Source organism: Athene noctua, chromosome 5, assembly GCF_965140245.1.
Source record: "Athene noctua chromosome 5, bAthNoc1.hap1.1, whole genome shotgun sequence".
Classification (NCBI taxonomy): domain Eukaryota; kingdom Metazoa; phylum Chordata; class Aves; order Strigiformes; family Strigidae; genus Athene; species Athene noctua.
This window is the reverse complement of record NC_134041.1, coordinates 56,039,453-56,157,714: the sequence shown is the minus strand read 5'-3', so window position 1 is coordinate 56,157,714 and position 118,262 is coordinate 56,039,453. Positions and strand designations below refer to the sequence as shown.

Below are 118,262 nucleotides of genomic sequence, written 5' to 3'. Positions count from 1 at the left end.
GGGAAAAAAAGTTTGTCAGTATGGAACCAAGCATGCAGCCCTCTTCAGTACAAATGGGTGACAGGAGTTTTTTCAGCATGGCTTGTACTACACACGCTATCTGCCTCAGCACCAACACCAAGCAGACATGTCAACCATGGAACCTTCCTAGAAGCTCCAAAGTGCAAAAGGCATATGGGATTCATAGGCAGCAGGAACTAAGGCTGCTCATCTCACACTGGCTGCAGCACACAAAGCTGCAGGCACCTGGTATCCTAGGGAGCTGAGAATGAGGTAAGTAAATACAATTACTCTCAATCTTTCTCCTGGCCCAGCTACCTGGGGTTCAGTGGAGTCATCACTAGAGGCATGTCAGAGTGAGGCAATGAGCTCCCTAGATATTCTGCTTAACTGGCACAGATCAAGATCATAGAATGGTTTGTGTCAGAAGGGACCTTAAAGATCATCCGGTTCCAACCCCCCTGCCATGGGCAGGACACCTTCCACTAGCCCAGGCTGCCCAAAGCCCTGTCCAACTTGGCCTTGGACACTGCCAGGGAGGGGGCAGCCACAACCTCTCTGGGCAACCTGTTCCTGTGTCTCATCACCCTCATAATGAAGAATTTCTTCCTTAGATCTAATATAAATCTACCGTCTTTCAGTTTAAAGGCATTATCCTATCCCTACATGCCCTTGTAAAAAGTCCCTCCCCATCTTTCCTGTAGCCCCCTTTAGGTACTGGAAGGGTACTATAAGATCTCTCTGGAGCCTTCTCTTCTCCAGGCTGAACAACCCCAACTCTCTCAACCTGTCCTCACAGGGGAGGTGCTCCAGCTCCCTGATCATCTTCATGGCCTCCTCTGGCCCCACTTGAGCAGATCTATGTCCTTCTTTTGCTGGTCACTGGTGGCTTTCGATGCAGCCCAGGATACGGTTGGCTTTCTGGGCTGCGAGCGCACATTGCTGGGTCACGTTGAGCTTCTTGTCAACCAAACTCCCAAAGTCCTTCTCCACAGGGCTGCTCTCAATCCATTTTCCACTCAGCCTGTATTTGTGCTTGGGATTGCCCCATGTGCAGGACCTTGCACTTGGCCTTGTTGAACTTCATGAGTTTTGCATGGTCCCACCTCTCGAGCCTACCCAGGTCCCTCTGGATGGCACATCCCTTCCCTCCATCATGTTGACCGCACCACACAGCTTGGTGTCATCGGTAAACTTGCTGAGGGTGCACTCAATCCCACTGTCCATGTTGCCAACAAAAGTGTTAAACAGCACCGGTCCCAACGCTGATCCCTGAGGAACACCACTCATCACTGCTCTCCACTCAGACACAGACCCAGTGACTGCAACTCTATGAGTGCGACCATCTAGGCAATTGCTTCTCCACTGAGTGGTCCATCCATCAAACCCATGTCTCTCCAATTTAGAGACAAGGATGTCGTGCGGGACAGTCAGTGTCAAATGCTTTGCACAAGTCCAGGTAGATGATATCAGTTTCTCTTACCTTACCTACCAATGGTGTAACCCCACCAGTGTTGATGCTCATACTGTCTATTAAACATTTCAGTCTGATAGCATACATCTATCCTTTCCTCCTCAACTGTATTTTCCAAGAAGTCTCTTCTGCTCCGTTCTTGATGTAGGCAGGAAAAGCCAAAAGCCCTAATTAACTTCTGATTGATCTTTTATTCACTTAAACATGTAGGGCTTGCAGACATTATCACAGCCTGGAACACAACATTTGTCAGATTTGTTAAAGTAAGCTGCACCAGCCTCACTAGATGGCCTCAAGCAACCCAGGAAAACATCAGTAAACTTTTACCTAGCAACAAAATCCTCTCTAAAGAGGAGATCCAAAAATTTTCAGAAATTGGTGGCTCCTTCTCCCTGTCCTCTGTGACTGAAAGCTTTGAAAAAATTACAATCTCTGTGTTGCATTTCCTTAAATTCCATCTTTTTTTCCTGATAATTCTTCTGCCTTATTAGTGCTATGTAAAAAAGCTTTTCTAAGCTGTCTGAAAGATCTCCTCCTCTTTTCACGTAGGACCTGGCTCAGTTATCAGTGACTTACCTGCCCAGCTCCTGTAGCTTGTAGCGCCCTTTTGACAGTACCAAAACCACTGCTAGAACTTATAAGAGGTCAGAGCAGCCAGAAGAACCCAGCCCATTGGGTCTGAGGGTGCAGCACTCACCAGGAGCCTTCATCATCTCAAGGAAATGGCCCCAGTTACCTGAATTACAGACAGTTCTGCCATTACCCAGGCAGTGAGAACACACCCCCTTTCCAAGGGAGCATCCACATAAAGGTACAGCTGGATGACAGTGCACAGTAAATGATACCATAAATTGCTTCACAGTCATATTGTTCCACTGAGGTATCTGCTCCATTATTCCAGCTAGTGGTGAGTTTATGCTCTGAAACACAAGGATTGGTGGTCCCTGATGTTTTATCCAAACTAATCTGACTACAGATGCTGGTTTTATAATCCGAAATACCTAATCCTCATTTTCAAAATGTTTTTAAATTGTCTTGAGAGCATCCTACAACTGTAAGCACAGGTTAAGTAGAAATTATTATTTGTTTTACATTAGCAGCTCGTAACTCACTTCTGAAGAGAGCTGTAAAGTGTGAGGCTGGATGGAGAACCTTTCATGCTCTCCCCACCTTGAGCAATCCCATCTGGCCCCATTCTGGGTATGGCCCTGAGTGACTTACCCTCAGCCATTCAAGAAATTCATGGTAAACCTGGGTATTGAAACTAGCTCTCCCAAGGGCTCATCCAGAGCTTATTTAAGTCAACACAGGTCTTTCCAACTGACTTCAATTAACTTTTGAGCGGGTTCTGAGTCTCAGGGCACTGTCCTTGCTGTGACAGCATGCTTTTTATACTGCTCATTTTATATACCTATCAGATTTCTTCCAACAATTCTTTCCAAATTAAATTGCCTTAGGGTGTAAGGGGACATTTCAGAGAGATGAGGGACTGTAAGCTATCATATTCTCATTGAAAATCAATGTGACTTGGACACCTATCTGCAATTTGTGCCATTTCAGATTTTCCCTTTAATCAAGCCAGAGCTTTCTGCAGTGCCTTTCCCCATTTTTATCTTTCCTGAGGATCACTTTTGCTGTCTTTTCTGATGCATAATGGGAAGATGACAGGAGATCCTAGCACAGCTGTACACTAGACATCACTGATGAATAAGAAACCTATCTCAGAGTACAGTCCCAGAAACAGGATTTATTAAAAATGGATTAAATCAGTTATTAGTTTAGTTGAGATGTTCTCCTCCAGTTTTATCCCTGATTCCAGTAGTACACAAAAAAAGCTGGAGTGCTGCCATGACAAAATAGGCCTATCATTTTCCAGTGGCTTTAATATGGGTCAAAACACTTAATCAGCCAATAATAATTTATTTTAGTATTCCCTGGGGAAACCCAGGGTGACTTTAACACAGAGCTCCTTCTAGCTATTTAAACAAAGAAGAAATGGAAGGACATCCGCTGTGATTTATTTTCTCTGGATGATCAGTGGAGAAATTGGATATGCATGACACACATTCATTTAGTCCTCACTTCCCTTTGATGATTAGGGCTGAATTTTCATTCTGGTGTATGGGGATTTGTGTGTGTCACTCCAAGCAACAAGTGTCATACATCTAAGTCCAAATGTAACTTTCCAAGAGTGAAGTTTAGAGACACAAAACTCCAGCGTAAGTGGCCAAAATAGAGTATTATAATTGCATGCAAGCAATTGTTATGCTCTAAAGTTGAAGCTTGAGCCTCACAGGGACTTCACTGAATTTCTAATTAAGATCCTTTCCCTAACTTTGGTAAAAGAGAACACTGGAAAGATGTGCAGGCATCAACTTAATTAAATCTATAACTATTGATTAGCCATTTCAGAACATCTGTTACTTGGTCCTTTGTACACTATTGCATATAACCTCAATAATGAGGTGTGACCAATGGTTTTATTGTGTGAACACCGCCGCCTCAGCAGAGGAAGGCTGAAGAGGCATAGCTGTAGCTCAAACTGATTGCAGTGAAATGCTAGGTCTGTGTAGTCAAGTGATGGAATTTCATTTGTTTATAACAATCATTTGTTTATTAATATAACCTTTTACAGACCATGAGAATGAGACAGATAGGTGAGGAACTGTTTTTCAGAAACAGTCCCTTTAACCTTCAGGACTACCTGACATTAACTAGAAGAAAGGAGTTGTCCAAACAAAAGCTAATGGAAGGATGAAAAAAAGCTTATAATGGATTATAAAGCTTTGTAATCGCTGCTGGCAAACCCAGAGGTGATTTGAAAGGCTACTACTATGGCGTAATATTTTCCAGTTTTCATGTGGTCTCAATGTCAAGTGATACAAGCAATAAAGCGCTCTTCCCTTCCCCTGTAAGACTATTCCATACATCACATTGTGAGCAAGTTTTATTTTTGGACTGTGATGAACACGTCATAGGATCAGGCCAGTAGCAAGGCACCAAGCACGTGGTAGTGATACATCACATGGATTCAGAAACAACTGCCTTCCACCAATGCAGCGCTGGGTGCGCTCATTGAAATGACCACAGAATTAAAAATACAGCACAATCACATTGCTGTTTAAGACCCGAAGAAACATAATCTTGACTAAATAATCACACTGCACTCAGATACTAAACATCTGGTGGATCTATTTTAAGAATAGATGTGTGCCACCCCCCGGACAGGTCCAGGGATCCAGTCCCAAGGAATCAGATGTGAGTCCACTGCGAGAATGGGAAGACTGACCTTGAATGTGCCGAGCTTTATCCAGCAAAAGACAGGTGGCAACAGCAAGCAAGTGAAGCTCTGCTTTGAGGAGACAGCAGCCTTGAAGCTGTCTCTGCTTCAGCTGCAGATAACCATCCCTGACCCCGCTCAGGAGAGGGTGTTAATACACTTGGTATCTGAAGAACCTCAGCCTTCTGTGTACATACATTCTACGCATAAATCTGGAGGGGGGGGGTGGGGAAAGCAAGAGAAACATAACTTTTTGGTATTCAAGGTTTATGTCTGGCCATTTAAGAAAACAGCAGTTCTAAAATGGAACAATGTTATGGCTCTGTTTCAGCTGGGAAGTTTAAAACAAATTGCTTGTGGGAAATAAGAGAAAAGCAAAAGTTTTTAATAGGCGTTGTCATGCAGAAAGAGTGAAATAGAGAAAACATTCTCTTCTGTTATTCCTCAACAAAGTTCAGATTTCCTAATTTCAGGCATTAGCATTTCAAAACATTTGCAGTAGAAGCTCCAGAGGACTCCTGTGTCAGCAGAAGGCCCGGGCTGCAGTACACTAAGAAAACTTAAGTCAGATAATCGTCACACAACATTTCCGTGCTGGAGCATTTAATATTGTAATTTCCAGCACACATGGATAAACCCCTGCTGGAAGGATAACACAAAACAAACCCATTCCCACTGGACGGGCTGTTTCAGCTCTGATTCCACATAATAGATTGCATACTACACTGGGGGAAGCTGGCGTTTTTCAGCATCTTCACTGAATATTCCAGAAGAATTTCAGTGGAAACTGTAATACTAACAACATCCTATGCACAAAGGTAAGGGATGGGCAGGCCTACAAATTCATGACACACTGTCCAGCTGGAAGTCTTCACCCAGGCTGTTCTCAACCTGGGGGTTTTGATTAAGGAGCTAGTCTTTTAGGTCATAGAGTATATGTGAAAATTTGGAAACAATTTAGCCTTTCAGACCAGGTATTGGTACACCCTACACAGTTTTGGGTTTGATTTCTTACTCTCTTTCTCTGCAGATTTTACAATTAGGTGGGTAGGATGGCACATTTTGCATGGATTATTACACTGATAGGGGTTGAAAGCACTTGGCCTACAGCCTTGTATCTCACTGCATGCCCTAGGCCTCTGATAATCCTTCAGAAATACACTGTGCATCAAATCTTGTTGCTTCATTAGAAGCATACTTTCTCAGTCTGCTTTCCAAAAATCTTTCAAGGCATCCAGTAGCTGTGTGGTAAGCCACTCAAATCACAGGTGGTGAACGACCAATAAGCCAGACTGAAGTAGACTTCATTGACAACTCATACATGTTTGCCAGCAGATGATATTTTACCACAACTACTTCCCTTCTTTGGGGTTCCTTCCATAAAAACCTATGACCCAGATCAATGTGTAGAATCTACAGAAGGGTTGAACTTACTGTGGAGCATTTAGACACTTCCACAGCATTTACTGTGTGCTCCTTCACCTTGCGTCCATTTTTAATTCTGTGGAAAGTATTTCTTTTACCTTCTTAAATATTTTCTAAGTAACTGCTAAAATACTGCATATCATTTTTCCAGAGATCAATAACTGTAGATCAAGTCTACATAGGATATGTAATTGATATGATGAATATACTAAAAATTTTTATTCAGGTCCTCACACTAGTGTGGACTTCAACTGAAAAATTACAGCTAAATATCCTGGAAAATTTAACTCAAAACTGACTGCTATAAAACATTTCAAATTCTTACAAAAGCCACCTGTCACCACTCTTTACATAATCTGACTGAAAGATCAGACAAGCTGAAGGATCAGCTTATGCAGCAGTGTGAACCCACCATTACAATGGTCTTTGGAAATGGGTATGTTTTAGTGCTCTCTCACCTAACTTGCAGTTAGGACCCTCATTTCTGATGAGCACCTCAAGAACCGTCTTTCCCACTTCTTTTCTCAAAAAAGGGTTGTATTTTTCCTAAATCCCAAGTTTGCACAGAGAAAATTCAAACTCAGTAGATGTATTTTAAAGGTCTTATATCTAAAAAGAAGCATGAAAACCAGGTATGTTTCAAACACTTTGTTATTTGCATCTCTCATCTGAATGTTTAAGTAAAATTATTTATTTTAATATAATAATTAATTTAATTCATTATAACAGTATTACTATTAAAAAAAAAAAAATCAAACTCCTGCACTTTTGAGCCTTTAACATGTGTAGCACAGACAGCAGAATTAACTGATTGTGTATCCCCAAAAGTTCGACTTTTGTCTCTATTACAGTTCACAGATTCAGCCTTTATACCCTTATTCAGACATAATGCCACTCTTTTGCAGTAAAGGGCCACGAAAGCAGCTGTCAGTATTACAACCACATGTGACAATTTCCAATAAATTTCAAAATTAAATAAGCCACTTTCCAGTGATTCTTTGATGTCGTTGAATTTTCTGCCAATTGATAAAGTCAGAGAGACAGAATTCTCAGAGTAATGTGAATTTTATTGTTCCAAACCTTTCTTCCCTACAAGAAGCAAACTATTTTCTGCTTCAGTCCTTGAGGGATTATTAAGACAGAAGAACTATTATAACAACCATGAAGGGAATGTTTGATTTTCATATCAACTCATAAACCCATCTCTGTTCTGGAAACTGAGATCCTTTATGCTGTGGTATACACTGAGAATGGATCAAAAGTTGCCCAAGCTCAGAGACTCATTAACACTTCAAGACTAATAAAGCATCAGGAAAACAGATGCATTAAACTTTTTATTCATCATCCTTCTACCAAGCCCTCTTTTCCTCACACTGAGTTTACACGCCATCTATTTATTTTCTCTTCCTCTAGATCACTCCATAGTAAGAAGTCCCAGTAAAGTCACGAAGAGAGAGGCTTAAGCGTTTTTTAAGCTAAATCCCAGCAGGAAAAACCGAGGCTATGTCTGTGCTGTCTCTGATGGGAGGGCCAAGGGTCCTTCATGGCAGATCTACTCCTCTATATTGTGGTCCTGCAAGAGCCTGTGAATTTACGCTCTGGACTATGTGTGAGGCAGTAGCACAGCTCACAGCTCCACGCAGCCACTCGGGTGGGCAAGCACAGGGACTCACATACCTGTGACAGCTCTAAGACCAACCTTTTGGTGCAGCATAGGCAGGACCTCATCTCACAGCAGCAGTCTCATCTGTTAATAGACAACCACAGTTGAGTCTAGGCAGGCTCTAATCTTTAAGAGACTCTTCTGAAGGGGGGAGAGCAGATATTTGTATTTGCAGGTATCCTTTAGCATCAACCTCTTCATCTGCTTCATGTCCAGACAGCACTGCTTGGATCCACAAGACAAAACTCTGAGCACTGCAGTCAAAACAGCTACAAATGTACTTGAAATTAGCCAAGTAAAAAAAAAAAAAAAAAAAAAGCTGAAAACTAACAACCCTTTTGAGTCTATTCTGCATAGAATTTACATCACATTACTCATAATTTTTCCTTGTCAAAGGTAATCCTGATCTAGAATCACAAGAGAGTTACTCTTTTTCATGCATCCTGCATCTGCTCTGTCATCAGGTGTTATGTTTTGATTACTTTCCGTGTGTAGGAATTTCCCCTTCTTTCACATTTCTGGTCAACTGCATTAAACCTCATTCCATTGTTCCCTCTTCCAGCTCAGTACCACCTCTTCCAAAGATGTTAACGCAGATCTCATGACACTCTGTACCATCTTTTAGCCCTAAGTGATAGTCATATCACTGCAGGGAAATTTCAAGTTTCAATTAAAAAGAAGTTCCTGACCTTCCTGGATACATACCACTGCTTTGAAGTATGGTTTGCATGCACCTTTAAAGGCCAACATGGAAGCATCAAAGAGAAAGAACCTACCGCCTTCTATTTAAAAACAAACCAAGCCCCATGATTTCCATACACTCTTTTTGTTGTTGTTGTTTTTGTTTGTTTTTATACTTGACTCATCGTTTTGTAACACTACTGGCAATACTGCAAAAGTCCCTTCCCTGTGGAGCTGCACAGGCACTCATATATCCCTATCATGCCTGCCAACAGCAGTAAATAAGCCTTCCACTCTTACACTCATGCTAAAGATCTAGCTGTTTACAGAAAAGCTTCCCAAAGATTCCCCAAGTGCTTGCAGAGATCTTTACCACTGCAAGCTGTTACATAAAGTCTTTTGTATCTATGCACTTAAGCCAAAGCCCAATAAACTGGGTAGAAAAATTCCCATTAATCTCAGAAATCTTTGGACCAAGTTCTACAGTTACTAATACTGCCTTGGTTTATAGGGGTGAGCCTTCCTATCTGTTTGATTGCTGATACTTATGTCGCTATCATATATTTTTATTTCAGGCAAGGAGCAAAATGGAATGAGCCAAGACAAATTTACTTGGCTTTCTATTTCTGTTTCATCAAAGCCTCCATCTGTCTCAGTGATGTCTAAGCATGTCTGCATTTAACGTTTTCAGACCTATGTTCAGTTCATTTGATTTCAAGTGTCCTCTGCAACTTTTGGTGCAAATCAGGAAGTGTCCCATTTACGTTTTGAAAATCTAGCCCACTTATTAACTTTAGGCCTAAATAAAGTACTCTTCAAGTGTTAGCTACATGCATGAAGGAAGTTCCTATTATCGCATTCTTAATGTTACTGTAAATGGATCCCTCCTCCTTGCATGGCATCTCAGACCTGTGGGTGCATAACATACTGGAGAATTACCCTAGGAAATTGAGGACTGATCCATCGTGGTCTCAACAGTGAAGGTCACAGACCGGGGCTCCAGACCTTGACCTTGGCTGACTGTGTGACGGTGCCAACATACCAGGAAAGAGGAGAGTGGGGGGAAGGTTCAGCAGACATTGGCGACAGATGGCCTAATTCATCATCCACCAGAAATAAAAAAAAAAAGCTGTTCTAAGCATTACACACAGAGCGATGACTGTAAATTCCACAACTGTGGAGACCTGCCAAGCTATTATACACAGACCCATACTGCAGTCACTGTGCATAGCTCCTGAAAGGTGAAGTCAGGAGAAACTACAAAGCATAAAGGGTGCTCAGCTCTCAGGAAATTGGTTCATAAAATGGTTATCCAAGCCCTGAGGGAACTGAAAGCATGCAGAAGTAGGGATTGATGGGATATTACAGTTGAAATATTACATATTATAAATGCACAAACAATGCATTTAAGCAATGCATAACTAAGTTCTCCATGGATGTGATTCTAGATATTATGTACCTAATTAGCTTCTTTCAACAGCATTTTTTTATTTTGCTCTTAAGTTTCCCAACTGGAGCTGCTTGATTGCGTGTCCTGCTAAATAAAGTTCTCTAGTCACCAAGCAGAGTACCTCATAGGAACTGGCAATACTGCTGATGCTGCTCAAGGGAGATGGCATGCAGACCAAACAGAGGTTTCCCCAGACAACATACTCTGGTTTCTCTGCAAAGAGAATGAAGGAGTGTTCTGGATCCTGCTTTGGATTTTTTGGCACCTAGAAATTCACCAAGAGCAAGGAAAGAGAGTGGCATCAGTAACACTGTTTGTAGCCCAGGCTGAGTGCTCTAAGTGGGTTTGTGAGTACAGCTTCACTATAGGCAAAGACAACAGCAGCCATTGAGTTGCTGAATGTCACAAAGCGAGTGCCAAAGAGCTCCATCACAGCCTTTGTCCAGCCCTTTAGCTCTTTCCACACAGGCCAGCATCTATACACTACACAACAAAGAGTTATTAATGCAACTACCACAATCAGCCAGTGTAAAAGCCCACATGTAGATCCTAAGTCTCCTTTCAGGGGTTCCTTAGGAGCGCATGGTATGAATAACTGCAAATTCTTGTCACTGCTCTGAAACTGAGCAGCCCTTCCTTATTGCCAGGCAACATCATTAGGAACAGACAGAAGGGACTTATTCTGTGCAAGTAAGTTCATTAAGCAAACATGCTTGACAGTCCAGGTGTCCTCATCTGACTGTCAGCCTCCAAGTTCATGATTCTGGGTTGCTCCCCTAGAAGTTGGTGGTATGTCAGAGAACACCACCCTTCTGCTACCTCAGAGCCCCCATGGGCTCCCACAGTGAAGCCACTTCTCTTGAACAAGATAAAAACAACACCCTGAAAGCCTAGCTGTCCTGGGAACCTCCTCTCCAGTTTTATCACGCCAGCTGTATCCATCCATGCTTTCCCCTTGTCTTGCTGCACATTCCAGAAATCAGCCCAGGCTGCCTCACTCAACAACTCAAAACCAAGGAGGAATTAAACAATAAAGCAGAAAGAAGTGTACTGTGCTGAATATTGCTAGCTGATGCCTCTTCTGACAGGAAACATTCTACTTGCTGTTTGAAGATCTACTCTGCATTCAGAGAGTGCCCCAGCCTCCTAAGGGAGACAAGAAGGAACTGAAAAACAGAAAGCAAGCAAACGTTCTCCAGTTTTCCCTGCTTACTCCAGCTAACCACCAGACTATTACTTCATTAAAACAAAGTCCTCCTCCTCCATCCAGTTTGTGGTTTCCCTAGTATACCTTTATACTGGGCACTGAGGGAACGTTTATGTGACCTACCTTGAGCATCTAGTCTTGGGCCCTTGATGTCTCTTGTAGCAGATGGAGAGGTGTCCCCCAGGAGACAAACTCCAAATGGTCCTCAGGGGTTCAGGTGACTCGCACTAGTACAATCCCAGTTATTTCCCCACATCTTTTGGAAGAGCACAACTGTGTGGGTTTTCCTTCTCTTATTGACCCTGAAATTCGCAAGAGACCTTTTACAGACTTAATCTAAATACACAGAGCACTGTGCATGAAAGCTTTTACATATATTCTGTAAGGACAGCTGTGAACACACCTTTTAGAGTGTCCCTTATTAAACAAGAGATTTCAATGTTGCCATGCTTCTGAGTTGTGCATACCTACCTAGGTACCCATCTGATTCTCCTTCTTTAGCATCAGAGCCATCTCACAAGCTTCAGCGTTATTATCTTTGTGGGGTAAGAAAAGATTCATTCAGTCTCTCTTTGCCTTCATGATTTAAAACTTGGGCTCAGGAGCACTGCCTGGTCCACCAGAGCGTTTTTCTCTTGGAAGTTTTCTCTGAATGAACCAGAGGACAAAACCAATAATGCCCAGGATCCAGCACCAACCAAGAAAGATCAGCTTGAACCTCATCCTCAGTCTGCGTCACCTCCAGTAAGGCTCATGGAAAACCCTGGGAGCTAAAAGTACTGGGGCACCGACTGAAAAGGGGTCAAAGAATTGTCATGCATGGCAAAAGACTGCTTTTTGGCAAGAGACTGTAATCACAACGATGATGGGTTACTTGGTATCAGGATAAATAATCAACAGTGTAACCCACCAAATACCCCCAAACTGTTATCTAGTGGCAAATCTACATGAGAAGTGTTGCAGGCAAGTGGTACTGGGTAAAAAATGTTAGGACTCCAGAACTGTCCCGACCCATGCTTTTCTGAGTCTCTTCAAAAAATAAAAAAAAATTTAGAAAATTTAGTTTTTAAAAATATTTAAAATTGATACCACTGTGCACTGTAAAAACTGCGTGCAAACGCCTCCTCTATATTACGGTGCTTTTATCATCTAAGCAAGAAAAAAACAATTCGGACAAAATATTGAATATAGCACTAAGCTAAAGTGGAAAATAGTATTTCCTTAATATATGTCTTTATATATTCTAAATATATGTCCTCTATATTAATAATATATTGTCTTCTATATTAATAATATATTGTAATATATTATTTATAATATACATATATATTATAAAATTTGGAAACCCCTCCTAGCTGTTACAGCAGCTACATAGAAGAACCCTAGTACAGTTTTGGTTTCTGCAGTACCTGTCAGTTTGTAGGGAACTACAAAGCAGTGGGAATGCAATTTATTGCCAGGTAGCCACTGTTGTGAACTACAGCTCTATCTGAGACATTCCAGCTACTCAGTATTTACAAGTTTGAATTCTAAAACTGACCATAAATTCATTTACAAGCTCAGACTTCCCCCCAGTTTAAGCAAGGGGCGAAGTGTTTTCCCCTGCACAGAGAGCCTGAATCCAGCTGGCTAGATGCTGTTTGGGTGAACACTGAAGGTCATGGATGCATTTTTATCCTTAAAGTAGGAAAACTTGAGCTTTTCCAGAGAGACAGAGGCAGATTTTCATTATGCTCAAAGCTCCAGCAGCATCTGCCCCCAGCCTTTAGCGATACCAACTGCAGTTAGATGTTGTCCTTCTGACTCAAATACATGCTGTCTGGAACACCTCCTATTTAAAGCAGAGTATATACAGATGCTGAATCACTGAGGTCCTGTAATGCAACAAGCATCTTACTGATACATCCTCTCGGGCATAGTTGCAGAAGTGGATTCTAAATGCTGATCCTACCTGCTGTAAATCTCATTTCTAGAATGGTGGGAACTGTCAGGCATCAGAACCTGAGAATGTGCATGTCATTTCTCATCTTTACATTTTCACTCAGAGAAATGAAGCTATCCCCAATGCAAGCCATTGACTATCACAAGAAATAAATTCTTTGCCTTAGCAAATGGAAACCTGGAGGTATTTCAGAAGAATAATGTAATTCTCCTAGAAGTGAAGTGCAACATGAAGCGACTGCTGATTCAGTAGCACTGAAAAATGATGCTGGGCTCAGTGTTGTTAAAAAAATTCTTAGGCTAAATGTATCCTCTTTGAACACAGCACTTAAACTGCAGAAATAGAGGAACCCAAAGACCACTGAACAATGATTTCTGTCCACCATTGTTGCTGCATTATGTAAGAAACTTTTGTCTGAGACAAAATACATAGGCAGAAAACTAAAATTTAAAAGCTGAACTTGAGGCAATCAAGGCTAACAAAAACACGAGATGCCCCCTCGTGGTGACAGTCAAAGGTAGCAAATGAAAGACAGAGAAGGAAAGAGTATAAAAACTACATTAAAGGAAGAGCAAGAATAACTAGAAATAAGGATCTTAGCCTAACTGGCTTCTCTCTGCACTTCTGCTGACTGCAAGAGGGATAAGACAGACATCATGCCAGGATCAAGGAGAAAAGTGCCTCCAATTAAAATAATCCCCAAATATGCTCATAATTGCACTGAAAGAAAATGTATTTGCTTTTCTATAAAACAAATCACACTTTTATAACTCTCTTTGAAAAATAAGACAGTATCAATAGTGTAATGATCTTAATTGCACATGTGAAAAGACTTAAGATTTTGTAACTGGGAATGCTTTTATTGACTATTAGGGAGATAGTAAAAGCATCCATTGTGTCTAATGAGGAATGAAAGCAGATGCTGGAAATAAAGACCTTCCAGGGTCTAAGGTTACCTTTCCCTAAGAAAATATTTTGAAAGAATTATCCAAAGACTATCATCCTGTAAAATCAGCAGGGGTCCAACTAACATTCAATAAAAAATTGACCTCCCCCCCCAAGTGAGGAGCTGTTATCTATTAGAACCTGGTGCTCCAAAAGCAGAGCAGCTGTTCTTCAGAAGTGCTCTCGTGTGCCTATGGATGAATACACTCAGATGGGAGCAGCTGAGAGATCCCAGTAGCTGCCAACTTCAGCAGTCACAGTAACCCACTTCATACCTCCCATCTGAGAGAAGAATTTTAAACACAAGCAGCACATCCCCTCAGTTCATCCCTCCCTTGGAAATCATCACCTCCCACACCCACAGGTTCAGCTGCAAACTACAAAGAATTATTACTCATGTCTCACAGACAAACCACATTCTTATACTTTTGGGACAACTTCAGATTTTTTTTTAACTTTACCAGTACAGTGTTTGTTTTTACATCAATTTGTGCATAGATCTTTCTGGAATGGTACAGTTTTATCGAATAAGAACATTTTAGTAAATCATTAGAATCTTAAAGACTTTTAAAAATTTTTAAGCAAAAAGTGTGATTTATTTGCATTTACTTACATCCTTGTCCATGTAAAACTATTTATAAATTTGTATTTCTTTATTTGTTCAGGATCTTCATAACCACTGTAAGAGTATCTAGAATTCCAAAAACCTCATAAAAACCAGCTTTGATTTTACCTTCAGCTTTAATAATAAAGCAAATTACATTTTTGCATTTAGTCCAGTTTGGCTCCATCTGCTGCCCAAAGTTACAAACTACATCTTGTAACATTTACGTAAGATTAAAAATAGAAAACTCAAAGGTGTTAATCTTAAAGTATTTGAAGAATGTTTGCTAGAGATTAAAACTATCCTAAAATATCAGAAATGATCAGCGATTCAGCTGATAAGTTTCACATATTGATAATTAAGAAAATTAACAGCTGAACATCGATATTGGAGACATTCAGCAGTTACATTACATTGCTATTTCCCAGGTGACTTTCAAGCTTGCAGTGGGAAATGCAGCCCCAGCTGGACATCCAGAAAACAAAGAGTTGTGCTTTACTGGAATGACAAGTATAACCAGAAAAGTGAAAATTAAATGGTAACATTCTTCAAGTTTCATGTTTCTGGATCATACCACCAGTGATCTTCTCCCAGTATACTCAAGGAACAGCAGCAGTGTGCCTGATACTGACCCAAAATACAGCCCCCTGCTCTATATTGCCACGTTTCTGAGAAGTATCTACCAGCGCCACCAGGCAGATCCTGCGGGCTCCCTGGGCTAAAGAGTAGATGCACCATGGGGAACCCGGGATTTCTACAATTTCTGGGATGTCTTATAGTTCAGAGCAAGTGCACAGTTTCACTGAATTCTGCCTTAAACTTCCAGGTGGAAAAAGCAGGACACCTGTGAAGAGACTCAAGGACACAGTAACTCTCAAAGCTTATTTTTAAGACTAGACAGAATTTAAAGCACTGGCAGACAGAAGAGGCAATTCGCAAACTACAGTGTTGAACGGACCAGATATGAATCATCACAAACAGAACACAACACACACGTACACCTTGGAAAGCTATCGCTCCAGTCACTCCATTCTGCAATAGCTGTGTCACATCTTCAGATTTCTGCAGCAATCCGAAGCAAATTATTAGGGGCAGAGAGCAAAGAAAACTTTTCTGCCACTCCTGGGCAAAACCAGGCTGAGAAAAATCCAAATCCTCCTTTAGCTTGTACATACAGGCATTTTTTTCAAGACAATTCTTCTGCCTCTATACAAAGACTTTCCTTAAAACATATAACAGTGGATGAGATTCTGATTTTTCTACTTCCATGCAGTTCCTTCTCATGCAATTTATTTTCCAATAGAGCAAGCTAGTGTGGATTTTGCTAAATAACCTACCTTGCTCCATCCCTGTTTGAGGCCCTCTTCAGTTCTAACTATCGCTTCTAATTTAGCAACCCAAGCTTGCCATAGGGCATCTGCAGCACCAAAGGCAGTGCTTTAACATCTAGAGAAGATGCTGCGTAAATTATTTCAGCCTTTCCCATTCCAGTCCCATGCATGCCATCATTACTGGTAACACACTCGGTGAAGCAGATGAAGGAACTGGTGTCATGAAGTTTTTTCACTCTTGCAGTATGTGGCTGCACAGCAGACATCACAGCATTGAGAATGAGCATGTGGGAAGAAGCAAAACACGCCATCAACTTAGAGAGTAGCACCTCTAGAAATGTCACTTTTAAAGGACAGAATAAAGTTTAGTAGTCATGTAGGCTTAAACAAAAAAAATCACCACCTCCAAACTTAACTTGAAAAGGGATTCTGAAAGTCTTGATAAATCTCCAATTTTGTGCAAGTAGTTCTAAACCTTGGACTTTAGACAGGAAATTGAAGTGAGAGCTAAAGGCTTGTCTATTCTTACTCTGCATATTATCAACTCACTATTGAGCTGTTTCCACCAGCTTTCTAGCTACCCTTTTTCCTACTGTGCTCAATAACAACCTTAATGCTAGATTCAACCCAGAGGAAAATTCCTAACACAGCTGAAATTACTTGTTATTCAGCTGCATTTAGGCTCTATTATGCCAAGCACTGTACCAAAAAAACCACCAACCCACCACTCTGCTCTACTATCTATTCCCACTTTAATGAGATTATTTGATAAAATCCACAATCAGTAGATGGATTTAGTAAGACATTTCCTAAGTACAGTAATTAGCTTCATGGCCTATAAACTGCTTATCTCTTCCAAAATTCAAAATAACTGTGAAGCTGATGCCCTAGCACTGGCAATCCTCATGAGCTAGCTGAGAGTGCTGCCTGCTATTACCGCAGGCAAGTTAGGTATCTGATGGTCAGAGAATACAGACCTCCAAGGTGTGTCCTTACATGCACTGGATCAAACAGCATGAAATCAGTAACCTTAGGTATGAATCTGTGGCTAGGTTCTTTAAGTCCTTCTCTTGACTGGATACTTCACTTGTATCCGGGAATATTTTGCTCTGTAGCCACCCCCAATGCATATTCAGAGCTCTGTATGCAGAGAACAAGTTTTAAATTCTTCAGGGTTCTCAAATACAAAGTCTATTGACATGCTAAAAATTTTGGGGGCACTGCAGTTACTTTGGCTTCAGTTTGTTTCAATGTTTTGTACCTTACCCTCTGTTCCCTAAGAGGAGTAGCTAGTGTGTGTAGCTACTGACTCCCTAGAACTACAGAAAGCTTTATTGTATCAGGTACAACATCCTCCCCCTTCTGTCTTAGACTTACTGCAGGTAGTAATTTCCTACATGATCATCATTCCCTGGGGAAGTTACTCCATACCAACTTTAGTCATCTTCTCTTACCCAGCCTTACACAGCAAGTATATGCACTCTCAGCTCCATCTCCTTTCCTGCACTTCCTGAAGTTCCCAGTGAGGAGCAAGGGTGCTTGCAGATGAAGACCCAGACAGCTTTATTCTTCTGCTCCATTTAAAGTGCCCTACAAAGTCAAGGCAGTATACTGTTCCTCACTGTACTATTTAAAGTTACGTAAGGTACTCTTTAAGGTTGCTTTATTTTTTATATATATATACACACTATTGCAACACGAACGGATTTTGGGTTTACAACTACTTTGCTAAGAAATATACGGTTCATAGTAAAACCTTAAGTTTTCCAGAATAACACTTCAATTATTCAATACCCCTTTGCCAAAAGCCTAGATGAGATTCACATTTTCACTGGAGGAAGACATTCACATTTTGACTGGTGACTGTCACTTGGCTCAAGTTATGCTGGTCTCTCAGGCTCCAGGGAGATAGTGGAAGAATTGTTACACCAGCCAGGGTCCCAAGAAAATAGTGGGGGCTGTGATTTGTTTTGACACCGTTCTAGGGTATTTTCAGACTTCTCAGTATCTTCTGATATTTAATTTTTCAGTTCAAGAACCAGAACACTATGAATTTGGACAAGCACAGGTTCGGGGTGGTTTTCTGTCGGCATTGGCAATGTGCAAAAACGGGGAAAAAGACAGAAGAAAATGTCTTTAAAGAATCGCTTTGTCTCATACTTGTGAAATAAGCAGCTCCAATATGACCAAATAGTATTTACTACATCTCAGTGGAATCCTCTAAAGACAGACAATATAAACCAGAAACTTAATATATACAAGTTAGAGCAATAAAACCAATCATTTTAATTGAAGCCATTAAAAAAACCATGTGAGGCAATATAAATGGTAAAATTATACTTAAGAAGGAATAGCTAGCACTTTCTGAAAAGCTTTAAAACAGCAACAGACACTTTACAAAAGATTTAAGGGAAGAGAATAAGATTTCCAAACTAGAGGTATAAAGGTAGCATTAACAATTATCTTATAAAATACAGCAACAGAGACAAAATGGATACTCAAGCTTCTCGGAAACTAAGCCTTCTGGGGTCTTGGTTAAAATGTGTTCAAAAACTATTTTAAACAAGAACTAAATGCTTCATATTTTAAATTTACAGATCCCTGGCATAAACATAGCACTATACACAGCTTCCAAACAAGCAGTAAGTACAATTTCATTTAACCATGTGTGGTGTCATCTTCTACAAAGTCTTTGGCCATTTCTGCTGTGATCACATCAATATGACTAACCTGGTGGAACAAAAAGAAATACATAGTTATTGCAGTATCTCCTGCAGAGTAAGCCAGACTTATTTCTGAAGGCTCCAGCACTCAGCAACAGGCTTATAATCAATTTCTAATCTCCTTTGAAGAACACAACAAGGAATGTCTGTAGATATTTAAATTCTTTTTCAGGAAGGAGAGAGCTTTTACACAAGGCTGCAATATAACTAAAAATCCATCACTGAAATAAGACTGATTCACTCTGAACTCTTAAGACAAGTCTCAAATGCACAACTTGATAGGGTTCTCAGTAAGTGCCATAACTCAATATTTTATTTACCTTGTTTCTGAATTTTACACCATAAAATTTGTCAGCTGACTCAAGCAGTTCAGGCCTGAAAGTTGTTGTAATAAACTGAGCATGTTCAGCTAATTCCATAATCATATCTAAAAAAGAACATAAAAGAGTAGGACGGGTCTTAGTATGAGATAAGCAAAGAGTTTGTTATTCATTATTCAAAATGAGGTTTTAGTTAATAAAACAAAACCCAAAACCACTCACAAATCAAGAAAGGATCCATACAGGGTTTTAAAGCACTATCATTAATTCCAGTATCAACTCTGACAAATCCAGCCACTTGGCAAAATCAGTGGGGTATTAAACTTCTATGATGAAAACAGAGCAAGCACTTCCCCAACAATGCAATGAGCTAAAAGTTCATATTTATAACTAAACTACAATTCAAAACAGGACTATTTCCGCCACACTGAAATGTTGTGAGGACACCTTTTAGACACAGCAGACAACACAGAGCTTCTGCCTAAAACCAAGTTCATGAAACCTTTATAAGGAACAAGGTTAAATTCTAACACACAAGTTGGAATATTAAAAAATGTGCCTTTATGATTAAAAGTTTTTATCTTAAATGTCAGGGAGGAGAAGACCGACTATCACCTTCAACCCCAATGAAGATGAGTAAAGGTAGACCATTACCTGAAACAGCTTTTCTGTGCTGAGCATCCAAGGCTTGGTCGATTTCATCAAACAAGTAAAATGGAGCTGGATCACATTTCTGGATAGCAAATATCAGGGCTAGAGCCACTAAGGATTTCTGTCCACCTGAAAGTTGCTGCATTTCTCTCATTTCACCCTGCTTCCCTGTGAACGATACCTAAGAAAACAATGCAACAGAAAGATGATTTCAAAATATTAAACTGCAATGTCACTTGCTCTTACAGTAAATAAAAATAAACAATTTAATGTTGCCTTTTAAAGATATAATTAAAAGGCAATCTAAGCAAATACCTGGAGTACTGAAACACAAATATTTTTCTTTACCCTTATGCCAACTCCAGTGAACTGGTCTACAGATGGAACACTGCTCTGAGATCCAGATCCCCTTTCACTCTCAGTGCTGCCTTCACCTTCATCCTGGGACTGACTGCCCTCCACATCTCCTTTCTTCATCACTAATGTGGCCTTGCCACCAGGAACTAACTTCTGGAATACTTCACTGAAATTTTTTGACACCTGAAAAACAAACAGTCAATACACCAGTTCATTTTTACACAGTGAAATCAAATGCAGACAACAGCTGGTTTTACTCACACTAAGTATCTGCTACAAAGCAGAGACCAACATTCATTCTTAAGTGGAAGTAGAAGTGAGAAACATACGCTACACAGAGCTTGGTTTAAAAACATCTAAGCCAACTGTTCTTGTAGCATGAGAATTTTCACAAGTTTTTTCAAGGAAGTTGTAGAATTAACATATAAAACAGCAGCAAAAGCAAGTATGGTTTATATCTGAAGTTTACTGAAGACATCTCTCAAGCAAATGACCTTTTAAGAGAAGACTTTACAGACTTTGTAGCTCAGATTCTTTGTTAACATTAGGAATTACTTTCACTAAATCTGAAGAATGGATTTGGAGCAGAGATTTTTACCAGACATTCACCAGAAATGAAGTTTTTAAGAGGTTTAAACCAAAGCTAGAGTTGCAATACAACCAAGATGAGCACCTCTTTAAAATACTAGCCTATTTCAGTATTTAAAAACCCACAAACTTTAAGTTACATGATACTGCCTTCTATTATTATAGATGTACTTAATATCTGCTTTTTCCCATATAGCTGCTACATAATGGGACAAATTGATTTCCGCACCAGTTTCTTTACAGTTGTTGCCATTTTGTTACCTGTTTGAAAGTCAGCTGAATAGCCTCGTACTTCCTGAGCTCGAGGACATTCATCAGCTCCATGATGGATTTGTAGCCCCTGTCCAGTTCCTCTTGTCTTTTTATCAATTTTTCTTTCTGCTCTGAGAAATTCACAAACTGATCTAAAGCTTTTTTATTAACGTGACTGTATTTCTTCAGTTCCGTATTGCACTGCTCCAGTTTGCGGAATAACTGTAAATGGAAAACATTAATGTATCTAAGTGACTTGCAATTCTAGCCACATCTGACACTCAAGATGTTTGGTGACCCGAAATATTAAGTGTCGTGTACATGAAGCCAAGCACACTTATTACCTGCTTTAAACTTAAAGTCTGATACTTTTCAAAAGCCTCCTGTGGAAGTGAACCCAACTCTCGGATTTTCTTCATGCATTCCTCTTTCTTCTTGAGAAGCATGCCTTGCCTGTTAGTCATTTTTTCAAGTTCTTTTGTATCATGGTTAATCGCATCCATATGCTCCTTTTCCATGTTCTTCCAGCGTTCCATGCTCTTTTGAAGCTCTTTAATTCCTGCTTCCGTTTTGTCAATAGAATTATCCAGATCTGAGATATCGGGTGAAAGCACAAAACCCAAAGTCTTACATGCCTGCATAAAATCAGCAATTATGCAGTCAAGTATTTATGAAACAAAAAGATAATCTAAAGAAAAAGATCTATTAAGGAGTAGAAAGTTAATTTTAAGACAAAAAGCTGGAAATTCCTATCTTCTTCGCAATGAGTATATGGCTTAAAAGACACCCTAACAAACATACTAAGGTCATACACAGTATAGAAAGAGAAGCTTGAAGTTTGAGCCATACAGATGCTATTTCCTATTTGACAGCAACTTAATTTTAGACAGGTTAGACAAAATTCAAAAACAACTATACAAGATCATGCTTGTATGAAGGTTGTTTCAAAAGTACTATGCCCCGAAGCCAAAAGTCCACTATCACCAACACACTTAGTGGTATTAGTGTGCAACCGCGGATACTTCCTTTGTGCACAACATGCGCAAAAACCTTATTTCACTTATCTTTTGGAGCAAGTTCCAAAAATCTGTTACACACTGTAACTACTACAGCATATTTGAAATTAATAATTCTCATATTTTAGTTTAAGAAACAGACCACAATATAGCACATGTGAACTTTCAGAATCCTGGAGAATTTTCTTTCAAAAAATGATGCTACCAACCATCTGACCGTGCCAGCGTATCTTTCACTCGTTTGTTGATAGCCTCAAGTTCCGATGTTGTGGCAGTAAGAACTGTGCCACCTTCTGTTTCTCGAAGCTCATTCAGTTCCTATGGGACAAAGTAAATGCCAGCAAGCTTCAGCATGGAGGGGAACAAAAGTATAAGCCAGACAAACAAGTTATCTTCTGCCACTCTACATATAACTGTATTGAGTATTTTATTAACGTTAGATTTCCAAACAAATCTGTCACGATGGTGCTCTTTAAGGCTGTATATTTAGAGGAGGATTTCTGTCAAAAATTCATGTCTAAAATACTGTGCTGAAGAAGTGTACATAAAGCACTTAGCTTGTATATAGGGAAGCAAACCCCATCACAGATAATGCAGAGTAATGAACACTTATCAAATGATTTAATATGTTAAAGCCCTGGAAAGAAACCAAAAACAGACTGCAAATCAACATTTAAGAGAAAATCCTTACTTGTTCCACTTGGTCTAAGCGTTTTCTTAGATTCTCATTGAGGTATGTTTCAACTCTTGTGATAATGCCTTCCAGTTTAATCCTCTCATTCAAAAGCTGTCTGTTTTCCTGGGGGGGGGGGGGGAAAAAAAAATGTGTATTAATTGCCTTAGCTGACTCCTAAACAACTATTTTTTACTTTTTAAAAAAAATTAAGACAAAACCCCACTCTTCATATCACACAATGCTTTGGACTGCTCTAATTTCAACAGGTAGAAGGAAACAAATGGGAAGTATTTTTGCAGCTGTCTAGTGTAAAATTCAGCCATAAAACCCAGTGAGTTTCCAGAAACTGTATTAGCATCTGAATTCAATTCTTAAACCCAGAAGAGCAATTACTTTAGTATTTTTTCAAGAAGATGGGTATCAGACAAAACTTTAGTTTTTGTCTTATCTACCATGTGCTTAAAGGCACTATTTTCCCATACTGCGCATCATCCCTTCCAGACTGTATTTTTGTATTTCTTGTTGTAAAGTCCACGAGCAGTAGCAAGGAAACTGTGGTGATTCCAATGCAAACAGCCACAACTCTCACACAAGACAGCTAGTAAAACTTACCCAGCATTTGAGAAAAACGTGCAAATACACTTTGCAGATGAGAAAACTCCAAACATGCCTAGGTACTACTGATGAAACTAATTACAGTATATTCTTAAGTGACATCTCACACAAAAGGACAAAATAAGTTTATTGCGAATAAAGATACCACACATTTAATGGCAAGACATTTTAATTTCCTTACTTGCTGTAGTTGTCGAATTTCATCATTAAGGGCATCCACACGTTTCTGATCTTCAAGACTGAGCTGAGACAATAAATCAGTCCCCAGCTCTGCTTTTAATGATTCTCTAGTTGACTCCATAGCATGTAAACTTGCCTCCAAGCTCTGCAAACTGCGTTGCTATGGAACAGATAAGACAGAATTATTCCTCAAAGCAATCTGTAGATTTGTAAGTTTCACTTTTCTGTTTACATATTTTTGTGACATCTCCAGTCATCTCTTCATATTTCACATTATGTTAACCAGAAAGGAATGCAAGTTTATCAGTAATATTACAGAAACAACTAATATAAAAACAGTAAGAGCTTTCAATTGCCCCATAGTATACCTTAGGCATAAATGTCTTCTCAGACTGTTGCCTTTTCTCCTTCAGCATTTTCATTTCTGACAAAATACTGTCTCGAGAGGCTTTGAACTTTCTCTGCTGTGTCTCAATTTGCTGCATTTGGTTCATTAGCTGGTCAATCTCATTATTAATCCATTCCGTGGGCTAAGGAAAACACTGTCCTTGTTTTAAAAAGCATTTTATTCCATAGTAGTACCTTCAATTTTTATTCTGCTTGGCAAATTCAGCTGCCATGAAAATAAAACAAACAAACAAACAAACAAACAACCTCCCACAAAAACAAAACATTCAAAAACATTCAGTTGTACGGGAAACTTCAAGTAACTTGAGTAGCCTTATCAATGCCAAGAACAAACAAGGAAAGTGTCATTTAACTGTTAATTTTACAATATGGCACTCTGAAGAACACAGAGATACATTTGAACTTGTAAAGAAAACTCAGATCTTACAAAATATAGAAGAGCAGATACTCATGTTTAAAAAGAAATATTAGAACAATACAATTATCCCTTACTCAATTCTAAGGCAAAAAGTGTAATTTGTTCAAGCTAATTTTAATATAATTGCTTAAGTCATGGTGCAGGGCTTGCAGAAGATTGTTTTAATTTATGTTGAATCACTAACATCGTGTTACTCCTACTACAATGTGTATTTTAACACAGTATCAATACTCTAAAACTTAAGCAATTCCCCTAAGCAGAGGTTACAGTAATATACTTCCTGACATCATTAAACGTTTTGGGAAACTGAACGAGCTACATAACAGCAAGTTAGTGGGAATAGATATTTTACTTTCAAAATAACTGAGGTCTGTTTGTATTATGTTCTAAAATGTCAAACTGCAGTAACAGCTCTTACTACAGTCGCTGATCTACCACAGCTGAAGGGTATGCCTCATAGGAATTTCTATCAGTTAGATGAGTGCCCTACCTACAGCCTCTACAGATCCCTTCTCAAAATGAAAACCCAGGCCTAAAGGTTTTGACTCAAATGATAGCAAGAAACATCTCAGTTCCAAAATAGTAGTCCTGGTTAAAAGTTAAGTTATACTGAAACCAAAGGGTCCAAAAGGTAATTGGAAAATTTAACTACAAGCAACAGGAATTCAAGCTCCTGTTCCTAGTTACAAAAAAGCAGCTACCTGTACAATGCACACTGGGATTAGTGTTAAAATTAGTTTCTGCACAAATCCTTTTAAAACCATATACCTACATATCTGTAGTTTAAAAAAAGAACTAAAGGAGGAAATACCACACTTAAATATTTAATTGTAGATACTCCTACTGGGTCCTGCACATTGCTCACAGGAACAATAAGAAGGGCAAAAAGACATTCATTATTGCTGCTGCATGTAAAGCCAGTTGGCAAATTCAGTCTATTTAAGTCACATTTATCAGACCATTTTGACATTCTTCCACTGACTTAACATAGTCATAGGTACATACTTTTATAGTTTTGCTAATCAGCTGTGGATCTAAGTGTTCTGTGGCTTCAGTGTTCTGCCCATCTGCTGCCCCAAAAATGTCTCTAATGCACTGCTGCAGGTCAAAACACAAAAGAAGTTCAGTTCAAAGGACAGAATGACCTGGATAATGGAGAATGAAACTGTGTAAGTCTCCCTTGTCCCCTTGTCCCTGAATTTTAGATATTGGATCTCAAAAGGACACTGTAACATTAAAGGAGTTAGAGAAAAATGTCAGTTATGTGAATTTTTGTACAAAGAGACTGAAAAGACCAAGACTGTCAAACAAATCAGTTTAATTATAATATAATGCTCTTCATCTCCTCCCCACAGCATAAGTGGACTATGGAACACACCAATTCAGGACACAAGTACTAAAAATACAGCATGAGTCAGAAGAAGATAAGAATATCTGGTTATAGCAGTTACCACAACAAACTCTAGAAGCCACAGAAAGACTCATAAAGACTCGTAATTTAGGTTTAACCTCATCTCTAAGCTTTAAAGATCAAGACCAAATTTTAACAGGGACAGATTGCTAACACTCCTTTTCCCCAAAGCCTACAGTGCCAGCCACTCTCTGAAGCAAACTATTTGGACAAGGTGTACTTCAACTACTATTTTTCAGTCCAGTTTCCCCAGTACAGAAGTGGTATAGAAACTATTCCTTAACGAGCTACACTGATCTAAATATTTTTTGAAAATAATGCAATTCAGGCACATAAACAATGGATATGTATTAAAATCCATTATTTCCACTCTTTGTAAACCCATTTTCACATGCAGGTGTTTTGTTTGTTTTACCATTGATTTCTTTGCTACTAAAATCCCTACAGTAACATAACAGAACCAGGTTGTAAAAACAGTCAAAACAAATGCCACAGCTAAATACCTAACATTAACAGAAGTTAGTCTCCTGTTCTTCATCTATTACTGCAACCACAAAACAAAAGCTTTTCATCACTCAACCTTTCCCCCAAACCAACAAAAGGATATTTTCAATGTTTCTCCGTAAGTTTTCATTGAGTTTTGCTTCAAGTTCACCAAGTTCTTCTTCCGCCTTTCTAACATCTTTTTGCAACTCAAGCCGAGACTTCCTTGTGTCATAATAACCTCCAGTCAAAGCACCACGATGGCTGACTTGATCACCTAAAGGCATAACAGAATGAGACTATAAACTGCCCATTGTATGCTCTCCATAATGTTCAGAGCAGTTTCTACAATACAGCTTAGAGACTAACTAGAACATTTCAGCTTACCTACAGAGAAGAGCTGCATCAGTATCAGGAATCACATATATATGTTTATAGTAATTAGGGAAATGTTTATTTCTGTATTCAATTTAAAGTGCATTTCCTTTCTCAAGGAGAGACTTGACCACAGACTGATATGATCTCCTTTAAGCATTAGCTGATTTCTTTTTTGTTTTTAATTAACTTCCAAAACCATGCAGCGTGAAGGAAAAAAAAAATTTATATTAAGGGGAAAATGCAAATGCCTAGCACTACCAGTTTAAAAAAAAAAATCTCAGATACTCTGAGAATATTAAGGGGAGTATAAGTAAGGGAGAAAACAAAAGAGAGGCTGAGTAATTAGCAGCCTTTGTGGCTTGTAGAGTATGATGTTACTGAAAATTTAATAATTTCCTCCTCAGACATCCTTAGGAATTTTTTTCAAATTGACTTTAAGAGACAAAAAGATAACAGTAAACCTGCAGGGAATATGCCCTCGAAGAACAGACAATTAACAAAAGATACAGATTATTACAGAGAACGTTTACATGTAAATGTGTCTGGTATGCAGAAGAATTTACCTTGCATTTATTGGTAATTAAGGCTGTACATTTACACCCTAACACTGGTTTAAGTTTGTGGAAAACGCCATGACTACTCCAGGAAAACAAACTATGTTGAACAAATTGAATGAATACAAATCTAATCTGCTTTACAATGCTTAAGGATGAGATATGTAGTTACTAACATTTAGATCATAAGGAAATTCCACACCTTGTGAAGATATTATGCATTTTTAAGTACAGTACTTGACCAAGTGCAACACTGTACATTTCAGTCAAGTATACTGTTACTTAAAATAATCTTACTTTGACAACGCTAACAGACCATATATAATGAGCCTTACATTCCAGGGATCACATTTTTAAAATAAATAATTTCTAAAATTGCAACATTTACCTTCCAGAGTAATACAATCCATAGTGAAAGCTCTGGCCAGCTGGGTAGACACTTCCATGCTACGACAAATTAGAGTCTTGCCAAAAACATGTTTGAAAGCTTTGTCGAATCTTGGATTGTATCTCAGTTTACTGATCATAGGAATAGCATCCTGAAGTGACAGTGATTTTAATGAGAAGAACATATTGATACAAATACGGCAAGTATATTGCAACTAATTCATATACAGAATTAAAAAGAGCCTTGGAAAAAAGAAAATACCACCAAAAGTAAAAATAGAATACATTCTAGTTTTATAACAAGAATTTCTAAAAGCTTAGTGTATATCAAATTCACTGAATATTACCATTGCTTTCATAATCAATAAGCTACTAGAATGAAGACTTCCAGAGCTGTGTGTTTCATTATTTACATAGAGGATTTCAAATCCTGAACTCAGAAGCACAATATTGTGAATGATACTTTGGAAATCAACAGCTGTCAGTTGGCAGAAGGATGACACACTGAACATTACATAACATAAATACAAACACTATGAAAATCAAGTGCAAGATTTTGCAATTTTAGCTTTTAACAGCTAGGCTTAAGTCTGAAGTTGACTAAGTCTGCCAGGACTCTCATCCGAGTATTAAATCGATACTGAAACAAGTTGATTAAGTATCATAAATTCGCAGTAAAATTTTTTTCCTCCAAAAAAATTATTCCTTTCTGTAGAAAGTAGGACACAAACATTAACACAGCTTTACTAGTAAAGCCCTCCCAAATAAGCACCCTAGAAGTCTGATTGTTTCTTGTTTCTTTTTTCCTGTTTACCTGAGGAAAACACATTCAAAAAACCTTATTCTACCATGATTATTGTAGGAAGCAGTTAACATTTACACAATTTGTTCACTATTTAAATTTCAAACAACAGATACTTTCTTGAAATATGTTTCAGAACTACTTTTTATATGGTAGTCACTAAAGATTTATTTATGCATTTTTAAAATATAAAACCACAACTTATTTCCAACATCTTTGAGAAACTGCCCATGGTTGTAACATGGCTCTTCAGCTTTTGTCCATGGCAGCATTTCAGCTTAATGAATTACAGTTCAGTAATTCAGGCAATTATTATCAGTTTACAATAAAATGCTACTTCTTTTTAGCATCACCTATTTACTTGTAAAGTGAAGTTAAACTTTAAAGAGCAAATACCTAGTAGGAAAGTATTTTCCTATAACAGAGTTTATGTTGTGAAGTATACATTCAAAATAGTATCTGACTGCAGACATTCAACAGCAAAGCAAGTGGTGGGCAAAAAGCAATACACACAAACAATTCAAAATATGAGACTTTGTAGACGAAGATTCAAAAGGAACTTTCACTCACATTAGTCTCAGGATAAGCAGTATCTCTAACATCCAACTTGTTCAGAGGGAGGAAAGTAACTTCTCCAGGAAGGTTCATTTTGTTAAATTCCATTAGGATCTTTGTACTGACCTCATCAGAATCCACAATATGATAAAACAACCTAATGAACAAGCCCAACAAATAAGCAAAACTTTACTGTGCTAAAAGTGCTAACATATTCTATGGGAACAGTAAGCATGCAGGTACTATTAAAGAACATACCAACATAAAGCTGCACTGCATTTTCTCTTCAAGCCTGTGCCTTAGAATAAGTTGATACTCACTTTCATTAAAAGGGGATCAGCCAAGAATTTTACATTCCACCCTCCAGTCACAAGAGCAGCTCAATACATGTACAGCATTGCTGTGTAAACAGCCTTTTTTGGTTCAACTGCAACCCTCTGTCCTCCACACCATTTCAGTAAACAATAGTGAGTCCTCTGCATGGATTTACAGAGTTTGCATCTTATGCTTCTGTATGCATTCAACAGAAACAGAGAACACATATCTCCCTTTGCATGACTGGGACTATAGCACCAGAGCGACTGAAATAAGTGATCTTTCTTTTCCAAGTTCAACTACAGTTTGTTACTGATTTTTCCAAACTATGGGGCACAACAGGATTCAGAGAGGACTGAAGTACTTTGCCTGAACAAGGCTGTCTACTCAGACACAGATGTTTCAGATGAGGGACTGTATATTAAATTGTGGTAGCATCAAGATTTCTTTCTATGTGGCAAGATCATGTCACCTCTGTCCTCCTCCTTCCTGCCCTTAGGCACCATCTATGTTTCAATGGAACAAGAATTTGTATAGCTACTCATGAATTGAAACAGGGGACTGATCACACAGAAAGACAATTTAAATTAATTTGAAGTTTCAGATGCTGCAGGAAGTGGTGGATTACCCAGCAGGCACTTCTTCTAGAACACACATTACAGACTCATTTTAACACCCAACATCTTTTCAGATAGCTGGTTTTTGACAGTCTAGAGACCATCCTCACCCATGATATTTTCTAGTTCAAGTGAAATAATTCTTATCAATTGTTACCACAAACAGCATTGCTTACTGTAGAATTCTCCACACCAGAAGATGCCATCCACTTTATTCAATATAGCTCAAGCTCATCACCAACTCTTCTGGCAAATGTCAGGAGTGTGGATATGGGGCCTTTTTTTGGGGTCTTTGTGTAGTTTTGGTTTAGGTTGGTTGTTTTTTGGTGTTTTTTTTTTTTAGACAAAATCAAGAGCAGCTAGGATTAATTTTTAAATAGAATTCTTCTTAGTTCCTTCTCAAAGAAGTAGCAGTTTGATCATGCTATATAGAAGGCACTTTGACAAAATAAGGATGAGACCTCACGTTTAAGAGCAAAACTTTCAGTAGCATCTGGCGCATACAACTAAATGGTAACACTAGCTACTTTAACTTATTTAACACTAAATAGTATGTAATTACCTGTTCCCTGCAGTAACTTCAACACAGGTGTAGAAAGCTGGTTCACATTCAAAGTTATTCATCACAATGCCATGATAGCCATTTAGAACATGCTGGTTTATGCCTTTTCGACGGAAGTGCTCCAAGACTTTGTTTATGCTATCTATACCATTCAAAATGGCCTGTTAAAATATAACTCATCATTGTACTGCAATTAAAAGATGCACAAGCAATATCCATTTTACTTTTAACTTTGTGAAAGTTGTAACCTTCTTTTTCACTAAATTCCTGCTAACTAACCTACAGCTCTTACAGAAGACCACTACTCAAGGACTTTTTTTTTTTTCTCTTTAATAGCAAAAAGATATCAGAAGAAATTTTAAAAGTATTCCAGTTTTACCTGGTCTCCTTACCCCTCCTCAATTACCTTGCACTTACAAAGCTAATTTCTAGTTAGGTCTAGAGCTATAAATATTTTGAAAAATTCAGCTTATAAATACAATTTGTCCATTTTAGTTATGGCAGTAAGACCATAACCAAAAGAAATAACTGTCATATCTTTCAGATATAGCTATGACTTGTCCTTTAAGAATGAGAAGAAAAGCTTCCACAAGAACTTCTCAAATACGAGGTATTTTACCTTTCCTGTTGCTGCTCTGAGAAGCTGCTGTTTCTTTTCTAAATCCTCCCGCTTTGCAGCAAGAGCTTGCTGTTCTGCATTCTCTTCTCTCCACAGATAACTACAGAACAAAAAAAATTTAAATATTTTAAGTGTGAACGAAGTCCGAAGATTTTTTGAGAATGATAATGACAATTAAAAGACTGCTAATCTAACAGGAAGGTGAAGTGCAGGAGTTCATACATGGCTGTATTTAAAAAAACCCATACCTACATGCTATGTTAACAACTACACAGTTGGGTCCTTCACATTAAGTGAGATTCAGACATATTTCAATTAATTACTAACTTTCTTTCACTCTGTAGTTCATCCTTTTTATTTTTCACTTCATAGTATTTTCTGTCCAGTTCTTCAACACGAGCCTTCACTTCATTAAGATCCTGGTCCAGTTTCTAACAGAAAAGAATAGCATGAAACTACAGCTCTCTGGTCAAAAAAGAAAGTATTTATTTTTCAATATTAAATTACTAAAAATTCAGAAATTATACCTACAAACATTTTAACCAATTTACAACAATCTGCAAAAACACTAAGAATAAATACATCTTTGTAAGGAAGCAGTAACAAGGTGAAGTTATCAAGTGGACTACAAGGCAGGCACCAAGTTGAGCTGTGCATCTGGGCATTTTTGGATTGGACTGATGTATTTGCAGTGTAAGAGCCGTTTCTGAATAGAAATTAAAATCTAAAAGTTATGCAAATAATACTTGGGTCTTCTAACATCAATAGGAACACAACTTCTAAACAGCTACAATTGTAATGCAAAGGTGCAGTGCTTGCAGCACAGTTTAAAAGACACCCTGTTTAGGGAAAATAAGAGCTAAAACAACCAATGCAGACCTCTATAAAAATATAACAAGTTGTTATCTATATGAAATGGCTATGTTCAACACAGACAAGGGAAGTATCTTCCTGAAAACTCAGGCCAAACACTTTGGGGAAAGTACCAGAAAGTCAACATAAAGAGTGAAGTTAAATGCAGTGCTATAGGGAGCTCAGAGTTGATCTGCAGATGTTTTCAATAACACATTTTTAAGAGACCACATCGAACCAGAAAGTCTCATCTTACTTATAAATAGGCATTAAAGTTTAACTGTCCAAAAATCAAGTGTTTAACCCCTCTCAAAAATACTGACAGTAAGCTGAAAACATACACTGTACTGTTCCAAATTTTTCTCCTTGTTTGCCTCTGTATCCTCCAAATCCTTGTGTATAGCTGCAATCTGCCGCTTCTTGTCATTGATGGCTTGATCTAAAGACTTCAGTTCTTTCTTTATCCACTTATCCCTTTCTTCTTTGGAAGTAAACTGGCTTCCTCGACCTTGTTTTGCATAAAGATCTGTTCTTTCCTGTGTAGCCTGTGCAAGTCTATTTTGAGAAGGGAAAGACATGTGGTATTATAAAGAACTCTTTTGAATTTATTAAGAGCAAGCACTAAGAACTACCATAAGAGCAAGCACTAAAAACTACCATGAGAATTTTCATAAAGCATCAAATCAGGCTCTAAAATTTTAGCACTTCATAAAACAACAAATTTGACACTATCCTGAAGTGATTAAACTTAAAAATCAATGTCACCAAATACTGTTTCCCCCCCAACAATAAAGAAGGCTTTTTACAGACCATCTGTAAGTATATATAGCTACCACCCCATTCTCAAGCAACAAGTACAACTCAGAATTGCACATACGGATAGTACTGATAGTATCTTGGGGTTTTTTTAAATGCTTTGACTCCCCATTATAGAACGGCACAGACCTAGCAATTCCCCTCTCTTCTTTTTCTTTTACACTGTTGAATTTCGGCTCCGTTTCCGCTAATTCTTTCTGCTTCTCCTCAATTTTCTCAAGAAGCTTTTGCCTCTCTTTTAACAGTCTTTTCTGAAAGTCAAACAAAGCAGTATTTAAAGTTAGGTAGCATCAGGAACTGTATTATGATAAATAAAGGATCATAACACAGGAGTCTATGTTTACTTCCCCTGGAAGCATACTGAAAACATCCCAAAACCTTAAGATATCTGTCCAACAAACCTTAGAAAATAATGAAATGCTGCAGTCTAAAACCAAAACTTCAATGCACAATACACCGTGACAAAGACGTTTTAAGACTTCACCGCTGTTACATACCCTTTGTTCACTGTTCCCAGCTAATTCATCCTGCAGATCTTTAGCCTTCAGCTCCAATTTAGTCCTCTGTTTAATCTGCTCTTGTCTTTCAGCACTAAGTTGTTCTTTCTCTTCTTTCATTGCCGAAATCTTTGTCTTCAGTTCTCGAACCTGTCGTTCTATTTCCTATGCAAATTTAAGTAAGCAGTAACTTAAACACTGCATGCACATTTCAGTATCAAAACTCACAAGAGTATTATTATGTAAATCAAGATAAGCTTAAAGGGTGAAAAACTTCTGTTTCCGAACAGGATGAAAACAAAAAATAGAATTTAACAGTTTTAGAAACCACCCACCAAAAAAAAAAACCAAACCAGGAAGCAAACCATACCTCTGGAGAGACCTTGTTAAAAGTATTTTTACCTCCATTTTATCTCTAGCATCTTGCTGTGCATCTCTCAGCTGCCTGGATTTTTCTCCACTTGTCTCCCGCTTGGCAGAAAGCTGTAGGGAAAGATCACCAATAGCTTAGGTACCAAGATCCTGGTTTAGTAGTAGTTCCAGAAGAAAATAATTTGTTAAATTAGTGAAGAACATTGACAGATTCTATCAAGCAATGCAAGGAGATGTTGGCAAAAAGCAAATCAACAGCTCATGTTATGATTTGCATTAGCCAAGATATTTTACCTCATCAAGCTTAGCTCGGGTTTCATTAAGCTCCTGATTATAAATGGTGTATTCTAACGCCCGCCTCATTTTATCCCATTTCTGGTACTGAGCCAGCTCTTCTTTCTCCTCTTCTAGGGTATGCAGTCGCTCTTCGATGTATTTCAACAACTCATTGATCTTCTCTCGCTTGCCCTCTTGAGAAAAGATGACAAGATCGAAGTGCAGTTCAACACTGGAATACATTCCCACAACTTAAAAGCTACTGAATCTCCAGGGATTAACTATGTCAACAGTTAAAAAATATGAAAAGGAGAACCTATGTTCAGAAGTTCCTCAAAGAAACATCCTAACAGCAGAACTGTTGATATTAGCTATGTAAGGCAACACAAGCATGTACACTTAAAATTTTATACTATACTACATAAATTTTAGCATTTGCATAGCAGAATGTATCCTGATTTTTGGATCATTGACAGCTGACATCACTCATGTTTTTAACAGTACAAATACCCCTACTAGCCTAGCTAAAAAGTTTTATTAGTAAAAGCACACATTAAGTCACTTATTAAACCTTTTGAGATATTTAAAATTCAAGGAGTAAATATGACATGCTCTGTTTCATTTAACATACCACAAATAAGATCTATCTAGCAATTAGCCTTACTGAAAAAGCCATAAACCTTTAGAGTTAGTGGAATTAATGTGGTATCTGATAAATAATTTAGTTCCAAACAGGATTTCAAACAAAGTTTCTAACTTATTAAGTGAACAGGGACAAGCAAACAGCGCTGGGTGTACCGGGAGTCTCTGCTCTATCAGAACGCACACTGTACAGTTCTGGTTTTGGTATTTATCTCTTATGCTATTACATATTCATGAAAAGGCGTATCTTCCTTAATGCATGCCCTCTTCATCTCCTGGAATCTTCCCAACTCTCTCCTGATGGTCGCTGGAGTATGCACGTGCTCGATCCAATTCATCTAACAGGAATCAGGTTGTTGCTAACATACTATAACATTCCCTAAATAACGCTTGTAAGAAAAAGGCAAGAACTATGCACATATTGTCTCGTTCCCTTCAAGCTGGTGCCTATGTAAAGGCAAACATGACACACCCTGCTCCCGCCCTCAGCCTGTGACCAGATAAGGACAAACAGGATAGGACGGTTAAGAATTCCACGTGCAGAGGGGGTCACAGTTCATCACTCATCATACAATGCCCCACATCGACACGAATCAGATGAACACACTTCACATGGTACAAAACATTCATTTCTTAAACTATTTTTACCTGTTTCTTTCATTAGTGAAATACTCTCTTCTTTACGCTCATCATACACTCTGGTACCAGCTACTTCTCTTAGTAACTTCAGTCTTTGAGAGTCAGGAGCTGTGGCCATCTGGTTGATCTAAAAATTCAAGATCTATGATTTCAATAGCCTGCTCTGGATGTATAGCTAAACACAACAGACTAAAGATCACACTTTTTTTGCTGTGCCTGCTTGGCTGAGGTTTTGGCAAAAAGATTCACTTTAGGATGGCAAGTATTCTGCTTGTAATTTTGTTGTTTTTCAAATGCTATCAGTTATTGCTAAAGCTTCAGATACTAGTATTACGTAAACTGAAGAATTCATTACGCACTCAAAATTATGTTTAGAGAAACTCAAGCTTGGGCTTTCATATTCCTGGAGCTAAACCAAATTGTTTAAGTGCCTCCATAAAACCACACCAAAACGTAGGGGTTATAATCTTAGAATAATTCAGGTCGTGAGACACTCACTCACCCAACATTAAATTAATCATACAATTAAACCCCATGTAAAGCTCACTTTCCTTCAGGAGAATTTGAGTGGTTGCATCCTTTTATAAGAAGGTAAATAAGGTAACCGTTTCTGATTTGTACTATATTAAACCCAGTATGTGTATTTTGACTGAGTCATGTGCACCAATACCTGTGACAAAACACAAGAGACTTTCCAGCTGAAGTTGTTTCTTCCAAATACACATGTTCAGCCTTACAGGAAAATTTATCCTGATAAACATCCCAGACTGCACCACTGGGTCAGCATTTCTGCCATTAAGTGCTCCTGTATCCTGCATTCCCCTTTCAGTAATCTTTTGGCGCTTTCAGCATCTCCACAGTGTCCTACCCAGTGAGCCATTACAAGTAATCCATCCTTTGTCTCCAGATCTGGGTGTCCTTTGAAAGCTCTGGTAAGTGTGCTTGGGTCTTGAAAGACCCGTTAATACAGGCCATGCTGTGAGCCCTTTCCCTGCCAGGAGTTCGCTTTGGCGCTTCCACACAAGATTCCATTCATCCTCCATTGACAGTATTTTTAGCCTCTTAAAATTCTCTACAATTACTTTACTGCCTCATCTTAAGGCCCAGAAATCTATGAATTTACACTGAAATAGCCACAGGAATTAAGTCTGCTTTGTATTTAAGTATACAGAAGAGCACAATTGCAAAGACTACCATGAAATAAACTTTTCTAAGTATCAACATTACAGACATTATTTTTCTTAAAATCGACATAAACTACTAAACCGGTAATATTTGCAAAAGCAGCAACTACAGAACTGTTTCCAGCTACAACAGGTATAGGTTTTGGTGTACTTCTGCAATAATTGAACTAAGTTTGACATCCAGGAAACATAATACTGTTGATAATGATTTCTTCCACTTTGTGAAAAATAATCTTACCTTTCCTTGTTTGACAATGTAGTAGGGATTACTGCGAGAAAATCCAGCACTTTCAAGAAGATTCATTACATCATTTTTCCTGAAACATTATTGTGAATTTATTAAAAACACTTACAGTAAAAGTGACACCTGTAAAAATTCAGTCAAGTATCACAACTATACATCACATACTATAATCACTGTGTGCAATGCATGCTCTGTTTGAAGAAGTTTCTTTATTTGATAATAGCTAATTCTAGAAGGAAATGAGAAAATGAAAATGGAAAATATCCAAAATACTAGTATTGGAAAGAGACTAAAAAAAGCACCTTGAAACAAAGAAACAAATACAGATCAAGATATCACAAGGAAGGACATGAAACAACCTAAAGTCTGGCAACTCTTCTATTTAAAAAAAGCCCCGAAAGAAATACCCTATAAGCAGTTAAACATCATGCTAATGAACAGACTAAACTGTAAATTCAGTCTGCTGTCTACTGCACAAGGACTAACTCCCTTGCTCTCAAACTACCGGAACTTGGTATTACACAACTGATTTATTTCAGACTAGAGATGCAAGTGTTCAGTTTGACTAGAGAATTTTACAGAAATCCTACTGGTCTCATTCAGCTAAGGAAAAGAAGTACCTACGTCACCATTTTCTTGTCTAAGAAATATTGGTCCTTCTTGGCTCCAATGACTCTGCGAAGTGAGACTTCCTCTTTATCAATCTTAAGAAAACAAAACCCAATAAATTTAACTGCTTGTAGTAGGTATGTATTACTAATCCAGAATGTTTATGGTACTTTTTACTAGAACTGACTCAAAAGCAGTTACCATACTGAAAACTTCAATCATACTGAGATTACTAGAGTCAGAAATAATCATCTATTTCTGAAGTAGTGCATTCAACTTACCGGTAACCTGTTGTCCGAATTGTCAAAAATAATTTCCACAAACGCTGAAATAACACGAGGACCTGTACCTTCCTAAGAAAGGAAATATTTTAGTTACATAATTCTCACATTAGGAGGATTTTGAGCTCACTCATCTCTCCTTTTCCCTAACAATCCCACTTCCCCTTTCATTCCAAGAATTTGAAAATCAAGAGCATCTATGAAAGATCCAGTACATATATTTTTATTTCTGAAAATCTTGGATATACATTCACCAGTGTGCATTATCAAGATAATGTTTTACTTTGTTATAAATTCCCTTTTGCCAAAGGGAAACAAAAGCCATTTAAGGATGCTTTCAAAATAATTGGCTTAAAATATCCACAGCCCAGCAGTTTACTATTTTTGCAGTAACATGCATTAGCTTATTCTTTAGTCTTGTTGTTGTACACCTTCACTTACATGCAACAAAGCCAGTCTCTGCTCTGGGCGAAGATGACTAAACTCATCACTGAGGACAAACTGAATTGCTGTAATAAAATAGTAATGAAACAGAAGATTTATTCTTTCCTTTAGGGAGATATGGAGCCATTTCTTTAACTCAAAACATACTGTTTTACTGTTACATAGTACAGTCATACCATTGCTAATACCTTACAATGTTTCTTCACTAAAAACATTCATCTGCTGGATCTTCATCACTCAGCCTGCTGTACACTAGAATTTCTCTGAAGAAGTCATTGTCGCCACCTTCCTAACTCACCGTGTAAGCATTGACAATGCTGCCCAACTAAAGATTGATGAACTTTCTTCTACAAATACATAGCACACAGACTAAGTTAAACGTATTGCTAAAATACTTAACACTTGACAATTTATAAAGACTACCATCACAAAGGCCACTATCACCTGTGAGTAGCATCTTTGCTCCTTCACTGATGCTCCCACCCCACAAAACGCTCCTCACAGATAGCCCTGTGTTAAAAGGTTGTATAAACTGTGCCATACGGCTATGGAACTAGCTTAAAATTTAGCCACTGAGAATGTCTAAAGCAACTGCAAACATCCCAATCAGCTTTCAAGGTGGACTTTTAGAATCAGTTTCATCCTGTAAATACTTTTTTTTTCCATTTAAATCTTAATAAGAGAAGCCAAATACTAGGGAAAAACCTGAAGGTATCTATTAAACAAGTGCAGAGATCTGCCTTTGATCATTGTTAAGTAATTATCAATCTGCCACTCCTTACTGAGGAAGAACATTTGGTAAATCAACTTCTGGCAAAACTTTGCCAGCCTGTTACCATCAGCATCCCCATGCTATTGTATGAAGAAATCTATGCTTACCATAAAAAAAGTTGCTTTTTCCAGATCCATTTCTTCCCACTGAAAATTGAATCACAAAGAATAATCTTAAACTGACATAGGTTAACACTGCTATGTACCTTAAAAGTTGCGTATAAATATTCAAGAATGGAACTTAAATTTAACAGCTGAACAAAATCTCAATGGGATGAGGCAAATTTAGGTTGATGACTTCAGTCATTGTGTGAGAATAAGAGAGCAGTCCTTTCCCCACTCAAACACATTACAGTAACTCCCTATGCTATTCCACAGTGAGAGTAATGGTTAAAACAATCCCATTTATTCCCATCCTTTTTTTTTTTTTAAATGCTGATCTCCTGATAGGATAAGAACAGTAGACCTAAATCCAATTCTTCTGGTCCCAGCATCAGTTTTTTTATATTTAACCACAGGAATTCACTGTCTGCACATTCAGGTCAACTGTATGAACTTCTTAATACGACACTTGCTAATTCAGGAATGTTTTGTTTTAAAAAGACTGGAAGAAGTACTATTTCTATTTAAAAAAATAAAGATTTAAGAACACAGCACTATGCCAACAGAGTCATCCCAGTGTTTTTTCCTATGTGTTTCAGCAAGGCTCAGTGTCTTATCTTTAAGATCAGCACCTACTGTATTAATTTTGAAATTGCTTGCCTTCCAATAGCAATGAACATCCCAGGCTTTTCACCCCTTCCTGCCTACATGCCCTCCAGGTTCACCTCATTCCCCAAACTACTTGTGATTGCTACTGAGGTATTTAAAAAGGAAAAAAAAGGCAAAGCTAGCCTTTTTAAAAAATTATTTTAAAAACACCAATACCTGGAAAAATCTGAGGTCCCGCTGAATTAACATTACATAACAGAACATTATATTCAAGTTGTGCCCACATTTTTCCAAATCCTAGCTACTAAGTTTTTATGTCCAAAATTGACTGTTTTCTGTTGCATCAGCAGTCTCAAAGCTGCTGCACAGTCGCTAAAAATCAGTGCAAATGAAAACGCAGGATCAGGCATCCATGGGCAAAAATAGGAAAAGGCATTCAAATGGTGGACAGAAACATGCTGTTAAAGTAGGTGTTATTTATAAAACTACACTTGAAACTCATGTTATACTTTTTGACAGTCCACATTCCAGATATTCATTCCTCCAAAGCTGGAAGAAAGAGGATCATCTCTGCAGCAGTTTATAGTAGGTAGTGCACTTATCAAGAATGATCACACTTGGGCACACACACAAAAAGAATCCCATACGAATTATCTGCTGCTGTTCCTGCAAGGACAGCCTTTAATGGGGATCTGGTTGACAAGAGATCTACACATATGAACGCATTTACAGACCTCACCCTATTTCTGAAGACTCAGACTACTGTCACAGTAAAACTGAATGTTAGCATTACTTTGCTGTAAGTGGAATACACCTTGTGATATGTTACAGACAACTGTAAAGAAGTTTTTTAAACAGAAAATACATTCAGCAAACATAGGCAGAACATTAAAAACTATAAAGGACTCTAATGTGAACATCATCTGAAATAACACTGCAACTCTAGTGTTAAAAGACAAGTACCAGAACTTACCAATGACATTGTGTTTTGAGCTGAATGGGTCCACAATGGTTTGGTCCCTGTAGCTTCGAAAGCCCTGGATGATTACCTAATGAGAAGAGGGAGTTATTTTAACAAGGTTCTCTCTGTTCTGAAGCAGTTTTTGAACTGTAAGATTTTATAGAATATTTACATCAATTATAATATACTTGATTTCCCACACACAATTCAACCTTCCAGTTCCAGATCAGCAACTTACATTATAAAACTTGCCCCTCACCTGAGCATCACTTTATGGACAGATTTTTCTCCCCACATCACAAGAGATGCTGATACTTATGTAGGCCAAAGCACAGTGAACAAGAGAGTCCTAAGAATGTTTCTGTATCAGACTACAAAAAAAGATGTATTTGCATCAATTATTACATACAGGAAAGAAAAACATAATATAACATGGACTTATCCTAGCAGGGCCAGTTTATATTTTTCTAATGCAATCCACATACAGCATAAGAATTCTATTTGCAAATTCTCCAAGTTGAGCAATTGCAGACTGCAAAACCTGTACCAGACTCTACCTATTTTACACGCAATTCAACCTTTTTTTGTTTTACTGTACAACCTAAAGGGAAAAGTTAAAAAAGCAAGCTATCTTCATTCTAGTGGATTTACTTCTTAGACAAATACAAACCTACACAACTTCAGGAGCTACACAGCAAACAGTCACCTTGAAGCAGCACGTCAAATTCCTACTATTCCATTTCAGTAGCGATATGAGGTTTGCCCAGCCAGGTAACATACAAGGTACAGAGTGACAATATCCTGATGCTTCAGTTCTGCATAGCAGCAAAATTGATCCAACTTCCAGCATGCACATTCCAGCATTAAGCAACCTTTTCCAACCATTAAAGCTGTGCTAAAAGGCTATACAGCAGCTTTGCTCTGCTCAGCAAGACAGGAGAAAGACAGCCTTCACCTGTTAAGTCTTGATGTTTGCAGATCTTTCAGCAAGAATGCCTACACAAAAGGACTACAGTTGACATTTAATTATGTGCTTTGCCCAGCTGTTCTCCAACAGAAGCAAGATACTGTGAAAATAATGCCAATGTTTCACCATTATAGCTATCATAAACTGAGAATGACTTGCTAGGAAGACAGCAAAACATCTTACAAGCTATTTCTCAGTATTATTACCGCTGAAGTTTAGAATATGAAGTTATTTAGACTTTAATTTGTAAGGTCTATAGTCCCATCACCATTTTCTCTTTTTCTGAACATGTCACCCCTTCTCTCCTATCTTCCAAGTATTAAAACAGGCCACGCTCCATAAGACGTGCATAATACTTTGTATCCAGGAAGCACACACAAAGTTTCAGCAAAAAACCTAGAAGTAGTAACTGTAAACACTGAAGCAAGCCTTCACCTCCCCTACAAAATCCTACCTTAAATGTACACCTGAGCAACTCAAGAAACAATTACCTTTAAAACATTCATATTCTGTAATATTCTGGTAGTGTGCTATACAAACAGTGGGAAAAAATCCTGTTCGTAAAATTTACTAGACAAAAGACCGGGAGAAGAAAGCGCCCTGATTTATTCATGTCAAGGTAAGTCTGTCTCCCATTATGTGACAGCCCATTATCAAGGATTAACACAGAAAACTCCTCTTACCACCTGTTTCTACTAACGGATTAAAAACATCTCACTAATACTGAATGAAAATGCCGTGTCAGACAGAAAAATCAAGCACTGGAGTTTACAAAAACTGAAATAAAACTTAAATGCATTAACTAACTTTTAGTCAAAAATCATCGAGCCATTCTCTTCCCAGGCACTACAGTCTCCTTGTCAAAGCCTCTTTGCAAAATTATTTCCTTACTGGAATCTAAAGCCAAGAATATGAATAGGCAGAAAATTACTAATTCTTGACCATCAAACACAAGATCTAAGCAACAGCAGCTATTTTGGAAAAGGAATTGTGTTCCAATACCTCCCTCCAATGCCTTGCCTATCTAAACAGTGTTTTGGAATTGCAACTGTCTATGCTCCCTCTCCACGGGCAAGACAGTTTTCAATAGGTACCTGCGCTGTATTCAGATCTAAATCCAAAGCAACTATATTGGAAGTAACTAAGGATTTCAGAACGTAATGGACTGAACTACAAAAAGCAAGTTTAAGACAACGTGTTAGCCGAAGACTACCCAGTCGCTGTGGCTGTAAACACAGACCCCCACCTCTTTTAAAAAAACAGTCTGCCTCATCAGCCAGCCAGAGACTTTCTGTCTCCACACTTGCTTTCAAAGGCAAAATAGGAATGAGCAAGTCTTACTCGAGCCTTGTCCCCAGCTCTAGGCCACAGCAACTACGTTCACTCACTCTGGTTTTGAAAAATAAATTAAAATTACCCTCCCCCACATTTTGTAAACAATACTGCTTTCCCAATTCACCAGATCAAGGAAAAAAAATAAAAAGAATGGACAAAATATTTGATCTCCAGTATTTTTACAGTTTGCCTATAATATTCTAAAAACATTCAGACTGGAATAATTCATCTACTTTATTCTCATAAGAGCCTGAAAGCTTCTACAAAAAGGTAAAAACAACCAGTAATTATTTATTGGATATTACTACAAACCCACAAACTTTTACCACTCACATACTCAGGCACCAGAGTATCATCCAGACAGACTCTGAAAACCATTTCCCCTCCCCTCCCCTCAAAGTTTTTTTCCTAGATGGCTTCTCACTTAATCTATCCTACATATTCTGCAACCTCATAACTTCTTAATCCAAGGCTATACAAGGCAATAAAGACTTAAACAATTTTAATCTTCAAACTCCAGGAATGATTTCTGGGAAGCCACAAAATAAGCGATATTGGTGGAACCAAATTTGCCCTCATCCATTTTATTCTCATGTTCACACCTTGTTATGCTCTCTTCTATAACTCCTAGAATGGTATTGGTTACTGACCACCTAAAATTTCTTTTTTTCCAGTTGAAACTTATTTCCCCTGTTCTTAATGTGGACTTCTTACTCTGATTCTATACATCTTCACTACTGTTTATTTTTGTGCAGTTCAAATCTGGAGAACAAGAATTCTTATTCAGAGACTTTAAAGCAATGTGTGCACCTGCAACAATAAACTGATTTACTAAAACACAATCAAAAGGTATTTGCAGCACTCCCTAGTCAGCCAGCTGATGAAAACCTTATTTCTATGTAAAATATGCACTTTCAAACATGATATTCTTTTGGATTAAGATACCCTTAGGGTATCAGAAAGCCAAGTCAATTTTGAGTCCACTGAGAAACGAAAATCTTAGTAGGCTTTTTATGAACATGCATAGGTAGTGGTACGAAAGCAGCCATAAAAATTCAACCACACCATGCAACACGACTGCACGGATATACTACAGAACTGACAATAATTGCCTCTATCTCAAAAAATGTTTTGAAAAGGTCCATACAAGGATCTTCTTTTTAACTGAGGGTTAGCTGCAGATTGCCTATCAAGGATAAAGTATAATAGATTAAATAGTCCATGCCCGGGGGCCTAAAGCATCACCCCAATACAAACAGTAACTGTTGTTTCTCCCGGGGGAAGGGACAGACAAAAGCAGTTTGAATTGAAACTCCAAATACAGTTACATTTCCCCATTGAAACCACATACAGATAAAAAAAAAAAAAGTAAAGAAGAGAACCAGCAACTTTAACAGCTGAAAGATGCCGCCTAACAGCTGAGGAAAGCCCTTTGTCTATGTACGAGCCCCGCGTGGGTATGAGCCTCCGGGCCTTGGGTCATCCTCATCCGCTGCCTGGAGAGCCAAGACAGCAACGCTGGCCCGTCCAAAAGGTCCTCACAGAGCCCGCGAACAAATCCCGAGTAGAAGAGGGCCTCGCCCCAACGCCACTTCGCACCTGCAATGAATGAAACTAGCCACGGGAACCTGGGGAGGAAAGGCACCCGGCAACCTACACGGAGGACTTGTTCCGTGGCTGGCCCGAGGATGCTCCCCCTCAGCCAGGGCCGCGGCTTCCCGCCTCGGGACAGCAGCGAGCCAAGCAAAGGCCTTCGGACCCGCCACCACCCGGCGGGCCTCTTGCTACGGGCCGGGACATGGTTCTGCCGCTCGCCCGGAGGTCGAAGACCCTCCAGCGCCGGGGAGGGGCAGGGCAGAGCAGGCAGGGTCAAACCGACCCAGCCAGGCCCAGGCCGCACCGCACAAGGCGAGCGGCTTGGACCGCGCCAGCTTACCTGCTTGATGTACATGTCTGCGAAAGATGGGGAAGGTGCCCGCCCTGGCGCCTCCTGCTGTCACTCTTCCCGTCCTCACCGTCTCTTCCTGGCACGAGTGCTCGGCGCGACCCCGGGTCTCCCCCACCGCCCTCTCCCGCCCCTTCAGCCTCCCCACACTTCCCAGCAGAGCGCCCCTCTCACCCCTCACGCAAACAAAATGGCGGCGGAACCTCCCCCATCCCGCCCCGGCGCGAACCATCCAGCACCAGATGGAGGGGGAGGAGGGGAGCCCAGAACGCGCCCCTGCTCCTCCGGAGAAGCGTCACCGCAAGATCCAGTAGAGGCTGTCCTTCGTGTCAGCTGCTAAAGTGCCCCACTGACCTTCCCGAAGGTGCTCCGAAGCGGAGAAGGCTGCAGACACTGCCCCTCCCCGCAGTGGGGGTCCCCCCAGAGAGTCAGGGCAAGTGGTTTCTCCGCTGAGGGGCGGGTTGGGCGCCAAAGGCAAGTGTGAGCCGAGCGGGGGAGAGCGGCGGGGCGGGAGCGCCGTGGCGCCTGCGGGGGGCGCTGCCGGGGCCGGGACATGGCGGAGCTTTGGCGCGGGGGGAAAGGGCGGGACGCAGCGCTCTGCCCTCGCCCCAGGCCGGGGGCGGTACGAGTGCTCACAGGTTGCGTCAGATAAAACCTTGATCTTAAATCCCGTCTTTTATTCGAATATCTGAAAAATAAACAATCCATTAAAAAGGAGGAAAAAAAAAAAAAAAAGAGGAACTAGCAGCGTTAGGGCCTGTGGCTGGGCTCCAGCATGGCCCCGAGGGTCCTGGCCTGCCCCCGTGACTGCCCAGGGCTGGGAGTACAGGGCCTTGAGGTGTGGATTCCAGTCCCTTCTCCCATTTTTTTCGTATTTACCTCCGGTTTTGCTCATTGTTCCCACTATGCCAACCCCAGTCCCTACAGTGAGGCAACATGAAGTCACGTGGAACAGGGCCAAGCAGCCTCCAGGTGCAAGGTGCTGCAGCGTGGGGCCCGGGTGCCCTGGCAGGCCTCGGTGCCTGTGTGAGTTCAGCTCCTCATCTGTTGTGAAACACCTGGGCGAAGCCAAATACCTGCCCAGGGTGAGCTGAGTAACGGGAATGATGCGAAATATTCTCAGGAAAACAGAAAGATTAGCTTGAATCTGTACCCACTCCTTTATCTCCTGGAGAGCCACTATTCATCTCCCTGAAGGAGCTGTCAAACACAAAATCAGCACAATGAAAGAAGAGAAACATTAATTTTCTTCTAATCTCTTTCAGTTACAGTAATTTCAGGTGTTACTGTGACAACAGTAGGGGCACAATGTCTCAGAGAAAATGCAATTTTCAATTTGACAGTACTCCTTCAAAAATGCAGCTGTAGCCAACATTTTTATACAAGCAATAGAATTCCTGCACTGATCCTCTTAACACTAATAAAAATTATTTAAACAGAATGGTCTAGTTCCTACCTCCCCTAGAATAATAGGTGGATGAATTACTTTCCTTGCTGCCAGGTAATGAAATGGTTTTACTAAAGGTAAACAGATTTCGCCCGCACCTTTAACGAAAGGGTTCATTGTTTCTTCAGAAAGCACAAGTGCCTAAAAAACTAAAGCATTCAATCATTGCTCCACAAACAAATTCAGAATGAAAATTTCCTGACTGTTCTGCATTTACTTGTACATAGCTCAATTCAACAGGACTTGGGAGAAAAAAAAGAAATATTTTTTCCACTTGCTTTTCAAAATCCCTTTCATTTTAGGATTTCGGGGAATCTCACAATATCTTTCTGGGATTGGTTTGTGTAATGGAATTTATTCTTCACTTTCTCCAGGGCGAGGTGAATTATAGGTGCTAGTACTTTGGATTCCAGCTGCCTGGACTGATACAGAGAAATAATTACTTGTTTTGAGATTTATTTACTTATTTACTTATAGAAAACTGCTTAGCAACTTATTTACTTACTTATAGCAAGTTATAGTATTTTTTTTTAATATTGCTAAGAATCCTGCTTGCCCAGACTGTTCTGTGGAATTTTACCAAGGACTACTGTGTTCATCAAAACAAAGCAGTTCGCTGTGAAAATCTACCAAGGACTACAAATGTTCAGCAAAATATTATACTTTTGTCCTTGAGGAACAGGTGGCTCTAACTAGGTGGAATTTTGCTAATGAGTAAAGACAGCCATACACGAATGGTAAAAGTTCTATTGGTTCTCTTAGATAAGATAGAAAGTAAACTGTCTGAAAAACTCTTGCTAGTCAAGAAATTGGCCAAGAGAACCTGCGCATGCTCCGGGGGAAAAAACAAGGTGAGAAAAACTACGAGCCTTCCTCCCAAAGGCCCCCGAAGACGACCACCAGGAGGCAATGCGCAGGTGCAGAGGGAACATAAACTGTTGACATCAGCCTTTCGAACTAACCCAGCCTTACTCATGCATATGTATGTTTGTGTTATGTAACCCAATGAACAGGGATATCCACACTCTATAAGTTTTTGGTAAAATATGCGGTGGGTGTGCAAGCTTTGCGGAGAGATCCCCTTGCACCCCGGTGCCGCAGTAAACATCCCTGCTTTATAACTCTATTCGAGTTGTAGAGTCTTTTTTCCGCGAATCAGGACCTTCCAAGGCGATTCACTGAGAGGGCAGAGAAGAGAGTTTAGAAAAGAAAGGGAAATCTAATTCCCCGCTTTTCCTCACAGTACACTTAACCAATCCTATGCCTGCTTGAAAGAATTATTTGCATCCACTTTTATGTGAATATTTGCAATATTTGTAAATAAATTGCACAGATGTACATATTCTAGACAAACTTGTAATTTTCAAAACCGCCCTGAAGCACTCAGGCAGGAGAAAACAGCGACCTTTTATGCATTTGAGATTCCATTGGCACCGTACAGCAGGCAATGTAGTTTAACCTCTGTTGAAACACATCAGCGAAGAAGGTTTTGTCCCAACAAACATCTGGGATATCACCTCGCCAACAGCCTTTTCTTCCTGCTAAAGACTACCGGTGGAAGGGCCACCCTTTGTTAATCATCCCTGTTTCTCAGGGCAGTAATAGGCATTAGAAATGCTTTTAAATTGACAGGTTCTGCTGTTCATTCCTCTTTGTCGTCTGCTTTTAGAGGTACAGGATGCCTTGAGTCATGTTTTTGAGGTTTTCTTTGTGGTTCAGAAGCTTATTTTCACTTAATCATAGACTCCCAGAGCAAGGATTTAATCTTCCTTCCCTAAAGAGGAGGTTCAGCGTCACCAGGGTGGCCACCAGCTGAGGAAAATTTTGCTTTTTCTCTTGACTGCTGCACTGACATTATTCTGCCTGGATGCACCAAGTCCTCCTGAAAGCTGAGATCCCATAACCTTCTGGTCCATGTCTGGTGCCCCAGCAGCTTGCTGTTGGTGAGGTGTACCAGGAAGTGCATCACCCTCTGTATTATGAACAGTCACAAATAAGGACCTGGGATCTTTTTTTATCCCCAGGTTGTTCATTCCCTCTTGAGGATTTCGGATATACAGCATACTCCTGAAGTTTGGCGATGTCTTACGTGTGCCTACAGATGTGCACAGACATCAGGTTATATTTACTCATAGGAATAAAATCGTATCTCACTGATATGTCATCAACTAATGCTCCCACCAGTGTGACCAGTGCTTGCAAAAATAGCAACTGTATTCATCAAGGATTAAGTGGCAAATGATTGTTTAGTTCAAAGAATGTTTCAAATGCGGGCCCCTGCATACAGGTTTTACCACATAGCTTTTAGAGATTTGTATTTGAGGGAGCGGAGGGGTGGGGTAGGTATTATATTTTTTGTTATTCTTTTGATTTTGTAGTCCAAGCTAAAAGTATGCACGCAACCCAAGGGTGATGCGTCATCTATTCTGTCAAGCTGCTGTGGCTGTAGGAGTGCAGAAAGCTGGCAGTTAGTAAAACAGCACACTTTATTCAGAACCTGCAAACATATAATCAGTACTAGCTACACGTGGAGTTCACCTCGCTTCGGTAGGCGCTGCAGAGCTTTTTTCTATGGCCCTGTTTTATAAGCAGTGTTTTTCTATAAATACGCTAGAATGAAACATTAGCATTAGAAAGGAGAAAGTGGGAACACTGCTTTAATTCATCTAGGCTTCACTGGCGTGAAAACATATCAGGCATTTCTTTCATGAAGCTTAATGGGAACATATAGATGGGATTTCAAGTCTGTAGTATTTTTTTCTCTCTTCTCAAATAGTAAAATTTCTTTTAGAAAAAACATGTTTAACATACTGGGGGAGGGGAGCGTTTTAAGTGTATTATTAAACTCTTCCATTACCACTTCCAGTTGTGAACCAACATGTGTATAGACTGCTTTCATTCATGAATGGCTGCAATCACTGAGGTATTTACTGCTATTTTAAATGACTGTAGAAATCAGTAGGCTCATCACAACATCAATCACTTGCGCTTCATCACTTGAAGACTGTAGAGTAGGCAGAGCACTGCGGGGGGCCCTTCTTCGTGTTGGTGTTGTGGCAGAATCTCAGGAGCAAACCGGGAACTCGGCTTTGGTTGACACTTTGGTTGGACCCTGCCAGAAACGGGTGTTGAGTGGCACTCTGCACACGCAACCAGATACTCTGATATCCTAGTTTCAGCTTGTGAAACAAAGACAGTGAGAAAGGATCTTGTCCAAGCTCAAGCAGGGTAACTGTGGAATCACCAAGAATACCTCTCCTCCTAAACCACCTGTGCCAAGCCTGAATCCTAATGCATCAAGGACATAGTGCAACTTTCTCCCACCTTTGTATTCAGTGGAGATAGCAGATGAAGTGAGAGAAACCAGCCCTTTCTCAACACTGGTCTTGGAGATGAGCACCTGTCTCCGTGTGCCCAACCAATGAGGCTTTCGAGGAACAAAGAACATCTATTCTGAAAAGCATGCAGGCCAGCCACGTGTATATTTCCTTATCAAGAAAATATTTTTCTTGAGTGGAGTTGCCAGCTCTTGTGCCCTCAAGCCCTATAGTCACCCCTGTGCCTTGCAATGCAAGAGTCTGGCCCCTCACCAAGCCTGCAGAAATGCCTGTATCTTTGCCAGTGAGCTGTCAAAAAAGACGAGGAAACCTCAAGCATGCAAGATCCTTAGAAAGCTCTGTTTGATAAGAGGTAGATGTAATTACAGGCTCAAATGCTTACTGCACAGCATTAGTCAGTAATATCTGTGTTGCAATGGTGGGCATCCGTTCCCACCACCCACAGACCCTTTCTTGTTCTTTTTTGTCTCTGGTGCCAATGTTGCAGGCAGACAGCAGACATGCCTTCTCCCTGTCTGCAACCACAGTGGGCCCGGGAGGGATGCAGGGGGTGGTACGCTGTAAGGGCTAATAGGCTGTAAGGCACCTATGTACCTATATCCAAAGTGCACACGTGCAATCAGCGGTGATAACAGCACTTGTTTCTCTGATTTGGGAGCAAGCCGGTGGTGCTGGCCACAGCTCCTTTCAGAGGAGGAGAGCAGAGTGGTAGCTGCTTCATTGCTTCTGCCAGCCCAGCTCCAGGAGGCAGTCAGGCAGTAGGTAGCCATACGCCTCCACTGCCCGGCACTGTGTGCAGGTCATTAGCTGGTCTCTGTGAGGCAGCTGCCATGGGTTTTATAAGCTGCTGGGGGTGGAAGGGCAGCTGTCCTGCCAGGCCCTAGGAGACCTACCAAACTCTTCTGTTATTTCCTCACAGTGGGTGCTCTGCTGACCATGAAAAGCACTGGAGTCTTTTTTTTTTTTTTTTTTTTTTTTCTTTTCTGACTCTCTTTCTATTCACTTTAAATAATCCACAACTGTCAGCCAGTTTCCTTTTTTTAAAAAAATATAATTTCTCTCTGTCTTTATGATCCTTTGAATGTGGAAAGGTAAATAATCATTGTTGAGTGTGAAGTATTCATCCATAAATCCATTCACCCAACAACATTTTAAGAAAGCTAACATGCTTGTCAAGAAGAGAGTGGCAGGGTAAAACAACAGCGTAAAATGAACAATAGGAAAAGGTTCCTTTTAAAAACGCTGTATTTTGTTATGAATGAATCTACTGCAGGTTTATTAAGGGAAAGCAGTTGTTATGCTCATCGTCTTTCAGCCGAGCCTCTCTATGATTAAAATGTGGTTGTGGTTGAATTAATTTCCCTTGGTTCGCTAATTTTATAAAGCAAGCCATTGCATACACACAAAACAAATTACACACCCGGGTGCTGTGGCGGGGCTGAGCCAGGAGCTCTGCCGGCAGGCGGCGTGGGCCGGGACGGCTCCTGCCATGGGGCGAGAGGGGCCACATCCTGCCAATGTTTTTCTTTGCTCTGATGCAACAAAGAGCTTTGCTGCACTTGGAAATTCTGTGAAAGAAACTATTGCTCTGCCTTGTTTCTTTTTTTAACCCTCAGACAAGGGAAGGGCCCTGTAGTGGGCTGTTAATGGAGTCAGCCATGCTGGAGGGGACCCCCAGATGCACCCCCAGACCTGTTTTTGGCTGCATCAGGTGGGAAGGAGAGGCAAATCAGGGACTCTGGACCCCCACAGAGCTGTTGCACCCCTTGGCTTTGGTGGGGGCTGTCCTGGAGCAGGGCTGGGTCTACACCAGCTCACCCGCATCAGGGCTGGGGGGTGGCTGCTTTCAGGGGACTGAATGACATTTCAGTGGGGCCACCTGCTCATCCACCAGGAGGGCTTGGGGACAGCCCTGGGAGGACAGGATCAACTGGTTCCCATCAAAATAAATCATAAACAAGGGTGATCTTTGGAGACCTGCCTAATCTCAGACTCCAGGTGAAAGATCGCCAGCTCAGACAGCAGTGCAAGCCTGGGAGATCAGAAGGTGAATTAACAACAGCCAACTTCCAAAGAATCTCCTTGTGCTCAAGCGAGCAGTAAATGCGATCTTGGCAGTAAGAGAGCCACGCAGACATAAATATATGCATCCCATCTGCGGGACTGGCTGCTTGCTCTGAAGCTGCATCCACAGAAAGACTGATATTTTGCTATTACAAAAGAGTGGATGAGGGATTGAGGGGAAGTGGCAGTGCCTGTCCTGGCCCCAGAGGTGTTGCTGGTTGGATGATATCATTGACCAAAGGGATATTTTGCAACCCGTTCCCAGCAGTGCCAGGACACAGACTAACCAAGGGCCACAAAGACTCTCTGGGGGAATTGGTGGGTGGATGCAGAGAAATCTCTGAATGTCTGTGCTCAGCACACGTGGTGAACCAGGCTGCAGGGCAAGGGGCAGAGAGAGCCCGCATGGGCCTGTGACCTAAACAGCCTAATTTCAGGGCAGCTTTTTCACTCTTTGTGGCTGGTACAGACAAAATTACATTTGACAGAGACGCCAGACTGGACATCTGACTTCCACAGAACATCCTGAAATACTGAAAAATCCCTTTCATCCTGCCTGTTTTCATCGTTAGCACCCTGAAAGGAGGTGCCTGAGGTATATTTGTAATAAGATTAGAACAAAAATCATGATTCTGAGTGACCACATCCATCCAACAAAGTAATACACATCCAAACTGATGAATCACATCAGAATTGCGTTGCTTGGATTTTACTCTTTCTTTGAGCAATGTGTCTGCAGCCTCTGATTCCACAAACAAATCTGATTTTCTAACAGGGGCACCAAAACCAGCCCCAGGAAAAGGCAGACTCCTTTCTGTGAGGCATTTATACACTAAGGCAGGTGAACTACTGACTTTATAGCATTTTACCAACAAGCTGCAGCAGCTTCACCTGACACAGGGTGGTCTCTCTTAAGTGTGAATTTTCCTCCTGTCCTTTGAAGATCAAAGGAAAGCAATGATAACTTCCAGCTTTATCATGGAAACTAAAACCACTATGCCAGGGATTATCTCGGACTTCTCTTCCCCCTCGGGCTCAGCAGTTCTCAGGCTCTTCCTAGGCTAAACTCAGGGGCAGCAGGACATCCTTCTCCTATCACACCCAAGCTGGCAAGTTTCACCGGTGCAGCTTTTCACAGTTCAGTCCAGATAATGGGTATCTTTTTTATCTTTTCCAGCCCTCCAAAGAAGTATCTTGCTGTTTGTTCTACATGATCTCCCCTTGCCCTGGCCTGCTGTGCCTGCTGCCTCCCCTGGTATCTCCAGCTACCTCCCAGAGGGGCGTTGAAGAGAAGGAAATGGGAAGAGAAACCGAGGTGGGAACACTGCCTGAAAGCTCTTGGCAGCCTCCCCTGCTGTCTGCAGACATTCTCCAATTGTCCTGATGACCTTTCCCCAGGTTCCCGCAAGCCAGAGCATCAAGCACGGCAGTAGCTGATTATGCAGAAACCTTCTGCCTCCCCCTTCTTCCCCACGCACATGGCCAAGGCATATCCCCATCAGATGTCACATTCAAGTCCAGAAAAGCTTCTCGCAGCTGGGTTTGGTAATCAGGACTGCCAGGAGCCACTTTAGCACTTAGTAGCACAGGGAACAACATACCCTTCCCTTCTCCCCAGCGGTGGCCCCTGATCAATTCTCTCGAGCATATCCGCCTGCGTATGTCATGCTGACTGCCAGAAAACCAGCTGCTCTTCACAGCTGGATTTAGTAAACTGAACCATGTCAATGCTTTAGCACTCGGTAGCACACAGATTTCTTGCCACCCACCCAGGGCTCCCGTCACCTGCTTCCTGGCAGAGCGGCTGCTTTACCCCGCGGTGGTTGTCTGAAAGTGCTGCGCTCTTGGTTTTGTTTTTAACTAAGTAAAACATTATATCCTGGGAGCAAAAGGAAAAAAAAAAGCAACAAACTCTTGTAATATGGAAGATACTGCCTCACAAGCACGACACAACAAATACATCTTAGTAATGAGATTTTGTGCTTAGGAAAGCCTTTGTGCATGGGTCTAATGTGCATTGCAAACATATGAAAAAAGCTTTATGCCTTTCTCAAAATGCGATCGATATCATTATCCCTGATGCAAGGCTGTATGCAGAGACATATGGATGAACCTGCAGAGACATACAGATATATGTTTAGAGAGAAATTCAGGTCCACTCTAGCAGCAAAATGCTTCTTGTGTGAGCAAAGCCATATCAGCAAAGCTCTGCTTTTTACCAACAGAGCAGAAACATCCTCTGCAGGAGAAATGAGCTGTGCTGCAGAAAACAAAGTTTTGCTACTACAATCCTTTTCTGTATACTCAAGAGATCCATCTGGTCAGCTCGGCTCGGTCAGTTCAGGTCTCACTCACTTCCTTTATGCTTTTGATATATGTGACTGTGCCAGCAAGATTGTACAGAGCAACTGCATTGCTTGCCCTGAGAAGCCAAGGGCAGAGCCCACAATCGATCCCAGACTCCCTGACCCCCCGGGCTCTCTGTTAGCCACAGTAATTACTTGGGGCAACACTGGCATTGCTAGGGAGACCTCAGGTTGAAAGCATATTTAGGAGATGGACACGCACAGTTCTGCTCCATCCCTGTTAGAAATTTGCTTCATCTTGGCCAGCCCCTTGGGGCCCCGGACGGTTGGCAGTTAATGGTCATGCTGGAATTTGTGTCAATTGATTTTCCAGTTAACTTGACTTAACATGGCTGGAGGCATTAGAGCAGAGAGGATATATCCGTTGTTCCAATTTGAATCCTGTAGACCTCATATTCCATTTCAATACAGCGGCAAATTTAGTTCCAATTAGAACAAACAGTTCCTTAAAATAAAGATTTAATGTAAAGATTCATCCAAGGCCTGATGTGAAGCCCATTGTGTTCAGGAGCTGTCCTCCCCACTGAAGGCTATAGGCTTTGGATCAGGGCCTGGAGGCAGCTCGCAATGTATGGGCAATTTAATAACAAGAGATGACTCACTATCAAGTGCTGTCTGCTTTACAAAGGAATCTCAGAAATGGAGTATCTGTGTGACAGAAATAAACCATTATTCACACACACACACACACACAAAAGAGAGCGCCCATGAAAAACTACATCATCATTTCACTTGGGAGACTTAAGTGAGGTCCAATGAACGCTTAATCATGTGAGTAACTTTACTAATATGATTAGCTCACTAAAACCAAATCTGGAAAAATGGTTATGCCAAAGGGATTTGAGACCTTTATCAGTTTGCCTGTCATTTCTGAGTGTCTAACAGTCCCAGCAGATCAGACACATTTATGTGTTGCCTGTCTTGAAATCCTAGTCGTGACCACAGCGAGCGGGGGCTGAGGCTGTGTCATGCAGCTGTAGGATTTATACTACAGATGTTTCCCACTTCTGATCATGTACAGCATGTCTAATGGGTCCCATGGATCCCATGCTTGTCTCCTAGAGGTGCTTTCCACCCATGGTCTCCCTAGCATGGCTCATATTCTGGCGTATGCAAAAAAAACCCTGACAGAAATATGAGAGTCCTAGGGCAATGCTGTCCCTAAGGAGCTTTGAGCTTCTGTGTCCCTTTCTATGTACCACAGTCACTCCTGGTCTTGAGTTACTGGCTTTCTGGGTTGGTTTGTTGTTTGTACAGCTCCTAGCACAACAGGTCCTGCTAGGATTCCCAGGAGCGACAAATAACAGCCAGTGACTTCCATGGGGTAGGCTAGTACTTGAAAGGGATACCTAGGGGCTATAAATCCTCTTTAATAGCCAGAAAAAGCTGGAAGAAGTGCTGAGCATTTCAGCTATATACACAGAAGCTATTTCTCTTGGTAACCTTTATATTCCCTGCAAGCATTCATGGGTTGGATGCATAGGGACACAGCACCGCCGTTAACAGAAAAATGAACTCATTTGGTAAGCCTTACTTAGATGTCAGGGTACTTTGAATTTTGAAGCTGAAATAAACAGATTGAAATGACCCAACTGTTTATAATGCAAAGGTAAAACAAAGTAGGACTTTACAACTGAGGCCCCGGTGTCAGAACTTCATTTGATTTTCTCCGATGACTCAACCTATTTCACAAGCTGTTTTCATATTCCTTATTTAGTGAACTTACTCATGTCTCGGTAAAAGCCTACGATGTGATAAAGCCAAGGAACCGTAATGTGTGGTGCTGGTAACACCTCCCACGCCAAAAAAAATCCTGCTTCCATATTTATGTGGCTCTGCAAATTGGTTCCTGCCTTTTTCTCCCCAGAGAGTGAGCTGGCAGCGTGTCTTTTCTCCAATTAGCATGAAGCTGTGAAAAGTGGAGATGGAGGGTCAAATTCACCATGCCTGGACCCTCACTTATTTTTGCCATGTTACAGGCACATTTGCACCTTTGAATTCCCGGCAAGGCAAGTATTGTTTTTAGCATACAGATAGCAATGCCTGCAGAATACCTCGTTCATTCACTCTTTGCTGAAAAAAGAAGCTTGCCACCAGAAAGCAAGAAGCTAAGAAGAGCTACCTACCTAGTACTGCTCAGGGACTGGAGATGGGCACCTCAGGATAAACTCCCCATGGAGCAGGTATATTTTACCTGGGTTTTTCTGGTCGGGATATAATTTCTGCCTTTTGAAAAGTCCTTTAATCAGAGAAGCAGAAGCCTTTGTAACCAGCATAGGCTGCAAATCACACCAGCAAATATATGGACTAAATGAACACATAGGGACACTTAAGGACAACACCCACCCATCCACTCCCACCCCAAGATCTCTTCACAATCTGATTTGCCACCATGTAAAGACATGTATTTTTTGTGGCAGTTTTCTGAAGAGTTCGTCTTGGAGGCAAAAAGAAAAATCAGCATGTGCAAAGCAGAGACAGGGGCTGAGCAACAGCACTCATGCTTGCAAGATAACTGCTCTTTGCAAGCCTAAAGGCAAGGGACCAAAAGCTACATGGCACAAGCCCTCTTCAGTCCCACACCAGGATCTGAAATGGCTCCCGAGTAACACCAAGGAGTCCAGGACGTAAGGGTACACCATCAGGAGCATCAATGGAGACAGATGCTTACAGCACAGGGCAGCCTTGAACCAGCACTTCCATGGGCAGCAGAACCTGCAAAATCCCCTTTTCTGTGACATTTCATCTTCTTTGGATTCAGGTATCATAAGGGATAAGCTCTAATCAAAGTTTTGCCTAAGGGTACAGCATTCCTGGCATCTTTCCCTCACATTTTCTGATGTCTGAAAGCATCCTGCTATAGCCTTCCCCTTGCTGTTACAGCTACATAACATTTCTACTTTCCATCAGAACTTTGTTTTTGAGGTCCCTAGTCCTCCACCAAGCTTAGCTGGCAGATGGACACAGGCACATTGAACCAGCCAGTCCAGCCCCCATCCTTCAGCTCTGACATTACCCATGCACCTGCCTGATCTGAACTTCCATCCCTAGGAGTAAGCTACCCAAACCCAAGCCCATCTAGGCTATGAAAGCCCCCTAAATCTTCCATCCTACCCAATCTGGTGAATTTGCTCAGCGCACAAGCCGCAAAACACTGTCAGAGCTGTTCCTTTCCCTAAGGATGGAGGTAGCTGTTGTGTGCTGGTGTCTAGATGCAGAGAAGCAGGGTTCCTGCCCGTGCAGGTTCAAAGTCACACATCTCATCTCCCAGGTAGGTGCCATTCTGATTTGTCACACTCACCTTCACACACTGGTGCTTGGGTCCCCAGCTCCTCCCTGCCCACAAGAGCAGCATGGCCAAGGAGGGAGGGAGCAAGGAGAGCACTTACTCTCACCTCAGAACCCTGCAGTCAAATGGCTGTGATGTCCCCTCAGAAAGGTGGGATCTGCCAAGCTGGTCAACACAGGAGCAGAGGTCTAGCTAATGAAACAGAAAAGCAGGCACCAGCACAAGCATGGGACTGCATCCCTCTTGGAGTCAGCATTTACATCCCACTCTGCCCTGGATGCTGGGGCTTCCTTCTGCGTGATGTGAGTTGGGACCAGCCAAGCAGAGGAGAATGGTGCCTTGGGCAGGAGCACAAACCTCCTGGTTCCTGTGCCCAGGCATGACAATCCCTTTTCAGGCTTCCACAGGGCTCTGGCCCTTCCTTGCTTGCTGAATCCCAGCCCAACATCTCCCCCTGCCAACACTATCTAACAATGTGCTGTGCTAAAGCCCAGGATCAGAGCCCCTCTCCAAAAGCTGAGCAGCTGCCTCCCCTGCCTCTCTGCTAAATACCTGGCTCCTCAGCTGGGCCTATGATCTTTTCCAGCTGCTGTGGTCAAATCTGCCAAGGCCAGCAGGCCTTCTGTTAACCCCTTCAGCCCACAGCCTCATGCTCTGCAGGTTCCCATGGCAAATATCATCACCTCTGCAGATTTCAGCTTCCTCATCCTTGAGAAACAAAGCTGGTCATTCCCCCAGAAAGGGTTTTCATGCTGCTTTAATGAGAGCTGTTGGCTGCTCTGTTTCCATCTCTGTGGTCAGAATGCAGCCCCTCTTGGTAAGCCTACCAGCCTTTCTGCTTGAGGGAGCTTGTGGAGACAGAGATCTTTTCACTACAGCTGGCCATGGGTTTCCAGAGCAATCAGATCTCTCAGAATTAATTGACCAGCTCTTATGAGATCACCTGCCTCACCTCCCCAGCTGCTGGTTCCCATGTTCAGGTTTCCCAGAGCCCAAGCAGGGCTGCTGCTGTGTCCTCCTGACACAGGGAAGAAATCCAAGGCTCATTTCCACCGACAGCTTCTCACCTGTCAGACTTGCTTCCCTGGGGGTAAGAAGTTACAAATGGTTGAACTCCACAGAGCATAGATGCTTTGTAACTCAGACGTCTACCATAAATTTTTCATAAACTTGGAAAAGCAGATTATAAATTGCTGCAGTGGTGAGCCAGGAAGAGCCTAAAAACTTCCATCTGTAAAGGTGTATGAAATGGCTCAGAGATGCTGGTGCTTCAAATTATTTTTTTTCATTAAAAAACTGAAAATATGAGCATTACCCACATGCCCTGGTCCCTGGTGTGATGCTTGTGGGTGGCCTGCATCACACCAGGAACCAGGGCCTGCAGCATCCCATGGCACATGCTTAGGAAGGAAGTGGGGGCCATGCCTAGTACAGATTTTCAAATTCAGCAGGATGGCAAATCTTATATAAAACATGCATGAATCAAAACAGAAGTGCCTGCCTGGCTGCTGGGAAGTGACGCCACAATGACTCATGTCATTCTGTTTAAAACAATCCTCCCCCTCACCTTCTCCTCAATGTAGAGATGCACCTTGGAAGCTTTCAGCGGAGTCCAGCGATGCTTACCCTCCTCTGCTACCTCCTTACACCACTTCTGGGCCATGGCATTTTTCTCAGGTGACCTCTTCTGCCACCGAGATCTGTCAAAGCATTTTTGCAGCTCACTCCAAACACAAACAGCTTTCTTTTCCTGCTATTTTTTGCTTTATTTTATTTTTTTTTTTACACTCATAAAAACCATTGCAGATTTTCTTTCACATTCACGAGATCTCCTGGAAATTATTGCCATTTCCCATACACATTACATATTAAAAAAATTAAAAAGGTCAACAGACAAAGAGAGACACTCATTCCAAACTCCCTGCAGACACAGAAGCCAATGCGAGCAAGAGAGAAAAACTGATTTTTCATGGACAAAGGCTGGCTAGGGGCGACCACACACACACACTAAGCAAGCCACATAACACTGAACAAGACCACTTGACACACACGATACACATCGGGAACACTTGGGAAGGGATGGAGGAAGAGTTGGCTTGGAGCTAAACTTGTCAGGTTTTTTTTTGGTGTAAGATCCAGCAGTTACAGTGTTATCTGATGGGAAATAACTCAGATGAGGATTGTGGAGACATTCAAGTATTCTAGGGCTGTTCTTAAATAACAGATGGGAGGATAATAGCTCAGCAGGGTAGCCTGGTAGCTTCTGTTAAATCCCCTGCTTTAGTTAAAAGCACACCCAGTACAAAGGCAAATGCAGAAGTACAGGAAATGCCACACCTGAATGGATCCACGGTCTGGTTTGGTATCCAGTTACACTGTGGTCAATACCTGACACTTCAGAGGCTGGAACAGAAGAAGGGATTTTCACCTGGTTGTGGAAGTGTCCTGGGAAAAAGAGCTTCCTCCCACCACCCCAGCGCTTTGCTCCCTGAAACGTGACATAGAAGGGGAAGAGGAAAGCCAGAGAAAAAGCAGAATGAATATTCACTCCCACCACTTCTGTGGTTGCAAAGGTGGTGCTTTTCATTTTGCTTTCTCCCCTGCTGCTGCTGTTTATTGCTTGAAACTTTAAATAAGGGTCTTTTCAAAAATAAGAAGGGAAGGAGGTGGGAACTGAGAACATACTAAACAGATTTCTCATTGCTCCCAGAGAATCTGGAAATACAGTAGCGGGTGCACACTCTGAGGATAAAAACCTAAAAAAAGCACTTTTTCTTTCTTTAAAAAAGGACAATAAAAGTTCAGAAAACCTGCCACACTTAGAGCACTTGCGTCTTACAGTCACAGCATACAGCAAGTATGACCCACGACAACCGCTCCCTCTCAGACTAAGTCGATGAGGTTTCTCTATTGCACGTTCATGAAATGTTCTTGTTGGGGTCACAGTTCAGATCAGAGGACCACACCAGCTCCAATCTCTCCAGAATGTTCAGCAGGACGAAGATGCCGTCATTGGGCTGAGTTTCAGCTGGTGGACGGGAGAGTGGATGGGCACAGAACTCAACACTGAGGTAGGAAAGGCGAAACATGAGCCTTCAAAGTTTTTGCCTAATGTCAGTTCTTCGGCAAAGAAAGATGCAGCTTCTCTTTTGCACGAGGCGACGGGGGGACTGGGAGTGGAAGACAAGATCTCAGACTCGTATTGTAGCAACTGGCCCATGAAACCAAAGTTTGGTGAGATCAGGCTCCGGCGCTGCTTGATGTAATCAAAGGCTTCCTCCAGGCAGAGCTTCTTTGTCTTCATGAGATATGCCATGCAGATGGTGGGAGAGCGTGAAATCCCTGCTTCACAGTGCACCAGGATCTTGCCCCCAGTTCGCTTGACATAATCTAGGGGAAAAAAAGGCATTGCAGATGTCAGTTGTCGTTGGGAATGGAGGACACTGATGTGCACCTGGAGGTGGAGCATGGCACACAGCCAGTCCACCAGCAAGGAGAGGCTTGCTCTTCTGCTGGGCACTAAGGGTAACATGAAGATTAAAATAGAAGGGGGACAAAATCCAGCCTGAGGTGGAGATAACACTTGGTTTCAGAATCTGTGGATCCTGATTTGGTTCTTTCTGTATTTTTTAGAAAGTCCTTCCCCGTCTCCTTCCTACATGCCTATTCCTCTTTTGGAAAAACTGCCTTTGCAGAGCACTGAGACAGAGAACAGGTATCTGAGCAATTCTTGAGTTTGCTGTACCTGCATTTCTCTGCCTGTGGCTCAGAGTGCTGACCCAAAGCCAGCCCTCCCACTGTCAGGTCTTTCAGAAGCTGCAGGGCTGCCTTCTTATCTACTTTGCTAGAAAAACAGGACTTTTCTTTAAAGTCTGAACCTAACTCCCTGCTTGGCCAGTTAGCAGCAAACGGTGGCACCAGGAGCTGAACCCTTGGTGGGTACCCTTGGGTGGAGAGCCTGAGCTCACTCCCTGGGGCCTCACCACAAAGCACACAGGGACTGGTAGGCAGCTGCTAATTACAGCCTGGTTAAAGGATGCTTGGACTTAAGACAGGATATAAAAGGCTTATGCAAAGCACCCATTTTACACAACAGGAGCCACTGTGGTTACTCACACAACACAATGATTGTTATTAGATTAAAGAGAATGTGCTTAAAATAAGCCCTTTCCACACAAAAATACAGTTCAAAAATAGATGTTCTCTGCTCTATTGCCTCGAGCAATATGTGCAAGCTCCAATTTATGGATAACTGCGCTGAGTGTAGTGCTCAGTGAAACAAGACAGAGCTGAGCAAGTTATCATTTGACTGTCTTCGATTGTCTGCTGGGGGACTGGTGCCACCACAACCAGTTATATTTAACTACTGCACAAAATAAGACATGGATTTGAGTCATCCCCAGCATCTACACCACACACTCAATTTTAAGAAAAAGTGAAAACTAAAGTCATACTCAAAATCTGGGAAACTTCCAAGTGACTCAACAACTATCAGAAGGGGTTGGGGATGGGACAGAAGAGTGCTGTGCATTAGCATTTCCCTGAAAGGTGAGAAGTCCCTTACCAGGAAGGGGAAGGACTCACAGGGCACTCTCAGATCAGGTTTTTGCAATTCTGCCCGCACTATCGAAGGACTCGATCTCAGCTGAGCAATGAGTCCAGTGAGTCCGTAACTGGGTTTTGACTCTTTCTCTCTCAAATGTTCCTGGAGAGCAACAGCACTGATTTCAACACCATCTCCACCCAGGCTCAGGCTGCCCCACCCCACTAAACCACCCTCCGCCTCTCAGGAAGGAGCCGCTCCCTTGCACTACCTGGCACGGCTGGTGTGCTGCTCATCTACCCAGCCTAGTGCAGGAAGATTTGGGAGGGGATGGCCCAAAGTTTTCTAAAGGACTCCTCATATTTTTTGATTAAAGGGTGAGATACCATCGTAATCAAAAGGAACTAGAAAGAGCTCTGTGATAAGTGGAGATGGTGGATTTCCAAGACCCTGGCTTTGGGAAATCTCAGCACAATAAGGCAATAAACTGACTGCTTCACCTGGCTGTTACAGGGTCTGGCATGCAAGTCCAAGGAACCAATATGTTTTTTTCCTTTACAAAAAAATCAATAGACTTTGGTGTTATTCCGCCACACTTCTTTGTTTCCTGCTGTGTCAATGTTACACCTACACTTGCTTTGAAAAGAAGATAAGGCTAACCAGCTCACTTGCCTTGTCTGCCTGACGGCAGTCAAAAAAACCCATTTTTCTTCCTTGGCCTCCCAGCCTGGAAAGAACAAAAACCTTGCTCTTGTTACTGTAAATTTAGTCTCAAAAAAACCCCCTCTAAGACTTAGTTTGAAGTTTCAGAAGGCAAGCGTTCTGTATGGCAGCACTGGATGCACAGGGGATCATTCCACCTAATGTGCATACCAGAAGCGAAGGGCACACTTATATACCACAAAAGAAATAAAAATTCATGTAATTACTGAGTATACGCCTATTTCCAGAGAATCTAATGCGTATGTTGATAAGCATACAAAATTTTGGGGAAGGGTCCCTGAGGAGCTTCCACAGGTGTCTGCTGGTTTGTCTACCCTGTCCCAGATGTACCCATCACAGTTACAAAAGTTATGTCCTTGGCACGTTCTGGTTTGAGGCCCCTTACAGCAATTAGCACCAACTGCTTGCAGGCATCAGCTAGCAAGCATCACTCCAGCTGTCTCCCTTCCTTCCTTGAGGAAATCCCTCTGCCAGGAGAGATGCTGGGGAAGGGAGGGAGCTTAAAATTTTGCTGTGACATCTGAGAACATATTTCTTCCCGCCAATATGTATGTTAAAGTAAATTAAGATCTTTAAAATATATGAAGATCCAAGTTAAAAATACATGAAGATCTGGAATTTTGTTAATTTGGACCTACCAATGAAGTCGATGGCTTCCTGGAAGTGTGAGCTGATGTCTGCTGTATGACTGTCCTCCACTGGGATCCACTTGTAGCAATACTGGTCTTTGAATGACTCTGAGCTTTTCCTGGAGACATTGAGCAGGGCTGTGATGTGCAGGTTGGCAAGAAATTCGCACTTGGAAGCATGATAGGCACTACCAAGGTAGAGAAAAGGCAGGATTTCAACTGGACCACCCTGGAAGAGAAGGAACAGAAGCATGTAATTCCTTTTCAAGGGTATTTGAGTCCTGATACCCAAGGGAGCTCTCGTGGGTGCCTGGGTCCCTCCCTCGCTGGCATTTTTGGACCCCGGTGCTGCTGGCCAGTGAATCACTGTGATGGCAAAGCCCACACAGGGAAAAGGTTTTCATTTTCTTGCTAACATCTGCGAGGTACAAAGTCAGATCCAGCCCACTCGCATACAGAATGTCTCTGGCTTTCTTTAAAGCCCCTCAGAATGCACCTGAAGTGCTTTCATATGTGAGGCTGTTCCCTCTGAGGCTTTACTGAAATACAGGCGAGGCAGGGAGGCATGTCCAAGCAGGGAGGAAGAGGATGACAGGAGGCTGCTTTAGCTCAGTCCCTTCACTTACCGACCTCCAAAGGTGAAGGAAAGCAAAAAAATTGGAGCAAGGCTCCCCTGTCCCCCTGCACCTCCTTGGGGCGCAGCACCCGCCACGTCACCTGCACCAAGATGTCATCTCGGTTCCTCCTCCCCCAGCGCAAGCAAAGGCTGGGTGACGAGACCACAAAAGAAAAAAGCCACCATCTGACACAAAGGTTTTTGAGGGTAAGTTTCCATGATGCACAGGAGCTGCTGCCAGCCCCCAGCTGTGAAAAATTGGCTTTCCAACACCCCAAGCCGCCCACCTGGCAGATCCCACGTACCAGGGACAGCCAGGAGCTGCCTGGAGTGGCAGGATGGAGCCTTAGGCAGGAGGCGCTCCCAGGGGAGCAGAGGGGCATCATCCGGGGGCTCCCCCAGCGCCAGGAAACGCACACCCCGGCGGAAGCAGCCTGACCACAGGCTGACATCTCAGAGCACACATATTCCCTGGGCCAGACAGGCATGGGGGTGTGATGACTTTGCCTGTGGAAAACCCCAGTCCTCCTGCCCAAGGGTAGCTCTGAAGAGCCACTGCCTCTTCTCAGAAGTAGCCCCACAGCCACGGCCCTCTCTGCCAGCTTCAGATCCCTCCTGGGGTTTCAGAGGGGGCACGGGCAAAGCATGCTCCGTCTGCTGGAAAACTTACACTCCTGACAGCCTCTCCCCTGCCTGCTTTAAGTCTCCTCGGGAGGTACAAGTTGCTCATGGCTCATGCTGCCTGGCTGTGTGATACAGGTCACAAATACAGTTTTGAGGCTAGACAGGGTGCTTTTCCTCCTTCTGTTGCCTAATTTTGAAACCAGGTGGAGGCGATGCTGACCAACAGCACGCACATGACATCCTATTTGACACACAGGCTGCTAACCCAGACTGTGACAATTTATTGACAGCACGAGGGCCACCAGCACCCTGCCAGCCTGCAACAGAGCCCGGGGGCAGGAGGGAAAAGACCCGAGGGAAAGGTCACCCACCAGAGCCGTGACACACACCTGGTCATAAGCGGGTTTGTGGTTGGCACTCTGCTTCTCACAGTGGCTGGTGAGGTTTCTCTCTGCCTCAGTCCTCTCTGGGGAAAGGAGTTTTCCATCCACACAGCACTCAGGATATTGCGAGTTAAAGGTTTCATATCCCCCTAGGGAAGGGAAAAAAAACCCAAACCGTCAATGTTTGTGCTTCCTAAAACTGGTTTAATTAAAGTGGAGGAGAAATGAAGCCCCAGCGATTGCAATGCAGTGGGATAGTGCCACACAGCAATGGGTCCCAGGGGGTTAATGAGGGACAGTGCTCCCCTGGGGAAATGGGTTTGATACCACTGACAATTATTAACTTGCCAAAAGTCGGTGGATCAAGATTAAAACTCTTAGCAAACGTAATTCTGGTGAGTCTAGCAACCATTAACTCCCGTACAGCGGGGACTAAACTCCCTCCTCCAGGTTTTATATACGAGCACTATTTCCAGCATTCGACAGATTTCCGACTCAGGCGTCATCCTCTCTAAATCTGTCATTACTCTATATGCTGTGACAACATAAGAAATATTTTTATTTTCATTTTTGAATGGACATAAGCACAAGAAGGGGATGCTTGCAACTGTCATTAATCACCACAATGCATGAGACAGCAAAGTAACGAAGACAGTCCCACTGAAACCAATCTATTAAGTTACAGCTATAAAACTTAATGAAATCCTGTGACAGCATTCGACAACTGAATAGCCCCACATGAGCTATTCTGCATGGTTAAGTACTGCGTTTGTTTCATTCATTGCACTGCTAATGAAAAGGAATGAATCCTATTATTACATTGTTACTCAAAGTTTGTTGTCAGCTAATTGTTGCCCGTTTCCAGGTTGGGAATATGCTGCACGGAAGTCTACGATCTCCAGAATGAACGTGAATAAGTCGGGTAGCAGAAGCAGCCTGAAAACGTCAGTGGTGTGCCACATGTCTGCCACCTGTGCTTTTTCAGAACAGAAATGAATGGCGAAAGCTCTTGAACAGCTAGATTCAATAACCCTGCAGAGTGTGGCCCTCAAGTAAACAAGGCTCGGAAAGCAAACCCTCCGATGCGATTCATTCACCTGCAACTGTTTCACCCTGATAAGCTGTGATAAGCGGTATCGGTGCCCTGGTGCAAGGAAGGATTTTGAAACAAAGGAAGCGCTGAAGATCTGAGCAGCCGCAGGGCTCCTGCCGCCCTCGCTGCCAGGGCTGCCCACTACAGCTACCTCTGACATTTCAGCCCTGTAGCACCGGTGTCTCATTTGTTTGCAATGTTTGAGCAGATGTGTGCTCAAATTCATGACGTGCTACTGTCGCCCACTCAGTCCTGCCGTGGGGTCCTCGAGTTGCAAGCGGCCGGCATGATCCAAAGCCCACCAAACATGATGAAAGTCTGTTTTCCATGACGGAGGGCAGGAGGGTGATTTTGCAGTCAGCCGGCACTCAGCACCTGCACCTTTCCTCCTACTCCCTGGGCCCCAGCCACATTCAGCCAGCTCACCCTGGAGCTCGGAGTGTGAGGCAGTGGGTCAAGCAGCCAAGTGACCATGGAGACCATGAGGGGGGGTTGATAAAGTGATATCCACAACAACTGGGTTGATAAAATGATATCCCTAACAACTGGCAGTGTGAAAAGCCAACACACATAAGCAGCTCTCCAGACTCCTCTGATCTTCTGATCTCCAACTGCCCTTCATGGGATGGACTTTTAAATCCTCTTGTTTTGCATAGCTGACCTTATCTCCCCTCTGCCCCCAACCACTGCCATCGCATAGGAAAAATATGTTCCGTTTACATAAATAGGCATTATCTCCATTTACACCCCATGTTGTTCTTTTTTACTCTTGAATGAACACAGAAATCTGTCTGAGCCAAGTCAGCATGTGTGTTTGAACAGACATGCATGTCTCCTGTCTCTGGGGCAGCTAAGGCATGCAGCTGGTGAATGGTTAATTACAAGCCTTGGGGATCAGGATATTTGCAGGCCATTCTTACAATGAGTCATCTTCTCATCCCTTCCTCCAGCAATCTCCTCTCTTCCCCCTCCCCACTCAACCTAGCTTCCCTGAGGTCATTTCTGCAAATACTAGATTGCTCATCAGAGAGGTGGGCTGCGCTTCGGTTTTAATCAATAAATAATAGAATCCTTGTCAGCACCAAGGGAGGTTCCGTTATTTTATCTTTCTGCAAGCTCTTCCCCACCGTGCTGGGGCTGAGCTCAGAATGAAACTGCACCTACACAGACAAAAGATGTGACACATGCCACCCCTGGAAGCCAGAAAGTGAGGGAAGGAATGGGGTCTGGCATGCAATTTGACTTGCAATTGCTCTGTGCTAGCTGCCCTGCCTGGGGCCAGATCCCCAGGACACTGGGTGACCTGGGGGGGTGGGGGTAACCTGCTCATATCTTATCAGGGCAGCTTCCAAGGCAAGACCACTTTAGCCCTTAAGTAGTCAACACCTCCTCCCAGCTCCCCCACACCTAGGGAGAACAGGGCTATAAGAGGGAACCTCAGGGAGGGTTTTTTTTGATGTTTTTACAGCCCATTATTTGCAAGGTCAGTGCTACAGACCCCCAAAGGACACTTTCTTGTGATCAGTACCCAGTGCTTCAGGGTGATTTATATCCCCACTGTCCGAGAGCTTCCTCCAGACCACAACAGCTTCCTGGGGGTCAGTGGCCCTGGTGAATCAGCAGCGCTGCCCACTGAGTCACTGGCTCCTCGGGCCACACCAGATCTGAAACAGAGCTGCGGACTTCGGCAGCCCTTCCAGCAAAGGGGAACAGCAGCAGAAAAAGGAGGAAACTTTCTCATCCACTAAGGGGGAATCTTTTTAGCCTCAGATCGACAGGCTTTCAAGATAAGACACTTTGCAATACACAAAAGGTACAAAGTAGAGCCTACATCAAAACAGCACCCCAGATAAACTGCCCACAGTCACCACTTCAAAGTGTGGAGCTGCTACATGAGGGAAGGACAATCCTGTAGCTGAACGGGCAGGCTGAGAGTCAGCAGAGCTTAATTCAGCCCCTGCTTTGCCACAGACTTCCCAGCATGACCCTGGACATGTTTCTTCAACCCTACTTTAAAGGGGGGTCCCCAAGAATTTGCCCAGCCCAGCACAAGCAGCCCTGCACCAGCAGAACTGGTGTTTTTGGGGCGACTCTCAGACCCCAGGGCAGGCTGGCAGTGCCCAAAGTGAGCCAAGGTGGTGGCAAACCGCCCTGGGAGCCTCCCTCCCCCTTGGTACCGGGCAATACCCAGGCTGGAGGTGCATCTACCCCGGCGGGGATGCCCTTGGGGCACTGTTCGTTATAGGAGGCACAAATCTGGCACATCAGGACAAAAACTAGTGCGATAAAAGGCTTAATAATAGCGAACTAACCCTGTCTGTTGAGGACACAGGAGCAGAGTTTATTCAAGGAACATCGCCTGGTTTTCTCCTCCATTTATACCGCCCCCCCCCCCCCCCCGCACGACCTCGGGGTATGGCAAGGGGGATGTTTGGGAACTCCTACTTCGGGGGAGCCCCGCGGCCCCGGCAGCCGGTGTGCGGGGCTACGGGCGGGAGCGTCCCCCCGGAGGAGGGAGGGGGGCTGCCAAAACAGCGAGGGCAAAAGGACAAAGGCGCTGTGAGGAGAAATGGAGGGGAGGCAGGGATGGGAGGGCAGAGAAAGGGCGGGCTGCTATTTTTTTTATCGTTTTATTATCCCCGGGTTACGCGGAAGGAAAACAAAGAACCGCAATTCAAGGGCTATAATACACGTGGGGGGAGGAGGTGTTTCTGTCCCCTGACAAGCCCCGGAGTTTCGGCTCTGGGTTTCCCCTCTCAGCCTCGATGTGCCCGACGGAGCGATGAACCTCCCCGCCCCGGGTGGTGGAGCTGGCACCGATCCCCGGGTTTCGGGCGCCCAACGCGGGCCACCCCGTGTCACCGGGCGCAGAGCGAGAAGCGGCGGCCTCGGCTCTCCTCCTGCCCGCGGGGCTGATTTTATTTTCCACGCAGCCTCGATCTCTCTCGTCCCCCTCTCCCTTTGATAATCTGCAACTTTAGCCCTTCTTCCCTAACATTCTTTGGTTTTTATCAGCCTCTTAAACGCTCGGCGGGGGTGAGCGGAAAGGCATTTGGGCTCAGCCCGCAGAGCCTATCCGGGATTTACTTCCAGTGGGTGGAAAAGAAACGAAATCCCAGCGTTACCTCCCTGCCCTCCGCTAATAATCAGGTTAACTGTGGGGCGGGGGGGGCGCGGACGAAAGGGGACGGGAGCACCGCGGGGCCGCCGCCACCCGGGGGGGGTTGAGGGTCGATGCGCGTCGCTCTCCCTTTTCCCTCCCTCCCCCCCGGCTCACCTTTCAGGAAGCAGACCCTGGCCCCGGCCTCGGGCAGGCTGGAGAGCAGGGCGTTGAGGACGATCTGGGCCGTGCTGTCCTTCTTCAGCTTCTGCCAGTGCCCCGTGCCCTGGTCCAGCACCACCACGGCTGCCAGGCGGGCGGCCCCCGCCGCCCCCTCGGCCCCCACCAGCAGCCGGGCCCGGGCCGCCGCGTCGGGCACCACGAAGTGGAGCGGCACGGCCCCGCCGCGGGCCCGTCGCATCACCACCGAGTTGAGGTTGACGTTGAGCGAGCCGCGGAGGCAGGAGGCGGAGTAGGACAGGTAGGGCCGGCAGTCCAGCACCAGGCAGCGGGAGGGCTCCTTCCGCAGGAGCTTCCGCAGCTGCCGGCAGTCGAGGGACGTGACTTTCATGCCGGCCCTGGCGCACGCCCCGCCGCGGGGACGGGGGCAGGAGGGTACCGGCCGGGGAGCCGCGGTGCTAGCGCGGGGACGGGAGGGGAGGAGCGGCGGCAGCGCGCCGAGCCCGGCAGGGAATCCCGGCCCGCGGCGCCGCCGGGCATTTATATGAATGGGAGGCCGGGCCCTGACGACACTGCCCATATAAGGGGAGTGACGCGCCCGCCTTCCAAATATGGGCATGCCCCGCCCCGCGCCGCCCGGCGCCCCGCCCCCTGGCGGGGATCCCCTCCCTCCCCGGGCGCGGCGGGCGGGGGCCGCGGCCGCGCAGGCAGCGTTAGTCAGGCTCGGAGGCAGAGGAAGCTGAAAAACGCCGCAAAAATTCTCCAGTCATCGGCCTGAAGGCTCATCCCGGCATCACCGCCCCCTGCCCGGCCGGCGGGCCTGGCGGGGGGCGCGGGCGGCAGGCGGGCGGCGCTGGGGCACGTTTCTCACGCCAGGGTGCAAAGGCAGTTTCAGTTCCCCTCATGGCCCCTCGCTGCGTGTGTTCTCACCCCCCGGCAGAGCCTGGGCGCGGGCAGGCCCGCCTGCACCTGCCTGCGAGCGCACTGCTGCTCAGGGGCTGGGAGCTGCCGGTTCCCAGGCACCCCCCCACCCCCCCCGGAAAGAGTTGGGGCTCCTGCCCGGGCCGCGGTTTGCATCCAGGCAGCTCCGGTAGCCGAGTGATGAGCGTGGGCTGCCTGGGGAACGCCCCCGGGGATGTGGTTACCTGGCCCAAGGTCTACAGCCTGGCAGCAAAGGAGGAAACAAGGGGCAGCAGCTTGAGACAAAGCAAGATGTGCCATTTTTTCAGAATTAATGAATGCTCTGAGCAGGGGGTTCAGAGACGGGAGGGCCCCCTGCAACAGAAAAGTTGCTGGTGTGGCTCTTCGGGGGGTTCTTATGTCCCTTCCCTTGTGGCAAACTTCTAGGCTGCAAGACTTCCACCACGAACCTCAGGCTGTGCCTGTGTCCAGAAGTCATGACGCTAAGACGCACAGGAATTAGGAAATTTGGCACTTGCCCTTTCCTTGTAGATAAGTTTTGCAAAGTGACCCAAAAGAGAACTGGAAATTCCTGGAAAAAGTTAAGCAAAAGGATGAGCTCCAGCCAAGCTCATTAGAGCCCAGGCAGATTACAGTGGAGCTCTCTTAAGAGCAGGGTGTCATTTATTCTGATGGTGCCCCAAAAGTATGTTCACCTCAAGAGTAGGCAGGAAGTGTGTATCTGCCTCAAATTGCCTGCAGCTGAAACAGAGAAGCAGGAAAGAAACCGTGAGGAAAATGTTCAAGCTGATTGAAAGAATAGCAACTCCTAGTTTCGAAGCACCTCCTCCTCTTCCTCTTTCAAACCCCCTGCAGTCCCCGGCTGGCTCCTTCTAACCTGGCCCCCCTCGCTCCCCTCCTCTGAGTCGGTCAGGGCATGAGACAGAACAAGAATAGAAACAGTTTGTGGGTAGGGGCAGATGTTCACGGAGTGTCTTAGCGGGGGAGTTGTCTTCACCTGGCCAGCGCTGTCACGGCAGCTCCCTCCCTCCTTCCGCGCCCACCCTGGGAGGCAGCTGGGCATTGCGGGAGCCGCGTGGCCGCGTTAGATGTCCCGTGGGCCACCACGGTCCCTGCCACAACCGTATCCCCACCATGAGAAGCATTGCCGCAGCCGGGCCGAACAGCTTCGCATCATCCCATGGGCAGGCTGATTCCTCCCCTTTATTTTTCACTAGGTGGAGAATCTGGCGCGGGCAGGGGTACAGTGACTTTATTCCCGCTCACGCAGGAAACCTCCTCACTGCCTGAGCACAACCTGTCTTTCCTGCCTCCCAGCCCCCGGCTTCAGGAGCCACTTCTTCCTCTTGGAGAAGCAGCCTGGCTCCCTCGGGGCTCGGCTCCCAGTAACAGCCCAGCTGGCAAACTGGTCCCAGTGCGGCACAGGGTAGGGAAGAGGGGCTGCGGGCAGATGCTAGTGTGCTCCTCCCTCCTGGGAGGAAGGAGGGGGCCAGCGCAGTCACACGAGAGCATCATTTCCTCTCAGGAAACCCAAGTGAAATGTGGAGGGGCGGAAAAGAGAACTTTTTCCCCCCGCACTCCTCCTGGCTGAAGCACTAGTCTGAAAGAGAGGGCAAATCGTACCAGCCAAGAAAATAAACTTTCTGGGGAATACCTGAAGTCTGGCCTGTACTGGCAGCAGGGTGTATATCACCAGACCTGACCTGCAGCTGACCTTCCTCCTTTTACACACCTAATGCTGAGCATCCAAACAACTGCCTTTCAGTAGATTACAGCTCTGCTTTTGTTTCTTAATGGAGTGAGTCATGACCACCTTTTTATTAGAAGAAAATAACAAGGCTAACAACAGCAGTACTAATGCTTCCTCAGCTGCAGGGTACTGGCCGCAGAGTGTCCCTGACTTCTCTACCCACCAGCAAAATGACTCGGTTGTACTTGGATATAGATGAGCAATCGGGGCTGATGCTGTCAGGGCTGTGGGATGGACATGGATACTTTTCCTCGCTGGATCAGCTCCTTCATTTGTCAGGTGCTCCCAGCCAGAAGGGAGAAGTAAATGGAGGTTGCCGAGTAACTTAAACCACCCTCTGCTTTAGGTAGGAAACTCCCCTCCTCCCTGCAGTACTTGACATCATTCCCACTTAGGTTCTGCTGCATCTTTCTGCTCCTCCTCCCGCTTCCCCTTGATAATCTCCCAAGCTCTTTCGTCCTTTGTCTCGGGCTTTTATCGGGGCTTTCAGATCAGCTGGTCCTTTCCTTTTCTTCCAGGCTGTATTTCCCCTAACCCAGCTCATTCTTCCCTTCTCCCCTCCCTACCTCCTCCGGGCTCTTTGTTTCTGCCTGTTCTCAGTGCTGCAAAGGGAAACTTGCTTGCTGCAGCTGGTGAGGGGCAGCCCCAGCTCCTGGTGGACCCCCACCCCAGGTAAAAGCTTCCAGGGCACAGCATCCATGGGGTAGCATCCAGTGGGCATTGCTCAGAAACAAAATGCTGCCTCTTAGAGAGAATAAAACTCAAAAGGAGCTTTAAAAAGGGGCTTAGGTGAATAAATGAACTCAATTTCTTGGGCAGCAAAAGAGAAAGGATCAGCCAAGTTTCTAAGGCTTGAGTTGCCTGAGCTGAGACAAGGTATGTCCTGTGCTGGGTGCTAGGAGTGTGCCTGTCACCCCAAAGAGTTAATTAACCCCAAACCTCAGCAAGATCAAAGTTGAGAGAAAGCTATCGAGCCCTGGTTGCTGGAAAGGAGACCCAGGGGAAGGCGGATCAAGGGTTGCACAGGAGATTGGTCGGGAAGGTGGTATAGAGAGAAACCTAAATGCCGTCTGGGGCTTGAGCTGCATCATATCCTTGCTGGGGCACAATCCTGAACCCGCATCCTCTGGTTCGTTGTGAAATGCGAGAAAATCCTCGGACAAACAAAGTGTAGCACAAGGCAGCAGAGAAGATGGGTTGGCATTTCTTTAATGTTATTAAGTTTTCCATAACATCAGTTTCTAATTCTGGAGTGGCTGATGTCAAAACACTTACAGCACAAGCAGTGAGATAAGTTTGTGCCAGTAAATGGAGAGCTGGAAGACAGGTAATTTTATCCTCAGGGCTGAGGACAGCCGAGTAGTAGCAATGGGAGATTGTCAACTGAGACCTCATCAGTGTCATGACTTGGTCACTCCTGAGACAAAGTCTAACAAAACAGATGGAATCATGAACGTTAGCTTTGTTACGAATTTCTCTCAGTCTCCACAGAATAACCCGTTGCCATAAGATGATTCTAGAGGGTGAAAAGCACTATCAGACACAGATTCTGTGGCAGGACAACCACCCTCTTCACTTTATGGCCCCATAGATGTGATCTGATATTAAGCTGGAATCTTTTTTCTTCCCCCAGAGACTTAATAAAAAGACTAGTAACTGCTTGGGCATTTTCAACAAAAAAAAGAGTTCATACATTTTTCACTTCAAATCTACATTCTATAACAAATCCATAATCCTATGTGACTATTCCCAAATAATTAGAAAAAGATGCATGCAACAACCTATACGGTTATGAAGAACCAACCGAATTTCAATTTATTGTGGCCCCAGTGTTTCTCAGACCTGGCTTATATTCCTAGCTCTGCTGCTGTAAAACAGAATTAAGCTAAATGGTACGTTGGCTTGAATGGGAGTTGTCCGTGCTCAGTACTTCTGAAAATCAGGCTGAAAGGGAATCTCAGACTTATGTCTGATTTTCACCTGACTCATGCCTACGTGACTCCACTGACTGCTGCAAGCTGCTGTCAACAGCTGCTGTCAGGAGTAAAAGAGGAATAAACCAAACCTCCTGTCTCCTTTTAGAAGCCACTGTTCTTTCTGTTCCACTAGCTGATTACTTACTCCTGCATACAGATGGACAGGCACTTTTTAAAACAGGGATTCCAGCTATCTGCACAATCAAGTTTCAATTTCTCCGCTTGCCTGACATGGCCCAGAGCATCACAAGCCATATTGACGGAGCACTTGCCAGACACAGTTATAAATGTAAAGAACCCATCTTCCCATTTGCAACCACACACTATCCCTGGGGTAGCTGCAGTAATGGCTTACATGGGAAAATGATTTGTGTAGTTAGCTGCCTTTAATGTGAGACAAAGCCCTTTTGTTCTTTTATCAACTTGCCAGTTCTCATTTGTTCTTTCCTCTTCCTGCTGCTGTTTCCCTGCACGCATTTCTTGCCTTTTTGTCCTGTCTCTTCCCTTTTACCGGATGTGTTTCCCAGGAACCTGCTCCTATTCCAAACCGGCAGATCTCCCCCCACTAACACAGCCATTGTCAGCCCAGCTGGGTTTTCACTCACATCTCCTGGCTACCCAACCAGCCTCCCATGCTGCAAATCTTAGTCCTTGTGTGTGGTTACTGCTTCTTTAGACGGTTCAGAGCCATTAAATGACATAAAATAGTCCTACATGTGCCATTTAATTGACTGTTAGGACAAACATATCTTGGAGAAACACTGGTTACTTTGGTCCAGATCTTTTGGAAGCAAATCTTAACATGGTTGAATCAGACTCCTTCTGCCTTGGTCTTTCTGACTGACTCATTCCTTAAGCACCAGGTTGTTGCCTGGAGGGTATAATCACATAAATATAATCCACTGCACAGTGTGTGTTACTATGCTCACTCTATTGAGAATGAGTTCAGCTCCTGCGTACAGAAATGACTTCTTAAGCTCAAGATGGAGTAGCTCATGCTTTTAGCTGAGAACATTTTGGAGCCATTTCAGTGGGCTACACAAATATAAGCAAACTAAATAAACACATTCAGTAAAAAACATTACACCTCTGTTTTCTACAGCGTTTCCAGCAGTAGATAAAAAAAACATCCCACAGCTCCTAGTTGTTTTCTGGGGTCCCCAGGCATGGCACAGGTCATGTTGCAGACTACAAACCCCTCTCTTACTCCAGCACAAGTGTGGCATTGCATATCCCATGCCTGAAAAGCATTTTATCCCACCTTTGCAAAGAGAAAACAAACACAAAGTAGATCTAGGCTTTGGTCTACCCTCTGGATATCACCCTAGACAGTATTTTGGGATGGTATTTGGGTCTGTTGCAGAGTATCTAGAAGGCAGCTGGGGGAAAGAGGAAGCAGCTGGAGCTGGTGGGCTGGGGGAGGCTGTGGTGACATCAGCCTGCAAACATGCCACCCAGAGCTGGGAAGAGGAAGGAGATAAACCAGACCTCTTTCACCAGCAGTAACACAAGGGGTAATGGTCTTAAAGTGAAGGAAGGCACATTTGCTGTAGGTGGAGGGAAGCTTCTCGGCAACAGAGAGCACCGGTGCTGGGGTTGCTCGCCGCGGCAGGCTGTGGTTCTCCACTGCTGAGGGCCCCAAGAATAGGCTGAACAAAAGTCTGTCCGGAAGGACTTACACAGAGTTGATCCTGCCCTGGGGTAGGGGTGGACTGGGTGACCTTTCAAGGAATCTTTATACAAGTCCTTGTTTTATATGCTTGTGTGGATCACGTTCAGGCACACAAGTCTGTGACTTGGTAACTATCCTAAAATCTTTTAAATGACAAAGTAACCTGAATTAATAACTTCATTAATTTCTTTCATTTTACTGAGTGTCCTTTCTGCTGAAGGTGCTTTATGGTTCCTTCAAGTGTTGTCTCCCTCCCCAGACATCTGAATCATTCAGAAACGAAAAAAAAGAATTTTAATTAAATATTTTTTTCCAAAATAAACCTAGTGAAACAAACTTGTAGAAGGGAGGAAATAATTTACATCTTTTATGTTAATTTCTCCTAGGCTCCTACTTACTTAACCCCATTTAAACTTTGTATCAGCTTATGACATCCGGTGAAAGTACACTACAGCTTATTAAAATTTAAAGCTGTTACTCCAAGGGAAAACACTGAAAGCTCTTTTATGGATTAGCCAAGTCGGCAGGATGTGGCTTCAACTTTGTATCCCTTTGATGGCATAGCCCACTTGAGCATCTTGATAAAACAGAACTTCTCCATCACTTTCAGCCCATTATAGCTTTCATTCTGTGCACCAAACTGTTTCGTACCAGTAGGACTATGTTCCATTCCTGTATTTCACCAGCAAAGTAAGAGGGTAACATATGCTAACCCCATAAAATACATAGCCATAGTTAAGTAAATACTAACAAAAATGCTGTTCATTTAAAAACAGGACAGTTGAAAAATTGGATGATACCTGCCATGCATTTGCTCACCTTTGTCCTGTAGGGAAGGCATGATCTGAGACCAGCAGGACCTGACTTACACTGTATACGTATTATCAGACACACACAGCTGACCAGTGCAGCGTCTTGACTTGTCAACTTTGTATTGGAAACTCTTCCCAATACAATGCTGCTGCTTATAGTATGAGTCTTCGCCACAGTTTCCTACTGACAGAAAAGAGCCCGTGGGGTGACATAGCTGATTTCCTCTGCTGATACGGCAAACGGCCTGTTGTACAGGAACTCTTGCAACAGAAACTGCCTTGCCTCTCAGGTTGCAAACAGCATCCCCAGAAAGCCCTTGTAGTATGGACAAAGTTGTCTTTTATGTAGCTCACATTCCTGGGAAGGGGTGTTCTACTCTGAGAAAGAGTATATGGGTTTACTTTCAAATGAGCTCCTTCAGTTGATGGATTGGCTTTCACAAGTGCAGACAGGCCTTGGGTCCCCATCTCTCTAGTCCCTCAACTTCAAGTGCATTTAATCTCACTTCCTATAATATCCTCCCCAAGGGCTTGGGGCCCTGGAAGAGGCTGGTGTATCAAATTTAAAAGGGGGATTTCCAGGTTTATTAAAGACTCATTTAATTAAAAAGTAAAAATTTCAAAGCCAGGCCCTTCCCCTATCCCTTCCCAAGTTCCTCCTGGGAAATGCCCCTTCTGACAGGGACTGCTCATGGTGAAGGATCTCTAGGGCTACCTTACAGCCTATGGCTGCCAGGTATACAGTCCTGAAAAAGCGAGTACCAGCCAGTCCTCCAGAACAGGAGGAAAATGCTAACCCTATAAGCTGTTGCTCGCTCCATCCCTCCTGCACTCAGATGGTTCTGCTTCGCTTTCCTTTGATAAGTTATCTGCAGAAAGGTCCCAGCTGAGCCAGATGTCATCATGCTGGAGGGACTGGACCATCCTGCACCATCCCTGCCTCCAGCTCTGGGGTGGAGAGTGTAACCCCTGGCTGAAGATCGGCATAGGGCTGTCACATTTCACACCACTGCAGATGTTTGCTGTGTAACTGCCTGCTGGAGGCCTTACCAAACACGCCTTTCAGGCTGTGTGCTTTGCATATCTTTACTATCCATCAGCTGTGAGCAGAGACTTCAGCCACACAGCATCACTCTGCTCTCTGCCTACATGCAGGAAAAAGTAGAAATCCAGGGGAAGAAAATGTTCATCAGTACAAACTCACCATCCCATCAGCGTGCAACGAAGAGGGCATTCAGGCTGGTCTGGAAGGATCTGTGTAGGCAGAAGTTGACTCACAGAGAAAAAGGGGTGGGAATGCAAAGGGGCTGAGCTGGGAAACAATTTGTCACTCGACAGAACATTTGTCCAGCATTGCTCGTGGTGATACTGGAAGCCTAGTTTGGGAGGGGGTGGTGAAGTGACCCTCCATGAGTGATGTTCAGCTCTCGTTCCCACCACTCTCCTCCTCCAGGAGTGTGGTACAGACATGCACATTCCCTTTCCTGCACCCCAGGGACCTCTTGGGAGCTCCCCTGAGAGGCAGCTCTCTGGGAAGTGTGGGTTGAGGGGCAGCTTCCCAGTCGGGAAGGCTGATTGCTGGGACACGCCACCACTCAGACCTTAGCGGTGCTACTTTGGGCATCGGGCCATCTGACACATATTCCACTGGCTGAATCACTGACAGATTTTGGTTGTTTACAGCACATCTCTTATCTACCAGGAAGGGGAAAAAATATTTATGTTGACTGATTTGGAAAGATCTTGGGCACCTGAACCCATGGGGCTTAGAGGTACACAAATCAGCTTTGCCTTTATAAACAGTTCCACCAGGGAAGGTCAGTCCTAGAGAAACTGGTCACTGTGCAGACATGGTGTTCCTGTCGTACCACTTGAGCCTACAGACAGCAGGATGCTGAAGCTGCTGTTCTTTTTTTTTTTTTTTTTTTTTTAATCCTAACAACCCCACGAACTGACTAGCCATGAAGAACAACTAAAGCTCTTCTGGGAATAAAACACATCTGTGATACTGCTAGCCTGCTCCTGGGGCTGTGCCTGGCACTGCGATGAGCTACAGATGTGTGGTGACAAGGACTCTCTTCTCTATACCTATACCACATGGATTGCGGCAGCACCTCTGTGTATCATGTGCTGCTAGCTAGCCAGAAATACCATCAGACCATATAGGTGTCCCACCGAAAAGCACACACATGGTGTGTTGCCTCTGAACACAAGCCTCCAGAGGCAGGGAGGGAAGGCAGCCAGGGATGTGGAAGGGACAGAGCTTGCCAGGGGTTCCCTCCATCTGCTCCCTTCTTGTGGTGGGAAGGCAAAGGGAGAGGAAAGTTGTAGCCACAGAAATGCAGCAGCAGGATGAGACAGGCCTGGAGAGTCACAGCTCAGCATGTATTTCCCATATGGTGGCACCATATGGTGACTCTACCTTGCCACAAGGTCAGCGTGACAAGACGGCCCATGCATTTTCTACTGATGCGTTTAAAGAGGGGAGAAACCATCCTCACTGCAGCAGGGAGACCACAGGAGAGCTATTTGCACGTTTTGGCAATACCCCAGCATCGTTCCCAAAGGCAGGTTAAGTATCTGCTCCCCTTTCCCACCACCTGCCCAAGCCCTCTCCTCAAGGTGTCTTGGAGAGGCACAGAGCTCCTTGCAGGGGCCGTGAATCCTCCTGGCCTAGGGCAGACCTACAGTAAGTTTGGGACAGGAAAGACATTTCACTGCGGGATTTTACTCTGATTGATACAGGCTAGACTGTCATTTCCAGAGGGCTCAGCTTGACCAGCTCACACTTTGGACCTTCTTTGCCCTTCCCATGCTGCAGCTTTAAGCCCAGAGAGATGGAACGGCATGTTTGCTTCATGCTGGCCATCCACCTTGGCATGGTGTAGGCAGCTCTATTTTAAGGTAATACACAGATTGTAAAAAAACCCACCAGGTGAGAGGTAAATGTGTCTGCTTCTGCTGCTGTTGCTGCAGGAACAGAAACCTGCAAGAGAGAGATGATGCAGATACCAGAGGGCAATCGCTCCCCAGAAGGAGAAGCAGGTAGGCATCCTTCCTTCATTTAATGCTCACCTTCACACTGTTTAGATCAGGCCCCAGGCACTGGTGCTGGAAGGTGCTGCGAGGCTCAGCCTCCTCCCTACAAGCCTTATTCCTTAACAAGACGGCATTGTCCCTGCCTGCAGGAAGCCCGGCCTCATGATGCTGAGCAGGACAAAAGCTTGATTTACCCTGTGAAAGAGCTGGGAACAAGGAAGAGGCCAGAGGTATCCAAAGCCTGCTCTCCCTGTCTAAAACACTTTGGATTTTAAGGCAATGAGGTGATCAGCTGTGGGCACCGGGGAGTGGGGCTCTGGGCTGCCTGACTTCATCAGGAGGTGCTAAGGAGCAGCGTGGAAGTGGGAGCCGTTGGGGCCTTATTGCTTCGATCCTTTCCGCTTCCCATGGCATAAATCAACAAGAGAAGGGCTCCAGATACTTCACAGGCAGACATGAACTTACTCATTTTGTATTTCACTTGACATTTAAGTCAAAGCCTCCTGCATTGCACACCCACACTTGTGCACAAGAGGAAAAATGAGGCCTGATGTCTGGAAAAAGCACCTGTGATCCTCCAGCCCTTTGACGCTGGCACTGCTCTGCCTGTTTCAGAGGACAACGTACAATGTATTGTTCTTTCCAAATGGTTTCTGCACTCCAAAGAGTCCAGAAACTCCTGCCTCCTGCCATGCAGCAAGATAACCAAGACAGGAATTAGCGGCGACATCCAAACATCCCTCTGAATGCAGGTGAGGACTTGCAGAGAGAGGATTCCCATGCCCAGAGCCATCAGATACCTGTGACCAAACACAGCACTGTCTCTCCCAGGACAAGTCACGTTGGTTGGTGACAGCAGCAAGACTCTTTGACTGCCCTCCTGCAGGGTGAAAAGGACATCTTGTTCCACCACCTCTGAGTTAAAAGAGATAAAACCGGTTGAAATTAAGAAGATAAGGGAAAAACTGTGGCATTGTCTGAGGGGAGGTGGAACTGTGGAGCCACAGATCGCTTCGCACATCTCAGAGAGGGAGGAGCTCAGGACAGACAGTGATGGGGACCACACAGGCATCTGATCTGGAGGCAGTCTTGAAACTGTTGTGAGAAATGCCTTCCTCCAACCATAAATGGGGCTCACCAGATAATGATTTGGGCAGGTTGATCTTGACATCCTCTAAGCTGCTGTATCTAGACACAAGCACAGAGAGATGCAAAAAAACTCCTGCAACCAAACAAAAAAAAAATCCCACCCCAAACCCCAACCCCAAAGCACTTAATTGGGGACAGGATTTAGCACTGACCATTTTTCCCAGCAGGGAATTTTACCCATTTATGCAGCTTCCATTCTTTGTCTGCAAATTCAGTACTTGGGTAGAAGGCATTTCTCCAGTCCAGTCATGACTGACAGGATCATTACAATACATATTTATTGCTGTATATTGTAGCTGTCAGCCTAAATCGCATCATTTTGGACACCCTGGGAGAAGTTACAGTGAGTGTCTGTCACGTTGGCTACCATGCAGACATGATGCGAGGAGGCAGGAGGTGATGTGACATGCTGAGCTCAGTGCAGAAGGAGGTGGCCACACAGCCAGAAATAAACCCTGTCTTGTGGTGGACACTCATTAAACACTTTTCTGCAAATGACTCCCTCCCTCCCTTCCAGGCATTGCAGGATCCCACCCATGCCAGCTGGATATGTTAGAGACAAACCAGAGGAATGATTGACATGAGTTTTCACTCTGGCATTTGGGATTACGAGACATTACGAGTGCATTGCTGTCACATCAAATACCATCTTGTTAATTCTCCAGTGAGCACAGGTCAGCGGGAGATGAAGCCCATCAGCAAGCAGCAATTGTGTTGATATTTCCTTGCTGTTAAACGCTAATAGCTCCAGCTTGTAACTTCAGCCTTATTATCACACTGCAAAAATATCCGGATTCAGGAATTCTCTCTTTCAGCTCCTTAAACTTTTTTCTTCTCTTTTTAGATCAGAGTTCAAGAAAGGATATGGAAGTAGAGACAGATTTGATGTTCGATTTTGGTTACAGCAGGCTTCTGTCTACATGATTAATTGCAAGGTTGTTTTAGCTGAAATGTGCATCGCAAAGGATTTATAAAAACAACTGTAATTAAACTCATATTGAGGCATTTTCTTCTGCTCTCACATATAAGAACTGGATTGCATCTGTACAGCAAGCTGTCAGCCAGCTTATTCTGCAGAACTAAAAAAGATGCTCTTGCTGTGGGTTGCTGTGGGCCTGATTTATGAAAGGTTCCTCCTAACAATGCAATCCCAGCTTGATTAGCTACATAGTGCCTATTCCTGAAAAGGGATTTTTCTATTTCTGTTTCTTCCTCCAGCGGGGGATTCCCTCTTAATTAGCTGCAGAAGAAAAATTGTGACAGAATTGGAGGTGGAGAGGGAGGAGAGTGTGGAGGTCAATTCTTTCAAGTCAGAAGGGTTATTTCTCACCAGCTGCTGCAGAATATTTTGTCCATCACTTCTTTGGAGAAAATAAGTTGCAGTCCTACAGAAAATTTTGCAGGATTACTAGAATTTGAACTTGAAATGCTCTCAGTCATTTGGCCTGCTTCCACTGCACACACTGGATGACACCAGCACAAGGCAGTGATGGGAAGGAAAAGTCAACCAAGTTCATGTGAGAAAGGAGACTCACATTTTCAGTAGTAAGTATGATTAACCACTGGAACAAACTACCAAAGGAAGTGGTGGAGTTTCCCTCTCTTGATGTCTTCAAATCAAAAAATGCTCTAGTCAAGTAGCAGTTACAGGGTTTGGCTCGAGAATCACTGGTTCAGATCATCACACCTTAAAAACAATGAAACAGTGTACATGATGTGAAGATTCAGGGATCACATGGTTGTCCCATGTTCAGACACACTGGATGAAACCTGTTAGCAAATTGTGTATTGTAGCTACAAATAAACTGTTTGTAATAGTTCAGACTGTCCCTTTTATCACTGTGAAATGAGTAGGCAGGAGACCACATCCTTTAATGGGTGAGCAGATGTGTTCTCCTGGGAAAGCAGCTATTTTACACCTATGAGTCTTTAAAAGCTGACAAGGACATCTTCCTGCTGCTTGCAGCACCAGCCCTAAACTAAATCAGTGCTTTTTAAGACAAACTCTTAACGTGTCATCAAAGCAAATGATATTTGCAATGCAAGTGAAAAGAAGGTGTACGGGAACACCCGGCTTTTGCACTGAATCCACACAGAGATCAGAAGAGAAATAGAGAAGGAAAAAGATACCATCCTGCAGAGAGTGAGGGGGGAGCAGAGCTGCCCTGTGTGATCGTGTGTGGGGCTGGAGGCAGGGATCCCACAGCTCCTAGTCTCCAGGCCAGGGTCTGCATCGAGTGGTGCAGAGGGATGGTGCCACTGATGTCCCCAGCCCCCATGGTGAGAGTGGTGGCCCCTGAAGCCACCACACAAACAGGATCCACCTCACCACAGCCACTGTCACCTCAAAGGATAAGGCTTGCACAGAACTGACCCAATACACTTGAAAAATGCCTCCAGCCTCATCATGTCTGAACGATGGGGGATTTGTCCACGGCAGGTCCCCATTGGTGCAGTTCCCCTGTGCAGGTCCACTGTGGTAGGTACACCTGGGGCTCTGCAGCCCTGGGGCCTGAACATGAGGAGTGCGGCTCAGATCCTTAGGCAACACAGAAAAGCGGGAAGAAATTTTGAGTATTTATATCCATTGGGGCTATATATCCTTCAAGACTAGCAGCTATTAAACCAGTCTCTGAAGTACAGCTCTGCTTACACCTAAATTAGGGACCACCTTGCCCTTCCAGGGAGCTCATGCTCTTCAACTTCATTTCTCTTGCATTTGGTGTGAAGAGTGTTCAAATGCGAGAGTACACAAGTCTCCTGACTGTCCATGGGCAGAGAGATCACCACTGCACAGCTATTAACTGAACCTGGATTATTTTTCCATTTCTAACAGTTCGGGTTGACACAAAGTAAAATCCTTCATCAAGTTCTCCACTGAGTAGGAGAAACTCTCCTTCTGCCATACTAGACACAAACAGAAAACCCAACTGGGTTATGCTTGTGCTTCCAATTAAGCCTTAGGCAGCAGACAGGATAAAGGGGGTAACTTTGCTTTGACTAACACCCACCCACAGGTCTTCAGTGTGCCTGGTGCCCCGGAGATCCCTGAGCAGGCAGGTAGGATGGACACGGTGAACCCCAGGTGTGCGCACCACTGACCGCCCCATCAGAGGGACAGTGCCTCCCGCTGCCCCAGGCCAGCTGCCACGCTCATGGCCCTGCGCTTGCGGCAAGACACCTCCACAGCCCTGCCTCCTCTGCCCCCCTTCAACAGCCAGCCTCTGCACCAGGATCCGGCCTCCCATGAAAGGCAACGCACATGCGGGTCTGCCTGGCATGGAAGCACACGGTGCCTGCCCCGGGGCTGCTGTGCTCTGTGTCACCTGGCCGGTCGGCAGCAAAGCTGGTGACCTGCTCCAGCTGCACGCTGAGCACGGGGGACACGTCCCTGGGGGGACCACCGTGTGGGTCCTCCAGCGCCAGCAGCTGTGATAGCACATCCTTCAATTCAGGCAGTGACTGATACTTCAGATACCTTTGATTTCACTTAAGCAAATCTAGAATGATTTAATTGCCGATCTAGTACTCAGTGTTACTTAAAGAGCTCTATCAGCCTCCCAGGCCATATCTGGGGTTGTTTGCAAACACCAACTCTTCCCACTTTAATTCAGGGTGACTGTCAGCAGCAAAGACATGTCCTCCTGGGCAGGGGAAGATGTTTCACTTTCCCCAAGGCTGCAGCTTGCAGGAAGTCTGGAGGTTGAGCAGCGTACATGGGTCATGCTTCCTGCATTTCTTCCTGATGTGCAGGAGGAAAGACGAATTCACTCTGCCATCCGCTGGGAAAGAACTGGAGTAGCTCACCCTGAAGAGACACAGGGTGCCGTGGCTCACACTGTGGGAAGCCCTAGCAGGGCATGAGAGCAGAGGCAGCAGCAATCATGCAAACACTTGTATTGGCTAAACATGCTTGGTAAGATTTCTTCAGCATGTAATCTGTTCTGGGCCTTGTCAAGTGTGGGGTCTCAAAGGTGTTAACGAAGGTGGTCTCCAAACAAGGAGATGTCTCAAGGACATCATACTGCATTGAGTTCCCTGGACCCCCTCGGCATGTGCTGCTGCACAGCCCACTTCCTCGGCTGCTCTTAACTATAGACCATCTAGCAATTGCTTGCCCAGGGTAACAGAGCAAGACATTACATGAATTTGGGCATCTTCTGATGAAATTTAGTTGCTGGAAACAAAGTGGAAGCGTGTTTTCCCTATAAGCTCAGGAAGCTTTCAGGGATCATGTGCGTTTTAGAGCTCTCCAGTGGGCTCTCCTTACACTTTGTGAACACAGAATGAAACATCACAAGTAGTGGAAAGAGACGCAGAGAGAGAGAGAGGCAGTGCCAGAGATAACGAGATAAGAAAAGCAGGGTGTCATCATCCGCCTGATCCTGCAATCATTATCTCAGATGGCAATTCCCATTGCTTTCATCAGGGTCTCAGGCAAGAGGAGGAATGTCGGATCTGGCCCAGCATGTGTGATATCAGTGGTGCATTGTCACAGAGCTAGGAATTACTGCCAGCACGTTAACACCCCCTGCCACCCACGCTTTATGCTATAACATCACACGCTCTAGAGAGTTGCTCACTGCTGCTACACTCTGCTTGAAACACTGGCCATAAAGCTTTGGCAAAGGGTCCCCAGCTTTGGGTTTCCTCTTGCCATTCAAGCCATTTTGAGCTACTACCAAACCCATCCCAACCGCAGGGCTCATCCATGCCAAAAGCCCACGGCAGGGCTGAGCAGCCAGAGGCATGAGGAGGGGAGATTAGTCAGCAGACCCATTGATTTGTTTGTCTGATTTGAAGTGTGATGCAATCCGACAGCAGCACAAGGGTGCAGGGGTTTCATTATACACCCACTCACCACCTACATGTTCTGCCCCTGACCCACTGAGGTGCAGCACACCTGTGGCATCGACAAACATCAGCAGATTTGGGAGCGTTCGACACCCACAGCTGTATGTCTTGGCGCTATGGAGATCTGTAGTCAGACAGCCAGATAGTAATTTACAAAAAAAACCTATATGAGAAACAGGGAAGAGCTTGCATCTTCTATCACCATTCATAACTGTGCTTTATATCTCTGAGGGTGGAAGGAGAATTGGTTCTTGCTCTCCCTTGCCTATAGTTTCACTGCTCTCTGGGAAGCCACCCACAGGGGCGGGCTCTGGTTTTGTGCACATATAGGACACGTACAGGACATGCATGCACAGAGGACCAGCCTGGGCATCACTGGTTTTGCTTTCACAGCTCAGGCCTAGAAATATTCCTCATGCCTGTTTATTAAGAGGGACTGCCAGCCCCTCAGCTCCCAGGATTTCTCTCCTGTTCCCAGTGAGATGCAGTAACATCACCGGTGCAGATGTGGCATTCCCAGTGAGTGCCACGAGTGTGGGAGGGAGCCATGCACACTGCTCCTCTCCCTGGCTTTCAGCAATGCTCCCAGCGACTCTGCAGTGAGCAAACATCTCTCAGCATTTGACCCTCAACATCAAAGTGAGGAGGAAAGGACATAGCTTGATCGAACTTGCTTGTGGCCAACAGCAAACTTAACCTCTCCCTACCACTCGCTATGTGTTAATCTACCCTTCATTTTCTCCCCCACTCTCCCTGAGGTGGACTTCCTCCTGGATCTGATATGAGCCTCACCCTCACTAGGGCAATTAATTAGCTAGAGAAACACAGCAACAAAACCCAAGGAGGCCTTATGTTCCCTTTCAGTAATTCCTGTATCAGGCTTTGCTGAGATTTGTGTTTTTCAGTTGCATGTGTGACTTTCCACTGCCGGTTCCCTCCCCTGCCCACTGATCCTCCATGGATGTACCTAAAAACAAGGGTAAGAAGTGATGTTGCTTTAGGCCAGACTGTCTGTGAGGGCTTTCTGAGTGCTCTTCCATTCAAGCCATTGTGAAGTCCCATGTGGACTTCACCAGCTGCATGGTGTGAGAGGATGGTCCTTATATACATGGGCCCTAGACAAAGCGGTGTCTGGCATCAGGTATCTACCACAGGACGCCCTTTCTGCTGGCCTGTGACCAGCCTGCCCAAAGGTGTTTGAATTCAGAGAAATGTCTTGCAAAGGCTGTCTTTCTGTAACTCATCAAGACTATGCTGCCACTTGACCATCGCTCAGGCACTACAGAGTTTAATGCACATCTGTCTCTTTGACACCTCAGTACCTTCCTTGATCTGTAGGATCTCTCCCTGTTTCTCCCCGCCTCCTCAGTAAAGCACAGTGGACAGGGTAGTATGATGCACCGTAAAAGCCATGTCCCTCCAAGGAGCTCTCCTTCACAAAGCTGAGTGCAGAAATTGGAGGGTTTGGGACCCGCTGTGTTGCACTGATAGATCTCCACAGCAGCACTTGGACCAATAAGGGCAGCCTGCCCATCTCCTGGGTGGTCTAGCCTTCTGCGTGCCCTGGTTTTATAAAGAACAAAGAAAATCAGGAGACCAAAACCACAGGTGAGTCAACACTTACCAGCTGCATAGGACCCAGGGGAGGTGAACTGGGGACTTGACCCCGAAAGCAGGTATGATGGAGCAAACAAGTGGCTGCAGAGGAAGGGCTGCCTTGGCAGAGCCAGGGGCAGCCTGCCAGGGGACAAGTCTGTCACATGGAGACAGGTAGGTCGAGATGGATGAAACATGGGCTTTTGGGGCTGAAAGAATATGGTAGGTCAACAAAATCTGGAAATAAGTACAGAGCCATGGGTTGCCTTTCAAACATGGCATCCTAAGTGAACAACAAAGCAAAATCAGCAAATTCCTGAGGGTACCTGGTTTCCAGGCAGTTGGGACTACGCACTCAGAGGCACTCTGGGAGAGCTGAATGGTAATATAAGTCAACACTGTGCAAACACTGTGGGTTTGGGGAGTGAAAGGCTTTGGAAACTGAACCCCACCATCTGCTTTGCAGTGGGCGGAAGCAAACCCACAGCTGTGTCTCTTGGTCTGCCAAGCACCTTACACTGCCCCCTCCATGCATGCATGATATGCCTGGGCAGGGTTGACTGGGGACATGGAGTGGTGGGTCTCCACCAAACCCTGCCCTCCACCTGAAGATATTCTGCTTTCCACGCAGCTCTCGTTGCGAGAGCCGTCCTGCAGTCACAAGTCCAGCCATGCAGCACGTGGCCGCCCAGCTCCCTCCTCACCCTCAGCAGGAGCACAGCAGCAACACGCTGTGCAATAATCCAGAGCAGGATTACAACCACTTCAGAGGAGGTTTCCCCTGGAGACTCGCAGAAGATTGAATTTGTTATACATTTCCTCTTTGTCGAGTCCTCAGCGCTCTTTCATGCTGAGAGGTTACAGCCACCCTCTCACCGCAGTGCTGCCAGCAGCCCCAGATCCAATGAGTTGGTCTCATTTCTGTTCAAACTACCCCAAGGGCCCTGTTTTTCATGGTGCTGACAGAGGGAGCATGCGGGGGCAGACCCCCCATAGATGGGGCACTGCCAGAGGGACATGGTCTGCTTTCTCCCACTGGCCAGCCAACGTCCTGTGTCCTATTTCAAGTCTGTTTTAATACCCCTGAAGCAAACAGAACTGAAAAGCTGAATGATGTTTCAGCCCTCATTTATGTTTGCACAGGAAGCCCTATTTCAGGCCAGTGCTGAGCTGAATGATGCCCAGTCCTTCCTCCGCATCCTGATTGCTCCATGGCTGCTGGTGGGCTTTGGCATCTTCTCCTTGCAGCGTGGGCTTCCCTCCCTTCTGTGTTCTTGTCTTACCCCCACGCACAGCCCTGAAGGCAGGCAGCGAGGTTGGTGAGCTGCAAACACTCACCCCGAGCCCCCGCGCTGCCCCATGGCTCTAATTGGCAACAGATGAAGCCAGACTATTTCCTGAGAGACAAGAGTTTTAACAATCCTTAAAGCTTCTTAGGCAACAGCACTATCCTAAATGGGAGCTTTATTCTCCACACTGCTCAACAGAGCCTGTATTGAGAAGAAATGCTGAAATACTCACTTGGGAGACTGGAAACCTTCTCCACAGGCCTGGGGTGTCCTGGATCACCCCCAAGGAACTGCGGAAAATATTCTCACACTCATGAGCTGTAAAAGCCAACGGGAATGGGATGTCCCAAGCCAGAAATCTTCTTGCTGGATTTGGAGGTCTCTCTCAAGCTCTGGAATTCCACACATCACTGAGTTTCCCTGCTCATGGGGGCAGCTTTCGTGTCCTGACCCGTCCCGCTGTGCAGCAAGGCGGAGGCACATGGACATTCCCAGCGCCAGTGGTGAAACCCAAAAGTGTGACCCTTGGTGCACCAGGACGTTTTGCTTTCTAGGGAGGCAGAGGCCTCCTGATGCTTGCAAACCAGGCTGAGGGAGAGCAAAGCACCCCACTTGTCCCCTGCCTCGTGCACAGGGGCAGAGGGTGTATTGCTGATGGGGGTGGCAGGAATGATCTGGGTTCAGTGCAGCCACCTCCTCCCAGTTTCATGCACCTCACGCCACTGTCCCCCAGCCTCCTCCCAGTCAGGGATGCATGGCCCCTGCTGCAGCTGCCAAGGGTTCACGTGAGCTCACAGCATTCCTCCAGAAACTCCTCTAATCTGACCTCGGCGGGTGGATGGCAGCCAATTGCCATCACTGCATCCTAAGCAGACCTTTCTGCAAAGCCAAGGCAGTGTTACCACTGGGGAAGTTAAAAGAGAGGGGAAAAAAAAAAAAACAAACCAAACATAAAAAAAAAAAAAGTTGCCTGGCCAGTCTAACTGCATTTGGTTGATCTGATTTCAGGCGTCTGCTAAGACACAGCATGCCTATTTATCATAATCAGTTTACTGCACAAGGACAGTGTTAACTAGGATTTACTGGATTAAAACCTGCCAACTAATGCATAGCACCTACACAAGCAGTACAAGTGGGCCGAATCTCTGTGTTTTGTTTAAAACATTTTAGCTGGAATTAAATAAAGGAGAGCACCTGGGGAAGGTGGAAAGGTACAAAGGCCCTATTGATCCATCAGCATTATGAGCAATCCCACAGTGAAAGGGCCTGGGAAATAAAGAGGCTTGTGGTCCAAGTGCAGGCAGGTTAACACAGACCAGAGCCGTAAAAGCACTAAACACAAAGACTGTGTCTTGACAAGTTCCCTCTCATTCAAACTGCTCAAGGCTCTTTCTGAAATCACCAGCAGTACAGCTTAGTGTCAGCTGCAAATTCAAACTAAACTGGAATGTGCAGATAAAACACATTGTTAAACCAGTCTGGAGGTGCTAATGTAGATGGATCTGTTGAGGGACTGGGGGATAAAGTAATGCAATATTTATTTTAAAAGTCCCAAAGAGCAAATGTTAACTGCAGTGGAGCCATATCAGATAATACTGGTGTGAGAAAAAATGGGATTTCATCAATCCTATAAACGGAAATATAAAAATAAAGTTCTGATTACAAAAAACCCATAAGAGAAATCCCCACGGTGGAGTATGGCTGGAAACCCTCAGCACCCATAACAACACCCTGGGGCAAATCCATTCCTCTGTCACCTGGGCACATGCTCTCATCTAAGACTCATCTGTCTGGAGTCCCTGTAAAGCCCAAGACATCTGATTTAAATATTTAAGGTGCTCACTGTGTAGGTCGTTGCTCTACGGAGAATTGCTCTACATTACAGTAAACTTCTGCTGGTCATTTATCAAAGGAGTCCTCAGATCATTTGAGAAAAGTTTCTGACCAGATCCAGGTATTCCTCAGTGCTAGGAATCATTGCTTAGAAAAAACCCACCACATCCAAATCCAGATGCCTTCCTGCCATGATACCCTTGGGTATTATCTCATCTATCCTCCTCATGGAAGCAGTGGCCAGACCATGAAGTGGAAGAGTCTGCAGCCTTATCAGTGAGTTGTTCAGAGCCGTACTGAACCCCCCCTGCCCAAAGTTCTCATCATCACATCTCCACTTGTATGCAGTGCTTTAGCCACAGTCCTCTTGTTGCTGCAAGGTTCTGTGACTCCCACAAAATCCCAGTGACCCAGCTGGCAGGACCAAACTCAGAGGCTTTGATTAGCTTCTGAGGTGCTCTCCAAGCCCAGCTCCTGTGGTCCTACAGGTTACCTCAAGGCAGCTACTTTGATTAAAGACAAATGCAAATCATGGCCCCTGAAGGCTTTGACATAAAAAGGAAACAAGAAGCCCGGTGTATTCTCTTTGCATGGAAATCCCACACTGGGGAACAAGGGGAAGTGAGTTGACTCAGGAATTTTGCATGTTTGAGGTCGGCAGAACTGATATTTGTGCATTGACACATTAGATGATTAAATGCAGACAGAGTCAGGTGTTGACTGTAAGCTGCCTCTTCCTCCATTCAAGTCTCCACCTCCTAAAATAGGGGATGACCTTTGATTTTCCAGTGACACCTACATCCTTATAGGAGCTGCTCCCCACCAGGGTGGTCAAGGAGCTACTACAGCTGCACTGGTTTGGCCGTGGCTCCTGCCTATATCCTATAACACAATGCCTGGTGACTTCCTTCCCACAGGCCCCGCTCCCCACACTACAGAAACTGCCAGATCCTGGAAGAGAGAGGTGGATGTAGATGAACTAAAACCCAAACAGGCCCAGGAATGTATTAAGCCACTCAGAGGACCTGAAAGATGACCAAAGGCTTTATGCATCAACACCCCATCTAAGTCCTTAGAGTGGTCACTGCTGCTTGTCTTCATCCGGACACACCCCAGAAGGAGGTGTAGGAAATAGTAAATGGGAGGACCATAACCAGGCATTAAGCCTGATATTACACTGACTCCATTAACCCAAACTGGCAAGTTGCACATTCCAGGCTGAGTTCCTTGGCAAGAGCTGCCAGACGGCTGACTTGAGGACTCCAGGACCAAGCATTTATCACCTGGCCCCAATCGGTTTGGTGGGACTCTGTCCTGGCAGACAAAGCACATTTACTGCCGCCTCCCTGTTTATGCTGCTGCTTAATTTGCACATGAGTAATGTGTTGAGGCAAAGCCTCCAACTGCTCCCCCTTAGCAGCAGCCAAGCAGCCTTTGCTGTGGTTGGGAGGAACAGTGGGGGGGAGGCGACAGGACTGGGCCAGAGCAGGAGGTGGAAAGCACCAACCCCAAATATTTTTTCCCTCTGACCCACTCATGCTACTACTGGCACGTTTATTCCTGCAAGCACTGATCCCTTGTGACTCAAGCAATCCAAAACAGACCCAGCTCCTCTGCAACATCCACATCAAGGACTCCCTCCTACAAGAAAGTCAGTCCATGTGTTAGGACTTTCCAACAGCAAATCTCTCATTTCTTGAGTCCTCAAACTCGTCAGTGGGGTCTTATCAGCTGGGACAATACAGCTGCGGGGGAGTCAATCCTGACACCTCCAGGAGGACACATCCTGCTATCCAGCCCGCTTGCAGCAGCAGATAAGGGCTATGTTACACCCAGCTCAAGGCAGCTTGCAAAACTATACCTGGGAGGCTTCCAGGACTTAGGACACCATGATGGGGAGCTGCAGGGCAGCCAGCATGATCTGAATGGAGAATAAAGGTCTGAACAGTGAGGTTTTTTTTTCTCTGTCATTTGCTAGTTACAGTCTTCTCCCCACCCTGCATCTCAGTTTCCCCATCTGTACAAAGGGGCTGGTGACGATTAGAGCACAAACCACTCTGTGTTGGTAAAGTGTTTCTTGTGGAAAGCTCGAGCACAGCATAGGAGACAGTGTACTGCACTTCAGAAGTGGCATGATACCCAATGCTTAATGTGCACCAAAAATGCCTGTGGACTATTTGTACTGGGGCACTGTAAAATCACACCCTGCCAATGGATGTCCTGCATGCACTGGCACTACAGAGGTGTGGGAAGGATTCATCACCTAGACATGCAAGAGGCTGAGGATTGTTATGATTAATCTTTCTCTGTGATGTGGAGGTACTAAGGGACTCTAGCCTTTGGCCAGACTGGCAGGAAGACAGATACTGGATAAACACAGACCCGAAAGATCATTTCTGTCTCAAGGCATTTGTAACCTAAGATGCTCAACAGCAATCTTATACACAGCAGTGGAGAATCCAAAGGGAAGGTTTAGTAGTTACACATAAATGTGGAAAATATTCTGGGCTATCACCAAGTCAACTTTACATAGTAGAGTGAAGAATTTTAGGGTGATAAAGCTAATGGTAGTTTGTAATGCCTATGTAGGAAGGATCCAGCATCCTTCCCAAGCGGGGGCTATGCACTCTAGGATTCCCAGGGTACGCAGAATAGCTCTAGTTCACCCTTCAGCAAACTCTGGTCAAAATCTTCCTCTTACAGAATATGCTCAGCCAGGATACCTGCCCTCTCACCATCCCAGCCAGCCCTGAGCTAAGCATGGAGACATCCTTCCCACCCAGGAGGCTGCTGATGCAGGAGACGGACACCTCAGGGGCACTTTTGCAGCTTCACAGTTATCTGCTACCCCCCAGTCCCAGCACAGTGAATATACAAAGCCATCTCCTGTGCAGTGGAGCAGAGTGAACCAAGCTCCTCTTAGCCCACACACTGAAGCAGATGGACAAAGATGTGTCCTACATGCCCCTGCCAGCTCCTGTTCACACCAGCAGTACGTGAGCCACCCTGGTAAACCAGGCAGCTACCTACCAGAAATAAATATGTACGGCAGAGAAATTGTGCAGATGGAAAGCTCTTATTTCATCTGTGGCATCGCCCGAGGTTGTTCCAGCATTAGACACACCAGAGATCAGTTTTTGTTAGGTTCTTTTTGTTGTACTCTCTTTAAAATATCCCTTAATTACATCCTAAATTAAGACTATAGACATGAAGGCTTCAAAAAGGGAAATCCAAACCACTTCTGATTCTCAGTTGCAGAGGAACTCTTGAAAATCTTTTAAACTATAAAAAAAAATCCCAGGACCAGTGTACTGTCCACCTCTCATGTTCTCTGTTTGCTTGCAGGGCATTTCAGGTGTTTGGGTACTGATTCCCTCTTTTTGTGGGGGGCTTTTCCAGGATTGAGTAGGCAAGCTCAAAATCCAGTCAATCACTCCATCACTGCTGTGAGCTTTCTAAAATTTCTTACAAGGCAATGATTCATGAGAATAATTTTGTTACCTGATGAATAATATCTGCAGAGAGGGTAGACTGGCTGTCAGGAGATCAGTGCTTTGTTCCTGAATCTGCTTGTGACTTTGTCTTTTGTCAATTTTTATCTTCCCGTCAGCAAGTCACTTTTTACCTGTCTGTTTCTGCCACCTTTGCCTAATTTTCCTTTTTAGATGGGTTAAATCATCTCAGGCTATCACCTCTCTAATGGGGCTGGGCTGTGGCTCCTGGAAACTGCTCTGCTGCTTTCTCTTTTTAAATGAAAGGTGGAACTGGGAGCACAATTTAATGTCCCTCCCTTTAAAATGTCATAAAGCCTCTTAATTCTCCTCTTTTGAGAGCTGAGTGCTATTTTCATATAACAAAATAGGTACAGTGAGAGGATAAGTCAGTAAATTTGTCACTAATATCAGAAGGATGTGGTTTTGTAATGGCTCAGAAAGGCTCCATAAAATCACTCGTCCCCAGAGCAAGGGACCAAACCTCTCCTGCGTGGAGATTTTAGCAGTGCTCCAAACATCCTCTGTTCAGAGGAAACCTTGTTCATTAATATCTTATACAACATAAAAGCCTTTTGCTTTTCTTTGGTGGGGTGGAGAACAAAAATTATTGCAGTTATATAAGCAGGATCCCAAGATAGCTATTTTTTTTCCATAAGGAAATATGTGAGTTGAAGGCTTTTATTATTAATACAGAAGGAGTCTCGTTCTGTCTAACAGAATACAACATGAAAACAGCCATTCTTGGGAGAGACCAAAGAGCCCTCTAACCTGGTATCCTGTCTCCAGCTGTTGCCCACAGCAGATGCCTAAGGGAAGAGTGTGAGGTTGAAAAGGCAGCAAAGCTTCCCCAGCACAGTCTCCTCTTCTGTGGCCAAAGGGTTTCCTGAGCCAGAGACACCATGCTTATGTCTAACCACCCTTGATAGATATCTTTTTTTGTCCTGCACCCATATCCCTGCAGGCCCTGGGCTGGTGCAATGAGGGGTGCAGGGAGGCAAGAGCATGAGGACGACCCTTTCATGGGAGTGCAGGCTCACTCCTCCCACCCTGAGGTGCTTCTCAGCCTCTGCTATGATAACCGGTCCACTCACACCTGCCCCCCCACCTTCTGACGCGAGCAAGTGCCCAATAACCATAAATCATCTGAGACTTCCCTTCCCGAGGGCCTCCCTCTTCAGCCGCTACCTACAGTAGGAACTGAAATAGGTCAATGCAGAGAAACTAAAGAAAATCCCACCCTTCATTAACAGTTGCTTATGATATTGGCTCATCCTGAGTCATGACATAACTCTACCCGGTAACCCACATACTGTACACAGCATATGTTTGCGCTGCAATCAAAGAAATAATCGTTGAGATGTTTACTGCAACCAGACGTTATATAATACTTGTGGCTAGTCTTACTGGCTACATTGGTCATATAATTTAGTATTTCCATGCTGATAACATAAGAGTAACAGGAAACAAACAAGCAAAAACCCCCCAGAAATCCAGTCAACAAAAACCTCTCCAAACAAATTTGCACTGATGTTGCTCTTTCACCTCAAAAATTCCTCCCATATATCTCACAAGAGAATCTGGAGCACTTTCTGGGATCATCTCTGACCAGATTTCAAAAACATTCAGGTGCAGAGAGCCGGAGCAGACTGTCTAGTCAAGGTTTCTAAAGTGCTTGACTTTGTCAGGTTAAGAAATTGATACAGAAATTTTAAGCTTGGGTTAAGTTCGCAGAGAAGCTATGTTGTTAGGGTAGGCTTCCTCTTCTGCCTGTGCCTGTTTGATGTTTAGGATTTTGGTCTTTCCCAGTTATCTAAGCCCCTAAGCAAAGGTACCGCCAGAGAATGACTTATCCCATCTTAAGATAGCAGCTAAGAGGATAAGGGGAACTGACTTTTACAGGTGCTTCTCTCCTTTAACTATAGGAGGACGTATACAACTAGTTTACAGCTTGTTTGGGTGATTAATACTAGGTGAGAAGAATTTAATTACTAAGTGTCCACATTTGTGTTTTAGATGTGAGTTAAATACTAAGGACTTCAGGTCTGCTTCCAGGTAACAGGACTTTGGTTTTAAGATGCTTTTAGAAATAGTCCCCTAACTATGTATTAACTATGAATGCAACGAGGGACGGAAAGCAGCAGAGCAGTGTTCCCTCCCCAGTCCTGCCTAGGAGCTGTGTGTGTGTTTCAGCAAACTGCACAAATGCCTGATGGCTTGTATGAAAGCTCATGCAGCACTGAGCTTCCTCTCTCCAGCTTGGTCACTGGCAGGCTGGCAGGTCCTCACCAGGAAGGGTTGGTTTCTGAAGGGAGTCCTGCTACAAGAGCTCTGACAGAGCACACAGCATCTCTGAACACCTCAGGAGGTCTCTCAAGGTCTCAAACCCCACTCCAAGCAGGCATAATTTTGCATTTTGGGATCTTCTCCAGGCAAGTTTTGAGTAACAATGTTTTGATAACAATTGTACAACCTCTGCAGGACCCTGTCTCAGTGTCTGACCCCCACATTGCATAAAATGTCTACATCTGCCTGAGAGGGCTGCTGCCCTAACATGTGGGGATCTGCTTCGGTTATTCTTAGACACCATGAGGTCACTGAATAAGATCATTTCATATCCCTCTGTATAAAAACCTAATGATGTTAAGGCTAGACACATAATGATTGAAAAGTGCTGGGCAGATTAAAAGCTTCATGTTCCATCTTTTGCCCATCAAAGTGTCTTCTGAAAACACTCTGTCTGCTAATTATGGGTATGTACACAGGCCCGCTGGGTTTGTTTTTGCCATGTTATTACAATGTTGTACCTGGCAGGGTGAGCTGAGAGGTCAGGGCTGCAGATCAGTAAACAGGAACAAAACTGGGAAATCTTGAAGACAACTGTAAAGCAGAGTTTTTCCACTCAAAGTTTGATCTATTATTGTAATGAACATTGCATCCTGCAACAGGAAGGTAGAAAAATAACAGGAAGGATTCCAAGCAGAGGACAAACCTGCAGTCAGAGAGAGCTGGGCAAAGAAAGTCTTTGCAAGCTCATCAGCTTTGACTGAAAAATGGCTTTCAGCTCACCCTGCATAATGTGATTTGTATGCTGTTCAGAGCAATCATTAGACGAGGTAGTTATCTGGCTCTGTTATGTATTATGCTGCAGGTGCCAGGTCTGGAATCCCACATAATTGCTGCATAGATCTAGATTTAGCTTATCATCATTTTTTACATTAACTTTCGTAAGAACAGAAAGAGCTTTGCAGTTGCCCTGTGGTGGGCTGTGAAGCCAGAGCCACCCTCTCAGTGACCCCTGGTCAGGGGTAGGGCTTTGGGCTGGCAAGCCCCAAGAAAGGGATCCACAGCTCCCACAGATGGGCAATGCTGCATCCGGTTGCAACGACAGGGCAGTGAGAAAACAAGCCAAGAAACAGATGAGGATCACCTACTCGGAGCTCCTCCTCTGAGTACACATGGGGCACCTTCCCCTGGGGGAGCCCCAGAGGCTCCCCAGCCTCCTGACCCCCTCATAACCAGACCTGTGTGGAGACTAATGCATGGAGAGTCTGAGGGGTTTGCCTGAGGTCACGCAGAAAAAGGCAGTGGCAGGGATGGGACCACACCTACATCACACGAACCCCTGTCCCTGGCTTTAGCCACAAAAACATCACCATTACGTAGCTAGGCTGCCTTGGCAAGGGGAGATTGGCTTTGTTTAGAAGCTTTTAGGAAAGCCATGTCCTTGAGGCTTGTTTAGACAAGTACATTCCAGGGAGTTATTCTATAGCAGCCCGTGCTGGTACTGTTTGCTGTGGCCCATGCAAGGGGCACGTGTACCCAGCACTCAGCCAGGCTCCCTGGCCATGCCTCAGCTTTGCCAGCACTGCCCCGGCACAGCTCAGGACCTGCAGCCATGCCAAATCCTGCCGGCCGCTGCTCAGGGCAGTGTGTCACAGCGTCCTACTAACCACAGCTCACCTGCCCTGGCAGAGTGACCCACACTGGTCTAATCTATAAATCATTCAGCCTAACAAAATCCCCACCAGCATGGTTAGTAATTAATGCTGTGCTAACCACTGTCGGGGTGGGGTGCAGGGTGGAACCACTGGACGAACAAATAAAACCAGGACACTGAAACCAGGCTAGTGCCCTTCTAGTGATGCCACCTCTGCAGAGAGCAGACTGCTTGCCCCATTGGGATCCATGGGCACTCCGAGATGACAGCCATGACAGAGGTGACTCACGTGAGCTGGGCATGCAGATGTGCCTGATGTGCAGGAGGGCTGACATGGTGCAACACTGAGAGCAGGTAAATGTGGTGCTGCGCCTCTGGTTGGGTGTTTGTTAGCGGGGAGCAGCCTGGGCAGCTGAAAAGGGGGAGAAGAGGAAGTCAATGCTGCGGCCCCACTGCTTGGCTTGCTCCCACCTGCTGGGAGTGAAACACCTGCTGTGGAGCTGAGCTCTGTCTCTGAGTTTAAGCAGCACCCTGACACTGTGACAGCAAATGGCGTGGGACTGATGTCCTCACTCTTCAGCCAGGCTCTTTCAAAGGGATTCTCCTTTTTGCTCCTAAGGCTTTCCAGGTGCAGAAGAAACAGGAAGCCCCTGTCTCAATAGGCTTACAATTTAGGACAAAAAGACACCAGATGGATGCAGACAGACACCCCGAGCAGTATCAGTAAGCAGTAAGAATCACTAAACTAGTTGTAGAGCATTAGAAGCACCTTGGGAGAGAAGTCATGTACTGATAGTTTAAGGATTTAACCACTGAGTAATGGGATCACCAGCCAAAGAAGGTAGGAGCTGACATCTTAGGCAGGAGGGAGAAATGAGGGAGGTGAGGGATGTGCCTCAAAAATGAGCCTGAGCAGTCTATGTTCAATGTGGTAAAGAAAACAGCACAGGAAGGAGTCACAGAGAAGATAAGTGTGGCCAAAGCAATGGGCTTTGACCCCAGCCCAGGCAGCAGGAGCATTTTCAACCAGCTGTGTATATTTTCTTCCTCTGATAAGGGTTCCTGACATGTGATGTTCCGAGGGAACTTACACAGTGTGGGAGAGCCAACAGCCAACCTGCCAGAAACTGAAATTACCTGGTGACCAAGTGCTTCATCTTTTCCTGTGTCACTGAGAGTGGGAGAGCCAGGGACAAAAGTGACCTGAGAAAACCTGTTTCTTTCCTTAACAAGGTAAATCCATCACATTTCTGCAACAAACTGCTGTCAGGCCAAAATCTTTATGGGGAGCACAAGCCCCATCCCGGCCAGACTGACTCTGCCATGTTGCGGGACTCTGAGCCTCTCCTTCTTCCCTTCCTCACCCAGTCCTCCTCTCCCTCCCCATCCTTGCCAGGAAGCCAGCTTGGCTCCTCTCCTTGCCCTACCTGCACTCCCATGCTGGGGGAGAGCTGACTCCACACAGGAGCTGCTGTGATGAACTGAGTGCTTGTTTCCATTTTCATGATGGATAAAGGCTCTCTCAAAGCAGCATTAAACACAGCAGCAGGTGCATATTAGACAACTTTAAATTCATCTTACACATAGAGGCCTAAGGAGCCTCTTGTTTCCTCTGTAAATAATTAGGGGGAGTTTGTTGAGGTCTCACCAGGCTGCTCATGGCTGCAGCTTGAATGCTCCAGCATTTCCACCCCAGAGCACTCAGGGCATGGGGAGCAGAGAGCAGGAGGGCTCAGAGGCATCATTTAGCACAACACCATTTGCAAAGACAAAGCCAGGTTTCCTGTTGCATTGGCACGTTCAGAAAGAGGCTGACTTATGGGAGGAACGGGAAGGAGACCTATCTTCTCTACCCTCCATAGCCACCCAGTTGGGCTTTGAAGAGACAGGGCTGTGACTTTTTGCAATGTACCAGGTACCTGTGGTTGGAGGGACGCCAGGTATGATGAGCCTGGCAGCAGAGGACGGGCTGCACAGCGTGTGTGCCTGGACAACCCACCATGGTTGGCTGGTCAGGGGAACAAGCCCCACTGCTCGCTAAGAGAGTGGGACAAACACCCCACTCACCAGTTTGAATTATGCTGCTACCACTACCATGAACCCACACCTCTGCCAATGCCACCCCTCTGTGCCACGCTCACCTTAACACTGCTCATTCCTAAACCCTTGAAAAAGTTGTGGGGAAGGGAGTACTTGACTGTCCAAAGCAACACCCTCACAGCTCCCTCCTCGGCTCACACGTCCCTGTGCTGAGCAGCTATCACATTTACCCAGGGCATTTGCCAGTAACGATCCATCAGCTCATCTATGCTTAGCTCACCCAGAAATCTGCTCCAAGGCTCTGTGCAAGCAATGATGGTAAAAAGCCAAACCAATGCTGCAGAGAAATGACTGAAACTGGCTTCCTGTTCATTCATTGCCCCCCAAAGCCCTTTCCTCCTCCCCTCTGGTTTTAGAAAGGGAACATTTTAAAGACTAATTCTCTAATGAGGAGCCCTGAGCAGGAGAAAGGAACAGTTTGTACTCAACAGAGTTTCTCTGGCTTGGCTGCTGTTCACTAGTCAATCAAATGGACATCCATGGGCACTCGTAAACAGCTCTGAGATATCTGAGAATGCAGAATGTCAGCAAATTGATGCTGGTCAGCTTGATGGCCAAGTGTACTGGAAAAAGAGCATCAGCACACATTTTGGCTTTTAGGTGTTCACTTCATGTTTGTAGATGCTTTGACTTTTAAAGCAGGTTTTCCACTGGCTATGTAGCGCTTATTTCCCCCTTGTCAAATTAAATTAAAAAAAAAAAAATTAAAAAAGCCCTTTTCTCTTTAAAGAAAACAAAGTTTACCTTTTCCATGCTGCCAGGAAATCAGATATAAATGACTCGAGATGCAGCCTGGCTGCCAGTTAAGGCTGTCAAGCAGATGTCACTTGCAGCAGAACATTGCCTTGGTTCATGGGGTATCGTGTCACCTGTCTTAAACTTTACTGACACCAGTGAAGTTTTGTGACTGGCAGAGTAACATATGCAGGACCTTGTGTAGGTGCTGGTCTAAAAGTAGTGGTGGTTCATTGGTGCTAGCTCTTCCCCTGCTGCTGCTCCTTGGGCAATACCAGAAGCTGCTGTTGGCAGTGGAGCAGCTCGTTTCCTCTTCAGAAGCCCGTATTTTAGGAGTCCCAAAATGCAGGGGACTGGTGAGGGAGGCTGGAGGTGTCAATTCCAACTTGAAAGCCTGTGAAGAACAGAGATGTTAGAGAAGTCCAGGAGAAATGATCATGTCAGAAGGGATGTGGTACTGGAGCCAAATTTGTGTTTGTGTGCACCAAACTGTTCCCTCTGAATCCAAAACCATAACGGTGCAGGAGGGTTTGAGTTTATACCATAGGGTGCACAAGTGATTGAGCCTTTTCTTTGCAATGTGTCTTGTTGTAAAAGGAAAATTATTTCTAGATTATCTATGGAATTAGTTATTGTCCTGTTGCTGCTCCAGAAATAAATTTTTTGTGAAGTGAGCAACAGTCCTAAGTGGCAGCTCTGAGAGCCTGGAGCAGAAAACAAAATAAAATATCATCAAGAAGAGTTCTTAGTTCTTTAAAGCATTAATGTTGCTCTCTAGGGAAGAGTAATCATCTGTAATGAAAACCAAATTGCTCACATTTTTATGGCTGTGCAACTCATCTTGTGTAAGGTTGACTCATCTGATGCCTATATGATGGGAGAGAGTAGAAATAATACTTTCTCCCCAGAATGCGAGTTTGCCCCAGGCATTCCCAAAGCAGTTGGTTTTTTTTTGTGCCACTGGTCAGGATTTGCCTCTAAGATCATGGTCACCACAAATAAATGAAGCCCTGAGCAGGTGAGAGAGCAACACAGCATCTCTGCACAAGCTGTGCTCTTTTACACCTCCCACATCAAGACACCAAGGAAGGCACACAGAGACTTCATGGTCCTTAGCCCACAGATACTACCACAAATTTCAAGGATTCTTCAGGTAACAGAAGTCCCCATGGGAAATCCCCTCTAACTCTGTTGTGGCACTATCACAGCCTCCTGCCCATACAAATACCTGTTCTTTCATGAAAAAGGAGATCTTTTCTTGTTCAGCAAGAAAACCCTTTGGCTGCAGCCTCTATGAAATTGCAGAATTCTATGATTCTATGTCTCTATTCCAAAGAGCAGGCTCTGAAGGTTGGTGGGGAAAGGCTGGAGCTTGATCCAGCAGCACTTCTAGAGTGCCAGACAGAGACACCAGCAGCTGAGGAGTATCATCATATCTTGGACAAAAGTTTGATATGCTGAACCATCAAAACCCATCACATTGCTTTCTCTTACACCTCCTCCCCTTTCCTGTACACTCTTTTTCATGACGTAAGGCCAGAAAAGTTGGAGGACAGCTAAGACAAGCCATTTCAAGTTCTCTGAATTCCTTCACCAGTCTCATTTTGAAAACCAGTCTGTATTGGTAACATGTGGCACTGACGATGCAAGTGACAAGTTGCCATTCTTAGCGATCTATATGTTTTGCTGGAAAAATCTAGCAAAATTCCAAACACTGTCCTGGAGACTCTTGTGCAGCCCTTGACAAAACAGGGAGGGCCATTTTCTTACATTGTCTAAAGACTCCAGGGCTGTGTGAACATATGAAAAGTGACACATTAGCAAAACATTGCTCCATTCATGCATTAGGGACCAGGCTGGTTGGCCACTAACCTACTCAGGACCAGGTCATGCAGAAATAGTCCACACTGTGGTCCAGCAAATTTTCCCAAACCCCAACCATTCCACTTCAACACCATGAAGATTTCAGCGAGGGATGTGCTTCCTTGCCACCACCAGCGAAATTCTGCACTGAAAGCTTCCACCCAAGCTGGAAACTGCAAATGAGCTGCGGGAAGATGGTGATTTCTGAAGGAGGGTGTTGTACCTGTGTCAGGGACAGACTGTTCCTAGGGCAGCCAACCTGTCTCGTTGTCATAGCCAGGCATCCTGTCTCTGACAGCGGCCCGTAACAGATGCCTAGGGAAGATATAAATGCCAGGAAAGCCTGTAGTGACACTTCCCCAGAAATACCAGAGACTTCCTGGACAAAAGATACTATCTCTGTATTTAATAGCTCTCAGTGGATTTTTCATTCACCACTGTGTGCAAGACAAATTGTGTGAAAAAGCACCTTTTGTTGTTCAAAAACCTGCTACCTGATATTTTAGTCTGATTCTCCCCAGTATAATAACTACTCCCTCATCACCATACATGTGCCACCCCAGATGTGACAGGTCCTGGAACCCCATCCTAGCCGGTTGGACCTTTCCTACTTGGCCCTTTGTACAAAAGCTGCTTTGAGCACTCTCCTTACCTTTGCCAGTTCTGCTATAAGCCAACAAGTGACACACCAAAACCTTCAACAGCCAAGAGCCATGTGGTGTATCTCAGCAGCAAGGGGAGAGATGGCTCCAGGAGTGAGTCAGGTCCAAGATGACAGTGGCTCCCCAGGGCTCCTTTGGTCATGTTATGATCCAGCATGGCCCTGATCATCCCCCTCACCAGAAAACTGGACTTAAATATAGAAGGTGGCAAGCAGACAGACCAGGAGAAATGCTTCTTTGTCCTTTTGTGTTCTCAAATCTGGAAGAGACCCCCCAAGGATGTCAAGGGAGGATCATGGCTGGTAATGTCTTGCCCCAGGTGCACAAAGCAGGAGGGAATACACTATAGATCAATGCTTCTTAAACCAGATTTTGCTAAGGCTGTGCACAGTAAATTCTGTGTTACCACATATAGCACTGAATACTAAGAATGTCTATGACGACTACAAATGAGGTCTCTGATAGTGACACTCATGAAGGTCAAGCTCTAAAAAGACCTACCAATTTTCTACCATTATGACTGAAAGAGTCAGAACAAGTCACCAATGTTTGAAACTATAGATGGCCCCAAGCATCCCTTGCAAAAGAAGAGCCCTGCCTGTTGTAACCATGGCAATACATGATTCAGATGCAGGTAACCATCTTTTGTTTCTTCTGACTTTGGTCAAGCCTTAGAAACATTGAGTCAGGTTTCAAATCACCATAACCTCTTGTAATCTTTTTTCAGTGGGTAAAGATACAACCACTCAGCACCAGGTTGATGACACAGAAATCTGCAGCAGACGATCAAATGTGCAATAATAAATTGATACTGGAGCTGCCTCCTGCAATTGACAGCTGCTTAGTTATTTCTTCTTCCACCTCCTGTGATCAGCCCCACCTCTGCTACCCCTTCTATGGCCCCTTTCCCTGAGACATCCCTAACATGGTGTCAAAACATCTGGCTGTGCTCTCAGGAAACTGCAGAAAAAGGGGAAAGCATGTCTTATTGCTGAGCCCACTCTGTGTGTGTTGAGTGTTATTTTTAAACCATCGTGCAAAAGGATGCGGTTCCCATCAGCCAGGGCATGTCTGAGCTTCTGCAAGACAAGGCTTTGCATTTCAAGAGGCAGAAAATGTGGCATGTGCTATTGCTGTTGCTGTGGCAATACCCATGCGCAGTGAATGCTGTAGCATTAAGTCACATGTTAAATAAACACACAGCTACAACACAAATTAAACTAGCCCAGAGCGGCTGTTATTTAGATGGTGGACATTTTCTTAAATTAAATGTTTTCTTTCCAATATTGCTATGAGGAGGCAGAGTATGCTAAGTCAATCTCAGCTCACCGGCGATTCTTAGCTGCTCTCTCTCCTGCTCTGCACAGCTGGGGGAACATCAGCAGCTGAATCATCTAGACCCAGAAGAATGGGGCTTCTGCTTTTACTCGCATGAAGAATCTGACTCGCTCCCCATGCTCGTACTGTTGTGGCAGTAGAAAAAGTTGGGGCATCCACATTTACAGGGTTGAGCTTTATGGATGGGGAGGAAAAGGATAAGTGAAGGTACAACAGGCACATGAGATGTAACATGCAAAATCATCACCTGTACTGCTCTCCAGCCCCAGGGAATAACACATCGAGAATCCCCAGCAAGTGGTCACACCCATCTCATGGCACAGGTTCTCTGGTTCTCTGCCCACAACGTGATTCCCCTCTTGCTGATGGAGCACAACTTGCAGAGGTGACCAAGACTGCTCAGTGTCTTGTCTGCACAGACCTGGAAGCATTCCGAGCAGTCAAGGATGAGACTCCCTGAGGCTCAGGCCAAGCTGCTGCTGCATGGGGCTGCTAAAGGAGCCTGCTTGGAGAGAGGGATAGGGAGAGAGAGAGAGGACACATGTTCCCTCTTTGGAGGCATTTGGAGGCTTGTTTATAAGCCAGCCCTTGCCTTTTGGCTGTTATAACTCCTTAGGCTTTAAGCCTCACCAGCCACCCTGAGTCTCCATCAGACACACACACCCTGACAAGGCAACTGCTGTCAAAGAGGGCGTGACAAACCCTTTGATATTTTTCACCCAGACCCTGAGCTTCACTGCTCATGCCCTGCTCTGTCCTGTGACAAACATGCTGATATAAGGGCCGCTATCACCACGACAGAAACCCAGTGATGTCAAACACGGCTTTGTTCACCATGCAGAATCAGCACATGTGAAAAGCAGACATTTCTATTAGAGATGTTAAATGCAGTTTTGGCACCTTAGGACAGCTTTTCAATTACTTCAGCAGTTGACAGCTCCCACTGAAGGTTGCAAACAGATTTTCAGAAGAGCTCAAGTCCACTTGAGACACAAAGGGGCCCTTCTCTCACCTTTTCAGAGCCTTGGCTGAGTGCCTGTGCTCTTTACCTCTTCTCTCTGTCCTGCAAAGCGAGACCATTGTTGAAACTAGAGATTGTTTCCTCTCCTCAGATTTCAATGTGATTCTGAAATAGGTTCCTGCTGGCAAGGATAAATTCTGATCTGCCTCCAACAAGAAACTCCACTAAAAATAATTGGGATTTTGGTTCAGTCCAGGGTAGGGATGCACGGGTCAACAGTGAAACTGGAATGAAGAACTGCCACTGTTTCAAGGTCTCTCCACCCCTCTCACACCTTCCTGACTTTCTTAAATAAAGGAGAATACTTACTTCGAAACCTGTCAAATTAATCTTTATGGGAGAAAAAAAATCCTGAAAGAAAGACTGTGTGAGTATTAGTGAAGTTTAAGTGTTAAATTTTAACATTTTCATTTAGATTAAATTTATCTTTGCTTTAAAACTTCTGTCCTGCATTGATATATTTTTAATGTGATTGATCTCTTCATGTTTCCAGATATTAAACCAAAGTATTTAATTCTGCCAATTTAATTTTTTTTTTTCTGTAACAAGCAAATTTAAATTAGATTGTAATTAAACTTGTTGTTGTTTAAAACAAAAGCAGATGTCAATGGAATTAAATCTGTTTTTTCTTTGTCCCTACTCTAGAGCATCCCAACAGAAGAAACTGAGGGAGCAAAGCACATCAGGAATAGTTACCTGCAGAATATAGTCAGGCACATATTTTAGGAAATTAAGTTCCACGTCAACCTGGGAAATTAAATATGATTAAGCAACTGAGATGATCTATGCAAACAGAATCCCCCAACGATATGCATACTGAGTTCTATCCGTGAAGGATGATTAGCTGGAGATTTTATTCACAGGCTGGCTGACTCCAGCATTACTGCGAGTGCGTTTCTCGGCAGCTGGAAATCCACTGGGATTTTCTGACTTCACAGCAGGCGGTTTGGAGCACCATACTGCTCTGCTAACTATCCATGCTCAACGCTTGTAGGCTTATCTGGACTCTTCCCTCCCAGAGCAGGACACCTGTGCTTCCTCCCTCCCCCTCTCTCCCAGCAACCCACCCGTGAGCTCCCATTTCATTTCAGCATGAAGCATTTGGGTTCACGGGAGATGTCAAAACACAACGTGGCCAGTCAGCTCCTTACCCTTAGGACATGCCTCACTCTTGCTGTGCACTTATCAGATGGGATCATCTATAATTCTCCCTGCAAAGATCACTCAGTTGCACAGGCACTGCCTAAAGTCTGGGGACTTGGCAGGAAGGAGTGTGTTGTACCACTAAGGAAGGGAAACTCTCTTCCACAAGTAAGAAGCATTGGGCTCAAGACCTTGCACCCCTTATACTTCCTTCCCCAAGCTCACAAACAGCACTGGCTTCCTGTCACAGCATTTCTGGTCTCTCACCAGCTCTGCTTTCCCTCTGAGAAATACTCCCGTGGTGTCTCTATCCAGCCATCTTATCTTGAAAGGCATTCAAAAGCCTTTCCCTTCCCTTCCCTTCCCTTCCCTTCCCTTCCCTTCCCTTCCCTTCCCTTCCCTTCCCTTCCCTTCCCTTCCCTTCCCTTCCCTTCCCTTCCCTCCCCATTGGCCTTTTCATTTCCAGCACCACCTGCTCTCTATCTTTGCATTTGCTCTGCTTAGTATGGGGATTTTTGAGGATGCCACACAATACATGACATGTCTTTGCAGTACGTGAAATCCCAAAAGCATGTGAAATCACAGACAAGCAAGCAGGTGCCTGGGATAAGGCACCAAGAGCCAAACAAGTCAATCATGCACGTGTGTGTATGTGTTCGTTGGTTTGCATCTTTGCTTTGCATTTTACAGGGAAAAAGGCAAACAGGCTGCCCCTTGCTAATAGTTCCTAAAAAGAGGCCTAAATCACAACCTCAGACTGTCTCCTTCACGCCAGCACAGGCATTAGGTCATCAGCCTTGTCCTGCCAATAATTGTTAACTGCCCACAAACCCCTGCTGAAACAGGTTGGAGAGCTTTAAGAGCTAAATCCTCCTCCAGGGTTTCGAACAAGTTTCACAAGATGGTTCAAAGCCTCAGCAGCTGGAACAGTGATACGATGTCATGTGCTGCAGATGAAGTGCTAATTCTTGTCCATAATGGATTTGCTGGGATGTGTTTCATGTATCCTCCACCTGTTGCCCCTCTTGTGGAGTCCTCCCTTTTCTGGGGTTTTGTCTTCATAAAGTAAGATGTCTGTTTGTGGGGAAGCAGAGGTTGGTTGACCTTACTTTTTTTCACCTTACCTTCTCATCTCATCCTGACACAAGAGCTCAGCGGTTCCCAGGAGTGGGATGTATGGTCTGGGGAGAAGGAAAACAGGCGCAGCCTCCTCTAAGGCTGTTAAACTAACCAGCTAATTAATGGTTTACTGATTGCACTCTTAAAAGAAGTACAGTTAAAGGAGGACACACAGTGTATATGTATATGCCTTAAGAAATGGTTGTAAAGTAATTTACATATTACACAAAGCGGGATTACTTGGCTTGATATGTTATGTAATTATCTGGACCAGCTGGTGGGGAGAAATCATAACCAAAATCGAGCTCCTGCTCCGCTGCACAGATGGAATTTCTCTCCTTATACCCACACATTCAGTCCTGGGCCCCACGTTTTGTCTATGTACACAAAGTGGGTATATTAAATGACGTGACTTTCCTGGCAAACATATACGACCTCCTAGAAGTTTACACTTGCAAGAAGAGAAAAATAAAAGTCCTCACTGTGTCTAAACAGGCATCCTTCCAAGCACGTGCTCCCAGACAGGCTTGTGGGTGGGGAAGAAAGGTTAAATGATTGGAGCTCAGGAAACTTGGCTCCTCTCTCCTGCTTGGGCCACTAATTTCCTGAGAAAGTTTGGTTTCTGATCTCAATTTTTTCCCCTAAGGACACAAAAAAGTATCTGATGCTTTGTCCAGAGTGCCCATATGCCACTAACAACTGTCTGGGATCCTATGTCCTCAGATTAACTCAGTGAGAGTCTGGTACCTTAAACCATATGTAGTCACTTAAAATCAGATTAAAAACCAAACACACACATCTAAGTGAGGTGACAAAGCATCTCTGTGGTCAAGCAGGGATATAAACCCAGAGCTCTAGTTAATGCCCAACTTGTTTCTAAAATGATGTGTCTGTGCCTCCGTTTCCCAAGCTATCAAATGGGGTGAAAAGGACTCCGCTCTCTCACAGGCATGAGGCAAAGCTAAACATGTTCAGATATTGCATTGATGTACATTGATGCTACCAGGGCCAGGGACTGGTAGAACTAATGAGAATCACAAATTACAAATTAAAATTATGTTTAATAGCAAAATAAGCCACAGTACAAGTAGGGCCAAATCTCTTCAGAGTTTAGTTACTTCAAGGCCTGGAGGCCTTGCAATGAGGGCTGTGATAGAAACATTTTGGGGACAGTTCTTTATGGCAACGAGCAGTGAAATGAAAACTGAACTTGCTCCCACATTAGAATTGAAAGCCAGGGAAATACCAGATGGCTTAGTTTGACCTCCTGTAAGGTGCAAGCTTTAATGCATCATCCAGTGCTTCCTCTCAAGCCTTGCAGCTTGAGACTGACTAAAGCACAACCTCCAGAAAGTCTCGGTTTAATCGGCTGAAGGAGACCCTAGCACCAGTCCCAAAGGCCAGGACCCCTTCGTGCCAGTGGGGAGGACGCCTGCCTCAGGTCACCGCATTTGTCACCGGAGGTGGAGGAGGAGAGGAGGCGATTGCCTCCACTTTCCAGAGGAAGTCACACGCTGGGTTCTGCAGCCTGGCTCACATCAGCGCCCACGTTGTCTTTGTCACAGCAACGGCAGGGGAGATCCGTCAGACAGGCGTGCGCAGAGGGCTCCCGAACGCGGCCCCCCGCAGCGGGGCCGGAGCAGCGTGACTGCCCCCGGAGAGACACCGGCTGCGTCAGAGCCCGCGGCTCCGCAGAGAAACCACGCACGGCCCCGGTGAGAGCGGGGCGAGGCGGGCTGCACACTTCTGTGGCAGGAAAGTGGTCTGTATGACATGGCTGATGACATACATGTCACGATTGGCTGATAGAGGGTCTGAGGAATCCCCCTCCCTCTCCCGGCGGCTCGGCAGCCCCCTTGCCAGCTCACTCTTTCCCCCATTGCTTCCCCCATCCCCGTATCGCTTCCTCTGCTGGGGCCAGTGCAAGCGCTGTGGTGGGGCCGTGCTTTGGTGCTAATCCACGTTTGCGCACATAAAAAATCCATCCAAACCAAAACCACAGCCTGGGGTGTGTTTTTTTTTTTTTTTTTTTTTTCTTCGTTTTTTTTTTTTAGCAGGTCTATTTTCAACCCCAACGGCACAACAGAGGGTGAAATGACATGTCATGGTGGAGCTGCTGCAACTGAAAGCGGGAAATGCTCTTCCTCCTCCTGTCCCTGCTCATCTCTGTCTCCATCCCCACTCCTGGGAGAAGTTCCCGTTGCCTTCTGTTGGCTTTGGGGCTCATAATCCTGCAGAAAATGTTCTGTTTCGACTTGCTAGGTTATTACTTTCACTGGGATGCTTTGAGAACCCATGCTAAACCACTCTTTATAGCCTCCTAAAAAACATCTCCAGTGATTTCAGTGGTTGGGGTCAGAGCACAGGCCCACCTGTGGCTGCCCTGCGCGGGTGGGGGACAGCACACAGCAGCGGGTGGGCAGGACGACAGCAGGGCTCGGGGTGGGGAGACTCTCTCAGACCAGATTCATCTCCAAAAGAAACAGTGGCAAACAGCAGCCTGGACACATCACCAGCCATAATGATCCCAAACGAGTCTTTGTTTTCTGCAGCAAATAAGGTGTGTTTTGTTCTTAACAACAGAAGAAAACCAGCCATAAGTAGAAGAGCACAGACAACAAAGCAAAGCTATGTGATTTCTAAAAACCTACTTAAATTGCTGCCTAACTATGTGCATTTAGTTGCTGCAAGTGGCTTTCCCAGTAAATCAGTGATTCTCTTGCTATTTGACTCTAGGAATCTTTGCCAACCTTCACATTTTTACCTAAAAGTGACTCATTTTTCACTTCTAAGACTCTCGAAGAGCAGAGTTTATAGGGAAAAGGCCTGACAATCTTAACACTTGGGAGAGGGGTTAAATAATTTGACAAGATGGTCCACAAGGAGACTTGCAATGCTGTGAGAAAAGGGGACCTGCTTTTTTCACAGTTCACAATGCAACAGTAAAATGCAGGGTTTTTCAGAAAGGTGAAGGATGAAGTTCATGACTGACAGCTGACTGACAAGGCCCAGCGCTTTTCACAGCTTGCTCTAGTAGCAAAAGGAGTGCTGCACACACACAGCTGGGAGTTGTGCCCTGGCTGTTTTGCGCAGGGGGAAGCATCAACCTCCCCAATTTCCCTGCTGCAGCCCCGTTGCCCACAAATATCCTGTGGCCCAGCTGGGCTGCCAGAGCAATTACGTCTCCCAGTTGCTTGATCATCTCTCTGGGTTATTTCTGAATTGGAGAGCTAAACGAAAACAGACTCTGTGGCATATTCATGTGGTTGTCACATCTTTGCTTGCCCCAGCAGAGCACATGCCACATACTTGCACTGGAGACTGCTAGCGGGACAGCCTGGGCGTGGGACCACCCCATGGGTACCATGCTGGGATGCCCACCAATACACATTTTGATCTGCTGTAGATGTCTCCAGGCATCTGGCTACTGAAAAAAAGAGCTAAAATTAGCTGTCCAGGCAAAAGCCCTATCCTTCCACAGATCTTGGCATTTTATTCTTATTTTGGCTTCTTCTGTAGTGCAGGAGTCCATTTGCCCTCCTCCCTCAAACACCACAATGCCTTCTCCATTATAAAGGTGAAACCTCTCTGCAAAACCCTGGTGTTAGTTTGCTTTAGTCCCATCAATAATTGTTGAATAATTAAAAAATAAACCTGAAGAATGTTGAGTGCTTCTTTCTCCCTTCTCTTCCTCCCAATTATACAAACATATTAATAAGATCATTAGTAATCACTTAATATCTGATTTTAGTGTTGTTTGTTGTTGCTGTTGTTATAATATTTTTGCCTTTTAAAATTCCAGAATTTGGCTTTTCAAGAGTGACTGATGTTGTGTAGGAGAGAAGTTTGCATCCTTGCCAGGGCCCCAAGGATATGCTTTCTAGAATCTCCTCACCGTCAAGACTCCTGTTGCAGCTACTGTAATTTCTGTTTTGTTATTGTGTAGGACCTTATATTTTGTCATTGCGTATGACCTTCTTAGTCTAGAAATGTCACTCCAAGACAGAGTGGTACTGCTGGCTTTCTTTTCCTGTCGGAAAACTTCATTTAGTAACTTTAATTCAAAAGTCTTTCCTGCATTTGAGATATGTGAACTGGGACCAAATTTCCTACATAACCCAGACCAGAAAAATTCACCAAGAGGTTAATAACAAAATAAGAAGACAGGTTATAGGATGCAAGTTGCTGTGACTTTGAGGAGCTCCTGTTTACTCTTTATTCTAGACACTAGGAAACAGGTTTCCAAGTGCCTGGACAGTGCAGCAGCAGCTCTATTACCCTGCTACAGCAGAGCACGCCTGGAGCAGTGCTGAACATGATTTGCTGTTGCCTTAATACAAAACAGAGTATGTTATGTTGAGGATCAACATCTATATATGCCAGACACCAACAGGAAACACAACTGTCCAGGCAGGACCCTGTTTGAATTCTGTACTGGGGTGGCCACTTGTCAGAGTCATACTTTGATCATCTGACTCAGTGGGGTCTTCTTCATACAGCAATATCAATTGTCTTTAAGCTCTGCATGATGGTCTTTGCTGACCCAGCCACTGCCCAGATGTCTTGGAGACAGACTGCATCACAGAAAAGCTGCACCAACTCCAAAAAGCCCCCTAGAAAACCTTACTGAAAGACATCTAAAAGCCCAGTACAAGCAGAAAGCCTTCCCAGGAATTCCTTCAGGACAGCAGTCCTTCTCAGGAGGATTACACTAAACCATATACTCAGCTATACTAGACTTCATGGTACAGTGTTGTGCTAATCCTCACCCAGGAGATAAACACCTCATGCTACGGAAAGTCGATGTGATACAAGTACTCTGTGTGTAATAAAACCTCCATTAAAACAACGCTGCCAATACATTACAAAGTCCTATTATGGATCAGTCCTACAGCTGCCTCTCAGGTAGAGCTGTTAATCAAGGCAACTGACTTACATTTGAACAAGCTGCAGTCAGACACTCACAGAAGACCAGCTCAGGAACTCTGTTTTTGAAACAGATCCTTCTCTATCTGCGCATGGTGAGCACTCACAGTGGAGGTCCTCTCCTGCTGTAACTTCTTGGCATGTGACAGACTGAAAGGTCCCAGCTATGATGTCCCAAACAGGGCTGCCCAGGACATGTAGAGATCCAGTCCCTTTTCATCGTAGTGGGGATGAGTTGTTCTGTTCCCCCAGCCAAGCTTAAAAAATCTCACCCTTCATTTTATTATTCAAAACATTTTCAGTTTTGCAGAGGAGGGTTTGCTGATATTTCAGAAATGAGAAGACAACTGCTTCGTGATCTTGTAACTAGGGAGCAAATGAGAGCTTGTTAGAAAATGGGAAAGGATTGCGGGGGAGTTGTACATTTCCCACCTAACTCCTGTGGTTTTCTGCATTACAATTCAGTAGCTTAAACAAGGAGGCTTCTACCACAGATCTTGTCATATAAGGTGTTTTCCAGGAAGCCCATCTCCTTGGGAGTCAGAGCAATATCTAAGACTCTCAAGAGTTGATATCAAAAGTAAAAGCACAGCTTTCTGGTTCACAGGACTGAAAAATCTGGTCATTAGGAAGCTTCAAAATTCAGAAACAGGCCACACATCAAAAAGAACCCACCCTGAAATCTCAGCTTTTTGTTGTTGTTTCTTGAGGGTGTAGCTAAAGACTTTTTATTGCTTCTGCTTTAACCCCCAAGAACAGTGAGCAGTGTTACAGTGAGCACTAATCAACCTCCCTGCGTGCTGCTTTGGGAGAGAAAACCAGAACTGATCATCCCATGTGGAATAAAATAGCATCCAACTCTAAAGATAATGCTTCCTGGTCCATATATTGTAAGGCCAGGAACAACAGTAAAATTCATGTAACCTTTCTGGCCAAGCTGTTGTTGAGGTATACAGGGGATAGCAGACTGGGGAACCTGTCCACTTCTCATATTAACATCAGTGCTTTGCCTGAGGAAGAGTCACAGGGCTCCTTCTCAGGCAGTGGCATTTTCCCCGGGAAAATCCCACCCAACTATATTTGTATCTCATTTCTTGCAGCATGTTGGGTTTTGCTTTGCAATGCCTCCAGCAGTTGAGGGGCCAGCACTTTTGTTAGACCCGGTGGGTCTCTTTCAGCTGGGCATAAGGCACAAATAAATAAATATGCAGATGATGTTTTGGGGTAGAATTTAGAGTCTCCTTTCCTCCCCCTTCTCTCAGCGTTTTGTATGGAAAAAACCTGTCAGAGATAGGTACTGGAATCTGGTCACTACATCCAGCATGTACAGCTCTTTTCTGTTGTAGTATTGCTACATTTCATCTACTCAGGGGCTTTGCAAGAACAGGGTGCCTAAAATGTTTATACTTGGAGCAACAAAAATCAAGCAAAAACCCCAACTGTAGACAGTTCTCTATCAAGTTCATTCTCAGTGTTGGATGTGCTCTTTGCTAGGGAGTTATTTTTCTCTTAAATATAAGAGAAGAAGCACAAGATCTGTTGAATAAACCTTTTCCATCCAACTGTTAAGCTGTCTGTGATTTCTTTTAGTGACAATGCCGCACTGGACTGGTTACAAACTCCATTATAAGGAGACAATTGTAAAGAGTCACCTTGAAAGTAATTAATCTTATCTGAGTGTTTAATTGTAAATGCATGAAATGATAATATGCTAAGCTTAAGGGTGCTTCATTTGCTGCTGAATACTGGTAATAGGATAGGATTTGTGTCACCTTATTGATTTGTGTTTACACTACACTGAGCAGACAAACTTAAAGAAAGGACCACATTTCCTTTGATAAGGGCTATGCCAACTACCTCCCAACGGCCTGACAACAGGGAGGAAGGGAATGAACTTGCTCCCTCGAATTCAGAGGTGTGGGCTGTGCGCAGGTCTCCATTTCGTTTAAGACAGAAGATTTGCAAGCAGTACTCTCTCTTTGATATTCTCCCTCAAGCATATCTGGACGGAATAAGCCCATCTGAGCAGAGAAGACTAGGGTGCCATCTTCTTCTCAGCCCTGGCCACACTAGCCATGTTCCTCCAGAAGGCAAGTGTACAGGGAATTCATTACTTTTTTCTCATAGCATTATTTCTCTCCCAGCTCCGTTTCCCAAACTGACCGGCTTCCAGCCACACCAATGCTAGTGATGGCTTGTAGAAGGGAACAAGACCACAGCAGCCCTGACTTACGTCTGCATGAAGATGCTGTGACGCTGCATGTCCCATTGCTGTGTCTGTTAAGGGTCTCATTGCCTTGCATGCACAGGGAGGGCCAAGCACACTGCTAGCAGCCTGGGGATACAAATCAGAAGCCATTGTTGCTCTGGCTAGAAAATGATGTGGAGAGAGCCAGTCAGTGATTTCTAACTGAACAGTGGGGGGGACCCGCAGTGTAAGTCCATTCATCCACACACATTCTCTCTCTCCCCTCCATCTCCCAAGAAAGTAAATGCCATGTCTTTTGTATTTCTTAAAATATCTCTTGTTAACATAATGAGGCCATTGACAGTAACCTCAAGTCAGCATCCTACCGAGATTCTGACAATTCAGCAGCATCCTCACTGCTCCAAGGAATTGGAAAACACAAGCAGTGCGGAAAACACAAACATCAATGTGCAAAACAAACACGTCTGATGTATCAGAGCAGCAACAAAGAGCCTCCAGAGACTGCAGAGAAAGCACCTATTTGTTGGGGAGAGCAAACCCGGGGGACATAATGAGCTGGTGAGGCAAGGTTCAGCTTTTTGGGATTCAGAAGGTAATTAAAGAAGGCAGAAGTCAGCAGAACAGCGTATTACACTGTGACTTTGTTAAAGACATCAGCACTCACCCCCTACCGAGAAGTCTTTTCTTTCTCTCTCCCCCCGCCCCAGGACATTTTATTACCAAAACCCAGAGTCATCTCACTTAAATGGAGAAGTTAATTTTAAAACTTTCTCAAAATGCAACTTGGAATCTTAGTGCGGGAAACGTATAGAGGAAATAAAAGAAAATCAAGTAAGAAGAAGGTTAGTCAGACAGTGAAATGAAATGAAACTACAGCTGCGAAACTTCATGGATTTTTATGGCTGGGGGAGCCCACAGCAACATTTTGGTCTCTTGCTAGCATAGGCAGCAGTACAAAACCGACCATCATATGGTTAGATCAGTACAAACCTGCCACAAGCTCTATTGAAACTGTGCCTGATACCTGGCACCAGTACAGCTGTCCTGAGTTGAAATCAGTGTTTATTTTAAACATCAATAAAAGAAAAACCTGTCTACACTTGGTTGCCACAGCATACTGATTGGAACGGGATATATCTGACATGAAGAGTATACAGGGCTAAAGGGTTGCTTTCAAGCTAGTATGGTTATATACTTCCTCATTTTAAGGTCCTTGGAGATGGAGTTTTGGTAGGACACCTTATTCTCTCTCATTTGCTTTTTCATTTTCACTCATAGCTATTAAATATCCTGTGTGTGGCCGAAACTGGACAAAACCCCCCATTGTTATGAGAAGGAGTGATGTCATGGCATTTCTGAGCAGGCAGGGTACCCAGGCATTGCAGCACTGTGTTGCTGTTACTGCAGTAACCGGAACATTAGGAGACTTTTCCAGAATGATACAGTCTAGAGAACAGCAGGCTTGCCTACACGGTTTTGCAAGGCCAGCACCACATGGCCCAATACATCATCCCAGATGAGGCTAGACCCTCTTTCCAAGCTTACATTTCCAGAAAAGTGGAAAAGATCAAAGCTGTGGGAGTACTTCTTTTAAATACAGAGAGAACTGCCTCACTGTCCTGCTGCACTGAGAGAGGGACTTTGTTGGAGAATTAATTGCTTTTATGACAAGAGAGTAACAGTGCACTGCCTCCACCCCACCCCCAGCCACGATGACCTTCATTACACATTGACTCTTTCAGCTCACCTGGCTATAAATTAGGACAGATGGGTTACACCCTTTCCTTCTCCTGTAATGTACATGAACATCTCAGCAGTGCAGTTGGCCCATAAAAGCTTTTGCCCTTTCTGTTTCCCTCCCTAGATAATGAGGGATCTATTAAGGAGACAGATGCAGTTTTAGCTGGTGATATCTTATGTAATTATGTGGGTGAACAACTGAGTCAGAGAGAACAAAAGATGGTGGAAACCAACAAAAGCCAGATAGGCAGAATTTCTGGAGCCCGGAGAGCTGCAATGTGCTCTTCCCATTCGTTATGTCCCAGCCACTGGAGCCTGCAAGAAGACGTTTGCTCCCCCCAGTTCCCAAGCAGCATTTTTCTGCATCTGTGCTGTGTTTGACTCATTTCAAATAAGCCTTGAAGTCCATCCTATCCCACCATTGTCCAGTTCTGACACCAACCAGCTTAGGACAGCTGGACAACAACCAGTCCAGTCTTAGGCCTGGACTCCCAGAGGAACAGGGTTTTGACTGAGATTTGTGCGTCTCATCAATCCCCCACTCTTAACTGTCAGCCAAGTAATATCTTTCTACTCACTTGATTTCTTTGGTATAATGTCCACCATGTGTTTACGTGCTGTTCCTTGGCTTGTGCCTATATTCACCTGGACTTCCAGATGCTCTCTGGTCAAAACTGGTGTGACCAAGGCTGCCACCCTTACTCAGCCAGAAAATATTGCAGAGGCAGACTTCTGAACAGGAAAACAGTAATCCTGGTATCAAACAGGGAACAGGTGTATGAGAAACACTAGAGGCTAAAAACATTTTTCAGACCTTGGGGAAGTATGGGTAGAACAAACAGTCACAGGTGGCAGCTGGATTTGGGTCTCAAATGTTGCTTTGCCTCAGTGTAGATCTGTGATTAGTTCTAGATGTGGGTGCAAATCCACCCCAATCATAGCCTTCTGATCTGAATGGTTTGGCCTCAGGATGAAAAGAAAAGGTTTTGGTTTAAGTATTGGGCAAACTGCTACTGATCTTACCATTTTGTTATTTTTACTCAAGTTACTCACCCATCCCTACCCTAAAGCTGACATAAGCTTGGCTCACAGACCTTTTCTGTGGGATCCACTTGTAACTGCCAGCCTTGCACGCACACACACATTAAATCTTACCTAATGAATAATTACCAGGGGACTGGGGCATTTCATTTGCCTGATAACAGCACACACCTCAGGGAATGAAATAACGTTTCGAGGCTGGACACAAATGCACGTAACACAAAGATGTCATGGTTTACCCTACACAACGGTCACTGCAAAGCCCAGACACAACATGAGGAGACAGGTAGGAGAAAAAGCACCCTAGGGGACCAGACTTTGTATATTAACCTGAGAATAGGCAGTTTTTCCTTGGAAGATTTTATAATTTAGGACAACAGTGCATGGGTCAGATGAAGTACAGCTATTTTCACATCACAGATTGGAAACAGATGCACAGATGTGACAAATGATTTGCACAAGACTGCAAAAGAACTTGGTGGCAGAGCGACAGACCCTTTCTCCTTTGCACCCATTTCTCGATGCTTTATCATCTTCTCTCTTCCTAGTAGTGTGTGGATCAAAGAAAGTTCAGAGTGGGGAGCTTTGCTTGCAGAGGCATAGCAGGAGCTCTAAAGGTCACCTAGGCTGTCAAACAGAAGCTGGAAATCCTGCATGGACATGCTACTGCTGGCCTGGGGCTACATCTGAGCCCCCAGCCCCAAGAAGATAGGTGCTTTCCTGGGATACTCACTCCAGAGAGCGGTTACACTGCCTTCTCTTCTGCAGCAAAAGTAGGTACTATCACCTGCCCATTACATAGCCACAGACAGTTTTTACATCACATGTGGCTGTGTCTCCCTGTTCTCCTCATTTTTCTTTCATGATGGTGAAAAATACTCTGGTGATTGCACTGAACTTTACTTATCCACATGCTGGAGTGATGAAATCTCTCCTTTACCTCACCCAGCCAATGCACCTGCATAAGGATGTACTGGGACCAGCTTGAGGGCTGAAGGGACAGTTTGGTTTCCATTGTTCACTCCCACATCAGCCTCTCAGACAAGAAATGCAAAGAAAAGACTGCCAAGTGGAAGAGGTCAGGGAGGCAGGCACACACTTGTCTAACCGGATTTTCAGTGACACTGTATTTCCAACCCACAGGCCAGCATGCTGCTGGTGCAGGTTTTGTTTCCCTCCTGCCAAATGGACCTAGATTTGCACTGGTAACAGA

General features: G+C 44.4%; 2 protein-coding genes across 2 annotated transcripts; both read right to left on the bottom strand.

The window, feature by feature from the left end:
• Positions 1–18,264: 18,264 nt before the first annotated feature.
• SMC3 (structural maintenance of chromosomes 3) lies at positions 18,265–44,593 on the bottom strand. Its single transcript, XM_074907706.1, has 29 exons — positions 44,427–44,593; positions 40,201–40,276; positions 38,625–38,663; positions 37,743–37,810; positions 37,302–37,373; positions 37,036–37,115; positions 36,406–36,484; positions 34,993–35,110; positions 33,721–33,896; positions 33,457–33,537; positions 33,055–33,219; positions 32,687–32,808; positions 32,083–32,296; positions 31,217–31,320; positions 30,890–30,989; positions 30,271–30,431; positions 28,792–28,933; positions 27,421–27,571; positions 26,225–26,377; positions 23,749–23,900; positions 23,382–23,540; positions 22,601–22,708; positions 22,119–22,227; positions 21,238–21,485; positions 20,903–21,115; positions 20,045–20,236; positions 19,700–19,877; positions 19,046–19,152; positions 18,265–18,732 (listed from the first exon to the last, which is right to left on the bottom strand). Exons 1-29 carry the CDS (start codon positions 44,439–44,441, stop codon positions 18,661–18,663), a joined length of 3,654 nt encoding a protein of 1,217 aa, XP_074763807.1. The 5' UTR covers positions 44,442–44,593; the 3' UTR covers positions 18,265–18,660.
• Positions 44,594–58,622: 14,029 nt separating this feature from the next.
• Positions 58,623–69,336, bottom strand: DUSP5 (dual specificity phosphatase 5). The gene is made up of 4 exons (XM_074907704.1): positions 68,828–69,336; positions 64,464–64,606; positions 62,844–63,063; positions 58,623–60,329 (listed from the first exon to the last, which is right to left on the bottom strand). Exons 1-4 carry the CDS (start codon positions 69,219–69,221, stop codon positions 59,929–59,931), a joined length of 1,158 nt encoding a protein of 385 aa, XP_074763805.1. The 5' UTR covers positions 69,222–69,336; the 3' UTR covers positions 58,623–59,928.
• Between the last annotated feature and the right edge of the window lie 48,926 nt (positions 69,337–118,262).

Bases quoted from the DNA above. Each gene is read 5' to 3' on its own strand.
- SMC3 (XM_074907706.1), bottom strand. The intron at 23,541-23,748 runs GTATACTATGGG...TCTGTTCCATAG, and splicing joins AGAAGACATTTATGCCTAAG to CAACGCAGTTTGCAGAGCTT. The intron at 19,153-19,699 runs GTAATGGTCTAC...GTTCTTTTTTAG, and splicing joins GCACAGAAAAGCTGTTTCAG to ATATGATTATGGAATTAGCT.
- DUSP5 (XM_074907704.1), bottom strand. From the start codon at position 69,221: ATGAAAGTCACGTCCCTCGACTGCCGGCAGCTGCGGAAGCTCCTGCGG. The intron at 63,064-64,463 runs GTGTGTGTCACG...CTTCTCTTCCAG, and splicing joins ACAAACCCGCTTATGACCAG to GGTGGTCCAGTTGAAATCCT. The intron at 60,330-62,843 runs GTAGGTCCAAAT...TTTTTCCCCTAG, and splicing joins GGAAGCCATCGACTTCATTG to ATTATGTCAAGCGAACTGGG.